This window comes from Myiozetetes cayanensis, unplaced genomic scaffold (assembly GCF_022539395.1).
Source record: "Myiozetetes cayanensis isolate MyiCay16 unplaced genomic scaffold, myiCay2020 scf36, whole genome shotgun sequence".
Taxonomy (NCBI): domain Eukaryota; kingdom Metazoa; phylum Chordata; class Aves; order Passeriformes; family Tyrannidae; genus Myiozetetes; species Myiozetetes cayanensis.
The window spans coordinates 1,571,545-1,688,276 of record NW_026087588.1 but is presented as its reverse complement, the minus strand read 5'-3'; the positions used below and the strand labels follow the sequence as shown (position 1 = coordinate 1,688,276).

The 116,732-nt window shown below is 49.2% G+C and overlaps 3 protein-coding genes and 1 non-coding gene across 6 annotated transcripts; all 4 read right to left on the bottom strand.

The window, feature by feature from the left end:
- Positions 1-32,518: 32,518 nt before the first annotated feature.
- RYK (receptor like tyrosine kinase) lies at positions 32,519-85,157 on the bottom strand. 2 transcript variants are annotated; one of them, XM_050328051.1, is made up of 15 exons: positions 84,868-85,157; positions 70,107-70,228; positions 68,453-68,552; positions 68,005-68,139; positions 66,095-66,151; positions 65,310-65,454; positions 61,394-61,494; positions 58,617-58,751; positions 56,021-56,107; positions 43,328-43,397; positions 41,566-41,698; positions 40,194-40,303; positions 38,054-38,213; positions 34,517-34,653; positions 32,519-33,579 (listed from the first exon to the last, which is right to left on the bottom strand). In XM_050328051.1, the coding sequence occupies exons 1-15, from the start codon at positions 85,133-85,135 to the stop codon at positions 33,468-33,470; spliced, it is 1,872 nt and encodes a 623-aa protein (XP_050184008.1). In that variant the 5' UTR covers positions 85,136-85,157; the 3' UTR covers positions 32,519-33,467. The 2 variants fall into 2 exon arrangements, with proteins under 2 accessions (XP_050184008.1, XP_050184009.1); XM_050328052.1 differs by having other exon boundaries at positions 58,617-58,742.
- Positions 55,009-55,081, bottom strand: TRNAD-GUC (transfer RNA aspartic acid (anticodon GUC)). The gene has a single exon. It is a non-coding gene; the product is annotated as a tRNA-Asp (tRNA).
- Positions 85,158-105,457: 20,300 nt separating the features above from the next.
- Positions 105,458-113,322, bottom strand: AMOTL2 (angiomotin like 2). Of its 2 annotated transcripts, none has more exons than XM_050328114.1 (10): positions 113,282-113,322; positions 111,401-112,188; positions 109,744-109,966; positions 109,121-109,265; positions 108,887-108,979; positions 107,952-108,247; positions 107,556-107,848; positions 107,221-107,432; positions 106,798-106,938; positions 105,458-106,641 (listed from the first exon to the last, which is right to left on the bottom strand). In XM_050328114.1, the coding sequence occupies exons 2-10, from the start codon at positions 112,108-112,110 to the stop codon at positions 106,583-106,585; spliced, it is 2,172 nt and encodes a 723-aa protein (XP_050184071.1). In that variant the 5' UTR covers positions 112,111-112,188; positions 113,282-113,322; the 3' UTR covers positions 105,458-106,582. The 2 variants fall into 2 exon arrangements, with proteins under 2 accessions (XP_050184071.1, XP_050184072.1); XM_050328115.1 differs by having other exon boundaries at positions 106,798-106,935.
- On the bottom strand, positions 112,974-113,633 carry LOC126646597 (cuticle collagen 2C-like). Its single transcript, XM_050328036.1, has one exon. The coding sequence runs from the start codon at positions 113,631-113,633 to the stop codon at positions 112,974-112,976; it is 660 nt and encodes a 219-aa protein (XP_050183993.1).
- Between the last annotated feature and the right edge of the window lie 3,099 nt (positions 113,634-116,732).

Genomic DNA, 116,732 nt, shown 5'->3' with positions numbered 1-116,732 from the left:
CTGAATGGTTTTCCCATGGGAGGGCTTGCGGGCCCCTGTGTGATGCCAAGGGGTCGAGTCCCTCTCACCGGGCATCCCCCGACCCTGGGCCTGCCCGGGCTCCGTCGTGGGTGCTCACCACGAGAGGGTGCCTTGTACCCGTGAAGAGGTTCCACGGGCACCACCGTCCTCCCGCCTCACCCAAACCCTCTTGAGACAGGACCCTCGGTGGGGGACTCCTGGGGTCTGACCAGGTCCAGGGCAGTGGGAAAATCAGTGTTGCTCAGGTAAAAAGAGCTAATTTTTTCTGTCAGCTTCCCAATTTCCTAAGCCTGTCCTGGAACAGTTGGGTGTCATCAGCCTTGGGGTAGCAATAGAAGCATCCTGGTTTTCCGTCTCTCCTTTTTCACTCCCATCCCCAAATTTGCCACATTCAGGGGGAGGACACGATGTGAAGAGACCTTCTTCCCCTATCAAAGTTAACCAAGGCCTTTCATGCACCATCCTGTGGCAAGAGATGGAGATTTTCAGCCTCACCAAAGATAAGCTCAAGCAAACCAACATCTCTGCTTCTCTCCCACCCTCCCCGTGAGTCCAGCGTTCCACTGACCTCATTTTTCAGGCAGTGCCTGACCCGCTTACTGCTGTTCCTGTGCTCAGTTTATTCTGCAGCAGCCTGTGACGCTCACTTTGTTATAACAAACACCTCCATGCTGCAGATGTTTCAGCCACTGACTTCAGCTTTTCCCTACAAATATGTCTCCAGCCAGCAAAACGCAGCAGGGAAGATACCTGACCAGTCTGTGGGAAGGAACATCCCTGCCCTGTTGCCCCATAACCACGGAGTTGGGTACCTGGTTGTGGGGGGGTCAGTAACCCCTATAAGGCAAAGCAAAAGGCTGTGGCGAGTAAAAAGGGAAACAGCTTCTGGTGAACCCCACCCTTCTGGCGGGCTGGATGCCACTTCCCCACGGGGATCATTTAGCTTGGGAAAGCCCTCTAAGATGTCCAACAGGCCCTCAGCACTGCCAACCCACCACTAACCCATGTCCCCACATCCACACAGCTTCTAAATCCCTCCAGGGATGGGGACTCCACCACTGCCCTGGGTAGACTGTTCCAATGCCTGACCACTCTTTCAGGGAAGAAATTTTCCCAAATATCCAATGTAAACCTCCCCTGGCACAGCTTGGGGCTGTTTCCTCTCACCCTGTCTCTTGTTCCCTGGGAGCAGAGTCTGACCCCTCCCCCCCCCACCAGTTCCTCCCTCCTGTTTGGGAGCTGGGGAGAATAAGAAGGTCCCCCTGAGCCTCCTTTTCTCCAGGCTGAGCCCCCCCAGCTACTCCTCATCAGACTTGTGCTCTAAGAATTCCTTGGGCAGTGATTTTTAACGTACAAGGAACAGGATTGTATCTGATAAGCTCAGTTAGAACAAGGAGCAGAACAACAGTGTCCAGTATGCAGGTCCACGAACCACACAGGGGGGCCACTGGCACAACTGGAAAGAGGAGAAATCATTCCCAAGCAGGGAGCACTGCACAAGCCTCAAATAGCTGTAGTAAGTGACACAGTAAAAGCTGACAAAGCTGAATTTAAAAGTCCAGTCATCTCTGACCTTCAGAGAGCACTACTAACATCTCCCAGGGTTTTATCCCGCTGGAAGAGAAACTCCAGCCCTTGGACATAAGTTCGTCTCCCGCTTTCTTACACTGACATTGCTTTTAAATTGTGGACTCCAGACTGTGCAACAAAAATGAGCTGCAGGTGAGAAAACGGGGGACTCTTGACTCTTTCTGAGGATTCTCTGCCATGTTTTCCTTCCTGCAGGGTTCCAGCCTTGGCAAGGAACTGCTCATCCTGCAGAGGAGTGCACAGGAAGAAGGGATTTACAGTGGTGTTGACAAGGGGAGGAGAGACGGGTTTCAGACTCAACTCATCATGCTCTGTCAGGGCCATACAGTTCACACTGAGTGCCTGGCAGGGAACATTCCACATTAGCAGGGTTTGGTTCATTTTACAGGGCTCCTGGGGCTGTACTTGTACCTCAGCCTTTGAAATGAGTTCCTCCTACAGTGGCCATGCTGCCCTGGCCAAGGAATTGGCTGGAAGGAGAAGACCTTGTGCTACTGACGGAGGGGGAACAGCTACTTCAGCCAAGCTCTCCATGCACCCACCAGCTCATCCTCTAATCCAACCCTTTCCCTCACCAAAAACAAGCTACCAGTTGAACCTGCCCACCAGGCATGTTTCCAATGAGCAGACCAAATTTTTCACTGGTGCAGTTGTGCAGGATCCAAGGCAGATCCCTCTTTGGGATGCTCACCTTGTTCACAGAACATCAGAACCCTCTAAAGCCACTTGCCTTCTGCTGGGGATGAGATTGGGTCAAACTCCTTCAACATGACAGTGAGGAAAGAGAAGGCTCTTTCACCACATCATTGTCCTCACTTCTTTCTACCAAGTAGTGATGTTTTCCTGGGTTGAGGAGAAGACTCACTCTGCTTCACCACCTAGATTCAATCTGGCAGGGACTGAAACATCTCAGTTTTGCCCTCAGTATCACTGATCTGTTCTTCTCAATAATTAGTTGCCCACTGGGCTTTAAAATCATAGAAATTATGGAATGGTTTGGGATGGAAGGGAACTTAAAGCTCATCTCATTCCACCTCCTGCCACGGGCAGGGAGACCTTCTATTCTCCCAGGTTGCTCCAAGCCCCTTCCAAGGTGCTTCTTTCCTAGCAGCCTCCCTGTCAGTGTCTGAGGGCTGACACTGAACTGCTGCTTCAGTATTTCACTTCACACAGACCTGCTTGAAGCACCATCCATGGTGTGGAACCAGACAGCCAGACCCTTTGGGACATTGGAACAAGGAACTGATTTTTGTGTCTTGGAGCTGGAAAAATGTGAACTCTGTGGTCAAACAGCTGGAAGAACCTGGTTCCTGCTAGGTCAGAAGTTATTTCCCCAAATCCAAAGGTGTGGATTCTCAGCTGCCTTCCAAACTATTCGGTGGCTTTGTGTCATCCAGGAATAGCAGGGAAGCCTGCATGCATCTCCAAGCTGGGAAATCCTCTTGCTTTGGATAAAACTAAAAGCTGGAGAAAACTGGACCTCAGGAGCCCCTGGCTCAGCAGAAGAAGGGTGTGATGTGTGATCCAAGTAACTTATGGATTCAGACATAGCAGCAAAGAAGATCCTACGACCATGGAAGGACATGTGAGCGTGGACAGACACATCATGTGGGAAGACCCAGGGAGACTCTGCAAAGGAGGAAGGAACAAGAACAGGATCAGAGCCCCCACAGAGCTCATAAAATCAGCAGCTCTGGAGGTTATCGCCCACCATGAGCTGGGTCTCCTGCTTTGTGGGTGCTGCTTGTCAAAAGCAGGATCAAGCAGGGTGAAAAAGGTGATCCCTGTATTTACTCAGGAACCTCACACAGCTCAAAAACAAGCTTCCAGGAGCCATGTGACCCTCCATTTCCTTGCTGCACACCAGAACCAGGACAACACAAGCCTCTGTGAAAGGAAGCACAAAGCCCCCAGGCTCCTGGAAGGTTTTGGAGTTGCAAGTACAAACATTGCTCAGTGAATGCAGATTAAAAACACCAGAGCCATGTTACTAGAGCCAGTCCCTGGGGGCTCAGACCAGCATGTCAGACCTCTGGAACCCCCCTTTATTCTCCAGGGCTGGTGGGGTGTCACAGAGAGGAGTGAGGACAGCAGTTCCTGCCAGAGCCTGTGGCTGAGAATTACAGAGAGTGACAGGCTGGGTTTAATTTGCCAGCAATGTGTGTTTGATCTGGAGCAGAAATACTTCTCAGAGGGAAGTACAAAGCCATACCTGAAGAACAGGCTTGGCTGGCTCAGAGCCCAACCTGCTCCTGGGGATGGAGAGTGAGGGGAATGTGGTTTTCCAGCACCACAGGGGTACAGAGATCCATAGGGGATTTTCTTTAGGGACAAACAACAGCCGAGTCCCAGAGTGGGAGGTGACACTGCCTGTCCTCCATCTGAGGCACCACCACCCCTGCAGCAAAGCCAGAGATTAGGAGCGAGGCCAGGGTAGGCTGGGAGAGCAGGGACTCATCCTGGAGGTGCTAGCAGAGGTGGGTGTCGGCATTAAACCATCCCTGCCATGGGTGGTCATGCTGGCCCAGAGCAGAGGAGAGGGTGACTAATAAATACATCAAGCAACTCCATCCCACATCCAAACCCAGGCAACCAAACCTCTTGCAGGGCAGTGGCAGGAGCAAGGTGCATTCTGGAGGAATAAATGGGAAGACAGGCTTTACAGGGTGCCTGCAGAGCCTGGTAACTGGGAGGCTGGGATTTTGACAGAGTGTTTAAGAGGACCAGAGAGGAAAGCAGAAGCTCCTCCACTTCTAAGAGCACTGTAAGTGAACAGGGGAGTGGAGGAAATGCTTTTAAATGAGCTGTGGTAGTGTCTCATGTCTCTTAAAAAGCCACTTTCTTTTCCTCTGCCTTTTCTGTTTCAAGTAAATCTTGTTTATTCTTAGAACACTTGAGTTTTACCATCAGTTAAATCCCTGCCATAGCACACTGAAGTTAAAGTGGAGGTGACCTGGTTCGTGGATTATTTTCATGGGAGAACCAGCTCTCCATCCTCTCCATCCTTCTCCACCTCTCCTTTCTTCCAAGAGCTCTTGGAGATGCCAACCCCAAGGTGTCATGTTTTAGGCCTTTAGCTCAGCACATTCCAGAGAAGAAACTCTGATGGTTGGTTAAAGATTGGAATGAAGATTGTTCATTCCACACCCTCCCCATACAGTCATTTGCATGGCATTTGTATGCACAATAAACGCTGCCATGCCACAAACAACAACAACTGGGAGGGTGGGAGATGATGTGAGTCCCGCTGTGATGTTAGATCAGGGGTCAGAACCCAGCAGGGCTGTGCCGGCCAGGACCCCACAGCCCTCCTGGCACTCTCTGAGCACAGTATTTAAAACAACCAGAAGTTTGTAGCCCGCCCAGGAGCCCCTGCCTTCCCTGCAGGATGTGTTCTGCACACTAGAACAAAGAGGCAGTCTTTGCCTCGAAGGATTTGCAACCTAAAACATCAGTATCCTGTAGGAAAAGCAATTAAAGGAAGCAGACAAGGATCTGACAGAGCCATTTCAAAGCGGGATTGCATTTCCTTGAAATTGCTTCAAGTGATCACGATGAGACAACCTAAATTATCTCTGCCCACTGCCAATAAACTTTACAGTCAGTAAATATTTCAGAAACAGTGCCCCTAAGCAAGGTTTCTGCTGCCTGGAAAGGTAGAGTCAAATATTTTTGTAAAATTCCCTAACCGCATTATCTCCTTGGACCTACACACTCCAGAGAGACATACTTTTCCAGGCTCTCCTGTGGCTTGAAATGGATTTCAGGGTAAATCTGTTGTTTCACACCTGAAAAGCTGCATCCAGCAGTCCCAAAACCAGCTGCTGCTCATAGGTGTGTCCTAAATCCCTGGAAGCAGAGCTATCAAGCTGTGAGGAGGAGAGGGGAGACTGGATCAGACCCTGAGCAGCTCAAGGAAGGTCCTATCCAGAAGGACACCCCGTGCCCTGGCTGGTGGCTGGTGGCACATCCCAGCCCAGGGAAGAAGGTGGTGACATCTAAGCCTCACCTGCCTCAGCAGCTGCTCCCAGCTGGGTGTGATCCAGCTGCACTGGTTCCCCAGGAAAGGAGCCAATGGAGAGCTCAGGTTTCAGCCTCCTCCTTCTGTTGGGAAGGTCTGGCAGGTGACGGGTGAGGTGTGACACACTCTGGGTGATGAGTCCCTGCTCTCTGACAGACGAGGGATGAACATGACCACAGAATCTCCAGAGACAGCCTAGGAAGGGGCAGAAGTCTGGGAGGGTCTATGTGGGTCTGGAGATGGGCAGACTCATGTGCCCACTTTGGTCATAACACACTGGAAATCTTCACCTTCCCCAAGAGCTGATTCTTGTTGGATAGATCATGGAACCATGGAATGGTTTGTATTGGAAGGGACCTTAAAGCCCATCCAGTCCCACCCCCTGCCATGGGCAGGGACACCTCCCACTAGCCCAGGTTGCTCCAAGCCCCTTCCAACCTGGCCTTGGACACTTCCAGGGATGGGGCAGCCACAGCTTCTATGACCTTTAAACTTAAAAAAATCTTTTTCAGCTGTTTTGCCACCTCTAAAAGACATCAGAGTGCTCTGGCAGCCACCACTGAATGGAAATTAAACTAAAAAAATTAAATACCCCAAAGCTTTAATGATTCTTGCCCTGTTACATGACAGGAGCTGGTCCAAGCACTGTGCAGCGATCACAGCTCTGATATGATCCCTCCTGAAGCCTTGCTAAGGACAGTTAAACCACATACTTTGGGTGTTTGTGCACTCCCCTTTGGAAGAAAAAGCTTAAATTCAATAAAAAGAGGGTAAAGGAGAGTGAATTTATCACATCTCATTCTCAATATATCTGGCTGCAGATCCTACTCATACTGATGCAAGTCCTGCAGCTCTGGGCATTGTTAAGTACGGAATGAGAGTTATGTGAGCATTTGCAAGCAAATGCTTCAGCCGACACTAATAGGTAGTGAAATATTTTTATTATACTGTATATTGACTTACTTAATGATGATGGCAACAGAGTGCCAACAAAGTTGCATAAGCATCTAATTTTTTTTTCTGTTTTCTTTTTCAGCTACTCAGGAGTTTCATAAAAACTCCTTGTTTGGCTTGAAATCCTCCAGATTCCCCTGCTGCTGTGAGAGGGCTTTGGCTGTCACCACAGAAGGGTTGACCCGCTCTGTAAACCAGCCTGAATTTCAATCAGCAGCAAACCCAAAACAAGCCCATAAAACCTGCTCTCCCTGGGCTGGTTGTGAGGCAGAGGCAGCTCTGAGTAAGACGCCGAGATTTGGCAGCCACCAAGCCCTGCTGACACGTGTGGTTTGTAGAGCTCCACTGGAAATTGGGTTTGACAGCCCCATTTCTTCATGCCCAAAGCACTTGGATCTTTTCATTCCTCCTCCTCCACAAGATCTTTCCCGGGAGGAGCTGCTGCCATGTGTTCCTTACATCCCCACACAAAGTGCCTTTGGAGGCATCTCTTCCCATGGAGTTCCATCCAGCATTGATATTTAGGAGCTCGAAGACCAAAATTAAGGTGAAGCCTTGGCCATACCTTGCTACTGGCAACTATGGCTCTATCCCAGGCTTCCTCCCCAGTGAGGGATGTGGGCATCACCCTGGGCAGGATGGAGAGCTGTGAAGTCTATCCGTTGTACAAAACGTCCTGGAAACTTTCTGTTTGGAGAAGCTAGAATCAAAACAGCAAGGTTTTGGATCATAAGAGCCTCTGCAAACTCTGAATGTGCAGCAGGGAAGGGCTGATTTCGAGCTGCTATCGGCATTGGCCATTGCAAGTGGGAATTGTTTTCCTTGGAACAGGCAGGTCCAACTGGAACAATGGCTGGAACTGACATTTTGCAAGGAAAGATTTTGTTTCATCTTGAAATGCTGAAACACCTTGAAATATTTTCCAATGGAAATGACATTTTGTTTCTGCTGAGGCACATGGGAACCATCCCATCACAGTTTCCACTCTCCTCTGGCCCTTCCCACTTCTGCAGGAGGGGTCCATGAAGCCACATGCAAGAGTGATAGAGAGCCATCCAACCATCACATCCAGGGGGCGGAGAGCCATCCAAGGAGTCGTCATGGGCACAGCTAATGAAAACACCTCTTTAAATGGGGAAAATGGAGGGGCAAAGCATCCAGTGGGATTCGTTTTGGACTGAGGAGCCATAAGACCTTGGGGAAAGGCAAACAAATTAGGAAAAGAAAGGTGATAAAATGTGACAAGACCTCTGAAATTGTAAAATAGGTTAACAGCAGGGGATAGTCTTTAAAACTCTGAGTTTCTACCTGACAGGAGGAGGAGAACTCTTTGCATCTCTTCCATGGGCTGCGGGAGGAGACAAAGGTGGGAGCAAGTCCCTGTGGACCTGTGTCCAGGGGACCAGAGGAGCACGGGAGAGCAGAGAAGTAAAAAATGCTGTCAATTTTCCATGAAGAAGTGGAAGGTGAGCAGTAAAAGATAATAATTGAGGAATCACAGCCCTCCTTTGTTCTTGTCTCAGATTTCTCATATCTGGAGAGCTCAAAAAAACCTCAAGCCACTCCCACTTCCAATCTGAACAAAATCCCTGTTCTTGAAAAGCTTCATTAAGAGAGGAAAGTTGCAATCTCAGGTTGGCTGTAATGTTACCTTTTCACAATTTCAAAACATTTCCTTTAGATCATGACTTTTTGAGCACTACAGTCCTTGGAGGTGTCAGCACTGCCAGGCCACCTTAGGCACAATATCAGCAGAGAAACCTGCCTGTCCACAGCTGCTCAAGGGCCATGGACTGACACACAGACAAGGGAGCAGAGCATCAGGCACTGAACAGGTCTGGCGAGGAGCTGCCAGCTCTGATGACACTCACAATGTGTCTTCATGCTCCACCAGTGCTGGTTTCAGAACCATCCACCAGCTGAGTGACTGATTGACCCCTCAGCCAGGTGTGCCTCTGCCATGGCTGTTTAACCTTGCCCTGGAAAAAAGGCAAATATTTGTTTTTACAGGGCAGTCAGTAAATTGTTCTGACAACCATGAGGGAGCACTCCCACCTGACAGAACTCCTTTGATCAACCGTCTTCTTCCTGTTGGGGTTGACTCTTCTTGCCTTAGGAATTCATTGTTTTGAGTCAAGAACATTGTGTTCCTTGTCTGTGTCTGACAGCTGAAATCTAGGTGGAGGTGCTGCCCTTGGGTTTGGATCCTGGAGCAAAGGGCATGGATGAGATCCCATAAATTGGATCCATATTAGCTGGATGCACAGACTCCACTCCAGCTCTCTGAAAATCCCAACACAGAGCTTGAGTAGCTGTAAGGGGAGCTGAACTCCAAAACAAAAAGGATGTGGTCAGTGATGGTCCACTGGAGATCACCCCAAATCAATCATTTCAAGAGCAAGCTGACAGCTCAGGGAGCAAGCTGCCTGCTTTCCCTTGGAAGTGGCATTTTAAAAGTTTCCTGCACTCTGAGCAAAAGGAGAGGGAGAGGAGATGATGTTCTTTAGAGAAGAAACTCCCCTGAGCTACTCACCTGATAGGAGGACCAGGCACCACCTTTGCACTGTGGGAGTTGGTCAGCATTTGGAATTGCACAGTTCTCTTGCAGTTCCCTCCCTTCTTCAGATCTCCTCATGAGCTGGAATTGAGGGGGATTGCCTTCATCTGGCCAGGGTGGTCAATGGACTACAGCAAGGACAAGGGAAAGCTGTGTGGACACCAACAGCCTTTTTGGGACCAGTTGTTGAGCTCTTTGCAAACAGCCCTTGGGATGATGTCAGTGGGAGCTGCCCAGCCATCCCTTCCCAAGTGCTGTCCTTCTTCCAATGAGGAACCACTGAAGTCCTCATCCCATTCAGCCCAGATTCCTGCATCCATGACACCAAAGAAACCCCAGGAACCCCACACCCTGGTGCTCCCCTCAGCACCACGAAGGGAAAAGCTCTGGCTCACACCCAACATGTGTTATCCTTGCTAGTCCCTTAACTTCAGCAAGAGATCATTTCTTCCACGCCTGTTCCTGTTGTTTGACCCCTGGCTTTGCTCTTCTTTCTTTTGCAAGGTCACCCATCAGCCCAGGTCACACTAGTGAGAAATGTCAAGCCGGTTCTGGGAACCGCTTCCTGGAATGCATCCTTCTGTGTTATCTTTGTGTCTACAGGCTTCTGAAAGAGCCTCTTGACTGGAAACACTCAACTGGGAAGAGAAGTGGGACATCCCGTTCTGCTCCTGCCTCCTCTCTGCTCCTTCAGGGAACCGCAGCAGGAAACAAATCCCTGGCCCCAGCAGGGCAGATGAGGGGGCTGTCCTGGCCCAAGTCTCATCACCACGGCACTAAACATAAGACAACAACTTTCCTCATGTGACCTCTTATTCCAAATTTAAAACACAATGAGTCTGCAAAGACAAAAATAGTGGTTTAAATTTAGGTAGAGCAGACCGAGAGGCACCGTCAGCACTTCCCCTTTCAGCGTCAGTGCTCCGTGGCCAGGAGGAAGCAAACAGGAAGAGAGGCTGCCAGGCCAGCTGTAGGATGCAGTTGTTAAGAAGATAGCCAAGGAAAGATGATAGTGTGATGTTTGTCCCTTGGAGACTATCTAGACAATGCCTGACTCATCCCTGTCCCCTGCTAGACCCAGTGAGGCAGAGGATGGAACGCAACTGGAATAGGTGGAGCCCAGTGACAGTTCCTCTCCCACATGACTCAGGCTGCACCTCCTCCCACCCCCAGAGGCCCTTGTATTTGGAGTCTTCCAGGGACCCAAACTGCCTGCCTTCTTTGACAACCCCCAAAGCTAAGAGAAAGCCAAAGGCACCTGGAGACCCATCTCCTTTCCTGGTCCCACCAGGAGATTTGCTCTCCTGATTAACGACACAGACTCAAACCCAGTCTGGACTCAAACAGATCAGCAGTGGTAGGATGGGAAGATGCCACAAGGAATTAAGACTAAGCCAGTTCTTAACTGCTTCCACAAACAGCCATGCGGATCTCACTTGGTCCATCCACGCATCCTGAAGCAGGTTCCTAACTCACCTAAATTAAGGAAAATTTACTCCTGCAGAGGTTGCTGGCGCTGGCAGCAGCTGATTGGATACTGCTACCCCTCCAGGAGGTGGGGGAAGACCCAAGGACAGGTACACCAACCTATCCTGTCAGCCAGGAAACCCTTCAGAGACATCAAGGATGGATGCAAAGCTGGGGATAAGTAGAAACTAGAGAGGCTTTAACAGTTCATCAGAACTGGAAGGAAGAGGGGGAAGGTCACGGACCAGTCGAATAAACAGCAGTGGTGGGTACAGGCAGCAGGTTCTCTGGCACTTGGATGTATTTGGTGCCATCCAGATGGACAAAGTTTCTGGGTTTTTGTAGAGCAGTGTTGTGCTATGGCCCAGAGATGGATCTTTGGGAAAATAACTGTTGATATAAGACACTGGGCATCCTCCTCACAGGTCATCAGCACCAGAGGGGTTGAAAGGGCAGGGGTTGGGGCTGTCTTCCCCTTCCCCTTGCAAAGAGGACTTTGCTGCCCAGACCAGCAGCCCCCAGGCTTGCCCTGCCTCTTCCAGTTTGCACGCCCGAGGCCAACCCCCCTCCTGTCAGCCAGGATGTTTCACAAGAGCCCAGCAGCACCAAAATGGGAGGATCCACTCTGTAAACAGCCTGCTGCTTGCATCCCCAGCTGGAATCTTGCCCAGGACTCCTTGTTCTACAGCTCTCCATTGCCAGAGATAAGAGCCACTCACCGAGTGCTGAGCGACAGCTGTTTCCCTCCTGGGGGGACCAGCCATGGGAGCCTTGCCTTCAGCACCCAAATCCAGAATGAAGGGCAGCAGGTTGTGCCCCTCGTTGTGAGGAGAGCACCTTCTGGGCACCAGCACGAGAGGGGGGCTGCATTTCTCCCACCAGCACCCATGTGGGAGGTTCTCCTCCAGGAACCTGTGGCCACATCCCAGAGTGCTCCAGGGCTCTCCCACAGGAAGGGACATTTCCCCTTGTTGGGAAAAAAGTCCTGGGCTGGGATCACACTGGGGCATGGGCTGTTCCAACCACCTTAGGGACACTCTGAAGATGCTCCATATGGAGAGTTTGGTGCAGCTGCACTGCCTGGGGTTGCTGCAGGCAGATCGTAGGATCACTGAATCCCATAATGGTTTGGGCTGGAAGGGACCTTAAAGATCATCTCATTCCAAATCCTTGCTCTGGAAGGGGACTCCTCCCACTGGGCCAGGTTGCTCAGGGCCCCATCCAGATGATGGAGAGTGCAGGATGCTGGGCTTTGGCTGCCAGTTCAGTCTTGGAAGTGCTGCTGGGAATTCCATGGGGACAGTGTCGATCTAAGACCTGGAGTCTGATGTGGGGTTTGATTTCACGTGCTCAGTATTTACACGATGAGGTCCTTTTACCAATTTCTCGTTCTTTGCACAACAACAGCCTGGGAAATCCAGCACCTCTCCTGCTCCTGCTACGCTATCCAGGAGCACAGGGTATCTCTCATGGGTTCCCATGCCAACACTTCCCTCAGCAGCACTGAGTCCCTTCCCACTTACTAGACACCACAGAACCTGAACAAACACAGTGATGACCCAGAGCAAACCCAACACACACAGGGTGCAAAGGGGGAAAGAAGAGCCACAGCTCCTTACAGCAGAGCTAGCCCCACCACACAGTGCCAAGTCTCAGATGCTTCTTACCCTCTTTCGCAATCCCTGTCCCAGGACGCCTCACCTGGGCTGCTGGCACCTTCCCACCTCAGCAAAGTGCCAGGACAGGGACTTATTCAAGCCTTCATGGGTAATTCCCTGTTTCTTGGGCCAGGTGATACTGGGACATCTCCCACTTTCTCCTGCTGCGTCCAAGAAAAAAAGTAAACAGGACACTCGATGGTCTTAACCAGAGGGTGTGTGCTTTTCCTCAAAAAATATTTTGGAAAGGCTGACTTGAATGCTGCTACAGCTTCTCCTGGGGTGGGAAACTTTTCCTGCTGCTGATAGGCTTGGACTGGGACCAGGAGAAGAGGTGGCTGTGCTCTGCCAGGTTGGTAAAACAGTTGGAGGTGTGGAGGCACCTTTATCTTGGGTTTCCTTTCTCCCACCATTGCATGTGCACAATAGATTCTTGTAGGAAGGGTTCTCTCTGTGAAGGATTCAGCATGTGGGATGAAACTCAGTGATTGCAGCAGAGAAATACCAAAACCAAGCGTGCACCCAGCAGGTGCAGGTCCGAAGAGGTTTTGCCCCCAGATTTAATTCCTCAGTTAAATGGGAATGGGTTGTGCTCCAGCTCAGTGGAAAATAGCAGAAATGAGACCAAAAAAAGGCACAACTTGAGGAAACCAGTGCAAACACATATCAGTTTGGATCAAATACCATAGACTCAAGCATAAGGGTGGTTTTCTACAGAGGTTGTGGCTGCTCCATCCCCGGAAGTGTTCAAGGCTAGGTTAGATGGAGCTCTGAGTGACCTGGGATAGTGATAGGGGTCCCTGGCCATGGCAGGGGGTTGAATGGGAAGGATTTTAGGGTCTCTTCCAACCCAAACCATTCCGTGATTGTATGAGAGAGAAACCAGTGAGCCGGTCGTAGAGCAAGCGAGGACTGAGGACCCACCACCACTGCTGGGGTCGTGTCAGACTGACTCTGCAGACAACGTAACACAGACAGAGAGGGGAAATCCCTCTGTCCTCCAGTAGGACATACAAAGGTTTCCCTTGGCCAGGGAGGGCACCTTCCTCACCTAGATGCTGTGGAGATTCAGTGCTTTCTGGTCCTGCTTCCTCACATCGGCCAGTGGTGGCCCCATCCAGGAACATGAACCTTGATCCTGCTCAGCCTGATCCTGCCTTATCCCACCTGGTTGGTTCTACCCTAGAGTGTACAGAGGATGCAGGAATGCATGTGCTGCTGACGTAGAGATGGAGAGATAGGGCTGTGGCCCTGTTTGGGATTGGGCATTGAACACTGGGCAGTCACACCCCTTGCTGGAGATGCTCAGCTCAGCTCACCTGTGGCTGCCAGAGCAGCAATTCCAGCAGTAAGCAGTTCCAGGCTCTTATCCTTGCTGGACCATGGAAAAAGCACCTCCACATCCTCCCTCTTCTTCCTGAGTAGGTCAGGGCTGGGAGGGAGCACAGGGATGTGACAAGAAACTCCTGCATGACCTTAACAGGGGAGGAGATGTAGATCCACTGCTGCTGCTTCAGGCTTGCCTTCAATCACTGGTGGTGACCCCAACAGCCACCAGCCACCATGGAAATCCAGCCCAGGAGAAGATAGTCCTGAAGGACCAGGGGACTAGGAGCAATCCTGCAAGATTTTTGTGCTTTAAGAACAAAAATGTACATGTATCATGGAGACAAAATATTTTAAACTCACTCCAGGCTCCTGACAGTGCTGGAAAGTCACTGCAAGCCCCAGGGAGGCTGGTAATCCCTTTCTCCAGGAAGTTCAGGAGACTGGTGGTCCCTTTCTTTTCCATGACAGATGGAGATGAGTGAGGTCCAAGTAGAATATTTTCCCTGCTTCACTGTTTTCAAGCCATTTCAGAAGCTAAGCTAGTTTCCAAAGAGAAGGGTGGATTGGCACCACCTTAACAAAAACTAATTGAACATGATTATTTAGCCAGTTGAAAATATTTGGGTTCCACAAGGAACATCCTGCAGTTGGCTGTTAAAAGGCAGAAAGAAAGTATTTTTTCCAGAAGCAGGTTTTCATGTCTGTTGTTGTGGTGAGTAGAGCTTCTCACTGAGGCGTTTCATGCACCATCAGCTCACAGAAACCAGGCTGGCCAAGAATCTGCACAGCCAACCTCATCCTTCAATTTTTGAGGGTAAGGAACTGTCTTTCCCACCCCATTTCATGGGCTTAGGAAATCCACAGGGAGGTGGGTAGAGCGAGGGAGAGCAGCTTCTCCCCCACTTTCTGCTTTTTCTCTGAAAGCTGCCATGTTTGAGGGTAAAGAGGAGAGTTTTTTAGAGTAACTCAGTTCCTCCAAAACACATTCTCTGCTAGAAAAAAAATTCAAAACCACACAGCAAGCCACAAATGGCATAATTTTGACTTAATCAGTATGTACTGACTGCTGACTTCAGTGTCCTGAAAGGCTGTTCTCAGAAGTGAATGGCCAAAGAACTGTCCGCCCCTGTTTTGGAGAAATGAGTGAGCACCAAGCTAAGCTTTAGTTACTAGAAGGACTACGAAGCCTGGTTTCCAGTGAATCTGTGTTTATATATATTACTTTGCTCCTCTGCCATCCTACTGCCCTGCCTCTGTGTCCCTGTCTGGGCACCAGGAAAAGGAAATTGGGTGTTGCAAAACCACTGGAATGGGCAAGCAGAACACGGCAGAGGAACCCAGCCTGGGACTGGATTTGCCCACAATGAGCTGAAACCCATGGATTCTCAGATGTCAGTTTTCACAATCTTCCTTCCACAGAAAACATCCAATTTCTCACTGAAAGGACCCCAAAGGAATCTGCTCTTGGCCAGACAATCCCTGGCTCCTGAGGGCAAGGAAGCAATGGGAGTTCCTCAGCGAGCAGAGCCCAGGGCATGCTTCTGGGCAGCCAGCATTTCAAGGAGGAGTTTGGGACAACCAGTCCTTGGCCACCAGGGAGATGGCATCTGCCACTGTGGCTTGGAGAGAAAAGCAGTTCCTGAGGAAATGCTTCTGTTCAGTGGTGGAAGTGATTATGTGACTCTCCCTCTTGTGTGATGATCAAGCCAAGGCTAGCAGCCCTCCTGGGGAAGGTATAGGCTCAGCCCAAACACAGGTTGGGAGTGTTTTGGAGAGGGAACAGTCTAGGATCCCCTCAGCTTCTGCAAACGTGTCTGCACCAGCAGCAACTTACCCCCTGCACCGTTCACAGGGTGTTCAAAAGATGAGCCAGTAAGAAAACCTGAAGCTCAGATCCCACTTCTGAGTGTACTAGGGGGCTGAGGGATTCAAGAGAAGACTCCATTGTGACCCCTCACTCCTGTGTCTCCAAGCTAGCTGCATCTTTTCAACAGGATTGCTCAGTTCCCCGGATCAACTTCCCTGATGCTTCAGGTGAGCACAAATTTTGTAAGTCATGGATAAAATCACAGCCCGTACCAGCGCTGGGGTCACTGAGACAGCGTGGCCAGGTCTGTTGAAGAGAAAGCAACACTTTTATTAATATTTCTAACCACATCTCCTCTTCAGCCTCATCTTGGTAAAGGTGTGCACAGAACTTCTCATAAGTCTTCACAGTTGATTTCTGGGGAAGATTCTGGAATGTTTCTGGTGACTTTCCCCCCAGTTTGTTAATTATTTTGAGACACTCAAACTGCTTCTGGATGGTCAGAACTGGCCATGGGTCTCCAAAGCCTGGGCTGGGCAGCTGGAGCATGTCCTACACCCCCAGCTACAGACACATGCACACATGAAGCCTCAGTTGGAATATTTGCTAAAAAATGTTGTTGGAATATAGGCTAGAAAACACTGAGTTTTGCCACTGCCCCCTGAGGTCATGATGGACAGGAGCTGGGCAAGAAGACAAGGTGATACACGAGAGGATGCTGGTTTAAGAGAAGTGATTCAGACGAGATCTTCTTGGTTGATCAAGAGCAATTTTTATCTCTACAAAGGAAAACTTAAGTTATACAGCCCACATGTACTCTCTGGAGCAGAATTTCAAGGAAAAGAAACTCCCTGCATACTTCTGGATACCTCATTTGCTGAGGGAGGGCTGAATCACAGTGTTTGACTAATCACACCAAGAAATCCAGCTTTCCTCAGAAAAACTCACCGTGGCACAAATGCTGTTATTTCCCCTCCTCTGGACCAAGAAACAGTCAATATGTTTCCCTGGAGATCTGAAAGCTAAAACTCTTGCCTGGTGGATATTATCCAACTTTCAGTTTCCAAGGCCTCAAAATTATGTGCTCAGGAAGGAACACAGCCCCATGCCAGTGGTGTAAACATAACCAAAGGCAAATTAATCAAGACATAGAGTAATTTACTCCAAGGTTAATTATGTTCCTTCACACTGTGCAGGGAAAACAACTTATGTTTGAGAAGTGGAAGCAGTAGATTTACAGAGTCCTTTGACCCTCCTGGCTTTCAGCTCAGAACCTGGGCTGGCTTTCAGGGTTCTCCACTTCCCAGGTGTGATCCAGGTTCAGCTTCAGCACAGTTTCCAACAAGTTGCTTTCTAACCCAGGAAAAAAAATTCCTTTGAGGTACTACTGACTTCCTCTTCCCTCACTCCCTGGCTTGCTGCTTTTTATTTTCTTTTTCTGAAAAATATTATGAAAAATATTTAAAGACATTAAAGCAGAGCAGCCCAGCCCAGGGATGGCTGCCACCATGCCACGGGGTGAGAGTAATTTCCCTTGCAGGAAGGGTTGACTGCCTTGACTGAAGACCTCAGACTCCTTGAGGAGCATGAGTCCTGTGGCAGAGCGGGCAGGATTTCCAGCTCGGAGAACAATTGCCATCAGGATGTGTCGTTAAGGTCATGAGTGGAAGCAGAAGCGCCAGAGGCTCAGCCTGGAAGCCGTGATCTCCATGCCGAGACTCCCCAGTGAGCAATATCCAGGCTTCAAAGATAAGTGAGGCTTTGCGAGACCTGCAAGGAGGAGCTGGGCCTGGACCAGTCCTGCAAGGAGCAACAATGGATGCTCAGCCTTGGCCAGAGCAGCGAGTGCCACATGGGTCGCCCTTGGCACCTGTGGGTGGGTGGAGGAGGGATCAGTCCACAGGAGACACAGGGTGTTGTTCCCATAACGTTGTTCTCCATGAGGAAGGTAGAGGAGCTGAGCATAAGTTGGCCAATGCCAAAAGTGACATGGGCACAGTTCCCAGGGCACAGCTCCCAGGGCACATCCTGAAATGGTCCCTTAAGGCAGGACAGTGATGTCCAAAGCTGGCGCATCAGGACAGGGATGAGCAGTTTCTTTAATGATACATAATAAAGGGAGGGACAGAACCACACCTCTTCCCTAGGCCCTGAGGCAGGGATGAGAGCAGAGCAGCAGTCACCCAGCTGTACAGACAACAGCCAGCTGTCCTTGTCAGTAGAACAATCCAATCCCCTGGGATCAGGAGAGGGATCAGCAAGGTAGGTGAGACGCTTACAGGGCACATACGGACCTTTGGCATGGGCAGGGGAAGGGAATCCAGCAGTGATACCCAGCCAGCTGGACACATAAAGTGGCATTTCTCCTGACCAGGCCAAGAGCCATGGCAGCTCCTGAGGCCAGGCCATGCCCCAAAGGAGCAGCATCTTTCCTTGGTGCTGCACCCCCTTATCCTTCCTTCTCCTCCTTCTCCAGCTGTGGTTTCAGTAGGATGTTTTCCTGCTAAGCCCACAAGCCCACATATGCGAAGACTTGCCATTGCTCCCCAAAAGCCCCCTGAGCCATGGCACTGACGTCAGCAGCATGCCAGCTGTCAAACAATGGAGATTAAGGCTTGGCAGGCGGTGCCAAGTTGGGCAAGCGCCTGTGCCTCCCCAGGCAGGTGAGCAACATTCTCTGCTGAGCAGGAACAGGCGCATTGCGGCACCCCAGCTGCTGCACCTGGACACGAGGCTCAGCGCAAGTCCGAGTCATGTCCAGGCAGCCACTGGGGCTCGGCCCAGCAGGACCCACCATGGTGAGGGCACCCCGTCCCTGCACAGGGCTGGGAGGGGGCAGAGCCCTGGTGCTGCCTGCCCACAGATCCAGCCCACGGGGAGGGTTATCCTGCGTGACAGGAGATGTGAAGTGCCAGGAACAAGCCCAGGGCACATCCCTCCCTGTTCTGCCCAGTGCAGGGACAGAGGCCGTGACATGCTGTCTCTTGTAGAGCTGTGGTGCAGCCCAAGCCAAGGCCTTGCAGATCTTGGGAGGTTTAGCCCTGGGGTTTCTCCTGGAGCCAACAAACATCTGCAGGACACTCAGTCTCAACCTGGGCATCAGGGAAAGCCTGCGATGTGGCTGGGCTGGCACCAGCTTGGGGGAGCAGCTGGAAAGACTCCTGGAAAACAGGAAGGGAGCTGCTTCTAGTCATCATGTTTGACCCTCTCATGGTCCTGGCTTTGCACACTAACATTCCCATTCCTGCTACAGGCACAAGCTGTCCCTCTGCCAGCAGGACTGCCAGGACCTGTCTTCTGCCAAAATAAAGCTGGGAGAACTGCAAACACCAAGTTCACCCAGCACTACCAATGGTAACTCCTTTCCTCACCACTCAGCTCCCAGGCTGGGTTTGACATGGACCTGGGAGCCCTCAGGGACAGAGAAGAGGCAGAAACATCCTCATGAGCAGAGCTGGGCCAAAGCCATGAGCAGGGCACCAGCAGGGCACCAGCCTTCCTCCCAGCCTTCACTCCTCACCAAACAAACAGAGCCAGGAGGGCATCTAAGGTTAAAGAAACATGATCTAACACCCAGAGATATGAACACACAGGGATGATGTGATAGTTCCAGCACGGGTTTGTGCCCTGTTTGCTGAGAAGTTCTTCCACCTTGGTGTGCCTGCTGCTCCAGCAGCAGGATCCCACTGGCGAGGAAAGCACCTGGCTCACCCAGGTGAGACGTCGCTGCCTGGGGACAAGGGCACAGCGTCCTGCCCCACAGGTCCTTCCCCCTCCCTCCACACCAGGCTGGGAACACCAAGTCCTGTTGTCTCCTTGTGCTGGCCAGGGCTCCTGTAACTCACCCTGCCCATGGGTACACTCCTTGGTGAGGTCCTGCCACTAATGATAGTGATAGTGCAGAGTGACACAGGCTGGCCCACACTTCCCTGAGCGGGAGGAGGATGGGAGGGCGGCAGGGCAGAGCCCACAGGAGTTTAGCAGGACCAAAACCAGAACATCCTGCCCTGAAGACCCCAAGCTCTTCAGAAGGAGGGTGTGCCCTTCAGGACACAGCCCTGAACATCACAGTGCCCTCACACATCGGGGTTTAACGAGGAGCTGTCAGTCTGGGGCTCCCTGCTCCTCACAACTTGACTCACCTGGTCTCTGGGTCTCAGGAGATGACTCCCAGGCTTCCCTTCCCCAGCTTCAGGTACCAGGTCAGGCCCAGTCCAAACCAGCTGTGTTTGCAAGAGTATCTGCCCTACAGCCCAGCCCAGGCGGACTTCAGTAAGTCCACCAAGAGCACAAAGCAGAGATGCCCAGGGCAGGAGCTGCTCCAGGGGCAGCAGGATGGGAGGGACAGCAGTTTCTCATGGGCTCTGTTGACTTCTCCTCTCCATGAGTGGTCCCTGGTGTGATGGGATTCAAGAGGCCCCTGTGTGCTGCCCCTTCTCACGCTCTTCACGCCAAACCTCCTGGCACACCTCGCCCTTCACCCAACCTTGTCACAGGGCCTGGCCCAGCATGGCCAGATGGGAGGGGAGGCAATGGCTTGTCCTAGTCCTTCCCATTTGTTCTCCCTCAAGACACTCTCAAAGGAAAACCCTTGAAGTCATTGTTCTATTTTGATCCAACCAGTGCATCCAGCATGGCCCGCATTAGGAGGGGTTGTGCCGAAGGAAACTGCTCCAGGAGAAGGGTCTGACCAGAGAGGCCCAGGTGGAACATCCAACCCAAAGCCCAGACAACCATCACCACATCACACTGCTGGCCACCAATGCCTGCCATGGGGGGAGGACAAGAGCAGAGGATGAGAGTGCTGGGAAGAGCAGCAGCTGCCAATAACAGGCTGAGAGAGCAGGGGGTTTTCAACCTGGAGAGGAAAAGGCTCCAGGGAGACCTTATTGCAGCATTTCAGAACTTACATGGGGCATATAAAAAAGAGAGAGAGCGAATTTTTACACAAGCAAATAGTGATAGGATAGAGGGGAACAATTTTAAGCGAAAAGAGGTGAGAGTTATGTTAGATATTAGGAAAAAATCCCTTACTCAAAGTGTAAGTGAGGCCCTGGCACAGGTTTCCCAGAGAAGCTGTGGCTGCCCCATCCCTGGAAGTGTCCAAGGCCAGGTTGGACGGGGCTTGGAGCAACCTGGGATAATGGAAAGTGTGCCTGTGGCAGGAGGTGGAACAAGATGATCTTTAAGGTCCCTTCTAACCCAAACCATTCCATGATTCTGTGAAAAACCCAGGGTGAGATTTTTCAAGAAAAGACCCACTAGGCCCACAGAGCCACCATGCAAAGCCCAGCTCTGCCTTTCTCACTGGGCTTTGGGTCACCACAAGGTCCTCACGCCCCAGGAGAAAAGCTTTTACCTTCACCTCTGGTGAGGGACTTCTCATGCCCCTGTGGCTCCCTGGATGCAGGTCCCTCCCTGTGAAGACACGGTGCAGGGAGGGCCAAGCTGCCCCATCCTGACACAGCAACTCAGCAAACATCACACTGTGGTGCAGGGCACAGTGCGGGCAGGTGGCAGCCACCCCAACCCTGGCGCTGTGTCACAGCTCCAACATTTGCTGCTCCCCAGCACTCCCTGCACACCCTCAGTGGCATCTGAGCTTCTCCCAGGTCCAACTCACTCGTCACTGCAGGACAACTGCCCCTTAAAGGTCCCTCACAACCCAAAGCATTCCTCTCTGGGTTTGCCATCTTCAAAAAACAAAAGGGCTTTTTTGCTCATCTGTTTTCCTCCTGGTGCCGGGAGATGGATCTATTTCAGCCCTGGTCAGTGCATCCCACCGCTGCCTCCTCTGAAGCACCTGCACAGAGCCTAAGTTGTTTCCAGGCACTCCTCTTCTTCCAAAGGCACAGCTTTCCAGGAAAAAGCTTCACCGAAAGTCTGCGTCAACGCGGACTTTGGCCAGAAAGAAACTGAGAAACAAACACAAAAATACCACAGACCCATCAGCATTTCCACTAAATGGTGCAGACAGGGATGAAGGAAAGATTCACACAGGGTTGCACAACAGCAGCTGGAGCCTCACGTGCAGGGCCATGCTTGCCTGGCTGAGCTTACTCCACACTTATCTTGGTCAGCAAACAAACCAACCCAACAGCAAACAACTTAATGGGGAGGATGTTTGGCAGCTCTGCCTTATCCTCAAGCAAGTGAAACCATCCTGCTGATGTGTGCCCATCCCTCAGTCAGGCATGCCAGAAGGGCATGGCGTCCTGGCCCCCTGCGGAGTCAGGGATGTCCCCAGGGACAGACTGGCTGTGCAGGTGACACCTGTCTGCTCTTCCCAGCCCACGTGTGACTGTTCCAAATGCTGCTGGGCTGGAGCATCCTGCTGCCATCCTCACTGTCCTGCTCCTAGTGGTCACAGAATTGCTAAAGTTGCAAAAGTCCTCCAGATCATCAAGTCCAACTGTTAACCCAGCGCCATGTTCACCCTAAAACGTGTCCCCAAGCACCACATCCACATGTTTTTTAAACACTTCCAGGGATGGGGACTCTACCATTGCTCTGGGCAGCCTGTTCCAATGCCTGACCACACTTTTCATGGAGAAATTTTTCCTAGTATCTAATGGAAAAGCCCCAGACACAGCAGCAGGGACAGGCAACCCAACACTGGTGCTGGAAGCCTGAGGGATATTGAGGAAGTAAAGCCAGGTCACCTCTGGGGACTCCCACAACTCAGCTGGGGGTAGCGGGTGATGCAGACAAGTTTTGTTCCAGGTTTTGACATTCCTGGAAGCTTAGAAATCAAGTGCCTTCAGCCTGCCTTCCCACTTAATCCCACGCTGCTGTGCTGTCCCCACACCACCATCCTGCCAGTGTTACCTCAGGTGCTGCCACACAGGAACTGCTTTGTTTGGCCAGGGTACGTGGCACTGTCCTGGGGCGTGGAGGAACTGTCCTGGGGTCACTGGAGCTGTGCCAGGGGCTCCAACCTCTCTCCAGGCCCTGCCCAGGTCTCAGCCTGGAAAACAAGCTGCTTTGTTTCTGGAGGGCCTCACCACAAAAGGCTCAGCTCCCATCCATGGATTTCCTTCAGTCCGAGCTCCGACACCACTTGTGTTTCCCTTGCCGACCATCAGCCACCTGTCTTTGCTTGAGCAAGCAAAGCAAGGAGGCTCTAAGGGTGGAGCTGCCATCCAAAGGGACAAACTGCAGTGGGGAAGCACAATTTGAAGACATCAAGCAAATTCGTGTGTCTTTGGTGGCACCAAACCCTCTGCAGCAGGACCAGGGTGCAGCCCAGCAGGGTAAAAGTCCCCTGTGTGGCCTCAGGGCAGCACAAGGTACACGAGGATTCCCTCCCGAAAGTGCAGCCAAAGGGCTTGGAATATTTTTTGATCTCTTTGGGGTAGGGGGAACTAAGGGCCCACACAAGCAAAATGCATTTACAACTTATTTGACAGCCTTCATAGAATCATGGAATGATTTCGGTTGGAAAGGATCTTAAAGCCCATCACATTCCACCCCTGCCATGGGCAGGGACACCTTCCACTAGCCCAGGTTGCTCCAAGCCCCGTCCAACCTGGCCTTGGACACTTCCAGGGGTGGGGCAGCCACAGCTTCTCTGGGCAACCTGTGCCAGGGCCTCCCCACCCTCACAGGGAACAATTTCTTCCCAACATCCCATCTATCCCTGCCCTCTGGCAGTGGGAAACCATTCTCCCTTGTCCTCTCACTCCAGGCCCTTGGAAATAGTCTCCCCTCATCTTCCTTGTAGATCCTTCAGTTCCTGGAACCTGCAATCACATCACCCCAAGGCTTCTCCTCTCCAGCTCAACAATCCCAACTCTCCCCCCTTTCCTCCCAGCAGAGCTGCTCCATCCCTCTGATCCTCTTGGGGCCTCCTCTGGACTCTCTCCAGCAGCTCCATGTCCTTGCTGTGCTGTTCCCCAGGGCTGGAGGGGGGTCATCCTTGATGGGGCAGAGGGGCAGATTCCCCCCCTGCCCTGCTGCCCATGCTGGGGGATCAGCCCAGGGCACGGGGGGTTCTGGGCTGTCTGGGGAAAGAATAAAAGCTTGCAACTGGGAAATCAAAAACAAACAATCGCCACTTAGAGCCGCTTCCTCCACCAAATGGTATTCTAGATTACGGTATTTTTGCAGTCAAACACAAACAATTTCCTGATTTCCTGTGCCAGGGCTGTCCAAGCACCGGGCGACGCTCAAGGACTGACGTGTTCCCGGTATCTGCGCCACGCGTGAAGGAAAACAATTCCCCTCCAACATGGAAAAAAATCCCCAAACTAATTAAAGCCTGTTAATGAAATTACATTCATTGAGATATTTTCCCTATTAGAGCCCACTTGTTTTCCAGTTTTCAGTTCTTCAGGGCTGGAATTTGCTGTAGCACCTCAGTGAGGTATTCACGTAAGGACTGGACTCCAGACCTTGGGATTTTTAAGGTAGATTTAAAGTAATGCTAAAATAGCCCCATTTGGCAGTTTTGTGCTGTTTTCTGCAGATCTCACACTCATGCTGTGGTGGGATGGCACAGGCAGCAAAACCAGCTCACCAAACCTGGGCTCTGAAGTGACCTGACCCCACAGAGATGGGAAAACCAGGAAACCCTCAGGTTTTGGAGCCACAGAGACCTGCCAGACACCAATGCTAGGTGAAAGAAGCCCAACTTAACTTTTAAAGTGGTACAAGATGCTGCTCCTGGGTGAGGAACTGGGTTGCTGCTGAGCCAGGATGAAAGTGGAGGAGGTGTCCATATACCACCAAATTCCAGCTTTGGGCACAGTCCAGCCATGGACTTTGGGCTGGGACAGGCAGGGAGCTGTGTGTCTGCCCCAGGAACAGGACAAGCTGGACATGAAGGGATCTGCCCCAGGCACAGGACAGGCTGGACATGAGGGTCCAACAAGCTCCACGTGGGGGTCCAGCCACTGAGGCCCCTGGAGGCATGACTTCACCGCCACCAGCAGAGGAGGGGAGGGAGAGTTTCTGCTCCAGGGAGCTGGAGGAAAACACAAACCTATCACCAATTAATGTCAGATGAACTCTGGCAGGACACAGGAAGAACATAAAAAAGAAGTGGCAGCACTCAAGCTTCCTGCAACCGCAGAGCATCTCATCAACAACTCCCAGAGAGGAAACATATTCGTGGGAGTGGTGGCTGCTCCCACCCCCCTCTCCTTCCTATGGGTTCTGATTTCCCCGCTGGGATTTGTGTCTATTGAGTAGACACGTTAAGAAATAGGATATTCATTCCCTAAACACCAGAGTTTCAAACTGCTCTGGTCCAAATTAAGCAGAGATTTAGGGAGGGGATAATGGCCAAAGATTCCTGTTCTTTCAGCGATCACTGCTCCAAGTCCCACACTTGGGGGGAGAATACATGTAAAAACTGTTTCAATTAACTTAATTTTTTTCCTTAAAGCTCACAGATTTCAAGATTAGAGAAACACACCCAGCATGGCTCAGGCTATCCAGAGGAACAAAGGAGCTTGGAGAGAATTATGTGTTTCTATAGATTCAGAGACAATATCCACAAGTCCCTTCTTGCAGCAAAACTCAGGGCTCTGCGTGTGCAACCAAAGGCATTAAGCTTTTCGTTATTACAATCTTTTTTTTTTTTTACCTGTTTGGGAGTCATACTGAGGCTTTCCAGTATGGATAATTGTCCATGATGTGGAGCACTCCTCATTGCACCAGCATTACACAAGGGAAAAGGAGAATCCTCACACCTGTGGAACTGCACCAGAAACAACATTTAATTTATCCCCAAGGACTTACTGTACTTCCAGTGCTCCAGGACCACATCACTCCCTCCCCAGGAGGAAACCAAGTGTGAAGTGTGTGTGGAAAGGATCAGAGGGGGAAAAAAAAAGGACAGATTTCATTGCACTGATAGGTAAATCCAGAGTTTACTCACGCCAGAATTTGTTCATGTGTTTATGGCCCCCTGGTCTGTGTAAAATGGGACTTACAGGGGATATCCAGAGCTTTTCACACTCCAGAGGGGACTGTGTCCACAGCCTCCTCCAACACAGATGTCCCAGGGTGTCGAAGCAGATGAGAAGGCAGGTTTGGAGCAAAAAAAGAACAAAATCCCCAAACAATAAATAATAAAAAAGAGCTGGATCCTCACTCAACAGCTCAGGACATTGGGGACATTGAACACCCAGAGGGTTTCAAGGGAACACTGGACAAGAGAAATTCCTGTCTTGGTAAACAGAAGGACCATTTGGCTTGAATTTTCATTCAAGCTGGCAAGGGCTGGAGGTTGCAAGAGGACACCAAAGGATGTGCTGCACCAGCCTGCCCTGCTCTTCCTCTGCTCCATGAACCTGCTCTGGTCAGAGCTGGGGAGGAGACCAGGACCAGGACCATGACCATGGATCTGCTCCAGAATGGATGTTCCAAAACCTTTCATAGAATCCTTTGGGTTGGAAAATCTTCCTGAGACCACCAAGTCCAAGTGTTACCCCAGCACTACCAAGGCCATCCCTTAACCATGTCCCCAGGTGCCACATCCACATTTTCTGAACACCTCCAGGGATGGGGACTCCACCACTGCCCTGGGCAGCCCCTGCCAATGCCTGACCACCCTTTCAGGGAAGAAATTTTCCCTAATATCCAACCTGAACTTCCCCTGGCACAGCTGGAGGCCATTCCCTCTCCTCCTATCCCTTGTTCCCTGGGAGCAGAGCCTGACCCCCTCCCCCAGCACCCCCCTCCTGTCAGGGAGTTGCAGAGCCAGAAATTCCACCCTGAGCCTCCTTTTCTCCAGGCTGAGGCCCCCAAGCTGCTCTCTCATCAGACTTGTGCTCTAAGAATTCCTTGGGCAGTGATTTTTAATGTACAAGGAACAGGATTGTATCTGATAAGCTCAGAACAAGGAGCAGAACAAGTGTCCAGTCTGCGGGGCCATGAACCACACAGGGGGGCCACTGGCACAACTGGAAAGAGGAGAAGTCATCCCCAGAGACCACAGAACCACAGAAGATGCTGAGATGGAAGGGACCCACAAGGACCATCAAGTCCAACACTTAACTCTGCACAGGACCATCCCCAAGAGTCACACCCTGTGCCTGAGAGATGGTCCCAACCCAAGTGACCACATGCCTTACAATGTGTGGCATCAGCATGAGGGCAGTTTGTTCCGTCCCAGGAAGTCCTGCTGTTTCTTGGAAGCAGCATTCCCACTGCTGTCAGGTACAGCTTTCTGGCTGAGAGCCTTTGGAAGCTGCAGCCCAAAAGCCAGGGCTCCAGTCTCGTGCGCAGTCCAACGTTGGCACCACAGGGAGACTGGGGAGCAGCCAACACAATCCAGGCACCGAGGAGTCAGGCACGCACCCTCCAGATCCCCCGGGGCAAAACAGCTCCCTCAGACACCCAAACCCAGCTCTGACGTACAAGAAAAGTGTTTTCCCCAAGTGCTGAGCAGGGCTGGGACTCACAGCTATTCTCAGAATCCACAGCCTTTGTTATATTCCAGCTGTGCCAAAACAAAGCTGGGAACAGCCTCTTGCAAACAGGGTCAAGATCCTCCGAGGTAAAATAACATCAGAGAAGGAAAGGGGACTGATCTGAAGTCGCCTGAAGCTTCACTTGCCCTGCAAGATAAACAGCTATGAGCAGCTGGGATTTCTGCTGGATACACTGGCACTGAAAGGGCTTTTCATGGAGATAGCCCTGATTCCCACACAGGCTGCTACCATCACTCAGGCTACAAGTGGCATTTTCTAGACCAGCTGGACCCCTAACTCAGTTGCCAGCACCGTCCTGCCTGGAGAAAGGATGAACTTGGATGAAAATCGTTTAACTAGAGAATCTGTCAATAGGTTTTCATCATCCCAGTGTGGTGGTGTAACAAATCAAGGCCAATTGTCTCCTCAGTCCTGTAATAGCCTTTGTTTGGGAGGCAAAATCTGGTAGTTAATCTACATATGAAAAGGTCCCTTGGGGATGCAGCACAGGTTTCCAACTCCCATGAGTCCCAAAGAAGGTGTCAGCAACTCCCTCTCACCTTTCCCTGTGCTGTCACTAGGTTGGAAAAGCCCTCCAAGATCATCGAGTCCAACCATTCCCCCAGCACTGCCAAGGCCACCACAAGTCCCCAGGTGCCGCATCCACATAGCTTTAAATCCCTCCAGCCTTGAGGACTCCACCACTTTTCCTGGGCAGCCTGATCCGATCCCTGACCACCCTTTTGGTGAATTAACTTTTCCTGGTATCAAACCTAAACCTGCCCTGGCCTTGCTCTTATAAATCCTTTAGCAAGGCAGCCTCAGCCATTTCTTTCTCTTTCTGTGTAAAATTTAAAACACACAGAGTTTTTACACAACCTTGCCCCTAGTGACTGCTGCTTCTGAAGAGCTCAAATATTGCAACCCCAGGAACAGCTTGTCCTCCATCACCTGCCGGCCCTTTGCTTTTTATCCTTAAACTGCTCTTGTTTCCACATGGTTCCTCTTCCACAATTAAATACTTATGAAGTCGTGGGATTTTTTGTTTGCTTTGGGTTTCGGTTGTTTTATTTTTCCTGGTTTCTCCCCCTCTTTGCTCTTCTTCTTTTCCCGCCCAGCAGGACTGCAGATCCAAGCCCAGTTTGGTCACTGGCACAGAGCAGCTCTCCACTAAGACCACACATGGTCCTGTGCATCGGCCAGGACCAAGCCTGGGTTCCTTCTGAGGGATGTCCTGTCCAGCTGCTCCCTGAAACAGCTGATTATACATCAAAAAGAGAAGCTCCAAAACCGACCTTTACCCACAACAAACCTGAGGCCTCCTGTCAGGACAACCTACCTGCTCACCTGATATCTGACTATCTCCCTGCTCAATACCACCCTCTCCTCATGCCCATGGTATCAATATCATGGATTGGGGGCCAGCTGGATTCTCCGAGGGCAAGGGGCTTGAAGAACCAAGAATTGCCCTCAGCAGCACTGGCCCAAGGCTGCCTGGCCAGAGGTGGGACACAGAGGGCCTGGGCAGGAGGCCAAGCACTCCGAGGGCCAGGTGAGCTTGGAAACAGCTTTTACATGTTGGCTGCAGCACTGGATTTGCTAAAACTTCCTAAGCTAAAAAAAACCCTGGAATAAAGTAAACTAAAGTCATCTTTAATCACAATGGGGTTGGATCAAGGGCTGGTCTTGATCTCGGAGGTCTCTGCCAACCCAGTTAATTCTATGAATCTATGATCTCGTTTAAGAAATCAAGGTGGAAGCTGAGACAATGGATGAGCCTGAGCTGCAGAAGGGGCTGGGGGGCAGGAGGGACGAAGAGGAGGAGATGGGGTTGGCGCATCCAGCCTCTCCCACTCTAGGAATGCACAGAAGCCAGATGTTGTTTTGTGTAACTCTGCCTAATTCTTGGGTTTCTTAGTGGAAAAATGTTCTTGTTGGAAGCTTTTGCAAAGCCACCACTTCTGGCTGCAGGACACCAAGATAAACCATTGTGAGAATATGTCAAGGTCTGCCAAGTCCTGAATCAACACTCAGCCCCAATCAAGCCAATAAATGACCCAAACCCCCCACCAAATCTTACAGTCAAACCTTGCCTCCTGCTACAGAGCTGCTGCACAGCAGCACAGCCTCTTCTCAGCAGCACTTAGATGTTGCTCCAAGGCTCAAGGTCAGGACAGGCCCAGGAACTCCCTACAGGAATGAGATGAACCACCAGGAACAAAGCATGTTCCCTTCTACCCCAAAATCCTCCCTCCCTGCAATGCCATTGCCATCTGATGTCTGCAAGGTGCACCCCAGAGCAATGACAGGTTCTCTTTAACTGGGAGGGAGCAGCAATTACCAGGAGCATCACCGGGTGGGACACATGAATGGCTGCAGGAATGTCCTTACCTGTTTGGAAGGACCTGGATGTGCCAGGGTGTGAGCTCCTGACTCCCCCCAGCAGAGCAGCTCTGCAGATTCCAGTTTCTAGGCTGGCTCCTTACTGGGCACTCCATGGTCCTGGTGGAGCTATTTGGATCCCCCACACCAGTTCTGAGAGCCATTTTTATTTTAAACAGGTTTCTTTAATTTCTTCCAGTGGCTTTTCACTAAAATTCCCATGCTGAGATCAAAGGCAATGGCTGGATTCACCTGGCATCCTTGGATAACAATCTGCCAGCACCAACAGGAGTGCACCTGACAGACAAGGATTTCTTGAAGAATCAAAATCTGTGGTTCAGAGATCATCTGGACTACAGGCCACATATTGTGCTGAAAAAACACACCTGGTGTGAGGTACAAACACACTAAGAGCTGTTTCCCAAGGGCTCTGTGAACACCCTTCACGTGTCAGGTGAGGGCTTTAGCCGTGGCACTTGGACTGATGTGTGGAGTGTGTATCTGATGTTTTCCAAGAGAAATACTTGGGAGCTGGCACCATGGAGCTTTGGGACTGACCTGCAGAAGGTGGACAGATCCCCCTGGCCCCAAGTGCACAGATCTACCTGCGAGGAATGTACTCACCCAGCATGAGCTTGGTACACTCCTACCACTCCTGTCACAGAGGACTACTGCTCCTCATTCTTTTTATTCTTTCATTTCTTCAAAATGATTCATATCCATCAGCTACCACAAAAATGCCCTCACAGGTATTCCACTCTTTTGGCAGTACTTCCAACTCGCTTCCGAAAGCACACGCTGACATTGCCATGCACATAGTTTGGAGCACAACACACACGTGTCTTTCCAGGCAAAATAGCTGAAGGCCTTCTCAGATCCCAGCACAAAGGTTGTTGAACCCTCTGGGGTGGGCTGATAATTCCGAGTGCCAAACTCCAGGGGAAAAAAATAACTCAATAAAACAAGATCACCTGCAGAGGAAACGAACGGAACCATCTTCATTCACACCTTCTTTTTCCATGTCATCCTTTGCTGAAAACCTGGTGACAGTCACAGTGGGAAGCAAAAGACAACCTGAACGTGAGGCTGGCCAAGACAAGCACTTTGATTCTCCAAGGTGTCCCTTGAGTTCCACAGAAATACCCTGGGGCAGCCCTTCATATCCCTGATTTAGCACCTCCGCAGCTCTCAACCCATCACTGATGAACCACTGCTGGCTCTCAGCTTTCTCCTCTCTGCATGATTTGATCCTCCTCTTTACTTCATAGACCTTCTCCATCTGAAGTCTTCCCAACAACTCTGACCTCTGCCCTCAAAGGGAATCCCATCCTACCTTGCCCTTCAGGGGTCTTCCCAGATAAGCCACCCAACTGAATGCTCAACACCTCTTGCCTTTTACCTTTTTTTTGCCTAGTTTTTACCTCTGGTATCACCCTCCAGAGGAAAAAATCCTGGAAACCACAATCTTCCCCATTTCTTCTTTCCTATTACCACAGCTTTCTGTTCTTTCATCTCCCTGACTCACCTACCAGCCACGCTCCATCCAGTTCTCCCCAGGGTCACACTGAAACTTTTCTGTGTACTTTAAGACTAGAAGTCACTGATGATGTTCTCCTTCCAGGAAGTCTGCCTTTCCAATCTTCTACACCCAAGTGACCTGCTCCTCAAGAGCTTCCCTAGAAGGCCATGGAGCTAAGATACAGCCTATGCAGCACTGCAAACACCAGCATGAAAGCTATTTGCAATCTCAGGTACAATAAATTCCTGCAAGGAATCTACTTGGGGTAGCTCTGCTATCAGCAGAATGCCTGCCACAGAATCACGGAATCATTAAAGGTTGGAAAAGACCTCCAAGATCATCAAGTCCAACCTTTAAACAAACGCCACTAAAACAGAGCACTAAAGGCCACGTCTACTTGTTTATTAACACTTCTGGGGGTGGTGACTCCACCACTGCCCTAGGCAGCCTAACACCTGCAAGTAAAGCCTGTTTGAAGGAAAGTAAAATTTCCAAAATGAACAGTTGTATCTGTACCTCAACTCACACTAAAGCACTTCCTGGTCTCTGCTGGTGGGAGTAGATGAGGAGCAGCCTAGGGAAGGGAAAGCTGACGCAGTTTCCCATTCCCACAGCTCGGGCTGACCGAGCAGAGCAGGTTAAGGTGCAGCACATCCCTAAACCTCCTCCAGACCACAGTGGTCAGGTGTCACTTCTGACACCTGTGGAATGTGAGCAGATCTTGCCAGATACACACCTTGGATGCATGTGACTCCACCCCGCAGAGTACATACAATGGACGTATCATTTTCACCCCAGGCTGTTTGCCAACCCCACTAACTCTCAGAGTAGCACATCCCACCCGGATGTCAGTAACTCTCCCACTGCCAGCTTCAACAACCACATCACTGTCAACAAAGTCCTGCCACTGGGCAGTTCCCTGGCTCAGAAAAGGAAGAGACCATAGAGACCCACTCAGCCAAAGCCGTGCTGCTTCCCCACAACTCTAAACCAAACAAACCCAGTTTTAGATCAGTCAGGCAAGCACAGCCCATCACAATATGCCCAAACATGATCCAGCAGGAAAATTTCCTTTCAGGATAAAGCAAGGCTTGGTTGACTGGCCACAGGCAACTGACACTGAAGGGCAGATGGGAAAGCCGCAGTGTCTTGAGGGACAAAGAGTACCCAAAGCTCTGCCCCACGTGACACTGATTAGGGAGGATTAATTGTCTTCTGCAAGGTTCAGAACTCTGGAAAGAAAAGCTGCACATCTGTGTGACACAGGCAAATCCAGCTGCTCCCACTGGCACAACAGCCTCCTGGAACACTCCAATGGCTCCAGAGCCTGTCAGGGTAATGCTCCCACGGTTGCAGTTGCACAGACACTCGAGGCTGTGGGTGCTCAACTCTGCAGAGGGGGAGAGACAAGAGGCAATTCTCTATGTCCCACGTTGTGCTGAAGCCTTGTGGTGCCACCAGGTAGAGGATGGAACCTACAGCTGACCAGGAGAGCTGGGAGCTGTTCTGCAAATATGTTCTGTTATATGTAGGATATGAAAGCTCCTGAGGCTGAACACAGCACACATTTTCCCGAAAAACCATGTTCAGTCCTCTTCAGCAGTGTTCAACTCCAAACAAGCTGGGGTGGAACCCTTCCTTGGGTTAAGGAAGGCAGCAGGACAATACCTGAGGTCCCAGTTCCATAGGGAGGGAGGCAGGTAATCCACCTTCCCTTCCTGCCAACTCCAGCCCAACTTCCACCACGTTCCACATGCAGGGCAAGGTGAGGGACCAAGCTTTCACGTTAGGTGTAATAGAAAAACATTCTTTACTCTGCAAGTTGTCTTTACAAATATATATTTATATATTTAAGCCCATTTCAGGCTATAGAAGCCCATAAAAAAACAACCAGTACCTTTTTGAACGAGAGAAACTGCGAGGCAGAAGTCTGAGGGGACAGACTCCCACCCAAGGGCTGCTCTGGCACTTCTCTGAAGGCCTTTAGTTAGCACATAAAACCATCTCCAAAATCCTGTGATCTGAAACGAGGGGACACCATTCTTACCCCACCTTCACTACTCTCTGTATGAGGTAAACTGGAATCACTTTTACATCATCACTTTAAAAAGGAGATGTTGTATCCTGAAGACCAGCTTTTCCAAGGAACATTTGTGAATGGGTTAAACAGGTTTAAGATGCCGCGTGTGGATCCAACCACAATGTGCTGTTGTCTCAAAATAGAAGTTGATACTAAAAAGCTATTCCAGATACATACAAGCACAAACACTAGAGCTGGTCAGAAAGATTCAGTTTCAACTTTTTTTTTTTTTTTTTTTTAAAAAGCAGGGAAAATTTTCTGCAGTGTAGCTTTCCATTTCCCCTCTCCTCACTTTTCTACCAGTCCTATAAACCCTTCTGAAAAAAATCACATTGTCTGCTGTCAAGAGTGCAAAGTCCATCCAAATCTCATGTTTCACTTCACCAGCACTACACTTTACAAATCCTGATGGCAAACCAAAAGGTCTCGATTTAACTTAGCAAAAGTGATACCTAGAAAACATTCAACACCAAGAGGTCTTATAAAAAAAAAACAAACTTGAGACTACTAAGGCAATCTAAGGCACAGTGTTTTGGAAGAAGTGCTTTCTCCCTTTGGTGTTGCTTTATACACATCACGTGTGCGAGTTCGAGGGATGTAGGGAGCTGCAGATGGATGCCATGCCTTCTCCCAAGCAGGGAATTCCATCTTCTGCTGCAGTTTCAGACATAGGCTCCCAATGCTGCGTGAAATTCAGTTAGACATTGCACCAGCTGCTGAAACTTGGGTCTTTCTTCGGGATCTAGGGCCCAACAGCAGGCCATCACTGCAAATCTGCAAGACAGAGGCACATGGAGACAGGAGGAGAACGTCAGCCAGGTGACCACAGCCCAGTCAGAAGGGGAAAACCAGCCTTTGCCACTGGGACACCTGCTGATCAACCAGAGAGAGACCAGGATCTTATAGTACATGATGCTGAACAGCTCCTTCAGAGGACAGACACCTGGAATGATCAACATATGGGCTGGGACTAGAGGTGCTGGTTTGATTTAGGATACGAGCCTGAGGCAATTCAGGAGGGAGCAATACATGGGCATTAGAAATTGCTCAACAGCTTAGAAGCATGGAATTATGGAACACTTTGGGTTGGAAGGGACACTAAAGACCATCCAGTCCCACCCCCTGCCATGGGCAGGGACACCCTCCACTAGCCCAGGTTGCTCCAAGCCCCGTCCATCCTGGCCTTGGACACTTCCAGGGATGGGGCAGCCACAGCTTCTCTGGGCAACCTGTGCCAGGGCTTCCCCACCCTCAAAGGGAAGGATTTCTTCCCAATATCCCACCAAACCCTGCCCCTGTTAGTTTGAAGCTACTCCCCTTTGTCTTGTTCCTGCAGGCCCTTGTCCCAAGTCCCTCTCCAGCTCTCCTGGAGCTTCTTTAGGCACTGGAAGGGGGTCTCAGATCTCCCCGGAGCCTTCTCTCGTCCAGGTGAATACCCCCAGCTCTCCCACCCTGTCTCCAGAGTAGCAATTGGAGCACCTCTGTGGCCTCCTCTGTACTCACTGCAGCAGCTCCATGGTCACCTTCTGTTGGAGATCCCAGAGCTGGAAGCAGCAGTGCACACAAGGAGCACCTACCCCAGGGTTTGTCTGACAGGCAGAACAAAAGGGCAGGGGAAGAAGGTAAACCTGGCTCCTTCTCTGACAAGCCTGGCTTAACATGCAGGTTAGAAAGCAGGTGTTTCCCACTCTCCCCACAAACATGCACTTACAGCTCATCAGGGCAGTTGATGGGCTGAGCTATTCGATAGCCATCCTTGAGATATGCGCCCATCTCGAAGGGGTCGATGTCCACGTATGGGGTCTGGCCCAGGGTCATCAGCTCCCACAGCGTCACTCCAAAGGCCCACTGCAAAGGAATAGAGGAGGGGTCAACAAACCAGGTTGAACCTTGGCAGCTCCTCCAGGCACTGCACAGAATCAGTCATAAATAAGAGCAGGCACAGTAAGAAAGCCTTATGTAAATTCCTTATATAACCACATGGTAACACATTGTCTTGAACTGGGCTAATTAGGAATCCCAGAACTGGTATTAAGTTGCCCAGAGAAGCTGTGGATTCTCCATCCCTGGAAGAGTTCAAGGACAGGTTGAACAAGGCTTGAAGCAACCTGGGATAGTGAAAAGTGTCCCTCCCATGGGTAATGGAAGTGGATGAGCTTTAAGGTCCCTTCCAGCCCAAACCATTCCATGATTCTATGACATCAAACTAAAGTCAAAATCTTAGTGCACTAAGATATCAGTGCTAAAAATCACATGTTTACTGCATTTTTTAACATGACTTTTCAGAACATTTAAATCTAAAAAGTACTGAGCACTGAACCACTGTTTAATATAAAACTGGTAATTTTTTCTACATTTTACTTCTTCAAAATGCCTCAATAAGTCATCAGAAGAGGTCTGTGAAATTCCAGGGGTCAGAAAGGTGGACTGAATGAGACCACCACTCTTTTGAATCCAAGTCATCTGTATATTTGGGGGGTATGCTCAGAATTAGAACTCATGAGAATAAAATAAGGATTTCATCCCAGTAAACCTGACAGCTGGATCAGCATTCAACACATCCAGCCGACATTCCTTGCCAGGAGGAGCTTAAAAGGATGAAAAAATCCATCAATCAATCCACACACAGGTAGAGTACAAGGAACATGATGTATGAGCGGATATCCAGAGACCCAGGAGACCAGAGATGGAGCTGATACTGCTCACTGGTGACTCACTGCTCAAGTTACACGTGCTGTAAGCATCATGATTTATTAAAAAAGGGCAGAATTCTGCATGGCTCACAAGATTCTTGTTTTAATCAAGAGAAATCCCACCACTCCCCTTGATCAAAGCCTTAAGAAAGGGATGTTTTTGGCTGAGAAGGTCAGGGAATGGCAGTGGCACAGACACAGCTCTGAACAGCCACCAAAGGAAACAAAACCCCTTTTAAAAGTTAAGAAATGAGGGACAAGTAGTGATCATGGACGTGGGATGAAGGGTGAGTCAAGCAAAACGACTCTGAGAATACCGCTATTGTACTTCCATAAGGAACTGCCTAAAAATGGTACGAAGAGACGCAGAGCTCCATGTCCAACAGTGGGAAAGCCACGGAATCACAGTTCAGCAGGAATGGTGGTTTGTTTTCCTACACCCTGGCTGCTTGATAGAGCTGCTGGCTGGGAAGGAACACATTACTGGGAAGGTTTCAAGCCAGCAAAACCATTTTGGAAGAAAGTCATCCAAAAAGCAAGGCTGGAACATCTTGGCAGACACCACCCACACTGTTTGTACCACATTTCATCACCCATTACCACTTACATGCAGCGGGATCACTGGATTTGTTCCTTGCAAGCAGACAAAAACATATGACATCAGACTGCTGTGAAGAGCATCCAGGTAGATGCAAAGCTGATATTTAGGGCGGATGGTATTTTCTAAACACACAGAAAAACTGCCTGTTTTTGAACTCTCAGACGGCCATGTCTTTGCAGTTAAAACTACATATTAGAAGGGGAGTGGAATTTATCCCTATGTAAGGGAAAAAGGAGTTGTGTTAAAATGGGAGGAACAGATGCTGAACTGCACTGTTTATGATACTGAGGTTCCTTCATCCTAATAAATTCCATGTCTCACTGCCACCTTTACATAAGCTTTTATTTCCAAGTCCAGTCTTCAAAAACAGGGCTTTTGTGTTCCAGAGTTATTATAATAATAAAAAATAAATCAATGTTTACTCGAGCCCATTTAGCACTCTAAAAACATGCTCTTACAGGGAACTCTGATTTCCTCTTCTCTCTCCAAGTTTGGTACAATATAAGCCCCGTACGCATTTTCCAATGAATACAGAAGTACTTGTGAAGAAGAGATGGCACCTTCCCCTCCTTCCTCATTTTTCTTGTTGTTTACGTGGTTTGATGTGTGGTCTAATACAGAGATCACGAGGGGAAAAAAGCCAACCAGAACTTCTCAGAAGTTTTCCAAACCAGAGCAGAGTGCTGCACCTGATAGGATGCGCCCAAGAGTGCTGAGGGAGCAGGCTGAGGTCAGCGCAATGCTGCTCCTACCACCTTCTTTGAAAGGTCACCTCAACCAGGGCAGGTTCTTGCAAGTGGAATAAAAGGCACCCTCAGGAAAAGACAGGATCCAGGGAACTACAGGCCAGATAGTCTAACATCAGCTCCTGCTTATGTCTAGAAGCACATTATCCAGGAAGACACTTCTGTGCACATGAAGCATAAAGAAGTCTGGGAAGAGTCAGCACGGATTTATGAGGGCTGTGGATTTATTTTAAGCTGTGCCTGACTAGTTCTGTGCTGAGCAGACAGTTTGTCAGTGGACACAGGGTGAGCCATGGATGTCCACTTTGACTTCCAGAGGGTGGTTGGCACTGAACAGGCTCCCCAGGGCAGTGGTCATGGCCCCAAGGCTACCAGAGCTCAAGGATTGTTCGGACAACATTGAGGGACAGGGTGGGATTGTTGGGGTGTCCTGTGCAGCTGGACTGGATGATCCTTGTGAATTTAACTGTCTTTCCTGCCAACACTCCCAAGTAAACAGGGTGCAATGAGCAATTTTTCTGTGCACAAGGGCCTGACTGCTCTCAGAACCATCTACCACGAGCAGCAGATGTAGGGAGCAGGAGCGCACGCTGCTCTAAACAAGACACTGTTATCCATCCAGTGCCACGACCCACTGTACCAGCTCTGGAGTCCCCCATGTAAGAAGGATGTGGAGCTGCTGGAGCAAGTCCATAGGAGGCCCCGGAGATGCTCCAAGGGTTGGAGCCCCTCTGCTCTGGAGCCAGGCTGGGAGAGCTGGGGGGTTTCGCCTGGAGGAGAGAAGGCTCCAGGGAGACCTGAGAGCCCCTTGCAGACCCTAAGGAAGCTCCAGGAGAGCTGGAGAGGGACTTTGGACATGGGCCTGCGGAAACAGGACACAGGGAACGGCTTCCCACTGCCAGAGGGCAGGGTTAGGTGGGATATTGGGAAGAAATCCTTCCCTGTGAGGGTGAGGAGGCCCTGGCACAGGTTGCCCAGAGAAGTTGTGGCTGCCCCATCCCTGCAAATGTCCAAGATCAGGCTGGATGGAGCAACCTGGGCTAACAGAAGGTGTCCCTGCCCATGGCAGGGGGTGGAACTGGATGGTATTTAATGTCCCCTCCAACCCAAACCATCCTGTGATTCCCTGATTCTCTAATGGCTGAAAAAAGGGGAAAATGTCAATAAACCACATTTACAAAATGTTAAGAGGTGGGGAAAAAACTCACCACATCACTAGCACTGGAAAATTCATTGTTCACCAGGCTTTCCAGAGCCATCCACCGAACTGGCCTGTTCTCATTATCCCCCAGGCAATGGTAATCCATGGGAAACAGGTCTCGTGACAGCGCGTTGTCCGTGATCTTCACTTGAAGTGCATCGTCAATGCTAACTCAGAGAGAACAGGAGCACTCAGCAAACCTGGAGTCACAGCTTTACAGCACATATTTCTGCTCAGCCTTAAGTTTCAGACTCAGGATTTGAACTGGGGAATGCTAATCCACATTTCAAGGCATTCTCCTGCACCAGGACACACTTATTCTGTGATCAGCAAATCCTCCCACAGAACCCATTTGTTCTGTGCCAACAGATAAGTGCCAGAGAAACCAGCAGGTTTGATTAAATAAAAATCAAACATTTACAAGTGAAAAAAAATACACTTAAAGCAAACAAATAACTCCCTTAAACTATTCCTGCTCTCTTGGAGATCCCCTACCAGAGCAATTAAACACCTTTCAGCTGTAGCACCTCTGTGGCAAGAATGAGGCAAAGATTAAAGCAAAGAAAGATCCAGTAATATATTTTAGCAACCAATTATTTTTTGTAGCCTAAAAGTGTGTCTCCAATCAAGCAATTTGGTAGGACATTATTTATTCTCCTCAACAAGAGATATTGATGCTTGTCAGAAGTAGGACACTAAGGGAAACTTACTTTTAATCAAGAAAAGGTGACTCAAAAAACCACAGAGAAACTGCCCCCTCTGGGATGTAATTCAGACTGTCTGAATTTGCAAAAGTGTGTAATACCATTCAGTGTTCTCATAAACAGGTGACCTCAGAATATGGGAAAGATATTGGCTTCAACATGTCATGACAAAACCACAGAAGCAACATTTGGTTGGGGGAGATTGTAACAAATTGGTGTTTGTCGTCTTCTCACAGTTTATTTATTTTAATGAGAAAAATAAATAGAAATACTCCAATTTGTGTGTTTCCCCCTTCACTGTCTCTGATACGTTCTTATTTATCCCATTTCTATGCACTTCCAGGCCAGTTCATTATCCTCAAAATCTACAGCCCAGGGAATTGCCATATCTAATTATTGTTAAGAGTTCAGAGAAATTCCTAGAAGACTTGTCCATAAACAAATTCAATCCAGAGGGCAATTTCCCAGTGATTAGAGAGCTCTGACTTGTGCAGCCCTCCTGTCCACTGGAATTGGACCTGACTGTGCCATGGACACATAAGACCAAGAGTACTTCCTCCCTTAAGCTTGCCAACACCACTCCAATTCTGGCTCTCTTCTCAAAATGAGGACATGGATCTGACCACACTTGGTACCAACTTCTCCCAGCCTTTCACCACACAGGAGCAGACCTGGGGAACGAAGTGGGACAGGTGGAACAAAGCCCTTCCAGGGATCCCAGCCACTGGTATCTCCTTCTCTTTCCAAACAAAGTTCCAGGGGATTCCCTGATGTTTGTGATCTTTGCTCTCTGTGGTACCACTTCGTCCTCAAGGTGTTCACCAGTAAGGAAAAGCAATAGAAATTAGGAAGAGAATCTCCCAGGAACTCCATCCCACTGAGCATCTGCAGGGAGCACAAGAGCAGGTGGAGGTTGAGCAGAGATTGTGTGACGGATTTGGTTTATAGAAAGCCACCACACACCTCTATCTCTACACTTTCAGGGTGTGTTCCAGCCAGAAGATGTTCTCAAACCCTGCTCTGCCATTCCTACCATTCCAAAGCTCATTCGTATTCATCCATCACTTGGCAACTGAAAAAATCTGCCAATGACCAAAGCCATGAAGCCGCTTTTTAAGAGGAAAAATACAAGAAAAACGACCTCATACGAAAATCCATCCATTGATAAATTGCCGGAGATATTCCAAGTTCTTATTAAAGCTGAAGGGAAGTTTGAATTCTTTTCAAGCCTTTAAAAAAAAAGTGTTAGACAAATCCAGCAGAAGTATTCACAGTGAGGACATTCTGCTTCCTTTAAAACCTGGTTCACCCTTGGTTTGGAGGAAAACAGTTCCACTGACAAAACCAGTCCACCTAAAACCTGGGGAATAGCCCAGTGATAAAACTGGAAGCAGAGATCTGGGTGACAGGAAGAGCTCCAGCCCCAGAGGTGACAGTACTTACACACAGTTTCTAGCAGCCAGGTCTTTGTGGATGACCTCTCGTCTGGCCAAGTAGCTCATTCCACAGGCAATCTGGATGGCCATATGGACAAGATCCTGCTGGGAAATGGCCTGCAAGAGCCCACAACAGCCATCACTGTGACGCTGTGAGCCCAGTGCCTGCAGAGTTACTGGGTTTGTTGTATCCCAGTGCCCCCTCCCCTTCAGTGCCTGATGCTTTCTAGTCCCTCTAGACCTGATGGACACTCATGGAAACCCCTTATTCTAAATTTTCGTTCCTTTTCTTGACATTCCAAGGGTATATGTTTCCAAGTTGCACCTGCTTTTCCTTTGATTAGAGATGAACATAGGCAAAAATGGTCAATTTTACCCTTCTTACCACACATTTTTTCCCTTTATTTCCCTGAAAACCAGTTCATTTCCAGGCAGGAGCACAAACGGTCCCAGTCCTTGTTGCTCTCTACTGCTGAAAACCAGTATCCAGTGCTGTTGCTCCAGCTCCCTTTGCAACTTCACAGTCCTACTTAAATTAAAATCTTACATATATTTATAGCTTGGCTTCCCTCTTCCACTTCTACAATGTTACAGGAACCTAAAGATGTGGGGGACACACTGAAGTTGCAAGACCAGGGTTAAAATAAACCAAGTATTATGTTAAAATGATAATAAAAGTGGTTAGGTTGAAATTTGGTACATAACAGGGAGAAATTCTCACCTTGGGATTTCATTTTGTGCCTGATTTAGTCTGAAGAATCCAAACCAAGATGAAGTTGAAAACAAGGTAATTCTAACAAGAGGCATAGTTTTACTGTATATACACATCCAGCACCAAAAGATAATTCAGATTATTAAAACCAAGTAAAATACATTCTCATTTAGGGTATTTTCTTTCAGGAAATATATGCCACAGGTTCCATGGAAACACAGGAAAGCTATGAATGCTAAAGAGCACACACAGTAATTAAAAAGAAAAATCAGCAATTGCTTCCTTTATCTACAGTTCAATAAATCAAGTGATTTGACTAACAAAAACTAACAGTAATTAAAGGGACTGTTAATTAGACGAAACTAAAATCAGGAAATCTGAAATTCCTCCAGACAGGATTTCCCCTAATTTATATCCCCAATCAAACACTATTTTCTCTATTTTTTAGTATAATTTTAAGACACTATTGATATACTCTGCCACAGTCAGGGGTCCCTCAGCCTGATAAACACAGCCAGGAATGTTTTTCTGGTATGGATCAAGGCCAACACTTGCTGGGGAACCTCCTCTGCGGGTCACACCCATACCACAACTTTTTGGTCTGTCACAAAGGTGACAGACCAAATCCAGGCTTAATAGGCACGAATTCCCAGATTCCCGAGTGTACCTGAGGGTTGTTGGCCTCCACCAACTTGCACTGTCGCAGGAAAAGTTTAAGGTTCCCCCAGTTCATGTATGGCAGCAGCACCATTGGCTTCTCTCCCTCTTCTATACAGACATGGGTGATAGGCAGCAGATTCCTGCAAGACCGAGAAATTACTCATTTTATGGACCGGGTAAAAAATATTTCTGATCCCTAAACACAGTAACTGAAATTAATTCAGTGTTGAAGAACAGCATTTAGTCTTGTATTATGAACTCTTGAGCAGAACACGTCCAAATAAGTGAAGCCCTAGACATTAATTTTTTTAGTAAATGCAATATTTGGCTACTTTCCCATTAGGAAGAAGCCTCCAGATATTTTCCACTTGGTCCAAAAGGGCTGAAATAAATTGCTGTGAGTACAGGTTATCTATCATCTGGACTCCAAAGTGATATATCCTCAGCTGGGAAGTGTATCATTCTAAAGGCAACTATAGGTACAAAGTATATAGGTCCACTACAGTAGTTTAACAAAAAAAAAATTCAAAACATCATGTTTGATCCACTGCAAAAAGACAGAACAGAAAAGCATAGCTTTTGAATCAAACTGTATTCCAACTACACAAGCAGTTTTAGAAGCAGGGAATCATTTAAGTTGGAAAAGACCTTTAACCCAGTTCTGCCAAGGCCACCACCAAACCACTTTAAATGTCCCTTCCAACCCTCTTATGGCCCAGGTAAACCCCTGAGGTGTTTCTAAACATCTTCCTGTTGTATCAACATATAAATATCGATATATAAATATATGTAAATAATATATAAAAATCTAATAATAGATACAAATTATTTTTATGTAATAATATATAAAGATCAACATATAAATTCATAGGAACTTGAGCCAACCTGGACATAGTTTCAAATTTCCATTAATGACTTTTTAAAATACCTGTATTTCCTATTTAAAACTTGTTAGTAAAAGTCTCCAAAGAGATATAATGATTTTCAAAAGGGAATTCTGAAGTTTCTTGCTCTTACCTAAAGGTGTCTGACAGTCAGGTGTCACACCCTCTACAGACCCGTGAAGGTCCCAGCTTTATGGGCAGTGTAGAGAAGAAAAGCCTAAAGTGTTTTGCACTTTTTAAAAATAGTTTGACTTACAAAAGGGAGGACAACAGCTCACTCTGAATGATGAGAGAGGGGGTCTGGTTCATTTTGTTTCAGTGTTAAGTATGATTCCCCAAGAACCTGCTCCTGCTCTTAATACAATCCTGTACAAGGATTGCAAGGCTGGGAGAGCTGGGGATGTTCAGCCTGGAGAGGAGAAGGGTCTGCAGAGACCTGAGAGCCCTTTCCAGAGCCTAAAGGGGCTGGGGGACTTGGGACAGGAGATGGAGGGACAGGACAAATGTAAATGGTTTCCCACTGCCAGAGGGCAGGGATAGATGGGATGCTGGGAAGAAATTGTTCCCTGTGAGGGTGGGGAGGCCCTGGCACAGGTTGCCCAGGGAAGCTGTGGCTACCCCACCCCTGGAAGTGTCTAAGGCCAGGTTGGACAGGGCTTGGAGCAACCTGGGCTAGTGGAAGGTGTCCCTGCCATGGCAGGGGGTGGCACTGGATGAACTTTAAGGTCCCTTCCAACTCAAACCATTCTGGGATTCCACAATCCCATAAAAGTCTTGCTGATTTCTAAACAAACAGTTCCCTCTCCCCTCTCAGGGAGCTTTAGCTTTAGCACAGGGATTTCCAGCTCCCAGGGACAGTTCTGTCACACCCCCTGCCTGCCTTACCTGTGGTGAAGTCCTCGGAGTTTGCAGCTCTCAGTCAGCATCATTGTCACCTGCACCTCTGAGGCCTGATCTACAGGGAAAAAAGGAACCACAGACACAACCTTGGAATCAAACCAACACATCCATTACAATTCAGTCCACGTTTTCAAGTCACTTGAGGTCACTGGAGAACAAACAGAACTTGTTTGCCTCTGTTTTTTAAAATGGAATTTAAAAAGGCCCACATGAGTAAGCCAAGTTCTGAGGGTTATTTCTGCTTGAACAAGCAGGGTGAAGCCCAGAAAGGAAACAAGCCACACTCCAGGTGCTGACAGGCTGCATTTCTGCCACTTCCTGACAGCTTCTGGGCAGGCACAGCTGCCTGCAGTGGGCACTGTGGGTCACATCCTGCCCAAGGGGCTGGGGGAAGCAGGGCCCATGCCATGTGTTTCCCAAATGCAGATGTGCTCAGAGGACACTGTTCTGCTGTGTTATTAGTACAGGTGTCTGCAGTTCACAGCCACACTGCTGGAGACCATTTATTTCTGGGTTTACTTATATCCTTGCTCTCTGCTCGGCCCACTTGACTCTGGGTAACCTTAGACCTGTTTGGTGTTTCCTTCTCCACCTTTATAAATAAATAAATGAATAAAATCCCTGCTGCCAGCTAAAATTCAGGCCTCTGTGGTAACTCCAGGGACCCACAGCAATGGGCAGAACACCCCCATCCAGTGGGTGGAAGCACAAGTGGTGCCTGTAACTCCTGCCCCGCCAATATTTGTGTATTTGGGGTTTTCCCCCCTCTCAAGTGGCAAGAACCTACAGGGAAGCTTAAGGTGACATAAATAAGAGCTCTCCCAATCCCACTCTCCTCATTCCTGGGTGCGTTTTCCATCCCTCCCTCATGCTGGGACTAGTCCTGGTGTGCCTTGGCAGGAAGCTGGCAGAGGAGAGCCCAGCTCAGCCCCATCACCTTTCCCTGCTGCTTTAAGAGGGGGGATTTACATATTGCACATGAGCCAAGCCAAGATTTTACTGCCCTGGGAGGAAGAACAGGCAAGAACTCATCTGCTCTTTTCCCTTCTCCATGTCTGAGCCTGCTCCCTGTGCAGCCCCAGTGCCCCTTCCTAACTGAGCCTGAACCTGCAAGGAAAAACATGACTTGGGCTGAATTTTGAATGACATGGGAGCTCTAGAAAAGCCCAGGAGACAGAAGTGCCATTAAATTAGTGACAATTATGGTTGCAGTATATTATGGGATGCATCAACCAGTGCATTTGGACTCCTCACAACAAGAAACAAACATATTGAGGGGCTGGAGTGTGTGCAGGGAAGGGAATGGAGTTGGGAAGGGGCTGGAGCAGCAGGAGTGGCTGAGGGAGCTGGGGGGGCTCAGCCTGGAGAAATGGAGGCTCAGGGGGGACCTTCTGGCTCTGCAACTGCCTGACAGGAGGAGGGAGCCGGGGTGGGGGAGTTGAGCTCTGCTCCCAGGGAACAAGAGACAGGAGGAGAGGGAACGGCCTCCACTGTGCCAGGGAAAGGTCAGGTTGGATACTGGGGAACATTTCTTGATGGAAAAGGCTGTCCAACCCTGGCACAGACACCCAGGGCAGCAGTGGAATACCCATCCCTGAAGGGATTTAAAAGCCACGTGGATGTGGCACTTGGGGACATGGGTGAGTGCTGGCCTTGGCAGTGCTGGGGGAGCAGTTGCACTCGATGGTCTTAGAGGGCTTTTTCAAACTAAACCACTCCATGATTCCCTTGTATTTGATAATAAGCCCATAGAGGGGCATGGTATGTACAGGTTCTTGCAGTGGAGGAGACATTTAAGCCACAGCCAGCTGAAGCCTCTGGTTTGCACTCCAATACAGAGGCATGACAGGTTTGTTGTATCATTAATTTGAGATGCAGGAGAAAGACTGCAAGGGGCTTGGAAACAAGTAAGAAAAAACAAGATAGTGCATTAAATGATACAAGCCTGAATGCTAAATCGGCCAACTGTTCTAAAGGGCAAGCAGCAATAGAAATGGAGATGTAAAAGCAAATTGTGAGAGATCAGAGGAGCAGGTTACCAGCATAGAGCTCCAGGTGTAAATGCATTAATTACAGGAATCAAAGACCTCAACTTCTTCAACCCAGCACATGACAAGGGAGGAAAGCGATTCCTGGGTGTGAGTTTAAGCTGATTAACTCACCCATGCACTCTCTGGCCCTGTGCTTGCTGAACTGGTTTGCTTTTAATTATAAGAGCCATCAAGCAATAATTTGAAGCTTTAAATCAGAGATTATTTAAGAGTGGATTTAACATCTACAGAACTGGTCGAGCTGGTTTGGACAATGCACCTATTTATCTCTTCACGGTAACTCTGTAAGGGATGACACTCTCCTGCCACTGCCTTTCCCTTTCCGGTACTCAGGGAGGTTTCCCGCAGGTCACTGTGACGTTCTGGTGGTTTTTTTCCACCTTTTAGTGGTTGAGCACCCAAAGGAACGATTGACTCCTAGTCATGTATATACAGAAATCGAAATCTTATCTTGTGAAACAGTCCCAGCACCCGTATTGTGTTTGCTTATCAATATTATTTCCTTATTTTCTGCATGGAAAAAAGACTTACCCAACACCAACAAATTCAACAGACTCAGAACAAACAACAGCAGTCCAAGGCTGAGACCACTGCCAATTAAGTACCACCACACAATACAACTGTTGTTGTCTGTACTCAATATAACTCAAAACAGAATGTAAATCACCTCTTTGAGCGATTCTAGTCAAAAGGGGGAAAGATACCACCAAAATACTGTTACTGCTACAGTCCCCATTGCAGTCAGACTTCCTTTTAAGGCCATTTTCATCAGTTACACAAGAAGAAGTTCATTTAACTTTTCATTTAACTCTGTCCCGTAAACTATAACCACAGTCGAGCATCCAACAGGTCTTCATAGATCAGGATGAAGGTGATTTTGGAAGTTTTGTTGTGAGGACCTGGTGAATCTAGCCATTATGTATTGAAAACCCTTCAAATCAATCCAGGAAACCCATAGCATTTCTGACTGATATGAGAAATAGGAGTCCCAGAGCAATCCCAGCTCAGTGAGATGCCTTTACAAGGCAATTCTGAGATGAATCCTCCAGATTTCATCCTCCTGCCTGGGCCTAAATATCACCCTGTATAAAACCAGGCATCAGATCCCTGAGCAATCCATGTAAGCACACACACCCATGTGGGCATTGTCTTCTCAGAACTGTCTGTGCAGCCCCCCCAAGCAAGAGCTGGGGAAGGATCCCATCAGACACACAGAATGCCCGTGGGCTCCGGCGGCTCCCTGTCTGCACTAGACCCATGAAGTCATTTGATATGAGCACAGCCACACATGCAGTTGGAGAGAGGGAAACAGGGGGAAGGCCTCCCACAGAGCAGGGATCTCTGAAATTACGACAGCTACTTGAAGACACAGCTGAGGTCAGAGGCTCCCATGCATTAAATCTGGAAACAGCCCTGAATTTAAGCTGAACGCTCCAGGGTAAGGCATCAAGGGCTTGATGCACAACTTCCTCAGAGCCCTGAAAAGAGCTTAAATCTGACATATAACCATTATTTGTGAGTAAGAATATGTCAGAGCTCAGCAATTCATGCAGCTGCAGTTGGATGATGACGAGGTGCAGACAGGTTTTTACAAGGTGATCACACACCAACAGCTGAGTAAACGAAGAGCAGAGACTTCAGGTGAGACGATTTAACACCCAGTGGCAATCTGGATGTTCAATTAGGACCAAAAAGGTCCAACTTTCAGAAGATGCTTAAAACCAAGACCACTTGAGATAGATATAAATGCATTCCAGACAGAAAGATGTTCTCAAAGCCCTGGTTTCACCCTTTCTGGGCCTGGTTTTACCCTTTGCCAAGGCCCAGAGCAAGAACAAGGCAGGATTCCAAGCAGCTTTGATAAAGCTGCAGGTTTATCTCATGATATCACAGTATTTGCATGCAGCCAGGCACAATGGGACTCTCAGCACTGCTATTTTTGGAGAAGAGGCTAATTCCTCTGTGCTAGGATGTGCTGGGGCCCTGCCTGGCTCACAAGGAGAAAGAACTTACTTGATTTTTACCAACTTCTCGACATCCAGCTGCAAAAGTGCATTTTTAAATCTCTGTTCATCACCACTCATAAATGACATGAATCACAAGGTGAAAAGATCTCGGGGAAGTTTTGTGATGACACTAAGATTGCAGGAATTTGCTCGCTCCGAGACCAGGAACTCATCAGCTGCAGGGCATGAGGAAAAGAGTCACTGAACACCAAAAGGACTTATTAGAGGGGAAAAGCAGCAATTGCCTGGATATTGTGGTGGGTAACTGAATAGCTGGATGCTTTGAAGAGCAACTCTTTCAGTCAGATCTCCCAGAACCTCTAAACAGCAAAGCACAGCATTCAGGAGATCACAGTATCATTCAGGCTGCAAAAGCCCTCTAAGACCATCGAGTCCAACCAAGCATTGCCAAGGCCACCACCTTGTCCCCAAGTGCCACATCCACACAGCTTTAAATGCCTCCAGGGATGGGGACTCCACCTGGGCAGCTGTGCCTTCCTGTGAAGAAATCTTCCCTGATATCCAACCCAAACCTGCCCTGGTGCAATTTGAGGATGTTTCCTCTTGTCCTGTCACCTGTTACATGGGACAATAGACACCATCTCCCTACAACCCCCTTTCAGGCAGCATCACAACTTAAAGACTTCAGTCAGTCACTGAAATCTGTTTCTTCAGACAGAAGACAAAGCAGAATCTTAAAATCCACTGAACTAAGCCAACCCAGAGCCCTTTCACAGCAGATTCCCTCAGCACTCCCAGCAGCAGCAGCTCTGCAAATACTGCAGCCAGGAACTCCAAGGCTTCTGACAAACACATTTCCCAACAGCAAGGTTTAAAAAGATGTTTTACCTGCAGCTTTTCCCATCTCTGGACCACTTGTAACAGCTTGTTCCCTTGGGAACCTCCTTTTGTCTCATACTGAAAGCTTATACTCTCCCCCATCACAGCACTTGTACAGTCCATTTTCCACACAACTGCCTGTTCTCACAAGCCTTATTCTCCTCCAGCCTTGTGGGCTTTGTCCAATATCCTGTGAGAAAGCCCTGGAGCTCTGGTTCTTGAAGGGCGACAGGCACAGAGGTCATAGAGTGTGTCCAGAGTGTAGGACTAGAACAGCTCCAGGTGATGAATGCCCCCAGTATCAACATATCCTTCTTAATTACTGCTGCTTCTGCACAGCAACTAATTAGGTAAAACTGATCCCAAAGCAGAATTCAGCCCCAGTTCAAAGGGAGCACGTGCCTGGGTACTGCTTTAACACTTCTACAGGAGTCTTTGGAAGAAGTTCAACCCTCCAAGACTATCCTGTGCTCATATCTGTTGCACAGGGCATTTTTAGTGCTGCTACCAGGTATTTTCACAGCTTCCCTTCACTACAAGGATGCACTGCTAAAGAAATGCAAGCAGTCAGGATCCAACCTGCTTTTGCACAGGTAGAAGGGAAAACGACAGATAGAAAAATATTTCTGCTTTAAAGTTTCCAGAGGCCCCAAGAGTCAGACAGGGACAAGGGACCAGTGGCACATCCCTGGCTTCCTGCCTGCCTCTGGAGTGAAGGAAAAAAATTCCCTGCTAAAATAGGGAATGTTGTGTTGCTTTCCCTCCATTACAAATGCTTACAGTTCTAAAAGGGAAGAGAAAAGCAGGATTTGGGGATGGTCTTATTTCCCTGCACAACAGGAACACCAGAATCCAAGGAGCAGCAGTAAAAAGAAAAAAGGAAAAGGGTCTTTGCTCAATAATCTATTAAATGAACCCATTAGACAATCCACCTGAATGAAGATGAAAGTGTAAGTAAATGCAAAGTGAAACTGGGGAAGAGAGATATGATGGATGTCATGGTCCAAAGGGCAGCAGCAAATAAAACTGAAATTCAAGCAGTGATTTTAACTACATGTTAGTAGCGTACTGCATGTGATTATCTTTTAGCATATGGAAAACAAATCTTTTAATTAATCATACAATACTTCAGACATCAACCCTAAGAGCTGCTACTCAGTATCTTTTTTTTTTAGTTTATATTGTATTATTTTAGGTCTCAGGATATTTTCTTAAAGAACTGGAATTGAATGACACGTGTAGTGTATTTTCAGGCTGATATTTAGAAATTTGCTGCTTATTCCAAATTCTTTAAATTCAGGTGTCTTCCCTTATAAAGATACTGAAGAATTTAGCTCAGATGAGCACTATCTCTTTTCTTGATATTTTTTTTGTTTGTTTTACATACACTGTATTCTTCAGAAACAGGATCCTGCACTCTGATTTTGGGAGGTTGAACACTTTCAACAATTAATTTAATTGCTGTGATTGAAGCCATGAACCTAAAACTTAGAAATATTTTCACAAAGCTGAGCTTTAAGAATGAACTGCCCAGAAAAGCAAATTCCATCAATTTAAAAATGATGCCTTGGGAACAACTGTGGATGCTCCAGACTGTGGTATTTCTTTTGTATGAGCAAGAAACCCTCCAACTGGGTTAACACAAAGGTGTTTGAACACACTTAAGTCCCCTAAATGGTCCTGTTGCTTTCCCTGCTCTGCACAGCCTGAATTCTCAGGATCTCTATCCCTACACCTCCTCATTGCAGGAAGATGTTCTAAAGAGTCACCAGAATCCCAGAATGGTTTGGGTTGGAAGGGACCTTAAAGCTCATCTCATTCCAACCCCTGCCATGAGCAGAGACACCTTCCACTGGACCAGGTTGCTCCAACCTTGGACACTCCCAGGGATGGGGCATCTCCTCTTAACTAGATAAGCAATGGATAAAAAAATCTCAAGTATAATGTCAGAGGTAGCCAAGAACGCTGAAAGAGTCCTAAAGCACTTTTCATGACCTCAGATGGTAAAACCCAGAGCTTTGTTCAAGTTGGTAAAACGAAGTTTTAAGAGCTGACCTTTGTCACACACTGACTTTGTTTCCAGTGCTTTCCATGGGTTGTTTGTTTTCAAATACTCTTTCCTTGTACATCAGAAAAATGTTAAGTGGTTAGAACATGAAATGGAAGCAGCCAGGTTATCTTGAACAGCACGATGGGTTGTTTTTACCAAAAGTGTACCTTGGCCAGAAGGTCCTGAGTGAGTCAGGGCTGTGCAGAGCTCACTCTCACTGTGTATGTTCCTGGAATAACACAATTCCTTTTGTTCTGCACAGAATTTTCTCCTTCACAGGAAAAGCACCATTAAACAATGTGTTCTTTAAATCCAAGGTGTGGGTTTTTTTCCCTCTGAATTTAAGAGACTCCCAAGAAAGGCAGAGGAGATCTGTTAATCACTGGTAAGAGATGCAATGCCAGCTTGGAGGAACATGCCAACTGATATACTTCCCAAAGCTAAGAGGGATTGGAAACCTCCTACTGGAAAGGGAAGCATTCAAGGTTCATAACACAATTCTTCTGTAGAACACAACGAGGGAAGCAAATGCCAGTTAAGCCTCTCATCTTCTAACAAAGAACTTATTCAGGTTGCGTTGATCCATGGACTCCAAAACCCCAAAAATAGTAGATAACGTATCCATGTTCTTACTGGTAATGAGACTCACATCCTTAATCTTCATGGATGTCTATTTAAAGAAAGGAAGAAGGTAAATTTTCCACAGAGAAGTCTAAAGATGAAAGTAATTAATACTTCTACAATGAGGACTAGCAAATGAACACAGTGAAGCTGTAAACTGCCAGGAGAACAGAACAACTGGGTGACCAACACGAAGGATCTGAGGAACAAGTGACACCTTTTCCCCAGATCCTGGGATCTCTGTATTCCCAAAGTTATTAGAGCTTCCAGAAAGCCACCTCTAATTCTGCCAGACGATATACATTTTCCTTTTAAGCTCTCCTTGGCACAGAGCCCTGCCCCTAATGGAAGGTTCAGGCATCCAGACACACTCAGAAGTGTTAAGATGATACAGCATTAAAAAACCCAACATTATAACCTAATGTATTTCATGAACGTGCAGGTAGAAACTTTGTCACTACCAGGACATGTTATAACTTTCTCCCTGGAGTGAACCAGAGTTCGAGGTGGAAGAAAAAACTCTGCTAAGGGATATGGAGTGAAAGGGATGAATCCGCCTTCAGCTTGTGTCTTTATTAAAAGGCATATCTTCATAAAAGACGTGGTGTTGAAGCTGCAAGAGAAGTGTCTCAAACTTCTCAGTCCTATCAACTTATGAGCTACAGAAAAAGTAATCACTGAATTGGTTGAAAACAATTTCTTAAGGAATGGTTCAAATGAAAGTCCCAAATTCTGTGGTGGAGGAGAAACCAATCATGCCAAATGAGCAAACTCCAATTTGTTCTCCTCCTGCAATGATGGTGCCTCATGAGAGTCTGACCTAATAGGTCAATCCCAGCTTGGGAAATAGGAAATACAGAATGTTCCTGGAAACCCTCTGGATGGGCTCTTCCACTTCAAGAGCCTCTCAGGACACTTGGCAGGTCCAGGCTCCCTCAGTTTTTATGTATAACTAGTTCCTTTAAAAGGTCACTTCAAGAAGGGGAACAAGCACTAAGTTCAGAGAAATCAAGGTTTCACTTAGCATTATTCCAGTTTATAGCAATGCTCAACATCTTCCTGGAGGGCTGGAAAGCATCAGAGAAGGAAAGTGGGAAGGGCTGCTGCAGCTACTGCCATAACCTGCCAACTCTACGTGCTTTTTGATCCTTTGGGGAAAAGAGTCAACCCCAGGGAGAGATAAAAGATAGGGAAGAGGCAAACTGACAAGGCTGCAAACCCTCCCCTCAGAGCAGGAAATACTCACAGATGTAACTACAGCCTGATGAGCACAAGGGCCACAACAGTCACCTTCCCTGGGATAGGAAACGAGAAAACTGAGAGCACATTCCCCTCTGTCCATGTTATTGGAAATAAACCCTCTTGAAAGTTATGGATGCTGTAATACACCAGCAGCTGAAGGAGGGACACATGAAGAGTTTCCAGAATTCATTCACAGGTTTTCCTAACAAGCAGCAATCATAAACCATTCTTGGAACCTTTCCTAGAGAGCAGAGCTCTTCTTCCCAAAGCCAACAGACCTGAGCTCATGGCCCAGGGAAGCCTCCCAGTCCCATCTATAATGCTTCTTGGGTTGAGAGAAGAAAATGCTCCAGGGAGACCTTTCTGTGGCCTTTCAATACTAAAAGGTGGGTTAAAAAACAGACAGAGACTTTTGATCATGGCCTGTAGTGACAGGACAAGGACAACAGCTTTAGTCTGGAAAAGAGTAGATTTACACTGGACATAGGGAAGAAAATTTTGTTTATTCTTTACTGCGAGGTCAGACCCTGGCACAGGTTTCCCAGAGAAGCTGTGGCTGCCCCCATCCCTGGAAGTGTCCAAGGCCAGGCTGGACAGGGCTTGGAGCAAGCTGGAATAGTGGAAGGTGTCCCCGCCAATGGCAAGGTGTGGAATGGGATGATCTTTAGGTCCCTTCCAACTCAAACTGATCTATGATTCTACGGTTTCACTGGCAATTCCAGGTTTAAAGCCATAACAACTTCCTTTAATGTCAGAACAGCCAAAACAATGGCTTCAGTTTCTCAAGCTCTGATTCTGGTGAGAAGAAAGACATTTCTCCTCTCTAGAAGGTTATTTTTCCTCACAGCACCTTCTGAAAGAACTTCAGCTCACAGTTCAGACTTTCCAAAGATCTGAAATACCCCACAGCCCCCCTCCATTGCTTTCTGACATTTGGAGCACCAAATGGGCTTCATTTGGTCCCTTTCAGAATGAAACAAGACAGTTCTGGAGCCGCTCGTACTTTTGGGAAGGGATAATTTAACTCCACAGACAAAGCTTTCTTCCTTGTGTCTTTTCCATGACCCTCAGGTTCCATTCTTGCCTTCAGCAAAAAGATACTTAAGTCAGTTTAATAGTTCTCATATCCATCACACTTTTATGATCCTGCCCTGCTCTGCCTGTGCCAGAACAGCAGTGTGTGTGTGGCCATAGGACGAATGAGATCAAGGAAAAACTCCTGTTACAAGAGAGTAGGGCTTTTTTTCCCAAACAGATCAGATTCCTAACTTGTTACATGTCCCAGCTGCACACACATACATCACAGCCAGGGTAGGAAAACAAAGCTGCCCGATATTAGCACTGCAACTGAGCTGCTGAGAGGAGAGGGGATGGTTACAGTTATTTTCCCTGCTGCCCAAACCAGACAAGTGTCACAAAAATCTGCTCTGAACTTTTTCCACACGGATCCTTTCCAAAGCTGGGAAATTCTCTGCAGACTGATCCTGTGAATGCTATCAGTCTCTCTTAAGACCACGCTCCAGTATACCACAGCCAGCAAATCCTTCCCTGCACAGGAATCAGGATTAACTGTGCTACAGATCCAAGGGAGAAAGAAGTATGAATTTAGGTGAGGACTGGAAGCTCCATTTTGGGATAGCAATGCCATAAGTGGTGATGGGAGGCAGCTAAATTAAGATCTCTTCTGACAATCTCTTGTTGTGCCGTTTAATCCAACGCTATAAAAAGCACCTCACGTGCAATGGGCCAAGTATTTTGGAAATTATATTAAATAAGAGCAAAATGACAGTCAGAAGGGTTTGGCAGGAGGGGGAACAGAAGGCAGCAGATGAAAAGGCTCCAGGGAGGCCTTAGAGTCCCTTCCAGCCCCTGAAGGGGCTCCAAGAGAGCGGGAGAGGGACTCTGGACAAGGGATGAAGAGACAGGGCAAGGGGGAACGGTTCCCACTGCTAGGGGGCAGGGTTAGATGGGATATTGGGAAGAAATCCTTCCCTGTGAGGGTGTGGAGGCCCTGGCACAGGTTGCCCAGAGAAGCTGTGGCTGCCCCATCCCTGGAAGTCTCCAAGGCCAGGTTGGATGGGGCTTGGAGCAACCTGGGATAACGAAAGGTGTCCCTGCCCATGGCAGGGGGGTGGAATGAGATGAGATTTAACGCCCCTCCCAACCAAACCATTCTGAGATTCCCTGATTCATTCTGTGATTCTATGATACGCAAGAGAAAAGAGCATCACAAGATTGTGCAAGAAACAGACCAAGAAAGTTGCTTTCTTTAATCAACATATTAAAGATAGCAGAGAATAAATAGGTAACAGAAAGATTCAACAGCAACAAAATACAGTACCCTCACTATTTCCCACCCTCTTTAAAATCAGGATCTTTAAAAATTAATGGCAAGGCAAAAAAAATGTAAAAAGTTGTGATTCTTATAAAAGACTAATTTTTTTTTTAAGAATTAAAAAGCTGTAAAATGAGAAACCAAAAGACAATAATGCACCCAACTGATATGATAAAAATAAGGGGTGAAACAACCGCTGTACTGGAAATTCAGCTACCAGAAGATTCCTACAATGACAAGCGCAGAGGAAGGGATGTATGTAGATACATGTAATATAATAAATAATAAATAATAAATAATAATGGCCAGTCTTCGCGAGCGAAGATCCGGGGAAGGTCTTTACACCTTCCAGCCTGCGCATTGGATTTTTTAGGTGAGACACAGTGTGCGCGGAACTGAGCCCACCCTTTAATCCTAAGGTTCATCTGCCGGGACCAAGCGAGCTTGGACGGTGGCAGCGAGGTCCTTAGGACGTAGATGGGTTGCCTTTAAGGGCTAACGAGCTCCATCAGCCCGGGGGTGGCCCTGACCGGGAATCGAACCCGGGCCTCGGCGGTGACAGCGCCGCGCCCTTACCACTAGACCACCAGGGGCTCCTTGTATATATTACATATATGCTATATGTATCCCTACTTTACATGTATCTAGGAGCCCCTGGTGGTTTAGGAGCCCCTGGTGGTCTAGTGGTAAGGGCGCAGTGCTGTCACCGCCGAGGCCCGGGTTCGATTCCCGGTCAGGGCCACCCCCGGGCTGATGGAGCTCGTTAGCCCTTAAAGGCAACCCATCTACGTCCTAAGGACCTCGCTGCCACCGTCCAAGCTCGCTTGGTCCCGGCAGATGAACCTTAGGATTAAAGGGTGGGCTCAGTTCCGCGCACACTGTGTCTCACCTAAAAAATCCAATGCGCAGGCTGGAAGGTGTAAAGACCTTCCCCGGATCTTCGCTCGCGAAGACTGGCCATTATTATTATTAATATATACACAGGCTGTGCATACTATGGTCTTCATCTCTACTTACCTTGTTTCTTAAGTCTACCTGCCACCATTTCAATCCCTCCAACAAGATATTTCTTGGACACAGATGCTCTATTTGTATCATTTCAGATCTAAATGCTAATTCTCATACTTCACTAGCAAAGCTTAAGGAAGGCAGAGCCCATGCCCTGCCTTGTGCACAGCCACACATTTTTTTAAGATGTATTTCAGGTGGTTTTTAGCAATTTGCAGGGGACAAGGCTGTGGATGGAAAGAGCAGTAACACACTGGATGAAATAAAAAAAAAGCAATCTAACTTAGAGCAATAATAAACGAAAGTATTCCACAGAAAATAACTGAAGGCAGTGGTGGAGAACACATGCATTTTTCTTCCAAATAACACTGCTATTCTCTCTGGCTGAAGGCAGCATCCAAATTGCTTTTGCTTTTCGAGTAGTAATCATTTGCATATTTTGGGGAGGGAGGGTTGTTGTTAGAGCCGGGTTTGGTACCTGCACTCAAACACCTCCACACAAACCCAGTCCTTTTGCAAGCATACCTTTAACAGTTTTGACAAAAACTTGTTTCTCTTTACTGGGGTCTTTCTCTTCTATTAGAATTCCATGGAAAATACGCCCAAAGGTGCCTGGGAAGAGAACATAAAATTAATATTAAGTGGTTAAAGCACACTGATAACATTAAGAGAGTATCTATTAAGAGAACACTACTTCAGGACGTATCAGCCACAGTAGAAAGTGAGGAGTAATGGCAGTTAAAGTGTCTATAAATCCCATAAAATCACCAACACAGAGCCCAGCCAGCTCTCCAGGATGAGGTGGATTCACAACTACAGGCAGTAAACGTTGAAGGTTTTAGATAACTAAAAATTTAGGGGGACAAGTATGAGAGTGAACTAATGACAGCAGCAGAATCCACTCAAATTAAATGTCAGTACTGGTGATGGGTTTATTTGCAGCTGTTCAGTCAACTCCCTACACTGAGAAGTCCAGCTCCTTTTCTCATCCAGCCACTCTGGAATTCTCAGTCAAAGCATTTCTCTCAAAGAGGAAGTTTTTTTGGCAATGTTCACAAGGAAACAGTGGTTTCAGCCAGCACACACAGAGAATAGTTTGCAATAAACTGCATCATATTATTCAAATGTTTCACCTCAGCTGGAAGGTGTTGGGTTTGTTTGGGGGTTCTTCAGTCTCTCCAACATTTTTCCATTCAAAAAACACTAATGATGCATGAAGAGGAGGAGCTCAGAACAACAGCAGTGTGGTAACACATGGATTCTATGAATCAATGTTTTATACGGCTCAGGTTGGCAGTGATTTTTCTGTCACATTATTACTGTGGCACCAATGTATGCATCATCCCCATGCAGCCTAACCCTGTGTCACAGCCCTTTCCCAGGGATTTCTCCAGCTTGATCAGGTTCAAAGACCTTTGATAGCATGAAATATGAATTTCTAGATACTTAAAACAGGGGTAGTGCAACACTTATATCACCTACCCTGGGGCTGCAAGTAAACCCTGCAAGAGAGCTGCCTTCAAACTGTAATCTCACTAAGGAGCAGCTTAACTAAGGAGGCTACAAGGCAACCACAAATACACAGCAGGAATTATTTAACAGCAGATTAAAACCCTCCTGGTCTTGAAGATGTGCCTTCAATATGTATTTCCAAAATAATAAAGTAGGTTAAGCTATTGGAAGTTACTTGGAGTTTATAATGAATCTCTGGCCAGGATCTGTAAAATGTATTTGATTGAGTTCCATGCAGAAATTTCTTTATTCCCTTCTTCCCCTCTGAAGCTCTTTTCTTCTTCAATGAGAGAGGCTCAACATCGCTATGATCCTGAACTAAAATTGACCAGGATGTGTCTTCTTCTAAGACCTCTGATGTGTGGATGTGGCACTTAGAGACATGGGTTAATGGTGGCCTTGGCAGTGCTGGGGGAACAGTTGGACTCGATGACCTTAGAGAGCTTTTCCAACCTTAATAATCCTTTGAGTAACTTCTGAAGATTTTGACTCCAATTACCAGCTGGAGGCTAAGAAACAAGATCCCAGGATTAACTGGGTCCACACTGCATTCAACAACCCTTTAAGACTCATCTGGTAGAGCAGGACAGCTTTGTCACCAAACACATGAAGTGCTGTTGGGGCATTGAGTCATTCCTAGTCATGGATGATTCCCAACATCCCAGCTACAGGCAGAGTAGAGGAGAAAACAAGGCACATCCCAAGGAAGGCACAAGCAAGGAAGCTTTTTGCAGGGCCCACACTGGAGCTGAGCACAGAGCTGTGCCCCCAAGGCTTCAGAGGCACACCCTGAATGGGAGCAAGGGTGTCCTCCCAGCACTGTTCAGACTAACACAGAGCATTCAGCAGTCCTGCCTCCAAAGGATAACTGTCTCAGATCTCCAGCTCTGGGAAGCTTGATTGCTCAGCGAACACAGACTCAGAGATTAATGGTAAAAAACCCTAAATATTTAAGCCTATTTATCAAATTCGGTATCAACAAGAATCAATCAACGTTGTGCATGAACAGTTCCAAAGTGAACAACTCAGAAAGTGGACTCCAGGATCCCTGTGGGTCCCTTCCAACTCCGGACATTCCATGAATTCCAGGTAATTTCTCAATTTTTGATATCAGGGCTGTAAATGTTGTACCTGCTGATTAGATTTCCAGATCAAAAGTTATCAAATTGAGACACCGAGTTTGGACAACTGAAGTTTTTCTGGGCTTTGGGTTGGTTTCACTTTGATTTTTTTTTTTATTGTTAAAGTAGGAACTCTGAAAAATGAGTTACCTGGCCACTTAAAGCCCCAACTGATTGCCTTACTCCTCAGCCATCTGACCCCTTCCTTTTTTAAGGGACCAGACTGGTAAGACAGACAAGCCCAATGATTTCCTTTTAGTTACTCCCTCATTCTAATGAATTCCAGAAACTGCTTTCCCCACACTCAAGTGCAAACATCACTCATCATTCCTCTCTTCCACCAAAGTTACAAAGATCAGAAATGTCACCCATGAATAATTTCAGAAAAATCCAGCAATAAAAATCTATGGTTATTTGTATATCGATATCTGTATATTTATGTATCTACACCATGGTGCAGGAATAAAGTCTCTGAATGCTGTAAATACCTTCCTGGAGCACGTCCTTGAGGGTTATCCTCTCCCTGGAGATGGCTATGTCCTTCACTTTAGCTTTGGCCTCCATGAGAGTGACACTTTTGAGATCATTCTTCTCTATCCGTAATGTAGGATAACCTGAGGAGCCAGCAGAGCCAAACAATCCAACATAAATACCCTTAGAATAAGAACATAAGCACACAGCTTCACCTGAGCACCACCTACAGGCACCAGCACAGCTTTAAAAACATTATGTATGCATCTTACAAAGAGGACTGAGCAACAAAAAACACAAGATGCTGTGTGAAGAATCGTCAGCAGGGAAAGAAATCACACAGGGACCCTCTGCAGTGTCACAAGATACTAATAATATATAATGATAAAGTGCCTCTTTATTAACTCCAAGGAAAGGTGATTAACACCTCCTTGCAGTGCCCTGATAAGGAGGAAATGAAGAGAGAAGATGCCTGATCCCAGCAGGACATAACCAAACTATCAGTGCCCTCTGCTGTCACTTCCACACATCTGCAGACACCATCAGAGTCAGAAAGGATGGAGTATTTTTGCACAAGTTTATGAATCATCAGAGAAATCTTGAGAATTACTCTGATAATATTTTCTTAAAAATTTAAATGTTATTGAAAACCTAGTTAATGCAACTGTGCAATGATCTTCATATTTTTTGCATCCACCCCTTTTCCTCTGTATTTTCATCCTCACTGTTCCCGGTGCTGCTGGGTATGTCCCAGAGCAGATCTGAGTTCTCTGAACCAACAAGGATTGACCAAAGCAAACAGGACCCCTTTGGGCACAGTGGCCACCACTCTGGGTGGGGTGAGGAGGGTTGGACCATCACCATGGGATTGGTCCCTGCTCTTGGCCAGAGGCTAGTTCAGAGCTTCCAGGGGTCATATTCAAAGTAACTAATTGGTGGCACTTAGGTGGTCAATCAGGACATCAAAAGCTCAACACTGAGGGGCTGGAGCATGTCTTCTCCAGAGTGGAAGAAACAGGAGAGCACAGGAGGGCTGAGAGTAATAGTGACCTTTCTGCAATGCTCCCTCATGAACTGGGATGGTCAGTACGAGCACTAAGTACAACCAGAGGACAATGGGAGATACTGTGTCGTCTTATTAGTTGCTTTAAAAAAACCCACAAGTCATAAATCATTACATTTATCTGGTTCTAAATAACATATCACAGAGTCACAGGATGGTTTGGGTGGGAAGAGACCTTAAAGTTATCCAGTCCCACCCCCTGCCATGGGCAGGGACACCTTCCATTAGCCCAGGTTGCTCCAAGCCCCGTCCAACTTGGCTTTGGACACTTCCAGGGATAGGGCAGCCAAAGCTTCTCTGGGCAACCTGGGCCAGGGCCTCCCCACTTGAATTGAAAAAACTTCTTCCTTCTATCTAATCTAAACTGACCCTCTTCTCATTTAAAATCATCACCCCTTGTCCCATCTACACTGTCATCTCCTCTCATCAGACTGCAGAACAAAGTCTCCTCAGGCATTTCATACAAAACTATATGGTCTTAAAGGTCTGCTCTAAACTCTATTTGAGAAGATCACTGGTAGCAGTAAAGAAAACATTTAATTTACACTTTCTGACACTTTCCAGCTTGGTAGCTGCCACTCTATTAAGAAAAAGAGCAATTTGAGTTTAACAGAGAAACAGTTTGTTCCTCTGTCCAGGCTCCCCCAGTTTTCTTTCTAATATAACCCTTCACCTCACTTTTGAATTTCTCCAGCAGCTCTCCAGCAGTCCCTGCAGCCACCTGAACTGGGGGTAAGTCCTGCCTTCTCCCAGTGCCCAGCTATGGACACCTCTGCCCTCCAAGCCCCAGTCCTGCCCATACGAGCCTGTGCAGAGGCCAAGCAAACCAGAAACCCCTCCTCTACCAAAAAGGTCCATTTTCAGCTGGCTCAGTCCCCTGAACGGTCTGGCAGCCCTGCAGTGCATGTGCAGCACAAGGGAAAGACTCCTGGTCACTCCAGTGAGGCTGAACAGCCAAGGAACTGCACTCCAGGAGTGTCCCTGCACTATCCAGCTTCCCTCCAGCTGGAACAGTCTCTTCCCAGGAGCAATGTTGCATGGGATAACCCTCCACTAGACAATAATTTGAGGAGCAAAATTCCACAGATAATAAATAGGTTCATTAATTACAGAATTAACACAGAACCCAGCTGAGGGCACTTGGCTTGTTCAGCTTAGAGGAGACCAAAATCAGAGCCCATCAGGGTCTGCAGCTTCCTCAGGAGGAGTGGCTCCGATCTCTGCCCTCTGTGAGCAGAGACAGGACCCAAAGGAATGGCTGGATCTGTGTCAGGGCAGGCTCAGGTTGGATCTCAGGAAAAGGTTCTTCCCCCAGAGGGTGGTTGGCACTGAACAGGCTCCCCAGGGCAGTGGGCACAGCACCAAGGCTGCCAGAGCTTCAGGAGGGTTTGGACAACACTCTGATGGACAGGGTGGGATTGCTGGGGTGTCCTGGACAGGGCCAGGAAATGGTCTGGATGATCCTTGTGGGTCCCTTCCAGCTCAGGAGATTCCATGATATCAGTTACCAGACCAGTCAGCCACAGAGAGTACAAACCACTGCCACCCTTCCTTCTCATTTACTGCTCTTTTTAGCTGCTTCATATAATTTCAAGCAAAGCTGTAAGCAAAAGAGATGAAAAGAATAACATAAGCATCAGGAACACATGGAGATGGGATCACTCCTGAGTCCCAGAGCTCCCTCCTGACTGTGGCATGGCTGGATAAGTCTGTCCTTAGATTAACACTTACTGGTTACTGGTGTGGCATTGTTGGGGGTGTCCGCTCGCAAGTACTGTGTCGTCTGCGTGGAGGGCTGGGACAGGCCTTGAGAGCTGCTGCTGTCACTGATGCTGGTTTAAAACAAAGATGGACAGTTAAAACATCACTGCTTGCCCCTGGAACATCCAAAGTTAACTTAGTAACGTTAAACCAGGAGATTTTCCAGGCAAGGCTTGGAAAGAGTGGAGTTTTTGAAGTCGCTCACACATTAAACTGCATTTCAGGGAACTCAAAAATCTCAGCACTTCTGTTCCTGAAGCGTGAAGTTTCCTCTTGTTTCTTTTGCAGAATTTGCTCTGTTTTCCAGTACTTTGCCCTCACTTTTGAATAATCAAGGTGATAAAACCTTATAGCAAGAACCACGCTGTCATTCCAAAAACAACCATTATATTCCAGAGAAGACTTGCACACATTTCTTTCATGGTATCAATGTCCCACTGAGACTCTCTTTTACAGCCCAAACTGCTGTACCCTACTTTGTCATTCCCCTTACTAAGAGCTGTCCCTTCTAGGACAATGCGGTTTTCTGATGCTTTCTCTGGTAGAAGGCCCAGTGCTGCAAGAGTATTCATGAGACAGATAAACCACAGCAGAACATCTTCTGTCTCATCCTTACAGCCAAAATCCTACCAGAGTTGTTGTAGCTGTAATGGCCGAAGAACAGGTGAAGAGGCAAAGGCAGGATCTGCTACTAGCTCAGAAGGCAGGGCCAGAGAAAACCTTTTCTGATGTCCCCCCCCAAACACACAGAAACATCCCCCCCTTTTAACCAACTTAAAAGTATCTCAACTCCTGCTGACTGTATTGAAAGAACAAAGAGGACATTGTTTTGTGATACAATCTCTGCCTTGCCAAATAATCAACATTTAATGTTTCTTGGGCTGCTGTTGAGGGCTGACCAAGCAGTGCCAGCCATCCTTGTAGGACTATAAGACTACCTTTGAAGCCAGACTTCCCTTAAAAACCAGAAATCCAAGTCAACTCTTCCCCATTATAACACAATCATGGATACACGTGCTGAATTTTTTCTTTAGAACAGAACCTGCTGGTTCTCACAACACAAACATACTGATTTATAACTGACCTCAACTCTCTCTAGAAACTTTTTTTTACAATTATTCCCAAATTCCCTGTCTTCCATGTCCAGGGTTTCAGCACAGCTTTTACCATGAGGTCAAAGCCACAGTTGCTGGTGTAGCTGCACCCCTTTAACTTCCTCTGGAGCTTCTGAATGAATATTCTCTGGTACTGACAACTCATTACTGCTTATTTTAACTGTTCCCACTATTTCACCCACAAGCTGCTTCAACATGACCCATTTCCCTGGAAACAAGTGTCTTGGCATGGTCCCTGCATTAAATATGGATGCACAACTTTTCCTGCTCTGGCTGGAAACTCTTTTGTAACCCAGTTATCCACCAGCCCAATGCATTCCTTTGGCTGGAGGCAAGTTTGAGAAAGGAATTATTCTTTTAATGCCTGTTGCAAGTCTGAAACACTCCCTTTGGTTTGGCTTCACTCTGGTTTTTAGGTTTTAATTCACCTTCTGAGCTTTCCCACTCTCATACTCTGTCAGCTTTTCAAATGATGCTTTCTTGCTTTAACGACTCCCATTATCCTGCTGTTAAGCCATGCCAGCTTTCCTTGGCACATTTACTAATGCCTTTTCTAAGAGGTTTTGCAGCATTTGCTCTGGACTCCCAATACCATGTTCTTAAATAATCTGTGTGCACCTGTAAACTCAGCTGCCTGCCTTGAGCTTCTACTTAACAACCCTCCTCGGTTTTATTTAGTTTTGGGGTTTGAAACTAAAAGCAATAGTGGGTTTTCCAGGCTCTGTTGCTCCTGAGAGGTTATTAACTCCAATTGCATTATCATATTCCATTCAGAACCCCTTTACAGCAGCAGTGTGAGACTGTATTTCAAAGCCAAATCAAAAGTTGTTTCTTCTCTCAGTGAGTTTGCTGAAAACAAAACTCCACAGATGCTGATTTTCAAGCATGTTGCCTCTGTTACCACCTTTGCTCTGGCACCAGCTGCCCACAGCTTTTACCCAGGAACCCATACAAGGTTTTGTCAGGTCAAGCACCTTTGGGCTCCAAAATCAAGCCCTCACATGGTGCTCTGAAGAGCTAAACCCCAAGAGCTGCACAAACTTCATAAGAACACAGCACGGTTTGGGTTGGAAGGGCCTTTCAAGATCATCTCATTCCAACTCTCTGCCATGGGCAGGGAAACCTCCCTGAAATGATCAGAATTTATCAGTAGGGTATAAACTGATTTACAGCAAATTATTAACACTTACAAACCACAGAGGACCAACATCAGATGGATTCTGAGACTGTATCTCCACAGAAATCCAGTGCAATGGAGCAGATGGAAGGACAACTGGTCCTGCTGCTGGGCTGAGCACCCTCAAATGATGACACTGCCCACACACTATAACTGCAATGTTTTCCCTTTCTGAATTAAAGCTGCACATCCTTTAGCACCTTCAGGTGATTAAAACCCTCAGCAGACAATCAGGCACAAAGGAATTGAGGGAAGGTGACAAGTCAATCAAGCCTTGAGAATCCACAGCTACTGAAGGTAGCGACTCCCCAAACCCACGTGGGCTGGGGACAACAGGGAAGGGGATGGCAGAGAGAAAAACTGAGAGGAACAGGTGAAAGGATGAAGAGGAAGATGGAAAGATAAAGCAACTCTCAGAGGTTAAAGGAGGCACGGCAGCAGTCCAAGATATCCTTTAGTTCAAGATACCCTTTCACCAGGGGTGACCACCCACAGGCCCAACTGTCTTCCAAAGGATCCAGTTTCAAACTGCCTGAACAGTTGTATCTGAATACAACCTGAACAGTTGTTTCAACTCGTCCTGAACAGTTGTATCTGATGCAGCCTCAGTCCACCTGCTTTTCCAGTCTTTCTTCCACCTCAGTGTTTAATCCCTACTCCACTGCCCTTGGGTTCGCATTACAAGTCCCTTTCATGTGCATGTGCCATGGTTTTTCTGGATTGGAAATGCATTTAGGAGAGTGTAACATTTCCAGCTTTATAACCAAGCAGTTGTAATCCCCACTGCATCCTAAGTGCAAAGAGAATAACGGAAAATCCATCAAAATAGAGAAAACTGAAATTCAGTCTCCTGTAGATGTCAGTAAAAAACAAATGTTTCCACAGACTCCCAGACTGGCTTGGGTTAGGAAGGACCCTAAAGCTCATCTCATTCCACCCTCTGTCATGGGCAGGGACACCTTCCATTAGCCCAGGTTGCTCCAAGCCCCGTCCAACCTGGCCTTGGACACTTCCAGGGATGGGACAGCCACAGCTTCTCTGGGCAACCTGTGCCAGGGCCTCACCACCCTCATGGGTAAGAATTTCTTCCCAATATCCCATCTAACCCTGCCCTCTGGCAGTGGGAAGTCATTCTCTCTTCTTTTATACTTTCAGGTCCTTGTTCAAAGTCCCTCTCCAGCTCTCTTGGAGCCTCCTTAGGCATTGGAAGGGGCTAAAAGGCCTTTGCAGACCGTTCTCTCCAGGCTGAACACCCCCAGCTCTCCCAGCCTGCCTTTTCAGTGTGCCCAATTTTTCCTTCAATCCTGACAACCCCTGTAAATCTGATTCTGTCCAAATTTCCCCACTCCATACAACTATTCTGACAAAAACTGAACAGCCACAACCCTCCCACCTCATAAACAGCAGAGCACCTCCAAAAGCTGCCTTTCTGCAGCACAGCACTTACCACAACCCTATACAAGTAGTACCTGCTACAGCTTTCCACTGAGAGCAGAAATCCCAAGCTATAACGGAAAGCTCATTTTGAGACCTAACTCCCACAGATCTGAGCAAACACATCCCAGAAACGCACCAGGAAAGCTGAAATACACACCTGTCATCCAACTCGATCCTTTTCATGCTGTGGAGGTGCAGAACAGCCAGGATTATTGCCACCAGGAATATCACAGCACAGCACACGCCCACACTGATGTAGAACACCCGGGTGGAAGTGGTGGGAGCTGCGTTTACGGGATCAACTGAAACAGAGAGGTAGAAAAGTCCTCAAACTCTTCTCAAACAGGAAAAAAACCACATAAACCCCCCCCAAAATTTACAATTTGTTAGTTAGTTACAGCAACGTGGGCAGAGGGGCTAGAAGCAGGGAGGGATCAGGTACCCTGGAGAACAACTACCCTGAAAGAGACAGTGGGGGGGCTAAAGAGAACACTGAGCAACACACTCCACTGCCTTTCAACAGCATTTGGGCCAAACATTGATGTTTTGGACACTGTGGAGGCTGAGTACAGTCAGCTGATGGTATTTCCAGGCAGGATCGAGTAAAAGAAACTTCCTCATCCTATTCACTCAACAATGACAGGTTAGAACAGCAAAGCGGACAGGTCCTAAAGTCCTAAAGAAAATAGATCAGTCATGGAGGGAAACCAGAGCCCCTAAGATGGGACACAAGACTTGTAAGGAGAGTTGGAATAGGGTTTTTTTTCCCCTTCACTAGTTAATATAATTAATTAATATAATTAATTACCAAAACCCCCTCCTAAAATACTGAGTATAGTACAGACTACCTGGGGAATGTTTTCATATGGAAAGCTGAGGCACCAAAGAACATCGCAAGTTTTCCAGTTTCACACCCAAAGTTGTACATTCAGCATTACTTACAGAGAGCCTTGCTGCTGTTTTTATCAGTTGTTGGAGATTTGACTTCTGGTTCAAGCTCTAAAGAGATGAGACAAAACCATTCAGTTTGGTGTACTTATATTACTGCAGCCCTTCACAGGAAGCCAATTCCCTCTTTTAAGGAAAACCAGAGTGAAGGATGAAAGACATGATGCCTACTTAAACACTCAGAAATATGCAGCTAAAGGCACAATACTCAGCTCATGTGTGTTGTAGTCCTTTACAAAGGGAACAAATCTTCATTAAGCTTATTGTGAGTCTGGTTACCCAGGGGAGCAGTGCAAAGCCAGGGAATGCAGGCTGTGGAGATGCCTTCAGGTGAACCTCCCTGAGGATTTGCATGGAGAGAATCCAATTTTTCTGTGGCTGCAAAGGCACAGTCTCACTTGCACATCCCCCTTTCTGCTTCCAGTTCTGTCCAACCCAGCCCAGCCCAGCCCCTTCCCATCCCAGTTCAGCCTGATCAACTTGTGAAAAAGTAATCCAGAGCAAGGAAAAACTGGAGACTTTCTCTCCTCCTCTTTTTTTATTCCTGTTTTAAACTTGAGGAGGAACTTTCAGGAATGCCCTGAGCAAATCCAATAGCAAGTTGCTGTGTATTTCTAACTTAGGCACTAAACTAAATCAGAAATCCCTGGGTGAACCACACCAATCAACACACCAAGTCATTGATGGTTTGATGAACCTGCAGAAATGTGATCTCTCTAAGAATCATTTCTGTGTGATTTAAAAAGTGGATTTGTCTCACACCCTCAGAAAACTGTGTGGTGCCTATGGAAACCTCTGCCATACATCTGCAGCTGCGAACGCATCAGCAGGGCTGACTTCCCCCACCTAGAATATTTGAAAAAATACCCAGGAAAACATGAAATAAAGGTAAAAAATGTCAATATTATCAGCCAGACCTCCATTTGTACTAGAAACAGAGATGCTCTTCAATTAATTATTATATTTATTATTATATTTAATTATTATAATTAAGAATTATCTTTCTATAGCATCACTGTAAGGAACAACATTACGTGCTACAAAGCCACACCAGCTCTTCTACCCACACTTTCCCCAAGTTCATCCCTGGACATTTATACTCCAAAAAAGTGACAAACTTCCCTCTGGAAAGGCAACTGCTGTCCTGTCCCTCAAAGGCTCCAAGTAAAGTGAAGAGAGTCAGGAGAAGCATGCAGAGAGAGGTGCCACCCCCCAACCGTTGCCTGGGAACAGGACACCGTGACCATTCCTAAGGAGGGTACAGCTCTGGGAATCCTCCTAAATAATTTTCTTCTGATGCCTACGAAAACACTAGGAAACACTTTGACAATTCTAGGAAGCAGCAACAATCCAAGAATGAATTATGCTTGCAGATTCCCAAGTGGAAACACCAAAGTGTTGATCTGGGATTTCCAGAGTCTGGATTACGTCCCAAGATCATTTGGTACTCCATGTCTGACAGACTTAACACCTCCCTATATTCACTACATAGCTAATCTTATCATAAGTTATAAACTAAGTGGATTTTCTTGGTAATTCTTAGAACATTTTGAATTCTCAGAGTGTTGCAGTTTTGAAGAAACACCTGAAGAAGCACAGAGAAAATGCTTTCTGAGATATATATATATAAAAATTAAAAAAAATAAAAATAAAAAATAAAAATAAAAATAAAGGTCAATCAATACAGTAGAACTCTTGGGGAAAGTTACTCATTCACCAGCTTCTGCTTTTACCAAAAGTCCCCCATCGACCTCTGAAAGACAGAATTTTACCTGGTTTCTTTCAATCCTCTCCAATACTCACTCTGTTACTCCTGTTCTGGATCACACACCCTCCCACTCCCTTTTCCTATCACACTTTAGTAACAGTAAGAACTTTTAAGGATTTGCAACTTAATCTCTTACTTTTGTAGCACATTTTCCTTCTTTTGAAATTTAAAACTGTGATGTTTTTTGAGGAATTCATTGTTAAGTTGAGCTGCATCAGTATTGTGACATCAGAGTCAAGTCTGCCAGTGCAGGAGAGTTCCACACAAAACACTGTAAAAACAACAAACGGGGATTGCAGGTAAGTTTGAGCTCTTCCCAGACATTGCGATGGAACAACTTTTCCATGACAAGGGTCTTTACAGAAGATGTTTTTAATGCACACTGTTAAATAACTCGATATTAAGAAATGTTATTTTAGCCTTCACGTCTCATCACTTCAGACAACTATTATTAGAGTATTAAAGGACATAGATTTTAAATCCATTTATGTCAATTATATTAAATGTTCACAGGTTACTAAAACTGTATTTGGGGCTAAATGACTGTTATTCCCCCATTAGCTAGATGGGGGTGGGAATTTTACCTGAGAGGGTGCGAGGAACTTCTCCCTGTAGAGAAATGTTGGCCTGGGGCAGAGCCATGGCCACAGGATCATGTACCTGAAATCCCAGTTTATACTCAACCTGTAACGAGAGTTGGGAGAGAGAAAACACATCAGAAATCTCTGCGGTAGTAAAAAGAAATGCTACATACCCTTTCACGATTCTTCTTGAAAAGAAAAGAAACTCTATATATTATTTTCAAAGAATTCTGGTGATTTTAGGTGACCACATTCCAAGTTTCTTATGTGACATTTAAATATCAGACTTTGGGGACAGTTTAAAATAAGAAAGCCAAAACAGAAATCATTCTTTAAAATTTGAGGCAGAATTTAGACTGGTGTATTAAAAAAAAAATCCCCCACAAACCTCACCTGTCAGTACTTTTAAATTTACTTGTTCAAAACTCAGTTTGTTAGCCATAGGAATTCAAAAAATTTCCCCTCTTCTAACCAGTTTTACAAACAAAATTGCTTAGGAACAATTTATTCAACTATAGTCGAGATTTTGTTTCCACTTAAGAAGCTGATTCTGCAAACATTCATTCAAACAAAACTACAAGTCCTACTTTAAGTCCTGAGATCCCGCTGGAAATTAATCCCAACACTTCACAGTCAGTTGAATGGATCTGTTTGACTTTGTTTGGCCCAACAGTTTATTTTTGTCCCTCCTTTCTAAAACATAATACAGTTCATTTCTGTTATCAATTTATTTTCCCGTCAGGATGCCAAGTGTGGAGACACAACCCAGGTTCTGAGCTCCTACAAACTGCCCTGCACCCACCCCACCAAGTCAGGACAGAAGGTGTCGAGGGTGGAATCACAGGATTGGCTACACAAGCTCAAAACTTCCTCCTCAGAATTCCCAGCCAAGCGCAAGGAAGCTCAGGGCAGGGACAGGGATGCAGGTGGCTCATGGCTGGAGCTGTAACAAGAAAACTCATGTTACTGCTCCTACTGTAGCATTTCCTACTTGAGGACAGAAGAACAACCATCACTCAATTTAAAAAAAAAAAAAAAAAAAGAGAAAAACAACCCAGAATGAACATCTGGCAGAGACTAAACAGACCATTTAATATACGAAAATAAATTGTTAAGGAACTGGAAATGCTTCAGACTGTAAGAGTACAGGCAATGTTTCTGACAGCTGCTGCTGCACGCCCCAGCCATGGTGATTAAGTGAAACAAAACCCCTTTCCATTTAATCAGGGTTCAGTAATAACATACTAGATGCTGTTTTTATAGGTTTTCCTTGTCTGCAGGCATATGTTTCTAGAAATCTCTCCAACAATTGCTGTACATATCATCTCCAGAGGCTGCCCCTTCTGCGTGTCCAGTGCACCAAGAGAAGAGATTCCACAGCCTGTGTACATACATGGACCTTGCCAGGAGCAAAAAGCATAAAACACTTTAAAATACATGCTTAACCTTTCTAAAGTGAGAAAGGAACATCTCAGATATATATCATCTAAACTTATTGCCTGCAGTCACATAAACAAGTATTTTGCACCAAGCAGACGCTAATTTTTGCAAAGAAAAGAGCCATTATGTGATACAAGAACTAATAACACTAATGATAACATTCACTAGGCAGCACAGCTCATGTCTCAAGCACTCAAACACAGAAGTTACTGCTCACCTTGGATTTAGCATGCCAGGTGAAGTGGAGATTGTTGGTCTCACTGGGAATTAAGAGATTGAAGGACAAGGCGTAGTGATTAATCACATCATTCCTCACGTAGGACAGCTCTGCATCGAGACCTGCAAGGAGAAAGGGAAGAGTGAGACACAGGAAGAACAGGACCAAACAACTCTCAGGATCACCAGCTCCACTTGTATCTGAATTTTCAGCGAATACTTCCTCAAGTCCCTAAATTCCATGGCAGGTTTGAAGGCCAATCTCGTGCACATTAGCAATGACAGAGCACTTCCAAGTCCCACAAAGCACCAGTTTCAGAGAGGTGCCACAGCCTGAGAAACAGGCAGAAGCTGAAATGGGACGAAACAAGACTTTTCGTACAATCCTCCAAGAGAGTCATTACAGGCTCTCCCTGTCTGCTCCTGGGAATCACAGCTCTGGTTCTGCTCTTATTTACAACTGTGTTCACTCAAACCAAACTGCCTTGGATTGTCAGCTGGACAATCACTGGTAATTCCACCTGGAATAGCTCATTTGTTAAAACCAAAACACATAAGCACTGTGGAATTAGTGTCAAGGTGTGGTGGTTCTCCCCCAGCTGGCCTGGGGGATTCGGGAAGAGTTAAAGCTAAGTAGGAACCTTTGTTCAGGGGAGAATTACGCACAGACCCGGAAGTTGTAACAATATGGTTTTCCGGTAAAATGTGCTGAGCACAGCAAAATGTGTTCCGTGACATGCGCAGTAACCAGAGTTATATAACTTCGTTGGTGGCCAATGGAAGGATATTTATGTATGTGAGAACCCGTGGAGAGTTGACATGTGTAGCCTAAAAAGTGTATAAAAGTAGCAGACATCATGCAATAAAGTGTTCCAGCCTCTGGACCCATAAGGGTTTGTGTCGTGTCCTGCCTCGACCCGCGACATCAAGGTAATTAGATCTACAGGATGGTTTGGGTTGGAAGGGACCCTAAAGCTCATCCAGTCCCACCCCTTGCCATAGGCAGGGACACCTCCCACTAGCCCAGGTTGCTCCAAGCCCCGTCCAACCTGGCCTTGGACACTTCCAGGGATGGAGCAGCCACAGCTTCTCTGGGCAATCTGTGCCAGAGCCTCCCCACCCTCACAGGGACATATTTATGTAAATCTCTCTTCTTTTATAGTTTGAAACCATTCCCCCTTGTCCTTTCACTGCCTGCTTGTGTACAAAGTCACTCTCCTCACACGCAGTGAGAGGAGACATTTGTTCACCCAATAATACTAATATTTTATAGCTACCCTACACTCTCTGAACATTTTAATATACCTAGAGAACTGAAAGACCCACAAAACTACTCATTACAAAGGACTAAGGTGCATTTCCCTAAATAAAACACATATTCTGATACTAAAACTCCTTCAGCTGCCCTTATTTTTTGGGCCACAAGTTCTAAGGTCACCCTGAACACAGGGCAGGACCCTGCAACTTGCCCTTGTCAATAGCAATTAGAGGCAGAGTAAGCACTACCTCCCTGCAGAGATAAAATTAATCCCAGCTCCATATCCTCAGGAAAAATCACACTGGATTTGTAATCAGTACCATTCTGCCTTGTCTCACACAGCTCTTCCTGTGCTCCCAATCAAATGCTCTCCGTGCTCAGCGATGTATGGACACGTCAGGAGAACAACAGGGCAAATAAGACACAGAATATTCTACACAGAGGGAACAGAGCTCAAATCAAACAGCCACAGCACAAATGGGAATGTAAATGATAGATTCTTTCCTTTTAAGTTTATCAGCAATGAAAACATTTCCTCTCTAGCACATCTTTTCTCATCGGTGAACTAAAGATAAAATTCCACTTCCCATGCACAGCTAAGAACCAGAGTCCTCCCCCTACAACCAAGCTTCCATCTCCCTACCTCCAATCTGCCACGGGATAGTTCTGCTTCCAGACCAGTTGTTATCCCCTTGCTGCCTCCCCACCTCAATCCTGAATTCCTGAAGCACTTTGTCTGTGTAATTTATCTCAATCAGGCCAGCAAATCACACCAAAAAAAATCACAGCTGAACCTGCCAGTGACAAACAGCCCCTTTCCTGTGCTCTGGGCAGGCACAGGCAGGTGTGTTGTGCCTGACAGAGGAGTCGCATCACATCCCAGACATAAGGGAAGGCACTGGAAAGGTCCACACAGGTCAGGAATGACACAGGGCACTGCAGAGAACAGCAGTGGAAGCCAGAGCTCACTAACGGGCTGTGGGTTCTGAGTCTCACCCTGACAGGCTGAAGTCTAACTCAGAACTGCTTTAATTCTGTATTTCACCTTTTCCCTTCGTACTTGCACACTGACACCTGCCTGGCAATGTTCCTTAGTTCAGCCTTCAGCAGGCTAAATACAGGGATCCCAGTTGGCACTATGCAGGGAATGAAAACAAGTGGGGGAATACTCCCCGGGGAGTTTAACTCTGATTTAGTGAGGATGCTCAGGAGCACACCACATGGAGGGTGAGACTACAGCAGCACTTAGATGGAGCTTATACTAAAACAGTCCTGTTACCTCATCCAGACAGTTTAAGGTTTTTTTCCAAAGCAGAGGTAGCTTTGAAAGGTGGTATCAAATGAAGCAAGTCACTGTCAACACACAGCCTAAACCAGCAACCTCAATTTTCCACTTTTTTGGAAAATACTTACACTAAAGCACAGCAGAAGCATAAGAGGCACCAGCTGAGGTAGCAGGTTGCTGAGGAAAAGAGAAACGAGGGTTGTTTCCTCAGTTGTTTCAGATTTTAAGAATGCTCAGTAAACTACTACACCAACACCTCCTGGCAGACAGGTGAGGGGAGGGAAGATGTCATTGCACAAGTTTCTCCAAAGGTGCTGAAGGCTTTCACCACCTTGCACTAAACACGGTAAATCCAGCAGCTCCCTGGACCAAACCCAAGCGGGATGTCATGTTTTATGTCCTATATGGAATGAGAACAGGAGCGAACAGGCAGCTCTAGGAGGAAAACACACCTGCACTGCAAACAGCTGAAGGAAAGGGGTAGCTCCTCAATCATCGTTTTCCAGGCAGAGCAGTAAAACACCAAGAAAGGGGTGGAGAACTTTAGAAGAAATACCAAAAACTGCAGAGGAGGAAAAGCAACTTTTCCAAAAATGCTCCTATTAGTTTCAGCAGGATATTGGTGATCCGTGATGATCAGTCTGAAAACCTGGGCTGCAGCTCTGCCCTGGCAAACTTCCCAAAATGAGTCCATGTGCTGACGACACACACGCTGGAGGATCTGGTTTCTCATTACTAGGACCTGACTAACCCACACCAAGCCACATGAAATCAGGAAGAGCAAAGCTCTGACTGGATTTCCAGGCAAAGCCACCACCCTTTCACCCAGGCAACCCCTAAATCTCATTATGAACTTCCCCATCTTGGTACCTTGGGCACAGCCTTGGAAGAACAAATTAAAGTTGAAGGCAAATAAAAAGGTAAATTTAAGCAGCAGCACAGAGAAAGCCTGTCATTCTTTGCACTGTTTAACATAACAAAACATCTGAAGAAGCTCAGAAAGAAAGGGGAGAGGCAAATTTCATGCCCAGATGCCAAAGATGCTGGGCAGCCCTTGTGTTCAGGACAAAATTGAATCATGTCAGTCCAGCAGCCTAACAAAACACTTCTTTTCAAATGTCCTTGTGCAAACGCAGTCTAGCTTCGACTCTTTTTTTCCTTCTTTCTTTTTAAGCACAATATACAAAAGAAACTTGCCTCTATCAGCATGGGAAAATTGGATTTTATTCTTATGATGTAAATCTGTCCTGCAACATCCAGTAGTAATAACACATTCTCCTTAAACACAGCAGTGTTTAGGAGTCTGTCACCTGGGGTTACACTTAATTACTTAATCACTTCAAATCATCATAACGTAATTCTGGTACATTTTGTCTAAACTGGGAGATTACAAAAATGAATGTGCAATGTAAGAGCTAGATGAGAATTCTGTTAAGACTTGGGCTAAAATATTGCAAAAAGCAGCATTTCATTAAGAGCAGTCTGGTAACAAGAGCTGACATAATTATCTGTTCCAGCACAGAAAGGACTGAAACTAGGGCCTGTTTTCCTAATGCTCTGGTCCATAATTTGAACAAGTTTCTTCATCAGCAACTGAGAAATCTCTGCAGTGTGACATCAAACCACCTCAGCCCTCCCAGACCAAAGCCACTCCTGCTCCTGACTCACAGCCACTGGAACTAATTAATTGGGAAGAGTTACCCACTTCAAGGAGTTGTTACATTCACATAAATATTCTATTTGTTCTATTCTGTGCTCCAGAATGAGGCCTCTGCTCCTGAGCAGCTCCTCCAGGTTAGTCCTCTGGCCAGAGCAGAAGTTTCCACTCCAGCATGAACATTCATGTTGCAGGAGTAGGAACCCCAAGCTTCAACACCCCTCCACCACCCCCCACTTCCCAAGTCCTGGCCCATAAACACACCGGATTCTCCCACTACTGGACAATTTACCTTCTTGAAGAAAAGTATCTTTATTTTACCTCCATTTTCCTTTCATTTAAAGTGCACCCTAAGTCTGAAACACTGACTTTAAAGCCTAAGCCTTCCTTTTTTTTGCAGCCAGTTCTGCAAACGTCCACTGAAAAATACAGTCTAAGCACAAGGGAATGTGGCTGAAGAATTAAAAATCAGCTCTTGAGTACTGAAATTTCTTTTTTTTCGTGGTAGCAAAAAAAAGAGCTTTCCCAGAGCAAACCTTCTTAGCTTGAATGTGTTTAATTAATTCACTTCAACAACCAGCTTATGCAGAGCTGAAACAACCAACAGGGAGTTAAAAAAAAAATGAGGAAAACAAATGCAAACTGATCCCCATGGATCAGTTTAGTTCAGAAAAGAGCAGACAATTGGGAATGCAGTACTAAGCATCTGAATACAGAGACACAACAAAAACTTTATACATCCCATTTGTGCGTAACAACGAAGTGTACTTTGCTTTCATAAAATCAGCCACAGATCACAGCCTTCCACTTGCATTTTTACTTAGGTTTTCCACAAAGCTACAGGCTGCCAGCTATAGCTGTTGGTCAGGAATTTGGGCTGAAATACTTGTTTTTAAACACCTTACAGCCAGGAGCCTGTGGAAAAGATGACTGATGAAAAATATCACAGGGGGGTGGGGGGGCTGAAATAAAGTTAAACTTTCAGCAACATGAAGGTGATGAAGAAACAGCTTTTCAGTCCCCTAACACAGGTGCCAGGGACAGTCAAAGGATGCCCAGTGTTGAGTTGAAAGACAAATAATCAGTACAAATCCAGCAACACTCACAGCTCTGCCAGCTCCACGACTCCAAAGAGCAGCAGCAAGAGGGCATGTGGACTGCGGCTGTTACCTGTGAAGAGTTAACTTTCCCTGAGCTGGAGATGCAAAATAATGTGCAAGGCTTTCCTTTGGAGGAAACACTCATCAGAACGTCAAGGTAATTAATGCATTAATGCATCCTTGAAAAGCAAACAGGACTCCCCAGGAGGAAATCTTAGCAGGAAGCTTCCCAGCATCTAGCAAAGAGAGAAAAACCCAGAGCTGAAATCTCTCATTAAGTCCTTGTGAATCTTCACAGACAGATCTTCCCCAACACACTTTATTGATGCTGTTAAATAAAATTTGCAAGTTCAACACCACAGGCAAATGGGATTTTTCCCACTCAAAGGCCTTTTGGAAAGTCAAAGAGGACTTCTTCCCTTCCACAGGAAGAAGCTCCCTCAGGAGATGTCACTTGCTGAAGTAAAAGCAATATTTAACTCAATCCATTCTAAAAAGACATTTATTGTTCCTAGGACCCATCTGCTTACCCTTTATTTGTCTCTGAGCAGCAGCAACAATAACATTTCAACCACCTGCCTGCTTGTTCTTCTCTCCTTTATCTACAGAAAAAAAGTGGGATATAAAGACCACCGTGGAAAGTTAAAAGATGACACTCACCTTAGAGGGGAAAAAAAACCCAAAGCAACACCACATATCTCACCTCAAAGCAGAACACAAGTGAACTCTGTCCTGAGAACATCTTTCTAAATGAAATTTGCCCATCTCAAGGAAAAAAACCAACAAATAAGCTTCCACCAAAACCAGCAGCCACTTTGCTATTAAATAGCCAGGATGGTACACGTGAGTTACGTGAAGGGCTAATTCCAAAGGAAAGATGCAGGAGAGATGCACAAAACAGGTACTTGAAGGTAGAGGAAAATTAGTGGCAGTGACCTACAGAGAGGACAAAGGGAAATGGGACAGGTGGGAATAGGAACAGCCCAGGTGCAGGGTTGGGGGAGACTGAAAGGGAACTTCAGTATTAAAAAATAAAACTAACTCTGATGAAAAAATAGAATAACTTTATTCTTAGCACACAGAATAGTCAGGTGTATTTATGAAATAGAAATTTACCTCAACAGTAATGGCAACTCTCATCATTACTGGAACATGAAGTTTGATGCTCCTTTTGAGACAGAATGAAAGCAAGCACTGAGAAGAGAAAACCAAAGGGCTCCATCCTCATGAAGTGCAGCTGCCCAAGAGCACAAACCTCAAAATAGAACTTCCCATCAAATGCTCAGTAGTGTCACAAAGGTTTAGAAGGGGCTGTAACTTCCCAGCCAGAACTCCACCACCTAACACAGGTCTGTCAATTTCATTTGGGCTCAAGAGTAACCTGTGTTTGAGGTATTTTAGTGTCACCTGCCCACAGAAGTTCTGCCATTTTATTTTTATTTCATTTAGTTACAGTAATGCTCCCACATGCTGATTCCCACATGATATCCCTGCAGGCAAGATCTTCAGAACAGTGTCCCTGCCAAGGGTCAGGGTTATTGCAGTAACCAGGACCCAAACGAGTACAAGTAAATTAAAAATTTATTAGAAAAGATAGACACACCCTAGGTGCTTCAGATCTCTCAGCCTTGGAACTCATGCTCCCAGTTCTGTGCTGCAGGGATAATGGACCTTCTACCTCTTCTGAGATGTTTTGAACACTTCCATCCCAGTGACACAGAGTGTTTAACCCAAAACCAAGCTCCACACAAACTACATCATGTCTGTTTGCTCCTGTGGCCACCTCTACACCCACACGGCTTAGTGTGTTTTTCTTTTAATAGAAATTACTCTACAAAGCCTTCAACCAACTTCATAAAGGCCCAAGTAGTTTGGAGAGGATCACCATCTTTAGTTTATCAGCCAGCTCAGCTCCACTGGTGTTGCTGACATATCCTGCAGCTTTTCAAGCCCCTGGAGTAGCAGCTCCCATGCCTGTGTTCCTGCTCTGCTCCTTTCCAAGCAGTGTGCTGAAATCAATACACTGGTTAATTTAATTACAGCTATTCAACACCCAGTAAGTGGCAGTGAAATTCTAAAGCATCACATTAGTTTCATGCTGCTGCTTCTGCTCCCAGATCTCCGGACAAGCCAGTGCAAATATGTGAGTTATCCGCTTGGAAGAAGGACAAAGGTGGCGATGGAAGAGGAATAATGCGTTTGAAGCCTCTGCCACAGCGCCTTTGTGCCCCACGAGGCGTCAGCACAGAGTGTTAGCATTCATTCCCACATGGGAGCTTGCTGGTGCTGCTGCCATTCCAAGGGAAAAAAGGGAGAAAAAAAATATCCATTCATCAGGCACAACTCGTTAAATGCACTTCACCCTGTACTTGGCTCTCCCAGCTGAGAGCTCTGGCTCGAGTGCCACTCAAACTCTGCACACCAAGGTACAGAGGAGTAACTCTAACTGAACACCCTCCCACTCTGAGGGAAGTGGGAGCCTCCATGATATTCCAGTCTGGATAGTTTCAGGTAGGAATTAGTCATCAAGCCATTTTGCTGGAGCTCAGCACAAATATGAATCAACACATTTGTAATCTGTCTCATTAATTCAGTTCTTCCAGTATCCAAACACAGCTCTGAATAGCACAAGGGAAGGAGAAAAACACAAGGCTTCCCCAAATGCTTCATCCTTTGAAGTACCCAGACGGTACAGCACAGCTGCCTCCACAGCTCCCACTCTCAGAAAAATGGGACTTTTCATGAACATAAACCCTATATCCTGTATTTCCCTCTACCCAGGTGGTGTTGAGGAGCAGTTGTGGTCCCCTGCCTTCTTCCCAGTATCCTGAGTCCTTCCTGCTGGCTTTTCTCGTGCGTGCAGGGAGTTGTGCCTCCATCTCCTCTCCCTTTCTGTTCCCATTCTGTCCATGCCCTGGAGGGAGAAACAGAGCAGTATTCCAAGAGGCCAAACAATCAACCGTGATAAATAGGATGTGGCCAAACCCAACGCAGGTGTAAAGTCAAAGCAGCGAGGAATGCAGGTTTGGGAATTTCCCCCTCCAATCAGACCAGCCTTCAGTCCCAGAGGTCGGGTTTCTTCCAAGTCCCTGACACATAAATGTTCCAAGAGCCACAAACATTTATCACTAGGCAGCCCTTGGCCTCTGGGGAGCTGAAATGGCTGTTCCCTCCCAGGGCTGAGCGCAGACAGAGCTGCCTCAGCAATCCCTCCCAAACACGAGTTTGCATAAGGAAATAGCCTTCTCCAGGCAGGATTCAATGGAGCCCCTAGCAATTTAAATCCCAAAGCATCAGCTGGTGTGCTAAAGCAGGATCAACCCCCCATCTCAGCAATGTTGGGAAGATCAGCACGGGCAAGGACTGAAGTTTAATTCCTGAACTTCCCTCCTAATGGCATCACACAGATTATGATTTCAAAGCAATCCTGACCCAGGCCAGGGCCTGCCTCCATTGGAGTCACTCCCAATGGCCTTCCACAGGTTATTTCAAGCTTCCTGAAGTGTAATCCGCTGCAGGTCTGCAAGCATTACAAATACTGCAGTGAGTACAGATGACTGCACATATCTTCAAAGTAACAGCTCTCCACAAGTTATTTGAACTTTGCAAACTAAAAGGGAGGTAAAAGAATGGAAAGGGGCAGAGGAACCCCAAATGCATCTTGTTCTCATAAGCCTCAATACGGACACGAGTCGTGGTGCTCTGTAAATCAGACAGACAGGTAGCACGGAGAGGCTCCATAATGAGCACAGCCTGCTCAGCTCCACAGGGAACTTGTCCTGACCTGCTGCTGCTGCACCCCTGAGCATCCGCCTGCCTCAGCCTCCCCTGCTCCAGAGCAGGCTGGATCACATCACCCAAAACACCAGCTACTGCACACTCATCACAGACTGTCATCAGGACAAAGGGCTTTACTGGGAGAGGTAAAAGAACCATTATCCTAAAAACAGCACTTTCTGTCACTGGGATAGATCAGAATAGTTTCAGCAGTTCAATTTTGTTTCAGAGCATGGTGTCTGTCAGGATTAGTTTTATACCCTTCCCATCCAGGTGTGCACCTACATAAATCTCCATTTTAAGTCCCTTTTGAATGGTACCATGAAGCATTACCAGGTAGGCTTTTGTACTCCTGCAAAGACAGGTATGTGGACCACAGTGACACCAAACTTATTTTTCCATATAGCATGCAAAAAGCTTCTGTTCTTCAGAGTCAAGCACTTACAAGCTAGAAAATGAAGACTTAAGAATACACACACAGCAGAAACACATTCTGAGTTCTAGGTCATGTATCACATAGGCACTTGGTTCCACACCTCGGGGGTAGTCAAATATCTGCTCCTTGCAGGACACCTCCTTCAACCTCCTGCAACCACAGAGGCTCTTGGCTGTATTTTTTCCAGGACCTGTGAATTACCCATTGCCCCATGGAAAATGATCTTGGGTGCTGCTAACAACAGCAGCACTCAGAGCACAACACTGGCTCACTGGTGCTCCAGATTGCGATGGTACCCAAGACAGGCCTAAGGAGGATTTTAACAAGGCCCTGAAGCTTTTCAAGAATCACAAGGAATACATACTTTCAGCTCCCTTTTATAACAACCAGGCAACAAGGGAACAATAGGATTTACAGTCACTATAGCCTCAGTGCAAGTACCATAAAGCACTTTTGACATGAACTCCTAAGGCCAACTCCCCGAAACAGTGCCATCAAAAAAGTTCTGTCACAGTATAAAACGAAGACATCTTTAATTAAGATCATCTGCTGCAGTAAGACGATGTTTAGACTCCATTTCTAACATACAAAATTGCATGTGGCCTATAATTTCCCAGGGCTCTGCTCAGTCACCCCTGGAGCACTGGGTTCCCCAACACAAGAGTCAAGGAGTTACTGGAGCAGATCCCGGGAAGGGTGCAAAGAGGATTAAAGGGACTGGAGAACCTCTCCTATTAGGAGAGGCTGAGAAAGCTGGAGCTGTTCAGCCTGAAGAACAGCTGGCTCAGGGGGATCTCAGCAACATAAGTAAGTATCTGAAGGTATGTGCAAAGAAGATGGAGACAGGCTCTGCCCACTGGAGTCCAGTGACAGGACCAGAGGCAATGAGCACGAACCGAAACACAGGAGGGTCTGTGTGAACATCAGGAAAAACTGATCTACCAAGGGTAACCAAGCACTGACACAGGTTGCCCACAGAGGTGGTGGAGTCTCCATACTCAGAGATGTCCAAAAGCTTCTTGATGTGGTGCTGGACAACCAGCTCTGGGTGGTCCTGCCTGGGCAGGAGGTGGGATCAGATGACCTCCAGAGGTCTCTGCCAACCTCAACCCTCCTGTGAGTCAGCAGCACAATTTAAAACACAACCAACACGCTGTTGTAATAATTTTGCATCAGTTTTGCATCTTACACCCAGACAACTCATTTTGGTAAGCTGCACAGCAGCTTCTAATGAAATTCTAGAACACAAAACTGACATCAGTGTCAAATTAATCTAACTCTGCAATTAAGCAAGTGCAAATATAAAAGCAACAGCAGACAGCATTCAGTGATTACTCAGAAGAAACCAGGCCAGAGAATACTAAATTTGGAAACTCAATGCAAACATTGTAGGACTTCTGACCCCTGCAATTCTAATTTAGCCCCCCTGTACATATCCACTGTGATAACCCTTAGTTACATGATAATGCAGTATCTTCCCCTCATGGGACTAAAGTCTCAGTTAACACTCAGGTCAGACCTGGCTCCACATGGCTCAGAGCCATGTGACAAGGAGGGCTATCCAAAGACCAAGTTCACAGTTGAAAGCCATGCAGTCTCCAAAAAAAAAACACCCTGCAAGGGCAGAAAGGATTGTCTTTGCTGTTTAAGCACCTTGTTCCTGCCATGAATGCTGCAAAAGAACCACCTGCAGTGCCACGAGAGCTGTTTAAGCCAAGTTTTCAAAGGCAGCTATTGATACTGGTCCTTGTAATCAGAGGGTAGAACCTGAGGTCTCCTGTGAAGCTGAGCTGCAGAACTGCTGGGAACTCACAGTGAAGGTCTAAGAGATACACCAGGAATGCTCCAAGTGCCAAATAACAACGTGTGCTTTAAACAGACCAGACCCAATCCTTAATTATGAAAGCTAGCTATCCAACAATACTGGATATTTTCTACCTTAATCTCTGAACCTCACTGCCTGCAAAGCAGGGATATGCAGGCCTTTTCATCCCAGGATCCTGTGAAAAGCAGAACAATGGAGCATTTCAACATGAGGCAAATCACATTCTGATTTCATGGGAAAATTGGAATGGAAGTCACTAAATCAAGTAGAGACTTTCTGCTGAATAACTCATCACTAACTTCACACCACTGGCTCTGCATGTTCAGCATCCCAGGGCAGTCACTAGAAAAGGGAACAGATCAAGTGGTGTTATCACACCTGCAGTTAGTCACTCCAGAAAAGTAACAATACTTACTTCAGCTCTGTGAACCAGCTCCAAAAAGCTACAGATCACAGTGCCGAGAGACTTCACTGACACCCCTAAAAAGGTTGTGGTGCTCTGGGTGTCTCTTCACAGCACTTTTCTTCCTCCTTCTCAATTCTCCCTGGCCCTGTACCCCATCCCTGCTCTCACCCAGACACCTCTGACTCCTGCTACCATGCTGGAGTTGTCTCAACCAAGTCCCCTCAACTAACTCCTCTCTCCTTCCACCTTTATCCCATCTATCGCCGAAACCTGCATGGTGCGAGCGGAATCTGACACATTCAACTGTGTGGAAACCAGAGATTCCTTTTCCCAAAGTCTTATAGTCTGGATGGCTGGGAACATTTTCCATGGGAAGGGCAAGAGATATTTCTGTCGGAGACACCATCTGCCTGCCAGATAGCAAGTCCTACCTTCACCCTGAGAACTCTGCAGCGTTTTGAAACAAAAATCCACATCACACAACAAGACAAGCCAGTTTCCTCTAGTTTTCCTCTACATAAAGTTCTGAAGTTCAAAACAATTCCTCCTAAGGCAGACACGTGGCCAGAATCCCGCAGCCCAACAGTGGAAATCTGGCATTAAGCATACAGGAAAGGAGCAGGCAGTTTTCACTATAAATCACAGTATCTGTCCTGCCTCCATGCCACAAAGAACAGCAGCCATAAATAATCTGCAGCAAGTCCCTGAAGATGTACAGGGATGATATTAAGAAGCCTGAACACACCACAGGCTGCAGTAACTCCATGTAACATTTGGGCTTATGAGCACTAACAGAAAGTCCTGAGAGTTTTTGTTCAGCCACAGCAAGACAGTAGCAGAGATGGAGTTTGTTTAGAGACAAAAGCTGAAAGAATCCAGTTTCTATTAACAGCTTCACTGAAGTTAACACTTCGCTTCACATCTTCCTATCCCCCGTGACTGACTAGCTCAACATCTGCTGAACCACAGCCTTTCCCGGGGAAGTTCCAGAAGCTGAATCCCCTCCCTACTCTTTGCAAGTTCACACATCACTACAAGCCCTTACATCATGAACTTGATTGTTGTATTAAGTCCCAATCACATACTACAAAATGGAACATATCAAATGGCTGGGTTTGCTTTTTGAAGTGTGGAGAACTGGAACAAAACTGTCTGTTCCTTTGGATTTTCTTCTGCCAGAGCAATATATAAAGGTCCTGCTGATTTAACTGCCTGTTCTAGATGTCTCACTAAACTTCACCTCACCTACAACAGCAAACGTAAAGGATACTCCTAAATTTAAATCTGCTCGTGCCAACAACACAATTTAGTTCCTGGAAGTTTAGTTTGCAACAGATTTTTAATGATCTGACCCCACTAACTGAAAGAAGTGCCAGTTTATCTCTACATTAGACTCCAATTTATCCAAGTCTCTCGGGTCACAGAAGCAAAACAGATCACTTGTGTCAGATACTTAAAATGACATAAACCAGCCACAGAAGTTGAGCAATAAGTGCCTTCAGCCACATTAACAACAGACACCTATAAGGGAGGTTACAGGATGAAATTTCACTTAAAAAATAATAACAGCAGATGCTCCCTGCTCAGCTGCTACTTCAAGATGCATAATTACTGTAGTGGGCCAAGGAAACCTGAACAAATCCAGACCACGCAGATTTCAGGCACTGGGCTTAGGATAGCTCAAACCTTACCAGTCAGTACTTTCAAGATTAACTACCTGTTTAGAATCCCAGCTAACCAGAAAGCCTGACATTTTCATCCTCTATCTGTAAAGAAGCACCTGACAGCAAAAAGCACAGGTCCTGTAAAAATGACGACAGCTGGACACTGATCACCCTGCGGGAAAAGTGTTTACAGCGCTCTTCACTCCCCAGATCCCCTGACTTGGGTCAGTTATGTGCTCACAGGGTGCAAATTAACTGGAGATATTTTTATTTTGTCCATTTGACACAAATAAAGTCTTGCACTGCTAGTTTTCCAGCCTGCAGAGATAAAGGGCACTTGGGAAAAACAAATCACTGGGGACACCAACAGCCACTAACTCTAAACAAGAGCCTGAGCAAGCCAAAGCCTACAGAAAACAAATCTTTGTTTAAGACAGGTTCTTCAAGCACAGAACTCCTGCAAAAGCCTTCCACAGCAGGTCAGATGGGGGACTTCAGGAACTGCCTCCAAGTCCCTGCGCAGCAATGTTAGCCTGCCTAGAAATTAAGATTCCTTTCACACATGCACCCAATTATTGCCAGGTCTCCTCTCTGTCCTCTGCATGTCACTCGCCTGGCTAATAAAATCCCGGACCCGAGCTCACCTCTCCCAAGGCTTACTCTGCTCCCACGGGATGTTCCAACCGAAGGAGCCCCTCACCCTCAGGGTGAAGCCCTGACCAGCACAGAGTCTCCTTCCCGAGCCCTCCAACTCCTCCATTCTCCCGACGGCCCCCTGCTCCCCCAGTCCTACAAAACCCATGCAGGCCCCTGGAATCACCCATCCCCACCACAGTCCCACAGCTCCCCATCCTCTCCTAAGCCATCTCCCCGGTCTTGCTGACCCCCACCATTGCCTCCCGGACCCCCACAGCCACCCCCATCCTGCTGGCCCCCACCAACCCCACCCCACTCCCATAGCCCCCCATTCTCTCCTGAGCCCAGGTCCTTCATCCCCGCTCACAGCCAATCCTACAGGACCTACGCAGATCCCTGGATTCACCCATCCCCACCACAGCCCGCGGCCCCCCATCCTCTCCTGAGCGCCAGGTCCCTCATCCACGCTCGCAGCACTCTCCATCCTCCCCTGCATCCCAAACCTGCCTCCCTCCAACTAGCCCCACAGACAACCCCACTGCCTCACGGACCCCACAGCCACCCTCCCCTCCTCCTGCTGAACCCCACCATCCTCACAGCCTCCCATCCTAAAGCCTCTAAAAACTTCCACCCCAACCCCACAGAAGCCTCTCAGCCCCGGCTGAGCGCCCGGACCCTGCCCAACACCTCAGCCCGCGGAGCCCCCGGCCGCACTCACCGATCAGCTGCCGCACCTCCTCCTCGCTCAGGTAGATGCTGAGGCTGGGCCCGGGGCCACCGGGGGGCCAGTCCGGGGCGTGCAGGCCGGGCTGGCCCTGGACGGGCAGCAGCAGCAGAAGCAGCAGCGGCGGTAGCAACAGGCGGAGGAGATGGCGGCGCGGGCCCCGCACCCACCGGCACCGCCACGGCCCCGCGCCCGCCTCCCCCACCGCCTCACGGGGCCGGCCCCGCCGCCCCCCGCCGGGCTCCCGGCACCGCGGCCCCATCGCTCGGCGGGGACGGAGGGACGGAGGGAGGGGAAGGAGGGAGGGCCGGGGGACGCGGGGGACGCGGGCAGGACCCCCGCCGGACCCTCACACGGCGCGGCCGCCGCCAGGCCCCGCCCCGCGCACGCGCCGCTCCCGCCACCGCCGCCGGCGCCCCCTCAGCGCGGGGAGGGCGGGATCCCCTCACGGCTCTTCCCGCCTCTTCCCGCATCCTGCCCGGGGCCGGGAGGAAGAGGAGGAGGAAGGTCCTGCGGTTCCTGCCAGTCACAGAGCCACTGAGATCGGAATGAATCTCTGAGGTCATCGAGTCCAACTTGCGCCCGATTCCCACTTTGTCATCCAGCCCAGAGCACTGAGTGCCACGTCCAGTCCTCCCTCGGACACCTCCAGGGATGGGGACTCCACCACCTCCCGGAGTAGCCCCTACCAATGCCTGACCACTCTTTCCAGGAAGAAATTCTTCCTGATGTCCCACTTGATCTTACTCTGGCACAGCTGGAGACCATTCCCTCTCCTGTCCCTTGTTCCTTGGGAGCAGAGCTCGACCCCCCTACCCCCCCCCAGCTGCGCCCTCCTGTCAGGGAGTTGCAGAGTCAGAAGGTCCCCCCTGAGCCTCCTTTTCTCCAGGCTGAGCCCCCCCCCAGCTCCCTCAGCCGCTCCTGCTGCTCCAACCCCTTCCCAGCTCCGTTCCCTTCCCTGCACATGCTCTAGCCCCTCAAAGCCCTTCCTGAACTGAAGGGTCCAGAACTGGACACAGCACTGGAGATGCCTCAGCAGTGCCAGCACAGGGGGACTATCCCTGCCCTGGGCCTGCACCCACACTGGTTGTGACACAGCTCTAGGCCTCTTTGCCCACATAGGTGCACCTGGGCTTGTGACCAGCCTCTGTTACCAGCACTCCAAGGGCCTTTTCCAGGTCCCTCATGGTCTCTGACCCCATCCCAATGGAAGGCTGGCAAGAGTGGGTGCTGCACCCCAGGCTGCCACCGAATTGCCTTATACTCCTCCTGAGCCCCCCTACATGTCCCTACGTTCCCCCTTGACTGTCACTGCTCCATCCTGAACCCTCCCAGCCCCACAGCCTGCCCTGGCCATCCACCACAGCCTGCCCTGGCCATCCATCCATGATGGGCCAGGGGGGTCAGACCCATGTGGCTGGAAATGCTCTGCCAAAACATCCCAGAAAAGATAATCCTGGAATAAGTGATTGTGGTGGGTCAATTCTGGTAGGACACCTGATGCCCACCAGAGCCCTCCTCAGCCAGACAGGGGAGAGAAAATGTAATGAAGGGCTTATGAGTCGAGCTAAGGACAGGGAGATCACTCAGCTATTACCGTCATGGGCAAAACAGACCCAGTTTGGGGAAATGTATGAAATTTATTACCAATGAGATCAATAGGATAATGAGAAGTCCACTTTAGAGCCAGCTGGCATTGTCTGCATTGGACACAGGGGAAGCTTCCAGCAGCTTCTCAAAGCCACCCTTGTAGCCCCCTGCTACCCAGAACCCAACACACTGCTCAAAAGGCTTCCCAAATGGAAATCCTGCTAGAATACCAGCATTTTAGTTGAAGAAGATGTCCTTTTTTGGTAATAATTTTAAAACGAAAAAAAAAAAGTATTTTAGATACACATTTTATAAGTATATAAAACATACCAATGTTCTATTTAACATTTTAATCTACTTTTTTATCTTACAGTACTGTCAAAGCTAAGAAGCAGCAGTGTTTCATTTCACTGTACCAAAGAGCCTTTGGTCCACAGAGGATGGCGATTTCAACCCCAGCCAAGCCATTTTGCCTGTCATGATCCTGAAGTAAAATCTAAACTGTAAACACATCTCCTGTTCTCTTACAGTATGGAATGCCAGCAGCAGGGCTGCCTCACAGCTGATATATTTTAAAAGAATGCAAGAATAATCAAGCCCAATGATGAAAACAACATTAAATTCCAGCGTGAGACTTTGAATCTCCTATACAAACATTCCTGACCTTTTCCCGAAATCCTCTGCTATGCAGAATTTCAAAAGTAAGGATTTCTGTGGCAGTTTGGCGCAAGCCCTCTTTTTCAAGATGTCCGCCTTTCCCCTGAAACACAAAAGCCTCTGTTCCGAACAGCTAGGGAAGTGGATTTTGTTTTTCTGAGCTGGCTACTGACCTAAAAACGCCTCATTCCTCTCTCCTCCAGGCTGAGGAGCTGCCTCCATCATCACCTTCCTACCTGCTGTCACACCTGGCTGCTCTCCAGCTCGTCTAGAGAGCAGTGACAGTTTTGCTGTCAGCAAATCCGTCATGGGGGGCTGCCTTGCTTGATTGAGGTTTTCAGCAGAAGCGTCACAATATTCATTTATGACCATTAAATCACTTAATAGCTTTAAATTACGTGCTCCCTCCTGACCTGCCAGCAGGAATTCCGTCCGTCCGTGGGACACCATGACAGCAGGACATGCAGGATAATTAACCATGGAGAGGTTTAATCAGTGAGTCTTTCAGCTCGTAATCCTAAGAATGGAGAAAGTGTGTGGGAAGTTCTGCATTTGTAATCACGGTGATGAAAGAGAAATCGCTCACACATCTCCCCACAATAACCACCACTTCCTTAACAGCGTGAGGTGTAAAAAAATAAAATATCAACCTGCAATGGAGTGGGAAGTTATGTGCAAGTCTGGGGTTGGGTGGATGTGGCCCAGCCTGCCCTACTAGTACTGGTTGCTGAGAGAGAGCCTTCCACACCACAGCTTGTCCACAGGCCATTTCCTCAGCCCCCAAACCCAGCGTCTGGGCATCTGTGTTTGTTTGCCCCGCAGGCACAGCCTGAAGCTCAGACTCCAGCTGGCTCCTGATCCACCTCAGTGAGGGACTCGTGGACAGGCAGACAATGTTGGTGTCTGATGTGATCAAAACCAAGACCGAGGCCCATCAGACAAAGACCAAGCAAAATGTTGATGCCGTTTTCAGGTGAGCTGACAGGCAGCTGACATGGGGAGACACTGCCAGCATGAATCCACCACTTGGACAGATCCCCGCTTCACTCCCAATGAGTGCATTGAGGGAACAGCAAGGAGTTACTCTTGCTCTCTGGAGGTAGGACGAGCCCAGCGAGCCCAAAATGGTGTAGGCACCAGGCAGGAGATAAACAGCTCTTTTTTTTCCATGGGTTTGTCAAAGACTTGGCAGAAGAAACAGGGAAATGTGGATGCTCCTCAGCTGTGACAGTCTTTAATGGTAGCAAGACCCACAGAAAACCCCATGTGGGCGTTCCATTTTCTGCTTTCCATTTTCCACTGCACCTCATTTTCCCCAAACCCATTTCTGTCTTCATGAGGAACAAGGGAGAGAAGTATCCATGCAGGCACTGTGGTTAACATGACTTTAACCTTAACCTTGACCATCCCTGCCTTGGGCGCAGGAACACGATATTCAGCACAAACGTGACGTTCAGCAGAAGGACCCGTGTGGGATTATTTTCCTGCCATTCATTTTCAGCGAGTATGTAACTCTGCCTCCTGGAAGCCACTGGCTGATTTTAACAAAAGGTCACCAAAACCACATAAACCAAAGGCAAATAAACACATTCTTGGGCCGTGGTTGCCAGCCTGACAGAGATCTAAAGGCCTGGCTGGGGTGGCTGCTCCCTCACGCCCATGAGTTTGATTGCTTGCTGAGCCCTGAAGCTATAATTAAAATGCAGTCTGCAAGGATAATTGGGGGGCTTAGAAGCCAAATGAAGGTTTCATGGATGTCAAGAAACATCTCATTGGAAAAAGGTGAAAAATGCAACTCACTGGCCAGCTCAAACCCTGAAGATATTCTGTTGATTTTTTTTGGCTGCAGAGACTATTTTTAGCAGGATTGAGTTCACAGTCTTTCAAAACCATTCTGGGGAAGTTTATATTGCAAGAGGATACATGAAGTCTCTCCATGGCAAGCTGCTGGCAATAGCTGTGAACTCACAACGCTCACATGGAAAAGTTTTGCTTGGATAGGCCCTGGGATGCATCACTGCGGGTGCTCCCAGCCTGACTGTATCAGCACTTACGACCGCCGGGTCCCAGGAGGGATGGAAGAGCTACAATTCATTTCTGGATGAAAAACAAACCTGTAAAAGCAAATAGCTGACAATCAATGGCACTGGTAGGAATTTGATACATGAGGACCTCACGGAAGACACATGATACAGGGATGTTGGGTGCTGGGGGATGGGAGACAGGGCTTTGGGAATGACTGCTCCATGTCCAGACTCGCTCACACACACCACTGCGATACGAGGGGGCTTTCCCCACCTCCTCTTTAGGATTGTAAATAACTGCAGCATTCCCTGGAGAGGAAAGCTGACCCCTTCACGCAGACACAGGAAGGAAGTCCTTCTGCCTCTTCCAATCAGTCTTCCAACATTTTTGCCTTCAAACAGCTTCTCTCCTTTACAAGTACCAGGTGACCTCAGTGCTTGGATGGCTTCCAACACAACTGCACCTTGGTTCCATGACCCAGGAGCCTTCAGCTCATCACTTGCACAAGGATCTCTTGCCCACAAGGCTTCTCCACAGAAATGCTCTGGAGCTTTGCCTTTACTTGTGGACAACAGTTAGAAATGGGCAAAGGGGATTTTGGATTTAGCAGACCTAGAAAAAGATGTCACAGCTGAGCCTGTGAAAGCACCTAAGCTATTTAGTATTGATTGACTCCTTTATTATTTAGTATCATTTAGCATTCCCCCTTTTTTTGTATTTATTTACCCCTTTCCCTGGGCAATGATGTGTCCCCACACCTCTGAGTAGAGATAATCCCCTCCATTTGCTCTGTTTTACCTCCCACCATTTCCTAAAGTGTTTCCCACTTCTGTCTTTCATGGAGCAGGGTGCCCCAGGGTTTCCAGTTCTCCTCACTGAATGGGGCAGACTGGGGGGGCTTGCTGCTTGTTTTCTTGTACATCTCTAATTTTGCCATCCCTTTTCCCATAGTCCAAGGAGAAGAACGACTCATATAAATAGACAGATGGCTTCCCTCAGATTAGCAACGACCCATGGAGTCTTCCAGGGCAGGGAAGAGCTGAAACTTCAAAGTTTAAAACATGCCGACCTTCTCACACACTCTTTTTATCCCGTCTCATCACCCATAAAGAGGAGGCACAGGGAAGTCTGGTGTCCCCCTGTTTCTGGAATAGCACTGAGGCAAAGATAAAAACCTTCAGACTTCCAACCTGCTCCTCTTTGCATCAGACTTCTATTTTTCCTTTATTTAATTCCTAATTGTGCACACAGGTCCCCAAAGCTGCCCTGGGGAAGGAAGGGCCAGCTGCTCCATCACTGCAGAGTTGGCTGGGATATACAGGGAGGAAAAGTCACTCACAGAGCAGCAGAGGGAAATACTGTGCACAAGTTCCAGGAAATGCAGCATTTAATGGAAAAAACATCCTGGGAACATGAAGCTGGCTGGAGCTGCTGTGGCATTAAGCACGGGAGGCTGGAGGAGAGCAGAGCCTTGGAATACGGTTTCAGCATGTGGTTGGGAAGGCACATGCCATTCCACACTTCCCTTATAAGGGGAGTGTGCATGCCACAATATTGCTAAATATGAAACAAATTGTGTTTGGGGGCTGGCTGTCCCACCTCCTCCCTCCCCAGGACACCCGGGGGATGCTGGCTGGCGTGTGTGTCATTGGAAGTGCTTTCCTTGCCAGTGGATACCAGGATGTGGGGCCATGGATTGCACAACAAGGCTTGTAATGTTACATTTTGTTCTGCTGTTACATTTTGTTCTGCACTCAATCAGAGCTTAATGCTAAGGTGAGACTTGGTATCAGGACACAAAATTACAAACAAAACCTTTCTCGATGACAAAATTGAGGGAGAATTGGAAAGATACCTGTTGGAGGGAGTAGAGAGGGCAAACAGGCACCTCAACCTGCTCCCAGGTCTCCTGCTTGGTCTTTTGTTGGCTTTTCAGTGTGAATGATCCTTCGAGATTTGTCTCCAGGGGATTTCTTACCTCTCTGGTGAAACAACAGACTTTGCACTGTAGTTCCACGCTCCAGTGACTCCAAAGACAGCAGTGACTCCAAAGACAGCACCCATCCTCAGGGAGCTCAGTCTGTGGTGTCCCCTTTTCCCTTGGGAAGCCAATGGAGCAGCTGCTTTAAACTAATGTAGTTGTGTTTTACAGGTCACTTATGCAAGTGTTTCCCTGTGCTCTGGCAGTTTGATCTGGTTTATGGTTTACCAGGGCTTTTTGGAGCCCACACATAATGTGGGAATGGAGATAATTTGATGTAGGAGTCACTGTATTCCATCCTTCCTTCACCAAAGCACAGTTGGAGTGTTTGCCCAAAAAGTGGAAAATATTTGTGATTTGCTATCTGAGAAAGTATTAAAATCCCCATTTTCATTGGGATAAATGATAACCAGAAAGAAGTACTGACCAAATCCCTCACCCTCTACAGAAAAGGTGTGGAACTCCTGGATCCAGCCAGCTGGAAGCAGGAAAGAGCGGGATTCTCCCATTCCTCTCAGGGCTTAGATTGTTCTGGGAAGCAGTGAACCTGAACTTCAGGCTGCAATCTAACTCTTGTCTCCTCTTTTTTGTCCAAGTAGCATTACAGCTCTTGGAATGTCACCAGCACCAGCCAACAATGGGGCTGAGAAGGAACAAACCCATGTACCAGTCTCTTCCCAGGACTGGGCAATGCTGTTACACCCTAAGCTCACATGGACACTTTTATTGAAGATAAATATGTCTTACTTCTGAAAAAAAAAAAAAAAAAAAAAACAGATTCCTGTGGCTGATATATTCTCATATACATAAAAATAGGTGGATTTTAATCATGCTTACACTGCAGATCCCACAAGCCAACTATTTTAATAGATTCAGAGTCCTTTTCTCTGAGCTTGGAATGGGCTCAACACCAATAAACCAAAAGACTTAGCAGGATGTTTTTTCCTCGTTAAAATGCTTCATGCTTTTGACTCTATTCTGTTCTGTCAGGGCTACTGTGTTTTCATTGATCCTCATCTTGAAATTGAGGTTAGGGTGAGGAAAAAGGCTGTGGAAAGGCAACCTGGCTTCCTCCCATCGAACCATTCCTGGGTCCTTTCATAGTCCCAGCCGGACCATTTGTTCTCCAGCAGCTCCCACCACATGAATCCAAGTATACCCAAAATTTAATGAAAACTCCTTCTTTCAAAAGAGCCTAAATATTTTTAAATGCTTTCCATAAAATACCCAGTATTCCCATGTGGATTTCAGTGGTGGGAAACCCTTCAAAGCCCCAGAGCCAGCAAGAAGGGATCCTGTCAGCAGGAACTTGCATGGGCCAGATCTTGCCCTGGTTTGGATGACGGCTGCAGGATCCTCACACCCTTGCACCAGCTGATTAAAACTTTGTCATTGATGTGCCAAAAATCCTGGGGAATTTTCTTGCTTTGTGATCACTGTGCTCAGCCATTTCTCTTTCATGAGCAAAATAAGCTGTGTTTCCTTGGCTTTTCCCTGTAAAGCAGAAACCTGACAATGAACTGCTTCCACGGGTCTTATTTCAGCATTTTCTTGAGCTGTGGGTGACAGGGCTGGACACTGATGGGTCACAGCAGTTAACTCCATCTCCTATTTCCTACTGGAGGCATCTCCACCTGGGACAGGGTGAGGATTAGGTCAGGTGGAAAGGAGCTTTGTGCTGCTTAACATCTCTTGAACACCACAAACAGCAAAAGGCAGCTCTTGGAATACCAACCACAGGCGTTTTTATGGGGTGAAAGCCATATGGACAGTTTACAGCCATGCAGTTCAGTTTCTAAACTACTTTTAGTTTGGTGATATTGGCATTTCGCTTGTGCTCGTAATCCCTCCTGGAGAGGGCAACAGATTCCCTATCCCTCATTTATAAGCTTTGTCCCACACATGCAATGGGGTTGTCATTAAAGACTCGTTACTGTGTGCAGAATGAAGCCAGCCAGAGAGAAAAGCCCCTTAAGGAATCATGGGGAAAAGCACTTGGCTGGAAAACATCACAGCTGTGCTCCAACATGGGGAATCGGTAACTAAATGCAATTTTAAAGATGGAATCATAGAGTCATTAAGGTTGGAAAAGCTCTAGAAGGCCACTGAGTTGAACATTCCTCCCATCACTGCCAAGGCCACCAGTAACCCATGTCCCCAGGTGCCACATCCACACGGCTTTTAAATCCCTCGAGGGATGGGGACTCCACCACTGCCCTGGGCAGCTCTGCCAGGGCTGGACAACCCTTTTGGGATAGGAATTTTCCCTATGTCCAACCTGAACTTTCCCTGGCACAACCTGAGGCTGTTTCCTCTCATCCTGTCCCTTACTGCCTGGGAGCAGAGCCCGACACTCACCCCTCCCCCCACCCGGTTCCCTCCTCCTGTCAGGGAGTTGCAGAGAGCGAGAAGGTCCCCCCAGCTCCCTCAGCCGCTCCTGCTGTTCCAACGTCTTCCCCAGCTCCATTCTTTTCCCTGGACACGCTCCAGCCTCCCCGGGATGTGCGGAGCCCGGCCCGGCCGCCAGGTGTCGCTGTGGGCGCGGGAGAGCGACAGCGGAAGTGGCTTATCCTGGAGAAGGGAAGGATCCGGGATCACCCGAGAGAGCTTAAAGGGGCTCCAGGACAACTGGAGAGGGACTTTGGACAAGGGCTTCCAGGGACAGGACAAAGGGCAATGGGTTCCCACTGACAGACGACAGGGTTAGATAGGATGTTGGAAAGGAATTCTTCCCTGGAAGGAAGAGAAGCTTCTGCCTCATTCCTGGAAGTGTCCAAAGCCAGGTTGGACGGGGCTTGGAGCAACCTGGGGTAATGGAAGGTGTCCCTGCCCATGGCAGGAGGTTGGAACGAGATGATCTTTTGGGTCCCTTCCAACCCAAATCATCCTGTAACTCTGATTCTCTGATTTCATCCCTCAGGAAATTGCTCCCACGGGTACCCAGCCCCAGAGCAACTCTTGCATATGGTCAGCCAACCCTGGCACACCTGGCATGGAGCAGAGACTGTGGCACCATCATTCCACATCTTGTAGTTAACATTGGGAATCCCACAAGAGAACAAACATTGCTGCAGATCCAGATTCCTGCCAGGAGATATGGGAGGCAGAGGTGCCAGATCATTGCTGGGGTTTAATGCAGCTGGGATTTGGATGCCTGTGGCTGCCCTGAGAACCCCAGCTGGTACCACAGGGATCCATAAACCAGGCTTGCATCACCCAGGCCAGAGTGGGAGCTCCAGGCTCCCGATGCCATGTCCTGCCTCTGAACAAGGAAGGGATGCTTTTCCAGGGTGTCACAGACACAAAACACACAAACTGCCTCACGGTCCTCGTGCTGAAACCTGCTCATAAAGAACTGCCGACGGAGTGACTTTAAATACCCAGTACATTGATATCAACAAATACCTCCAGGATCAAAGGATCCAGGATCCCTGCCTGCAGGGGTGCATCTCACCGTCGCTCAAGGAACTCCATTCTCATGCTTGAGCCAGCCCTGGTCTGTCCTCACTCAGGCCCTCCAAGGATTTGATCCTATAAAATACAAGTTTATATCCCACACTGCTGTTTGCCCGCTCCGTATTGGGTCCTGCTTACAGGGTCCTGCTTGCTGCCATCCTTCTAGCAGCCAACAGGGATGTTTTCTTCCAGCCCCTCTCAAGCAGTCCTGGAGCCCGGGACCAGCTTTTCCCAACGTTCCTGAACAGCATGCAGAGCTGTGGAGCCCCAGCTGGTGCCAGGAGTCATGGTTTAAATAACACACAATAAATATTGGAACAACCTGAGCTACAGAGAACTCCTCAGACACCAGTTTCTAAGGATGATCTAATAAATTTCTTGGACTCACTCGTCCTTCTCATTACTCTTCTGCATTTTTTCCCCTCCTATTTTTCTTCCCTCCCAATGAAATGTTTTGGTTTTCTTCTTTTATTTTTTTTTTTTGCTGCTTGGGTCTCAGAAATATGCAGCCATGGCAACAGGCTGGAGGAGCGAATTCCCCTGGTCCGCCTGCCGCCTGTCTGTCCTTGGGGTTTGGTGGGGAGTGAGGGGCTGAATTCTTGCCATTCCCTCTCGCTGGGAGCAGTGTTTAGTAAACACACGCCAGCACACACATGCTAACCCTACCCTGCTCTGCCAGCTCAGGAAGGGCTTTTCTGCGGGCTTAATACGTCTCCCCTCATCCCCCCAGACCGAGCGGCATCTCTCCCCGGCACCCTTCTGGGCCGGCATTTTTTGGGAACAGCATCGGGGAGGAATGCAAGCCCCTGGTGTCGGAACAGCAACTGACATTCCCGACCCTGAGCTGAAGAATGTGGACATAGTGTCCACTCCAAACTCCAGCGCTGGAGTTCATTCACCCTGGAGGAGGTGGGACTCGACCGTCCGGTGGCAAGGCTGCCGACACCTAGGGGCTGCTGTGCTCTCCCATCACCTCCAAGAATCTCCCCATGTCAGGCCACGGCATCTGGGGACTCGCTTGTCCTTGTTTTGGTGGCTCCGTGGCCTCTGGCCCTCAATCTGCAGCAACGTCAGCATGTTCTTGGAAAAGCTGGGAGAATGTGAGGCTGATGCTAGGTGAGGAGTTGGATTCAGGGCAGCAGGCAGCTCTAAATCTGGGGAAGACAAACCCATCCTTGGAGTGCAGCAGGGAAATGGGATGAGCAGTTAGGGACCCAGCATCCCACTTTGATGAGTGTCACAGACCCAGAAAAGGCAGTGCAGGCTGAAGGCATTGAGCAAAGCCAACCTACTTTAGCGTCTGTAACGTGGCAAGAACCAGGATTGAGTGTGAATTGAAGCCCCAGGCCCATTGCTGGCTTTCAGCTCATCTTTCCAAGGCAAACACGTGTGCTTTAATTCCCCCTGCCCCTCCGACACACCCAGCCAAGGCTATTTATATACTTTATAATGTTACACATCGCTTGGATTACTGCATGGCATCCGGGCTGTTTGGAGCAGGGGCTCAGGAACCAGAATAGTTTTGCATTAATACAGTTCTCACCAGTTCCTAGGTTTGACATTGGATATGGTGGAGTTACTCACCATTTACTCTGGCTGAATTGTAGGGGGCTTTGTGGACTAAAATAGCAAAACTTTAGCGATAACAGGGATACAACAGTTTGGGCAGAAAGATCCCCACTGATTCACCACCCTGTTACGTCAGTGTTTCAACACCGGGAAATGCTGCTCATTCCACAGGTTTTGGAGGATAGTAAAACCCCCAGATACCAGGGAAGCTGAGAAAGCTGGGGAGTTTTGAAAGAATTTGTGGAATTTTTTGCACAATGCCTGAACGCAGGAGACTTTTGCCCAACCCCTGGGAAACTGTGCTTCAAGAATGGGATAAAATGAAATAAAGTATCACAAAATCCACCTTGGTTCTGCTCCTGGGGAGGGGCTGAGTGCTGTGGGACCTTCCTGCCCTGCTGTGCTGGGAACGGGGCTCAACAGCAAAGCCGTGGTGAGGGACTGCGGGCTGACCCAGCAGCATTCCTGGGCAGCTCAGCGGCGCAGGCTCCCATACCTCCCTACCTGCCCCAGCGTCTGGAAAGGCTCCAGGGGTTGCACAAAAGCAAAGCAGCAGCAATTTGTTGCAGAACCTGCAGGAAGAGGCAGCGACTGCCTCAGCACGTTGGGGCCAACCAGCGCTTTCTAGTCATGATCTGAAAGTCAAGGCCGGGGAGCATCCAGGGTGACCCAGCAGAGTCTTGTCTGCAGGAGGGAGTCACAGAATCCCAGAGTGGTTTGAGTTGGAAGGGACTTTAAAGCTCATCCAGCCCTACTCCCTGCCATGGGCAGGGACACCTTCCTCTAGAACAGATTGCTTCAAGACCCATGCAACCTGGCCTTGGACACTTCCAGGTTGCCGCAGCTTCTCTGGGCAGTCTGTGTCAGGGCCTCACCACCCTCGCAGGGAGGAATTGCTTCCCAATGTGCCATCTAATCCTGCCCTTTGTCAGTGGGAAGCTGTTGTCCCTTGTCCTGTCCCTGCGGGCCCTTGTCCGAAGTCTCTCTCCAGCTCTCCTGGAACCCCTTTAGGCACTGGAAGGCTACACAGTAAGGTGACCCTGAAGCCTTGTCTTCTCCAGACTGCTTTATGGTGGTAGAGCTCACCCTGGCGTGCTCCTGCTTTGTCATCCCAGGATTTTGTTCCCTGGTCCACAAGCAAGATGTGACAGCTAGGGAGATGCAGTTGTGCTTTGGTTGTGCAATACTTGGTTCTCTGTGTGTGGGGAGGCAGCAACAGGGATGCACAGTACAAAAGGAGCCTGTGTGCTCAGAATTCCATCCTTAAGTACTTGTGCTGTGGATCCCTAGTTCTACCCCCAAGGATCCCCAGTGCTGAAGCCAGGACAGGTTGTGGAGCTGGAGATGCTACAACTTCAGGGTTGTTTTCAGTGCTCTCCCACCTGCCACCAATCTCCCAGGGCACTAGGAGTGGAGATGGACCACAGACTGGAGGTGGCCTTCAGACCACGGCAGTGGGGATGGTGCTTGGTGGACCATGAAGAGCATGTGGTTTGGGAAGGTTGGGACTGGTTCTCCTGACTGCAAGCAAGAGGAAAGGGGGTGTGATGTGGTGTCTGTCTTGCTTTCTCCAAGCGTTCTCCAAGCTCAGCCTCCCAAGCCAGCCCATGGTGTCACAGTCCCAAGAGAACCATCCATTCCTTCTCCCTCCTGTTCCTCTGCCCACAAAGCCACCAGCTGCCTCCTAAACTCCACTGCAGCCATGACACACCTGTCCCTCTTTTCCATGGGTTCTCCCTTCTGGACCTTGCAAAGCCAGAGTGGACTCTCCTGCATTGTCTCTTGCACTCTCCTGGAGGCAGCTCCATGGCAGGGCAGGGAATCACTGCAGGCTTGGAGCTCTCCTGGCAGTGCTGCCAGCAAATACCTGGCATAGAAGAGGAGGACAGCAGGGATTATACCCTGCAAGCAGCCATAAACAAGAAAGCAGAGTGCCAAAAAATTCCTGGGATTTGCAATCCAGTTGTCTTGACTTGCCAATGAGCCCTGCGCTGGGGTGCTGAGCCATTCTGAGCCTTCCTCCCTACTCATCCATGGGCATTTCCAAACCAGGATGTCTCCACACACTGCTCAGCCTCAGAGCCAGTTGAACGTGGGGAAGGAAAGCAACGCTACTGATTGAGCAGCTGTAAAGCCAGGGAAGGTGGGGATAAAAATGGATGGAAATGGAGCAAGGACCAAAATATTGGGGCTTTGGGGCAGGAGCAAGATGTGTTTGGGTTGCAGGGATGGAGCCTCTGGGATGCTGGAGACACATTTAACTCTGCAGGGACGCAACCCAAAATATCCACCATGGTGGCTCTATTCTGGGATGGAGCCACTCCTGGTCTGGGCATGGGGCAGCAGTTCAGGAATAGCCTCGGCTGGGAACAGGTGGCCCTGGTGTGCTCAGAGACAACCATGAGCATCTTCTCTACCCTTGTCCATCCAACGTTCCTCAGGGAGGGATGGAGAGAGGGACCCGACTACCAGTTTTCCATCTGATTTCATTTTCTTAGAATTTCCTCCTTTGGTTCAATTCATTTTCCTTTTTTTTTTTTCCCTCTAATTTCACTTTTTTTTTTTTTTTTTTTTTTTTTTTTGGACAACAGGAAAAAACAACATGTTTTGGTTGCCTTGGAAACACAATTCCAAACTTTTGGTGGATCCAAGACATGCCTGGAGTTCCAGGACGGAGAGTCAGGGTGGTGGGGGCTTGCCCTCCCTTCTCAAAAGTGGCAGGAGCTGCTCTCCAGTGGCTCTGGACACACGTGACCCTGACCTACCCTCTGTCCCGACCCCTGTTTACCCGGCAAATACAACATTGCTTACAAATTCCTGGGGCATGCCATGGGATCACGAGGCTGGATAGTGTTACTTCATGCTGGACTCTATACAAGGGGGGAAAAAAAATAAAAGGATCTCACTTTAAGGCTGTAAAAATGTGGGTGGGAATATTTTCCAGCCTGTATCATTTTCCATCCAGGCCAAAATTCACATTCTGCCTCTTGCTGTTTGTGTTTTTCTCCCTGAAACTTGGAATTTTTTATTCTCCACCTTTCTCAAGTGAAGAATTAGGAAATTCAAGGAAAGCGATTCTCTCCCTCCCCCTCTCCCCCAGTGAAAAATGTCAAGGAAACCTTGAACACATAAAATTTCAAGCCTTGAGAGTTAAAACTTTCCCTTGGCCTGAAGCCAATTGTTTTCTGCAAATTTCAGTAATTCTGCGATTTTCCTAAGCATGACAAAGTGGGAAAGTGGGAAACAGGCCCTTCTCTTCCATTAATCAGCACAGATTCTTGTTTATTCAGGAGAGTTTTAGCTCCAAAGAGGAGAGGAAAGGAAAATCACACTGGAAAGTTTCCCCTGCTGTGGCCAAAAAGGCCAAACACCCAACTTTTTCTGGAAGGAAGAAGACAGGGTTTTTAATTTTTTAATTAAACATCAACAAGAACAAGAACAACAACAACAAAAGAAACCAAGGCACTTCTGTATGGGAAAATACTTGAAACTGAAGTTTGCCTTGAAATGTCCTGAGCAGTGTTAGTGTGCAGTGACTCAGTGGTGGGAGAGAGAGACCAGGGGAATGAAATTGGGCTCCCTGCCTGGAGCGATGGCTCCAGCTGTCTCCAGCCCCTGTGGCTGAATGTTATTTCCCTGTGCAGCCAAGGAAGTGCCGAGAGCCTCATGTTGTTTCCAATCCCCTTTACTTCCAAATGAGCTTCTAATGACCACAGTTTCTCTCCATCCAGATTATTAATCCCTGACTCCCTCCAGGCACTTGGCCAGAGCATGTTGCAGCACCCCACGGTGGGATGTGGCCAATTGCCCTGGGGATTTGCCCTTTGCTCCATGCGAGATCCAGCCCCATGCGCCAGGACCTGCCACAAACCTCTCAAAATTTCCTGCTGCGGAAAAACCCAGCTAGCAACTTAAAAAAAAAAAAAAAACCACACACAAACACCCTGCTCTAGCACTATGCTCAATTTCTTCCCTTCCCTTCCCTTCCCTTCCCTTCCCTTCCCTTCCCTTCCCTTCCCTTCCCTTCCCTTCCCTTCCTTCCTTTCCCTTCCCTTCCCTTCCTTCCTTCCCTTCCCTTCCCGAACCTTCCCTTCCCTTCCCTTCCCTTCCCTTCCCGAACCTTCCCTTCCCGAACCTTCCCTTCCCTTCCCGAACCTTCCCTTCCCGAACCTTCCCGAACCTTCCCGAACCTTCCCTTCCCGAACCTTCCCGAACCTTCCCGAACCTTCCCTTCCCGAACCTTCCCGAACCTTCCCGAACCTTCCCGAACCTTCCCTTCCCGAACCTTCCCTTCCCGAACCTTCCCTTCCCGAACCTTCCCGAACCTTCCCTTCCCAAACCTTCCCGAACCTTCCCGAACCTTCCCGAACCTTCCCTTTCCTAACCTTCCCGAACCTTCCCGAACCTTCCCTTCCCTTCCTGAACCTTCCCTTCCTGAACCTTCCCTTCCCTTCCCGAACCTTCCCTTCCCGAACCTTCCCGAACCTTCCCGAACCTTCCCTTCCCAAACCTTCCCTTCCCGAACCTTCCCTTCCCGAACCTTCCCGAACCTTCCCGAACCTTCCCTTCCCAAACCTTCCCGAACCTTCCCGAACCTTCCCTTCCCTTCCTGAACCTTCCCTTCCTGAACCTTCCCTTCCCAAACCTTCCCGAACCTTCCCTTCCCGAACCTTCCCAAACCTTCCCAAACCTTCCCAAACCTTCCCTTCCCAAACCTTCCCTTCCCAAACCTCCCCTCCCCTTCCCTCTCCTTCCCTCCCCCTTTCCATCTCGATCCCATGCCACCTCGATCATCCCCAGCACCTCAAGGATCTCCAGCATCCTTGAGCATCCTCAACCTCAAGTACCTCCAGCCTCTTTATGCATCCCCACAACCTCCAGCATCCCTGGCTCCTCAAGAACCACCAGCATCTCAAGCATTTCCAGCTCCAGTTCCTCCAGCATCCTCAGCCTTCCCCAGGATCCCTGTCCCCCTTGAGCATCTCCAGCACCCCCAGGGCCTTCAGCATCCCCACCCTCCCCCAGCATCCCTGGCTCCACCTTGAGAATCCCCAGTGCCTCAAGAATCCCCAGCCACCTCCAGCATCCTCAGTGCCTCCCTCCTGCAGCATCCCTGGCCACCTTGAGCATTCCCAGATCCTTGAACATCCCCAGCCCCTCAGCCAGGGGAGGCTACAGGCCAGATCCTGCCCACCACTGCCAGCCAGGGCTGCTCCACCACTGGACTCAGCCTCAGATTTCCCTGTTTCCAGGCACAGGGAGCAGAGAGAGCAGCAGCAGGAGCACAGCCAGGGAGAGGGTGTGAGCAGAAACAGCCAGAGCTCTTCCGCCTGGGCTTTCAAGGTCACAGAGGTGGTGGGAAGAAAAGAAAAGAGACTGGGAAAAAAAAAGTTGACTCGCAAACCACAGGGAATTTTTTGCCTTTTTAGAATACTGGGAAGAGAAAAAATAGCCACAGTTATTCAAAGCATCCAGGATAATAACAGCCTGTTTACTGTTTGCATGCAAAGATGGCAGGCAGGGAGCACAGCGCAGGGAAGAGGAATGAGGAATTCACTGCACTCGCACCACGGGTCCGACCGCTTGTGCTGAGCCCAACAAAGCCCGTGAAGTGATCCTGGATGGGAGGGTAGGAGCTGGGCAGCCCTGGGCCACAACACCTGGATGGTCCTCACCCCCTCTTCAGGATGGGCTTCAGGAGGACCTGGGACTAGGGAGGATGGGGATGGAGCTCCCAAGCTGGGTGATGCCCCATGGCTGGGTGGATGGAACATCCAGGAGGGTGTCACAGCCACCCCATAAATAACAACCCCCTAAAAAACAGCCCCCATCCCTCAGTCCCATCCCTGCTACACAGATATCTTGGACTCTTGGCAGGCATCTCCAGCCACCCCTTCTTAGGGACATGGGAAGGCAGGGGGACAGGGATGCAAAGATTGAGGACACAGGGATGCAGGTATCAAGGACACAGGGAAGCAGAGATCAAGGACACAGGGATGCAGGGTCATGGGAGTGCAAAGATCAAGACACACTGATGCTCTGCAGGGAGGGGACACCTTGGGGTGGCTCATTCTGCAACGGGATGCAAAGCCCAGTGCAAGGAATTCAGGAAAGGAGCGTTGACCTGCTGGCAGAAGAAAGCACGGTGTAGGGGAGCCCCCAACAAGCCCTGGGCACAGAGAAGAGCAGGAGGCCTGGGGGACCCCAGGGAATGGGGTGGAATGAGAGAGGGAGAGGGGGAAGGGAAGGGTTCAGCAGGCCCAGCAGGGACAGCTTCATTCCTGCCAGTCCAATGAGCAAGCTGGGACTTGAGGCGAGAGAAAGCACCTGGTTTGCCCAACTGGTTTGCTGGGAAGCAGCTGCAGGGCTGGCCCACAGCCTTGCTAGACTTCTTCCGTAAGGATTGGGACTATTTGGAAGAGGAGTGAAATTCCTTTTCTCCCAGGTCCTGGTGGGGATTTTTCAGTTTTTAAGAGAGTTTTCCATATGAAGGAGGGTGTGATGAGCTTGTCTTTCTACATCCAAGCTCTAGCATTTGGCAAATGGGAAAGGAGAGGGGATGCATGAGGAGAGGAGGATGAGGAACCAGGGCCAACAAAGGACCCACCGAGATCCAAGGATGCTCCAAGGACCAAGCTTCAACTTTCTCCAAAGAGAAATGAGGAAAAGCCAAAAGCGGCAGAGATGGTGCTATGATGTGGCACTGGGGGGACAAGTTGTGGGGCTTGGTGAACGGCCAAGGAGCCTCAAGGAGCTCCTTGGCCTTGTCCTGTCCCACTGTGACCACACAGGGATCAGACCTTGAACAGCCCTTGGACCAGCTAAGACATCTCCCTGCTGCTGCCCAGGGTCTCTCCCAGGGCCACCAAGGTGACAGTGGTGGCACTCGGAGCAGAGCCCGCTGGCCCTTTTCCATCTCTCCAGGTCAGTGGATGTGTAACCCGCAGGAGGAGTCACTTCCAGGTGACAGCCCAGCCAGCAACTCCTCAGGCAACTCCAGCACCGCCTCCCAGAGCACGGGAACCCAGGGGACAGGAATTGCAAGGGTTGAGGACACAAGAATGCAGTGACAGAGATACAGGTATGCAGGGCTGTGAGAATGCAGGGTTACAGGGATGTAGAGATCAAGGACATGGGTGCAAGGACATAAGGATACAGGGACACAAGAATGCAAGGATGCAGAGATCAAGGACACGGGGACAAAGAGGAATATAGGGATGCAGGGACAGGAATAAAAGGATCAGGGACATAGAGATGCAAGGATCAAGGAGTCAGAGATCACAGACACAGGGATGAGACCAGGAGGCTTGGCTCCCGCGTGCCATTTCAGCCATGCTATGGTGACAGGGACATGTCCTGGATCCACATGGGATAAAGGGCAGTGGGTCTAAGTAATACCGATGATGAAACCCTGTGAGATGGTGTGGGAAGGGCAGAAGGAAATGCCTGTGAGGATGGAGCGATGGAGCAGGTGATAATACACCTCCACAGCAGCCTCCATTTCCCAAGCCTTGGAGCTCCTTGGGATGTTGCTCTGGTTGAAGAGCATCCCTACCAAAGTACTCGGGAAGTGTGGCAGGAGGAGCCAGGACCTCCTGCCCAACCTGCTGGACTTGGGAACCCTCTCCCCACAGCCCAATTCCTGCATCCATAGAGGGGGGTTGGAGTTTTTTCTGACTCCTGGAGGCTGTGAAAGCCCTGGGGATGGGGCCAATGGCCAAACAGGGAGCAAATCTCCCAACAGGAGCCTGTTCCCTGAATCCCTGGACATGGAACGCTGCCTGCAAACAGCCAGATCTGCATCCGGATTCGGGTAAATAAAGTGTGGGGTGTGAGAGCTGCGGAATGCCAGGAATGCTGCCGGCCTTCCCGGGTGGCTACTGCAGCTCCTGGGAGGCAGAAGCTGGGGGAGGCAAGGCAGGTACGGCCCTGGCTGGTGGCCACGGGGACCCCCGGACATATTCCCAGCTTCGAGAGCTCCCTGTGAGTTCCCACCCAGTTCTTCCCATCGCTGGCCCCATTTCAGGGTCCCTTTCAGCCTTTTGCACAGGGGGGAGCTTTTGTTTCTCTGCTTGCAACACCCAGGACAAGCATGGGTGGAAGGAGGAGTCCAGCTCCGAGCTTCTCATTGCTCCGAGTGTTTCTAACCTGCTCCTTAGGGATAGAGACTTGTCCCAGGGCCACAGGAAGCCCCAAATTTTCATTTTTCAGCCACTCTCCTTCCAGATTTCTGAGTGGGAAGGGTAGAGCTGAGCTGGCATTCAGCATCGCTGTCCCAGCAAGATCAGTGATCCTCAGTGGAGCTCTAAAGGTATCCTGCTCATGGAAGTGATGGAATTACCATCTCTAGAAGTTCAAAAACATGTGGATGTGGCATCTGGGGACACGTGTTAGTGGTGGCCTTGGCAGTGCTGGATTAACAGTTGGACTTGATGATCTTAAAGTGCTTTTTCAACCTAAACAATTCCATGATTCCAGGGAGGAGCTGGCAGTGAAGCTGGTTTCTGATGCCATTGTCCCACAGAATCCAAGCTAAACCCCATTGCAGAGACTTGCACAAGAGCTCCTGGTCCCCAGGGATAGCGAGATAACAAAGATGAGCTGCCAATCATTGCCAAAGGATGCACAAAGGGAAAGTTCGGCCTGGCTGGAGATGGCAGAGTCCCCAGGGATGCTCCCTGGGAAGCACTAATGACACACCTGTTAAAATGAAAGTCCAACAACTGGAGAACTTCTAGTCTTCTGGAAGATCCAGAAACCAGGCAGGGTGAGAAGGGCTTGGAGGTGGCTCACAAAGCCAGGGAGAGCATGGGGACCAGGGCCAACCATGCTGGAAGTCCTGGCCTTCAGGGAGATCCATGGTGGAGCATCAGGAGAGCAGAAAGGGGTCTTGTGAGGAAGAGGAGGAGGATCCCATCAGAATGGAGTTATGGGAAGCAGAGATCAAGGACACAAGGGTGCAGAGATACCAGGATTGAGGACACAGGGATGCAGGGTCACAGGGATGCAGGAGTCAAGAATACAAGGATGCAGGGATGCAAGGGCAGGAAGGAAAACTACAACATTTCTAGGCAACTCCATCCTTTCCCCCACAAACGATGAGGGGAATGGGATCCCAATGGGATTTTGGGAAACACAGACATGCTCCTGAGGACTTTTTCCCCTCTCCCAAGCAGCTTCACCCCCAGCCTCCTCCTGGAGAGCTGGAAAGGACATCTGAACCAGGGGGTCACCACTCCCAGACCCCTTTTCCCTGGCAGAGCCTCCATTTCTCCCCATCTCACGGAAAAAAAGAGTATCCAGGGCTCAATATTTGGTTTTTTTTATTAAAATATTGTTATACCAAGTGGAATGCTACAGCAGTCTCAGTATAGGGTGGCGTAACAAAACAGCCAGGTTTACATTTAAATACTTAAAGATAACTTAAAATGCACAAATGAGAACTTGTTGTCTTTGGCAGGAAAAAAAGTTCACAGCACGAAAAAAATACTTAAAAAGAAATACCAATATTAATATAAAATATATTAAGTCGTGGGGGCTTGGGTTTTTTTTTCCTCTTTCATAACTTTTTGTTTCTTTTCCACTTTGTAAACAATGCACAAGAACCTAATGCATTTTTTACATGTTTGGGGAGAGAAAAATAAAAAATGCAGTTGGCCAGCAAATGCACACATTGAAAGGAGGAAGAAATAGAGAAATATATATATATACATGAAGGTCAATGGTAGGAGGCTCTAAGGAGCTGGATGTCGGTGCTGGCTACGGGCAAAGCCAGCTGCCAGTAGCCAGGGGATGCAGCCGGGAGAGGGGTGGCACATCCCACTGCCTCCATCAGCATCCTCGCTTCCCATGGAGCCCTTCACCTCTGGATTCTCCTCCACCTTTCATTCCCTCCATGATCATGTTTTGTTTCACTGTCACCCCGTTACGAACCCCAGAGGAAGGATGCAGGTGATGGAAGTTTGGGGCTCCCAGCACTCAGCTTGGCCACATGGATCCAGGTGGCCGATGGGACCCATGGAGGACAAGGATCCCCCCTCCCAGCTCTGCCCTCGTGCAGAGACACCAGCTTGTGGGAACAGTTAGGGCAAACAGAGAGGGATTTTCCTGTCAGAGGCCAAGCTCCTGGGTGGGTGCAGATGGCCAAGACCCTGGGTGGGATGCAGATGGAGCCGGGATGAGGATGAAGCTGACAAGGTGTATTTCTAAGCTGCCATCGCAGGGTCCCCGGGGTCCAGCGCGCCCCGCGCAGCCAGGGACCCGTGTGGACACCGAGGGGGACAGGGACCCTCCCACGCATGGGGGCCACTGCCGAGACCAGCCACGGGGACACAGCTGAGCTCCAGGCTCGGTCTCCTCTTCCCACAGGCTTCTCAATCCCGAGGTGCTGGCAGGAAGGGCAGAGGGGCTGGTGTGCAGCCCAGAGGGGCCTTAAATCAGGATCTCCACCATGTCGGACAGGTCCGGGGCTCTGGCAGTGGCTGAGCTCTCTGCAGGGGAAGAAGGGAATTACTGGGATTCACAGGGATTCAAACCCCCCCAACTCAACTGGGGCCTTTAAAATGCCTTAAAAAATCACCAACACTCAGGCAAAGCCCGTCTTGGGAACTCTAAGCTCCTATCCCCTGTCATGCAGGGGGACTCACCCAGCACTCCGGTACCCTCACTCTGCCCGCTGCTCCCGACCCCGTCCGTCTGTGTGCTGCCATCCTTGCTGCCATGCTTGGAGTGGGAGGGCAAGGGAAGGGCAGCAGGAGCTCCCGCTCCTTCGGCACTGGCTTTGCCTGCTGGAGGAGACACCATTAGGGATTCAAGGCAAGGGATTCAAGAGTCCAAGGCCAGGCTGGACAGGGCTTGGAGCAACCTGGTCTAGTGGAAAGTGTCCCTACCCATGGCAGGAGGGCAGAATGAGATGGGCTTTAAGGTCCTTTCCAACCCAAACCATTCCATGATTCTACAATTCTACAATTGCTGGTTCCTCTGTTGGTCCTGGAGAAATTCCCCCTCCCCAAGCTCTACAATTCCAAAACCACAGGGGAAATTGCTGGCAGGCAGGTGTCCACATTTACCTGTGCTGCCCCGAGAGCTGCCCTTGGCTGAGTGGTCACTCTGTCCAGCCCCTGGCCAGCACGGGGAGGCCGAGGCGGCAAAGATGGAGGGCACGGATTTGGCTGGCCTCAGGGAGCCCTGCAGGGCTTTGCTGTGGTCCCTCCGTGAGCGCTGCTGCAGCACCTTGATGACAGCATCCTTCTCCAGGATTTGGGCATGGAGGGCTTTTAACCTGGAGAGAAGAGGCAGAAGCTGGGAGAGGAGCCGGATGGGGAGAGGAGGATGCAGGCACCGCCTGACCAGACTACAGCACAGGTTGGATGGGGGCAAAATTCCTCCAGCAACGTGGGAGTACCTGTTCTCCATCTCCTGGTGCTTATGGCTGGCCAGGAGAAGGTCCTCGTTGAAGCTGCTGTTGGGGGAATGCCGCGGGGAGTGGTTGATGAGGGTGGTGTCCCGCTGGGCAGCCGCTGTGGCTGCGGCGTCCATGGCAAATTGCCTCATGGTGCACTCCTCCAGGTATTTCTGCTCCCACTTGGTCATGTCGGCCTCCAATGCCAGGATCTTCTCCTCCTTCTCCCTCAGCTGCTCCGACAGTGTGTGGGCGCTCAGCTCTGGTGTTCCCCCGCCCGCAGTGCCCACCTGCCTCTGCAGTAGCCCAAAAAACAGCCCAAATTGAGGGTGAGGTGCTGAGAGGATGCAGCACCTGCCATTGCCTCACTGGCACCCACCACAGGTCACGGGCACCCACCTGCTGAGCCCGCAGCATCTTCAGCTCCTGCTCCAGGCGGGTGCGGAGCCGCAGCTCCAGCTGCTCCCGCTTCTCACAGGCGGTCTGGAGCTGCCCCAGGGCTGCCTGCAACCGCTCCACCTTCTCCACATAGGCTCGTTTCTTCCGGAGCTCAGCCTCGGCCTTGGCCGCCCGTGCCTGGGCACTGCCCAGCGCCTGCTCCAGCAGCTCTGCCCGCCGCCGCTGGTCCTCGTTGGCACTGCGCAGCAGGGACACCTCCCGCTCCAACTTCTCCTTCTCCTGCTGGTGCTCATAGCCTGAAAGAGAACACCCCCAAATCTCAGAGGTTCTGCTTCCCTAAGGCTGGCCCATGAAGCTCTGCAGGGGTTTTTTCCTCTCCAAAATCTGGCCATGCCACCCTTCCTCTGAAATCGTCTACCACATGGGGGTCAGGGGCGGCCCAGGCACTTGGGCAGATGGACAAAAGCCTCCACTTGCCACATTCCAGCCTAAATGTTGGCTCGGGAAGGGTGAAACCTGCCTGGTGTGAATCCAGCCACCTTAGGGAAGGGGATGCAATTCCTCCCACTAATACCACGTCTCTCTGCTAAAATAACGATTTAGGTATATTTTCCAAAAAAAACAGTGCAGGTTGGGACAGTTGAGAGGTGTGGGAGGGAGGAGGGAGAGAATGGCCAGGCTGGCGTGGGGCAGGAGTGCTGGCTTGGTGCTGGAAGAGCCAGCACAGCGGCAGGAATGTGGGGAATGCGGGTCACACCGTAGGCTGGCGGGCCAGGATTAATGGCTCGAGTCCAGCGCCAAAAGCTGCTCCATCCTCCCTGGGGAAAGGCTGCCACCCACCACCCGCCTCCTCCTCCCCCTCCAGCTGAGCCCCGCTGTCCCACTCACATATGCCACAGGCAGCCAGACAGGGACGGGTGTCCCCCAGGACTTACTCTGCGCCAGGAGTTTGGCCACGCTGCCCTGATTGCTCTCCTGGCTTTCCTGGGCCTTGCTGGCCAGCTGCTTGTTTGCTGATTCCAACCGCTCTGGTCCAAAACAATTAAACCCAATTAAGATTTAAATATGAGATTTTCGCTGGAGGAAGTAGGACAAGCCTTCTTTCCCATGGAAACACCCATGGGACATAGAGCACCCACAGGGATGGGTACATGGATTGGGTCCCTCACCTTTCAGGTCCCGGTTGAAGTCCTGGAGCCGCCTCATCTCACTGTCTCTCTTGTTCCTCATGGTTTTCTCCAAGGCTTCCCTCTTGGAAGATGCCTTCACGAGGTTTTCATAATCCTCCGAGATACGCTGGATCTCGCTCTCCAGCTGGTGTGGAAGAAGGGACAGGCCAGGGTTAGATACCCGTGGAATGAGGAAAGAAAAGGGAGACACCACCAATGCTGCCAGAGGAGCTCAGCACACGGGACCCCACAAAATGACTCCCAGAACTTGCTTTAGGAGGGAAACTGAGTTTTCCTGTCTTTTTTCTTGTGGACGAGGCTCTCTGCAGATTTTGGCTCTGCTGTAGCCTGGCCACAGGGAACAGCCGCCCCTTGTACTTGGCCGCACAAAAGGCTTTCTGTGGCAGCCGGGATGGGGAAGACAGGCAGAGGGAGGGGGTCACCAGAGAATGGGCTCCTTCTCCCCAACCCCCGCTGCCACACTGCAGCTGCTCCAAGGGGAACAACCAGCCGGAGGGAGGAGGAGAAGAGATTAAACCACTAAAGGGGTGAATTTTCACAGCAGTTGGTTGAGCGTCCCCCCTGAGGCAGGGAGGGATGCGGGGCTGCCACCATCCCCTCACCTTCTGGATGCGGTTTGCCTTCTCGGCACAGCTCTCCAGCTCCCGCCGCAGCTTCTCGCTCTCCCGCTGCAGCCTCTCATTCTCCCGCAGCACTGCATCCGCCCGGGCCAAGCGGCTCCCGGCCGACACTGCCTGGGCGCTCACTAGGGCCTCCACACCTGCCGGACCCAGTGTGCCTGGGCACAGTGGCAGGAACGTGGCCGGGACAGGGGTGGGCAGCACCCTGCGGGAAGGGAGGGAGGGACAAGGGGTGGTCAAGGTTTGGAGGAACGGGAGAGCCAACTGCAAGTCCAGCACAGTACCATGGACTCATTCAAGTTGGAAAAGACCTCCAAGGCTGTCAACACCAACCACTGGCAACCCACCAACTGCTGCAAACCCACAGGCCAAGAGGGTGTCGGTGCCTCTGGGTCACCCCAAAGGAGAAGGGAGGCTCTGGGAAGTGCCTATCCTGCTTTTTAGAGGTGGGAAGCACTTGCTTTCTAACCACAAATCCCATCTGGCAGGGATGCCTTGACCTGACCCCTCCAGGACCTGGTCAGTGGGCCTGGATGGGCTCCCAGGCCCCCCTGTTCCTGGAAATGTTGCAGACAGACCCACATAGGATGCACCTTGGAAGCCAGCATTGTTGCCCCTTTTCCTTGTTTTCTGGGCAAAGCGAGGGCTCCTGGCACAGCTCCTCGCTGCCAAACTATGTATTCATCCTCTCTGTATTCAGAGGATCCAGCCTAGCCCGGACGCCCCTCACGCCACTGCCCTGAGTGCCTTGCCATCCTGCCTGGAAACCCCTGGGCAGGGTGGCTGTGCGTGGCCCAGCCTTGCTCCACTCCCCCACGGGCTGCTTGCCAAGGGCCCGCATTCCTGCAGGATGATATAGGAGCGAGGAAGAATAAATACATCTTCCTCGCAGTTCCCCTTCCCCTCTTTGTTCCCTGGAAGGAGAAGGTTTTCCTGTTGGAGATGCTATCGCACTCTGCCTGGATAGGTCAGCAGGGCTGGGAGCAGTGTGTCCTCCCATCGAGCCTCCAATTCCCTTCTTCCCATCATTTTCCACAGTGGAAGAGGTTGTTTCTAGGCCCTCCTCAAATTCTAAGCGATGCCCAGCTACCCAGACCTCTCTGTGTCCACCTCATAGTCAACCTGGGGCTTTGCCAGAGGCATCAAGCTACCCAAAGGACCATGGATCACCCGGCACCAGCCCAGGTTCTGCTCGGCAGCAATCCCAGCAGCAAACTGGTGTTACATGGACATTCCCAGCTCAGGACCATGGGGTGGCATTCCACAGAACAGGGAGCACATTTGCCTTCCACCCTTCCCCATGCCTGTTCCACATTTAGCTGTTTCCTGAGCTGGTTGCAGCTCCTAAATTACCCCCAAATTCCTCCTGGTGCACAGGGAGGGGGAAGGCTCTGCAGAGGCAGTGGGATTTTCATCACCGGTTGGAAAAACCCAACCGTGCTGAGGGAACTGGGGAGAAGAACGGAGCAGAAGGGTCCCAGCAGAGGGGTCCCAGCAGATCCCCATGGGCTGAGCTGATGAGGAGGAGAGTGGCTGCCCCAGGCTCCCCACTGCTCTCTGCATTCCACAAATTCCAAGCATCCATCCTTGGACGTTCCTGGCAGGCATCCAAAAGCGTGTCCCAGGGGCCGCAGTTTACCTGATTTCGGGATGCCGGAATCCAGGACCTTCCCGGGAGCAGGGGCGGGGCTCGGCCAGGTAAGCGTCCTGGGAAGGGATGACGTAGGGATACTCCGGGGGAGGTCCCCGTGGCTCTGTGCCCTCGGGGTGCTGGCCGCGCGGGGCGCCGAGCTGGTGGTGCCGGGAGAGCTGCGGGAAGCTGTGGGAAGCGCTGATGGGGCTCTGCGCCGTGGCCTCGTTCCGCTCCAGCGACATCCGCATGAGCCGCTCGCTCAGGGACCGCACGTGGCCGTGCTTCAGCTCCTTCAGCCCCTCATCGGCGCGCCGGACCCCGCTCTCGGCCCTGCGCGGAGGGTTTTCCCCCCGAATCACGGCGCCGGCTGCTCCCCGCTGCGAGGCGTAGAACTGGGAATGCGCCTTGGCCTCCTCGTAGGTGGGGAGCTCCTCGCCCTTGGGCGGGCAGAGCCGATAGACGCTGTTCTCCAAGTAGACGTGGTCGGAGTGGTGCTCCTGGCCCTGAGGCTCCTGCCGCGTGGATTGCTGCACCATCTGGCTCTCCTCGGGGCTGAGGCTCTCCAGGGAGGAGCGGGGGCTCCCGGCCCCGCCGCCGCGCAGGGCCTGCTGCTGGATGGCCAACAGCGTGCGGTTCTCCGTGAGGTTCCCAAAGCGCAGCTGCTCCTGAATCAGTCGGTGCAGGACCGTCCCGTTCGAGTCCTCTGCCGTCCTCATGTCCGTCCGCGCCGGCGGCAGAGCCACGTTTCCACCCGACAGGGACGTCCCGGGGGACCTCAGCAGCAACTGGGACACCTGCGAGAGGGAAAACCGGGATTGTTGGGAAGCAGCCGGGGCAGGACACAGCGTGGATCCTGATGGACGTGGGATTGTTTGCTAGGAATCTGGCCGGGACGTGCTGGATGGGTGGGAGCCCGTGGCGGCGGTGGGAGCGCAGAGCAGCCTCCGCGGTGGGGTGGCTGAGGGCTGGTGCTCTCAGTACTCCCATGGCCGGAACTGGGACCGGGACTGGGGCCAGTTTGGGAGTTAGGGCTGACTCCAGGGCTGGATCCCCACGCATCTGGGACCAGCGCTGGCCCAGGAATGGGGGAAGTGGCCCCACGGGACCAGCCACGGAGCCACCGGGAGGCGGGGAGGATCCCCCCCACATACCCCCTGCGGACACGGGACATGGAGGTCCTGGACGTGCGAGGGATGTCCCAATCTCGGGCAGGGTTCTGGTCCTGGGGGCTCCTGGGATTCCCCCCGGATCTTCCGGTGCCTGGAGGCATCACGGTGCCTAGGGGGGACCCCGGTGCTGGGGGGAATCCTTTTTCCGGGAGTTCTAGATGCCGGCGGGGGGCCCGATCCCGGGTGGGTGGCTCTCGGTGCCGGGAGGGGTCTCGGTCCCGGCTGGGGGAATGCCGGTTCCTGGGGAGAGTCCCGATCCCGGCTGGGGGGGCTCCCGGTCCCAGAGGGTGTCCCAGTCCCGGGGAGGACGGTCCAGGTGCCGGGGGGCGTCCTTTTACTGGGAGAGATCCTGGTCCCGGGGAGGATCCCAGCTGGGGGGTTCCCGGTGCCGGAGGGAGTCTCGGTCCTAGTTAGGGTAATCCCGGTCCGAGGCGGGGGGGCTCCCGATTCCGGTTGCTGAGTGCCGGTGCCGAGGGGGTCCCCCAGTCCGGGGGAGTCCCACTCCCGGTCGGGTGATTCCCGGTGCCCGGGGGTCCCGGTCCCGATCGGGAGGATCCCGGTCCAGGGGGGGTGTCTTGATCTCGGCTGGGGGGTTCCCTGTGCAGTGGGGCGTCCTTTTTCCGGGGGCATCTAGATTCGGGGAGGGGGTCGCGGTCCGGTTCGGGGGTTCCCGGGGCCGGGGGTCCAGGGCCGAGGGGGTCCCGGCGGCGGCACTCACCGGAGCATGGCGGAGCGGAGCGGAGCTGTGGCGGCTCTGGACGTCCCGGGGCCCCGGGGGCCGGGCCGGGCGCTGCTATGCCCGGAATGCGGGGCCGGGCCCGCCCCGCTCCGCCCCGGGGCCGCCGCGGGCGCAGGGACCGGCCGGGCGCGGAGTGGCAGCTGCGGGGCGGGGGGGCGGCTTTGCCCGCCAGCTGTCCCGGGCCGTAAATCTGCCCCGGCCTTTTGTCTGCGCGGCCAGGCAACCCCAAACCTGCCGCCCCATTTGCTCTGCCCCCCTCCGCGGGTCCCGCTTCCTTACAGCCCCCCCGCCTTCCCTCTCTCCTCCTCCTCCTCACACTCTCCTCCCTCATGTCTCTATCCTTACATCCCCCCCTCCTCGCATCCCCCCTCCTCATATCTGCCCTCCTTGCACTCCCTCTTCACATCCCCCTCCTCACATTCCTCCTCCTCGCATCCCCCTCTTTGTGTCCCCCATCCTCACATCACCTTCCTCATGTCCCCCTCCCCACATTCCCTATCCTTGCATCCACCTCCTTGTGTCCACCTTTTCACATCCCCCTCCTCACATTCCCCCTCCTCACATCCTCCTCGTATCAATCCCCCTTCTGTCACTCCCCCTACCCAGATCCCTCTCCTCACATTCCCTGTCCTCATATCCCCTCTTCACATCCCTGCCAGCTCACATCTGTCACACTTGGCACCTTTGGGTACCCCCTGCCACTCTGCCAGCCTCACATTCCCCTTTTGGGCTCGGCCACCCACAGGGGCATGCAGGGATGGAGGAAACCATCAGGGACCAGACTCCTCTTCCCCTCTCAAAGGGCCCCAGCTCATCTTTGAGGGGACACTGAGCACCCCCTACCCCAAAGCAGCCAAACACCAACCCCATCTCGGCCCCCAGCTCCTGATGTAGAGCCCAGAGGCCCCCAGACGGCAGATGGCCCGAGGGGAGGCAGCAATGGAGAGACAGGTGCAGGGGAAAATTGCTTATTAGCTCCAGGACATTAAGCTCCCATTCTTGTGAGGGAATTTGGAATCTTCTGACTGGCACTGAGCCGGGAGGCAGGTCTGGAGAGGGGGACATGGTGGCTTTCAGCCTCGACTCCTTGTTTTGCTGCTCCATCCCACTCTGGTCTCAACCCCTGCAAGCCTCAGGATGCAATAGCAGGCACAGGGCTGCAGGCACAGCTCATTCCCCAAAAACGGGGGTGGGAAAAAAATCTCCAACATGTAACAGGGGAGAAGGTGCACAAGGAGATGAAATTGGTGCTTGGAAGGACAAGGAGCACCTGGAAGCTCAAAAAGCAAATTTTTCAGCCCAGTTTTACCAGTCACAAGTAAAATCTTCACAGATGGAAGTTCAGGATTGGCACCGAACCTGCGGGTGTGGGGGATGTCCCGAGACTCAAGTGAGGGCCTAATCTTGTGTGGGGAGGAAAGCAGGGCATCCCTGTGTCCCCAAGAACACAGAGAATCTGGAAACACTGCTGGCCAAGGCCCAGCACCGGGAGTATGAATGGATGGATGGATGGATGGATGGATGAATGGATGGATGGATGGATGGATGGATGGATGGATGGATGGATGGATGGATGGATGATGCACTGCTCCAACATACTAAGCCCAGCAGCAGCACCTCCAATAGGACACAGCTGTGGCTCTGCCCTGCTCTTTCCCAAGAGGATGGGGCTCCCACCCTGAGCCCCAGCCCAGCCAGCCCCACTCCCCCCTAGCCAGGGTTCCTCTCCCAGCTCATCCACCGGCCTTATCTATTCCTGCATCATCCTGCTTCCCTTCCTGTCTTAACACTGCCCTATTTTTGGCAGCAGGAAACCCCTCCTGTGCTGATAACAGCCTTTGGAAAGTGATCTGAAGAGTTTCCTCTTCTTTCTAATCCTGGAGGTAAGAAAATCCTCAACCTTTTCATTTTCCCCTGGAAAAGGTGAAATACTAGTGGGACCCACAGAGAGTGGTGGGGGCTTGGTGGAGGGTGCCTGAGTGGACCCCCTGCCTGGGCGGGAGCATCCTGAGGGATGGCCCGGCTGTGCTGTGCTGTGGGGCAGGGACCGGGGGCTCTGGCCTGAGCCAGGGAAGCGCAGGTGCCGTGTCCCGGGCTCTGCGGGGTGACACACGGCTCGGCAATGCCGAACCCTCCCACTGACCTCAGCGCCTTATCGCCGAGGCGTTGGAGCGAGACAATGAGCCAAGAAAATACCCGTGGGATGAGATCACTTCGACTGTCTCTGCGGCTCCCAAAATGCCTCGGCTGTGCCCAGCCTGGATAACTGCGGCATTGCAGGCAGTGCCTGGGATGGAGAGGATGTTTGAAGCCTCAGCGCATGTCCCGGGGTGATGGTGACAGTGGTGACAGCGTCCCGTGACCACTGAGCCCCAAAACCTCTCCATGGCAATCTTTCCGATAAAGCTCCCTCCAAGTACCTGCTTCTGTCTCAAACTCTGGATTCAAAGTGCAACCAGCTGGGAAGGAGAGCTGGAGCTCAAGGAATCACACAAGGAATCCAGTACTAGGATTCCCCAGGCTGCCCCCAAGGGAACCAGGACACTGTATGCCCATGGGCAGGGAGCCAAAGCAGTGCCCCGACCCTTCCTTTCCTCCCAGCATCCCAGCCAGAGGGATCCTTGCCCTCCTGGAAACACCCCTGCAAGCTGCCAGGCCTGAGCCTGACTTCTCTTCCCTGTCCTCTCTCTGAAACCTGCATCATTTTGGGGTGTCCCAGGCCTGATCCCTTTGTGGGGGGCCTGTGGTGCTGCTGTGCATCAGGGTGAACTCCATTCCCAAAACTCCAACAGGAAACACTCCTCAGTGTGATGGGTAGAATTGGCATGCTCCTGGTTGTGCCCAATCCCCTCCCTCTTGTTGCGGCTTCATGAGCAGGTGACTGATACAGCTCTTCCTCAGTGGAGGAAGGAGGGGAAAGATTCCCCCCCATCCAGGGGGAAACCCAAGCAGCCTCAGTGGGGGCAGAGCGGGAGCAATGGGGGGACCAGGACTGATCCCATCCAAAAGAGGCTGATGGGGACATTCCCATGGAGAGCCATCCCCTAGACATGACTCCAGTGTGGGCAGACAGGGTCTGGCGCTTGGAAGATTTCGGAATGTACGGAAAGCCAGGGATCATCCCCCCTCCGATGCCCGATAGCCAATAGTAACTTAGGTGATAGCGTAAGCAGACGGAAGTGACAATGTAGCTAAAATATTATAGAAGGCCGTGTTACAAGCTAATAAATGCCATTTACTGTCTACCACATTGGTGTCTGCAAGTTCATAGCCCGAGCGATCAAGTGAGGGTCGCCGTGTCTTTCCTGAACCAGGTCGCTGCGTCGCAAGTGGTCGCACTCCAGCACTGCTCCCTCTGTCCCATTGCTCCAGCCCCTCCATGCCTCAGATGTCTGTCTCAGAGTCAGAGCCCTGAGATTCCTCTGTTTTG

Bases quoted from the DNA above. Each gene is read 5' to 3' on its own strand.
- RYK (XM_050328051.1), bottom strand. From the start codon at position 85,135: ATGGGGCCGCGGTGCCGGGAGCCCGGCGGGGGGCGGCGGGGCCGGCCC. The intron at 58,752-61,393 runs GTAAGTGTTAAT...TTGGCTCTGCTG, and splicing joins CAATGCCACACCAGTAACCA to GCTCCTCAGGTTATCCTACA. The intron at 40,304-41,565 runs GTACACTCGGGA...GGGCTCTTGCAG, and splicing joins TGGAGGCCAACAACCCTCAG to GCCATTTCCCAGCAGGATCT.
- AMOTL2 (XM_050328114.1), bottom strand. From the start codon at position 112,110: ATGAGGACGGCAGAGGACTCGAACGGGACGGTCCTGCACCGACTGATT. The intron at 109,967-111,400 runs GTAAACTGCGGC...CCCTTCCCGCAG, and splicing joins TTCCGGCATCCCGAAATCAG to GGTGCTGCCCACCCCTGTCC. The intron at 107,849-107,951 runs GTGGGTGCCCGT...GGGCTACTGCAG, and splicing joins AGATGCTGCGGGCTCAGCAG to AGGCAGGTGGGCACTGCGGG.
- LOC126646597 (XM_050328036.1), bottom strand. From the start codon at position 113,633: ATGAGGGAGGAGAGTGTGAGGAGGAGGAGGAGAGAGGGAAGGCGGGGG.